This window comes from Zootoca vivipara, chromosome 13 (assembly GCF_963506605.1).
Source record: "Zootoca vivipara chromosome 13, rZooViv1.1, whole genome shotgun sequence".
Taxonomy (NCBI): Eukaryota; Metazoa; Chordata; class Lepidosauria; order Squamata; family Lacertidae; genus Zootoca; species Zootoca vivipara.
In genome coordinates this window covers 31886820-32008030 of record NC_083288.1, presented here as the reverse complement: position 1 = coordinate 32008030, position 121211 = coordinate 31886820, and the positions used below count along the sequence as shown (strand labels likewise).

The following is a 121211-nucleotide window of genomic DNA, read 5'->3' as shown; positions in this document are numbered from 1 at the left end:
GAGCATTGATATTCTTTTTTTAGCCATTTGTTCATCCCATATTTTAAAGTTTTTTTCCAAACTGCTAAAATTCCTATACTTTTTAAGAATAGTTTTTTTGCACTCCTTGCCCAAGTCTAAAGTTTGAGAATGCACTCAATTCCTTCCTACAAAGAGTGACTACAACAGGAAACTCTAAAACTATATACTTCTTTCCACACTTTGATGTCTCTCATCCTTGGCCACCATCTCTGCCCCTTGCTTGCCCTTTCAAACGACAGGAATTTTTAACATTGTGTTCCATATTGTTATATTTTAGACAAAGTGAGCTCCCTTTGATCTGTCCCAGCTCCTGCCAACCTAGCACTTCAAAAGCATGCCAGTGCAAGCAGATAAATAGGTACCAGTGCGGTGGGAAGGTAAACTGTGTTTCCATGTGCTCTGGCACTCGTCATGGTGTTCCGTTGCACCAGAAGTGGTTTAGTCATGCTGGCCATATGACCCAGAAAACTGTCTGTGGACAAAAACCGGCTCCCTCGGCCTAAAAGTGAGATGAGCACCACAACCCCATAGTCGACCCCATAGTCACCTTTGACTGGACTTAACCGTCCAGGGGTCCTTTACCTTTTTCTTTAACCTTATATTTTAGAGTAATAAGCATCTTTCTTATTCCTATTGTTTTAACACATCTAATTTGTAGAGCTTACTCCTCACATTATACAGAGGACTCAGCTAGACTACTAATTACATGTGTTGTATGTGCAATATAACATTTTGCCACAAGATGTGGAGTCCCGTTTTTCTCTACCTATTTTCTCTGTTTAAATTCACAATGCTTTTAAACTGAAATGCCTCTTTGATGTGTCTAGATCCAGCCAGGGACAAACATAGGCTTATTGATTCGATATACAGCAGATGATAGAGAGAGTCAGAAAGCAAATCTGACCGTCTCACAGGACTATGTGTAGATGGGCATATATTTGCAAACAGAAACTTGTCCCTATTAGTTGTTCATACTTTTTAATTTAGAATAATAGAACTGTAGAGTTGGAAGGGGCCAGGGCCGTCTTAAGCGCCCCTGGCGCCGTGGTGCGCTGGATCCGTCCGGCACCCCCCCCGCCCCGTTTCCCAGCGTGGTGGGCGGGCAGGCACAGCGTGGTTGCCGTGGGCGCAGCTGTGCGGCGGACCGGCGGACCGGCTGTCCAGCGGGTGGGCTTAGCTCGTGGCGCCCCCCTGGCGGGCTGGCGCTGTGGTGCCCTGCGCCACCCAGCCTGGCCGTAGGGCTGGCCCTAGAAGGGGCCATGAGGGCCATCTAGTCCAACCCCCTGCAATGCAGGCAACTTCAGCACATTTTGAGCTTGAACCCATGACCCTGAGATTAAGAGTCTCATGTTCTACCAACTAAACTATCCAGCAGATATTTAAAATTAAACATGTGCAGAATAAATATGATACTGTAGTTGCCTTTTCCTTTTTTCCTTAAAGAGAGGTAATTAGTGCATTGATTCTCAGGTACAATGAAACAGCCTAACGTATCTCGGGGGGGGGGGGAGGCTTTCATTGTATTTTCCACCGGCAATATTTTATCTTGTATACCTTATGGCACATGCTCTTCATTTGCATTAATGTGTCTCAAACTTCAGAGAATATCCATGGTCCATTATCAGTTACCTCCATCTATTTGTTTAAGTTTGTATTTCATAGAATCTGTTGAAACCGAGATTCCCAATGATAAAAATGAGTTAGTGAAATAAAAATGTGTGTGTGTCCTTGTGGGGGAGGAAGGGAAAGGAGATTGTGAGCTGTTTTGAGACTCCTTAGGGTAGTGATAAAGTAGGATATCAAATCCAAACTCTTCTTCTTCTTTCTTAGTTAAACTGCTAATGAAAAACTATCACAGTACCTATATCAATATCATCTTTATCCAGATCTATAATCTTTTGATTGGTTCTTAAACGATAGGAAGCACACCATAGCTTGCATAGGACACACTTCTGATTGGGTCTGATTGGGTCTTGCTGTTTGTGTTATTGTTTTCATAGGCAAAGGGGGTAACTCCAATAAATATAGGGAACTGATGGTTAAGCAAGAAAATGATCTCAGAACATTTGAAACATTTAGTCTTTCAATTCATGGTGGGTATATCTGAACCTAATGTTGTTTTCTTTTTACTTCTCTGTACTGTTGTAAAATACACCCGCAACTTGAAAATGTGCAGATGAGTGACAAGGAAGACTACTCATGTCTGTGTTCATCTTGCATGGTTAAACAACTGACCAAAGATTATCATTCTACATCTGGTTTTTTTCCCTCTAGAAAGATGGGAAGCACATAATAGTTTACATATAGCCTGCCTAGATTTGGTTTTTTATATTGTTCTTCTTGGAAAAGAGTGGATTCCAAAACTGAAGGACAAACTTTATTAAGCATTTTAAAAGTCTTAGAACTGTAGGTACATTTATATCATTAGCATATTGGAGGATGTCTTATTTTTGTACTTCAGTATATAATATTGGGCAGTTATAAACTTCAGTTCAATCTTGGAAACCTGTAGATATGTTTTATTCTGGCAGTTTTTTATTAAACAGCTGCTACTCTTCTTACAGTTCAGTGCCAAAGAACTACCAGCACATCCTGGCCTTAGCATTTGCTGTAAAAGAGATCAATGAGAATCCCAACATCTTATCAAATATCTCTCTGGGGTTTCGAATCCTCAATAGCTACTACACTGCAAGGATGACCTATAAGGCCACCCTGAGCCTGCTCTCCACAGAACATAGGTTTGTCCCCAACTTCAAATGTGACAAGCAAAACAAACTGATAGCTCTCATTGGGGGATGCATATCTGAAATCTCTGCAAATATGGCCATTGTTTCAGCAACCCACAAGACTCCACAGGTAAGCTGTATGCATGAGAGCATGGGTTTCACAACTGTGGTACATCATCTTGGTTTCAGCAAGCTCTCTGACAGTCTTCACCATGATAGTTTAATTCCTGAATGAGAGAAATGTGGGCTAGATGGTTATATAACCAGGTGGAAGTGGAGCTTGTAGGAAAACTGAACTCAATGGCTTCTCATAAAATTTTGGGGGTATTTCAAGTGGGATGCTTCAGGGCTTTGTTTTGAAGCTGTTGCTCCTCAAAATGTTTATTGATGGCTGAAACAAAGGGGTGGAGAAAACCCACATTCATTGAGTCTCAAAGCCTTAAAGATGGTCAAGAACCATACAGGAGCCTCCCACTTGCATTTGTTTGCAATGTACCCAAACACACAACTCAAACATTTCTTGTACGGGTTCTGAAACAGGGAGTGGAAGTGGAACTATGTTCCAACTGGACCTATGAAGCAATTTGGAAGGCCTTTCTCCAACAGAGTGGAGCATGTTTATGACAGCACCCTTCCTAATCTGCTGCCATGAGACAAGTGGCTCAGTTCGGCTCATGATCCAAGCTTCTCAAGTCCTTATACATTTGCTTTTGTTGGTTCCCCCCCCCTTTTCTGCTTTTTGGGGTTTTATAAACAAGAATAATGTTATACAAATAAGTATACCAAGTTTTCGCTTGTCATTTGTATATCACAAAAATAGTATAATAAATGTGGAAAGGTATCTACAACATATTTTTCATTATTAGTGGTCAGTGTATAAATTCTTGGTTCATGAATTGATTTAAACAATTAGGAAGAAAAAGGGGAAAGAGTGGGGTGGGGTGGGGTGGGGTGGCGATTCGCCACCTAGACAAGACCCAGCATGTGAGGGGTTAAGCTTGGAGCAGATAGAACCCTCGGGGGCGGGCTCAGCCCAGGGATAAAAAACCCCTCCCGAGTGGCAGTTAGTCAGTTGAGGTGGAGGGAGAGTTGAGGTTGAGGGAGTGGGAGTTGGTGTTGAGCTAGGAGTGGTTGGTTATATGCAGAGAGAGCTGGTTTAATATATTGAGGAAGGAGAATAGGTGGTGATTTAGTCAGACGGGATACAAAGTTGTGAGATTATTAATAAATATTTACTTAGTTGACTTTAGCGGTAATAGGCCGGTAATTTATAATTAGAGGTAATAGGCCGGTATAGGAACCATCTGAAATTTAGAACAACCTAAGATTTGTACTGCAACCATTAAGCATATGAACACACAATAAAGCAACTTCGTTTTATTTTATCTGTATCCTGGTCTGTGATGTTTTGGTGGAGGTGTTTATTTTGTAGTTGGCACATCACCAATCGACCGTAAAACGTCCAGTGGTGATGTGCAGGTCAGAGTGACCGCTACAATAAAGTGGTGGCAGTGTTGGGATACATAATTATTAAAGTAGAGATAAACAGAAAGTGAGGCAAGCTTACAATCGTGTCAGGGAGAGGAACACAAACACCTGGAAGGGGAAAGGGTGAATTCTGTGGAGAGTTACCCAGCCCTAGGGTGTGGGGTGTTGATCCTGTCGTGAGAGATTGTAAGGGGAAGCCGAACTTATGTTTTATTTGAAACTATTTTGGGCAAGAGGGTTTACGTTTAGAGGTCAGTAGAAAGTACGCTGGAGAAAGTTCTGAGGTAACTTTAGGCGTGACTTTGGGACCTGAGTGTGAAAACCCAGCCTAACAAAATAGTTGAAACACCCACCAATAACTAAATAAATAAAAATGCCACCAAAGAAAGCTAAAACCACTCTGAGAGAGGCTCACATTGAAAGCTCTGAGGAGGAAAATGGAGTGACACAGGTAGAGGAAACCTGTACTGAAGAGATTACAAATCCTTCTGGGGGGGAAGTCCTAATGGCTCAGAGGATTTTGAGAAATGGAAACTAGAAAAAGAATATAGTTTAAAATTGGAATTAGCACGATTAGAACAGCAGAGAGAGAAAGAAAAACTACAATTTGAGATGAAAGAGAGAGAAATGAAATTACAAATTGAGCGGGAAATAGAAAGGGAAGAAAGAGAGTATAATTTGGAAATGAAAAGGCTAGAAATAACAGCTTTAAATAATCAGAATAATAGCAATAATAGTGCCACCCAGAACATTACCAAGGTTGATTTAAAACAATTCCCAGAGTACAAGGAACATGATAACACTGAATCCTTTATAATATCATTTGAAAGGGCTTGTCAGGATTTCAAGGTACTGCCTGAGGAACAGATGCAGATATTAAGGGCACGTATTAGTGGGACCCTGACAGAAATTTACTCTCAAATGCCTTTAGATCAATCCCGAGATTTTCGAACATTCAAAAAGATGGTATTCGTTAGATTTGGGATAACAAGTGAACAACTGAGGCAGAAGTTTCGGAATGTGTGTAAAGTTCGTGAGGAAACATTTGCTCAGTTGGGAGCTAAAACCAGCAACTATTTAAACAAATGGTTAGAACAAGAAGGAGCTGATTCAGTAGAAAAGATTAAAGAAGTGTTTGCACTCGAGCAGTTTTATGGAACCATAAACAGCCAGCTCAAATATTTAATAAAAGAAAAACACCCAAGTACATTACAGCAGGCTGCAAACTTAGCCGATGAAATAAATGAAATCAGAGAACATGTGTTTTGATGCACCTAAGCAGAGGGATAAATATTGGGAACACAATAAATCAAAACAAAGTTATTCACCCCCAAAGTTTACCACAGAAGTGGGGAAAAAGAAATTTACCCCAGGGGCACCAGCACACCAAAAAGAGATCACTACCCCTAGGAATCCTGAGGGGAAAATAAATAAATTTGGAGGGCAAAATAGACCCGAGTTAACCTGTTGGCAATGTGGATTAAGGGGACATCGACAAGCGCAGTGTACATTTAATTTAAGGACCCCAAGCCACAAAATTAATTCACCACAGAAGCAGACATTCTGTGCGCAGAAGGGGGAGAACCTACCAACTGCCACAGTTGCTATGGTAACAACAGAAGGGCCAAGTATGCCACAGCCTGCCTTAACAGAAGAGCAACATGGGGAACAGGAACATTTACCAGTGGCACGGGTTGTTCAATGTTATTTAATCAGACAAAATGATATATTATTAGCTAAAACTGGAGAGGAAGTTTGGGTAAATGATAAATCGTATATCGCTCTAAAGGACACCGGTTCACAAATTAGTATTGTTCATTCGGATCTTATACCTGAGACTAGTATTTTGAAGGGAAAATCTGTCACTCTGAAAGGAATTTCAAAAGAATCCGTAGTTTTACCTTTAGCAAACATTCATTTAAGATATAAACATTGGGCTGGAAATTGGGAAGTAGCAGTGTCATCAGAAATTCCAATCGCTATGTTAATAGGGTGGGACATTCTGGACCATGTGCAGAGTGCTTTAGTCCTGACTAGGTCACAAAAGCAGAGTCAGGCAGCTAAAGACGGAGACAATGTTACAAGTAACGTACAGCCTGAAGAAGAAGCCACACTGGTGCCGGTTACAGATAGGCAAGCAGTATGTTTTTCTACCAAGCAGAAAAACGATACAGAGTTCCAAGTCTATTTTCAAGCTGCAGATCCTAGTAAAATATTAACCGCAGAATGCCCAGAAAGATTTGTAATTGAAAATGGGTTACTATACAGAGAACTATTTTTAAAACCTACCAGAGGGGGAGGACAAATTCATAGACAACTCATAGTACCTCAAGAATATAGACACAAAATTATGCAACATGCCCATGGAAGTATATTTGGAGGTCATTTAGGGATAACACGCACCAAACAAAGAATCTCACAAAACTTCTTTTGGCCCAGGATGGGTAAACAAATAAAAATGTTCTGTCAGACCTGTCATATTTGTCAGTTACAGGGGCATGAGCCAAATAAAACATAAGCCACATTATGCCCTTTACCTAAAGTATCTAGTCCTTTCCACTGTGAGAAGATAGCTTTAGGGGAACCACTTCCGAAAGTCAGAAAAAGGGGACACACTGGGGTACACCAAAATGAAAAGAGGGAAGAGAAAAGTAATGATACTCTTTTAAACACGTATAGAGCCTATGTGGCAAATCATACTCTTGATGGAAATGATTACAATGAGAAAGAATCAAATAAAGGGGAAAATTTAAAAATGAAGAACTGGGGTGCAGAAGATCACTCAGAAACTGTTGAAATGAACTATGAAAGCTCAAAGAATGCTGATACCCCTAACATACCACCTGAATGTAACAAAAGTGATGTGCGAGGTAGTGATCATCAGACCACTGAGAATGCTATTGACACTATACCTCAGGACTCAAATGAAATAACTAAGCATCTTTTGAAACCAGTGCCAGAGACAGGGGATAAACAAAATAACTTGCGGGTAATTAATGATATCAAGTTAGAGTCAAGCAATACTCTTTCAGATGCAAATTTAAACTTTCCTAAGAGTGTACCTTTACCAGAGAGTCATATGGGTAGGGTCACTTTCTTATATCCTATTCTGGGAATAGTTAAAGCCAAGCCAATGAATGAGAGCAGATTAAATAATTTTGGAAACACCAGATGGCCACAGTTCAAGTATTTTCGAGAACCACTCAGCAAAGCAACATCAGTACGTGGAGATTGTTTAATCTCAGTGTCAGGCAATAGAACTTACCCAGAACCATATATGAATATAAATGACATACATTGGCAACATTGCATGAGCAACAAGAACACAATCCAAACTATTGGCAGTATGCCTCATATGTCAATTGAGAAGAAAAACTGTGGTTTAGTTAAGAAGGAAAGAAATAAAACCAGAACCAAAGTTTTCAAAAGAAAGTGTGAAGCCAACAGTCTAGCCATAAGTTCCGAAAAGTTTACCACTCGTCTGTACAGCTGAGAGTGATGTCGGTCAAAAGAGAATTATGATCAACAGAGAGAGAAAGTTGCATCGTGCATCCAAGTACAGAGACAGGAGACGAGATGACATCAATAGAAAAACATCTTTAAAGAAGTTCAAGCCAGCGTGGTTACATCGACTAAATCCCACGAAAGTCTACAGCGAAATCGAGGACACCTGACAGTGAGATGTATCCAGGTCAGTCGTTGCACCGAGAGAGGGCATTCCACAAGTCCAAATGAAACAAGAGACTTTGAATTTACACTGACTTTTGAACATTGTGGACAGTTAGTATTTTGAACACAAAGATCCAGAACTGAGCAGTAAAACTATTTACAACCAAAAGGACATTGCATGTCAGTTGTATTAAGTACTTGTGCATGTTTATAATTTTTTAAAAGTGTATGTACTTTTACTGATGCTGAAACTGTTATGTTGTATGTGTAAAAGAAATTAAAAGGTAAGGGTAACATGATTTAAATGTTTATGTTAGGAAATTAGTTAGTTGAGTGACCTTTTAATATGCCATTTGTAACAGGGGGTTACTTAAAACTAGCAACGCCCTGTTACAAATTTAATATGGGGGGAGGTATGTGGCGATTCGCCACCTAGACAAGACCCAGCATGTGAGGGGTTAAGCTTGGAGCAGATAGAACCCTCGGGGGCGGGCTCAGCCCAGGGATAAAAAACCCCTCCCGAGTGGCAGTTAGTCAGTTGAGGTGGAGGGAGAGTTGAGGTTGAGGGAGTGGGAGTTGGTGTTGAGCTAGGAGTGGTTGGTTATATGCAGAGAGAGCTGGTTTAATATATTGAGGAAGGAGAATAGGTGGTGATTTAGTCAGACGGGATACAAAGTTGTGAGATTATTAATAAATATTTACTTAGTTGACTTTAGCGGTAATAGGCCGGTAATTTATAATTAGAGGTAATAGGCCGGTATAGGAACCATCTGAAATTTAGAACAACCTAAGATTTGTACTGCAACCATTAAGCATATGAACACACAATAAAGCAACTTCGTTTTATTTTATCTGTATCCTGGTCTGTGATGTTTTGGTGGAGGTGTTTATTTTGTAGTTGGCACATCACCAATTGACCGTAAAACGTCCAGTGGTGATGTGCAGGCCAGAGTGACCGCTACAGGTGGTTATGCTTCTATTCTTCTACTTGGTATGTGTGTGGGGTTTTGTGTCAGCTTTACTTATCTGGGTTCTCACTTGTTGTATTTCCTTGGTAGTGAGAGAGGTTGGGGGTGGCTTCGAGTGTGGTTGGTTGTCTTTGGTTTGTCCTTATGCATGATCTGAATTTTCACAGGGTGTTGAATGTGATGGATTACAGGACTGCTTTCTCTTATGTAACTATGATGTCTAACTCTTGTAATCCACCTGAACAACACCAATGCATTTTATTTCAGCTGACCTATGGATCATTTCTGCCACTAAAAGGTGTCAAAAAGCTATTCCCATTTTTTGTATCAGATGGTCCCAAATGAAGCCCACCAGCACACAGGGATTGTGCAATTACTTCAGCATTTTGGGTGGACATGGGTTGGGCTTTGGGCTGTGGATGATGACAAAGGGGACAGGTTTTTACAGACAATGGTGCCAATGCTTTCTCAGAACGGCATCTGTTACGCCTACATAGTAAGAATACCCAAATGGAATTATGTGGATGAGATGATAGACTTTGCTTTGCAGCATTTAGGAACCTATGCAATGGTCTTTGAAGAAAACCCAACTGTGTTCTTTATTTATGGAGAACCTCCATGCTTTCAGGTTTTGAGAATGTTGCTCTTAGTAGCACCCATACTAGGATTTCCACCCCTGGGGAAAGTATGGATTGTTACATCCCACTGGGATTTTGCATCACTGTCTATACAGAAGAATTGGGAGATACAAACATTTCATGGTTCCATATCCCTCACAGTTCACTCAGCCATTAGGATTCCAAAGGTTCATTCAGATGCTGAGCCCTTTTTGGTCCAAAAGAGATGGTTTTATCCAGGAGTTCTGGAAACAGGCATTCAGCTGTTCATTTAAAATGCCTGATGAATCAGAGGAGGGAAAGGAAAATGAAACCTGCACTGGCAAAGAGAAGCTGGAGAGCCTTCCTGGAATTCTGTTTGAAATGGACATGATTGGCCACAGCTACAATGTCTACAATGCTGTCTATGCTGTGGCACATGCTTTGCAGGCCATATACAAATCCAACTCCAAATACAGAGGACTGGAAGAAAGGGGCAGACTGACATTTCCAAATGTGCAGTCATGGCAGGTAATAACAAATCAATACTTTTATCATAAAGCAGACTTGTGTTTGAGACAGAGGCTTAAAAATGACTATAAATGCACAATTCAACCCCTCTAGTTTGTGGAATTCTTTTCTTTTTTTTTGGAAAAACACTGTCAGTCACAGTGGGCAGGTGGGCAGCCTCCACCAGGATAAGGACCTTAGCATGTGGCATATTGCCAGTAAGGTCAGCTGATTTCTGGCTCAATCAGGCTAAGCCAGTGTTAAGTCCCCAGCCCCAGCTCAGCTAAAGATACACTATCACAACTTGTTCATGGGGTCTCAGCTGACTTAGAAGCCTATTTAAGTCCAAAGGTGGGGCATGTTGGGGACAGTAGGGAGATAGAACCAGAAAATGGGGACTTAGGCGGGATCCTAAGATGACTCAGCTCTGTCACATGACCTGGGAATTCAGCATAAAACACAGTTTGAAAGGCTTGTTTTCCCTCCCTACCATGCTATACTTTGGCCACCTCATGAGAAGAGAAGATTCCCTGGAAAAGACCCTGGTGTTGGGAAAGATTGAGGGCACTAGGAGAAGGGGAGGACAGAGGACGAGATGGTTGGACAGTGTTCTCGAAGCTACGAACATGAGTTTGACCAAACTGCGGGAGGCAGTGCAAGACAGGAGTGCCTGGCGTGCTCTGATTCATGGGGTCACGAAGAGTCCCGTGACTAAACAACAACCATGCTTAGGTAGTAGCACCAGTGCCACTACTAATGTAAATTAGGCTGGTGTAACTTTATAGCAGCTTAATTTATACTAGCTTGCTTTATGTCCATATCTTGTGGATATAATTGCTCTCAGATTGGACACCTACATAGATCAGCTTGCAGAGATGACATCTATAAGGAGGTTTTGGGGAAGCTCACTGAAATAATTTTAGGACTATGTTGTCTCTATTCATTTTCTCTTTCAATCTAGGTCCATTATTTCCTAAGCCGCATCGTATTCAATAATAGTGCTGGAGACAATGTGTGCTTTGATGAAAATGGAGAATTGGTTGCAAGTTTTGATGTTACAAACTGGGTGATGTTCCCCAATGGTTCTGTGGTAAGAGTAAAAATGGGGAATTTGGACCCTCGGGCTCCTCCAGGCAAAGAGTTAACCATTCATGATGACCAGATTGTGTGGCATCCAAGCTTTAATCAGGTGAGACATCAAAACAGAGAGAGAAGTTTGGGTCATTCTTCGCTTTTTAGCTGCTAGATTATGCAGGCTAACAATATTTCATATATACATTTTACTATATATTTCTTGTAGTATAAACATTTTGTATGCATATTTGTATGCTATTTCAACTAATATACACATTTATGTACATTTTCTGTACTCTATATTGTTGTGCACTTTAACAGTTATGCATTTTGGTGCACATTATTTGGTTACAGAACTTCACAAAATGTGGAGGAGGGCAAGTTTTGGCTGTGTTTCAGTTTATATATTGCAGGGTTCTAAACCACACACTGAGCCAACAGGGTGGACATGGGTAAATATTCAGAAAAGAAGGCTTCTCATGAGACATTCAGCCTGATGTGGAGAGCAACTAATGGCAAGAGCATGGAAGGGGGAGGTGGGCCAACTGGTTCATTCTACCAACGTAAGAGCTGAATGAATGATGAGCACTAATCCCAGTTGTATACTATTGCTGTATGTTCAGGTACTGCCCCTTTCCATGTGCAATGACAACTGCTATCCTGGCTACAGCAGAAAAAAAGAAGGAGGGAGAGAAATTTTGCTGTTATGACTGTGCTCCATGCCCAGAAGGAATGATATCTGGCCAGAAGGGTAAGAGACAATTATGTAATGTGTTATCATTCATCTTTTGTAAATTTACCGTATTTGATTTGAGAGGTATGACCAAAGCACAAGAGCACTCCTCCTTCCAGTCATTTCCAGCAGCTGGTATTCAGAAGTATACTGTCTCCAACTGTAGGTAATTGATACTCCTAATCTTCATCAATTTCTCCAATTCACTTTTAAAGCCATCCAAATTGGGATTGGAAAGATCGTCTAGAAAAAGACTCCCAAACCAGTTAAGAGGGGTGTGGTGATCCCCTGGATCTTGTTATACTATTTGGAGTACCTCGGGAGTGTGATTGTTAAAAGCTTGGGTAACTGACAGAAAATACCACCTTGTTTTAGAACCAAAGTATTTAGCTGTGAAGGAAGTTGTGCATTAAGTTGTGTGTGGAGCTTGTTTAAGAACCAAAGTATTAAGCTGTAACATCTATGCAACTACTTTAACTTAAGGAACTGAAGTAAAATAATTCCAAATAAGCTGAGCATTTTCCATCTAGTCTAGAAACCTGTAATATATATCTGAATCGTAACAACTGAAGCGTAATCTCACCACTTCCACCGATTGTGGATAACCTCTGACTCCATATGACTCCTATAAATATACAGTATTTTTAACCACCACAGGTTATCTTTGGGATTTTGTATGAGGGAAATCTTAGATTCTTGGAGATTCTTGTTCTTATTGAACAAATAAGAAAGATTTATTTAACATAACAAAGTTGATAAAACAAAAGATTTCTTGGGAGGCAATGTTTGTTTAGGAAAAAGTTAACCTATGAATAATTATACTAAATTTAATGGATGTTACAGGCTTCTTAATTATACATGTCAACCTATAGAAATATTTGAACCATTCTTTTTCCTTTTTCAGATATGGATGCCTGTATGAAGTGTCCAGAAGACCAATACCCAAACAAGGACAAAACTCAATGCATTCACAAGGTTCTAACCTATCTGTCATACAAATTAGATTTAGGGATCATCTTAGCAATCTTGACTATTGCTTTCTCATTGATCACAGCTTTAGTTCTTGGAATTTTTATGAAGCACAAGGAGACCCCAATAGTTAAAGCCAACAACCGGACCCTCACCTACATCCTCCTCATCTCCCTCCTCCTTTGCTTCCTCAGCTCCTTACTCTTTATTGGGAAGCCTGGAAATGTGATCTGCCTTCTCCGACAATCACTGTTTGCTTTCATTTTCTCTGTGGCCCTTTCCAGCATTTTGGCAAAAACCATCACCGTGGTTATGGCATTTATGGCAACCAAGCCAGGTTCAAAAATGAGAAAATGGATAGGGAAAAGATTGACCAATTCTATTGTCCTTTCCTGCTCCTTTCTTCAAGTTGCCATATGTGCTCTTTGGTTAAGTACTTCCCCTCCATTCCCAGACACAGACATGCACTCAGCAAAGGCAGAAATCATACTAGAATGCAATGAAGGTTCAGCTACCATGTTTTATTGTGTCTTGGGCTATATGGGTTTCCTGGCCATCATCAGCCTCATTGTGGCTTTCCTTGCTAGGAAGTTACCTGATAGTTTCAATGAGGCTAAATTCATCACTTTCAGCATGTTGGTGTTTTGTAGTGTTTGGCTGACTTTTGTTCCAACCTACTTGAGCACCAAAGGAAAATACATGGTGGCTGTGGAGATTTTCTCCATCTTATCATCCAGTGCTGGGTTACTGGCTTGCATCTTTTTCCCTAAATGCTACATCATTGTACTGAGGCCTGAACTGAATAGCAGGGAGCAATTAATAAGGAAAATAAAATGAAAGCATATGTTCACATCTTCATTTTGCTCCTGAATATACATATATTTACTTTGCTGAATAAGTCCTCTGCCTTATATCATCACATTCTGGCCTTTTGGGTTGTATCTTTCCCTCTAAGTGCTACATCATTATGTTGGAGTCCAGCTGAAGAACTGAGAAAATGAATAGCATAATATATCTAGAGAAAACAAGCTATATGGATAACATTGTCATGAATGTTATTGTGACCACTTCTTCTTTCTGCTCCTATATACATTTTCATTGGAATTGGCAAGTATTGCATAGGTGCTTGGTTAAGCAAACATCCCTCAGAGAATTCTTGCAAGTAGAGCTGAGACAGACACATGTCACCCAATGTGCCTGTCCACCTTCATTCTACTAGCCCAGCCCCTCCAGCCTCCAGGTGACCACTACCTGATTTCTGAGGAGAAATATCTAACTTTGGTGCCTAGTGTGCAGTTATTTAGCATCATCGGTGGTGCATCCCGTTTCACTACTTGAGGTAAAAATGGGAAGTGCTGCCGGTTCTGCCATTCGGCCTGCTCTGTCAACTCCACTGCCAGCATCGGCACCTATTTCCTGTAAGATCTCACCAAAATGTCATGAGATATCTCACTCCCTGTGTGATCTCGGAAGATTTTGGTAAAATATCGTGAGATCTCATCGGAAATTGGTGCCAATACTGGCTCTGCTTCCCTGTCAGTGGTGGCGGCAGTGGTGGAGTTTGGGCATCCACACCATGAGGTAAGGCAGAAGCAAGAAGCACCTACAGTGGTACGTCTACTTACGAATAACTCTACTTACGAATGTTTTTACTTACGAAGGGAGCTCCGTCCGCCATCTTGGATGCGGTTTAGATAGGATTTTTTCTACTTACGAAAGTAGTAGGGTTGCCAATTTTTCGACTTACGACTTACGAATGCATTTCTATGGGATTCGACTTACAATTTTTTATGACTTATGAATGTTCATTCGGAACGCATTAAATTCGTAAGTAGAGGTACCACTGTATATCTTTTTTTAAAAAAATACTAATTTTATTGGATTTTTTAAACATACAATATAACAAATACACCAACAAACACATACATAGAAAAAAAAAACTTTTAAACATCAGTTTTTCAAATCATTATCTTGTAGACTTCCCCTTCCCCCCTTTCTGATCTTCAATTTATAACCTTCTTTAGCAATATCCTTTATCATAATTTTCCAATCCTTAACTCAAGTTTTATTACATATATTATACTGCCCCCCTCCCCCACCCCCTTCCCAAAGATCCCCCTGCCACCAAGGAATCCTCAGGTGTAGTAGAATGGAGGAGGAGGCAGTCCTTTTTCTCATTGAAGCCCGCCACCCACCCCACCCCTCATCCCAGCACCCCCGAGAAGCACCTATATCATCAGCTCCCAGTTGGCATGTAAGGATTCTGTCAATCTTCAGCTTATATAATGTTCTGGTTACAGGTAGGTAGCCGTGTTGGTCTGGGTCGAAGTAAAATAAAAAATTCCTTCAGTGGCACCTTAAAGACCAACTAAGTTTTTATTTTGGTATGAGCTTTCGTGTGCATGCACACCACTTTGGGTGCCTTGACAGAAAGGTGGTATATAAATCCAAAAAATAAAAATAATAATACCATACATAATATACACTCTAGATGTGTGTCAGGGTGTATAAACAGTCTCCCAGTTCACTTCATCATTTTCAGTTCCGGGGTATGCTCTTGAAATGTTTAAGCTGTGATAAGTGGGTGAAGGCACTCACGATTAATTGTCTCAATTTTCTGGGTCAGCGCTGCATTCTGCACATCAATTATGGTATCAACAGAAGAGCAATACACGTTGGGCAGAACTCCTCCCTCCTACGTCCTCTAGAGTATGTCAGGAGTGGAAAAACTTAACATGTCCTCCAAACTTGCAAAGTGGAAAGGTTGCTGTTACCCCATAGATCATGAAAAGGAGATCAATTTAACACTCCACACCTTCGGGTCACCCTGCCCAGTCAAGAAAATCAAATTGTGATAGTACAGTACTGTATAGCCAAATATATTTTACTATGGCAAATTAATACTTGTTATAATATTAACAATAAGTAGGAGAAACAATATTGGAAAGGGATCTGTTAAAGAAAATGGAGCCATAAACGTGATAGAATTCCTCAAGCTCTCATTTTAAACTGGAACAGTCATACAATCATAGAATCATAGTGTTGAAAGGGAGCCAAGAGTCATCCAGTCCAACCCCCCTGCAATGCAGGAATCTCAGCTAAAGCATCCATGACAGATGACCATCCAGCCTCTGCATAAAAACCTCCAAGGAAGGAGAGTCCATTCACATTATGTGAAATAGGAATCAAGAGGGAACTTACTGAGCTATGTGCCACATATAATCTCTCAAAGAAGTAAAGCTGCAAAATTTAGAAAAAAATAACTCCATAGCAAAAAATGATGCAACCTCAAAGGCCAACAACACATTGGTGAAATAATAATCATTCTTATCACTCAGAAAATTACTGCTTTCTATCCTCTGACCCACTGGAGATTCCAGAGCCTGTAAGCAAGATCAACAGCATTTGAAAAGAACTATAAAACCCTTGTGTTACTCAGAATTTGATCTAGGCATAGGCTGGGCTTTTGAAATAATAACATGTACATTCCATTCCTTTGAAATACAGATTGATTACACTTTTGGTTTCTTTGCTCATGATGCATAAATATATCTGCATGTTGATTTCAAACACTCCTCTTTACACAACGAAATGAGGATATATAAGAAATGCAGTGTCTGGGGACACGGATGGATAAGATGATATTTCTAAACATACAACCAGGATCTTGGTGCACTGATTCCCTAACTAGACATGTAGTAAACCTGTTTAGCAACAATATCATTCCCCATTCAAGGATGTAGCAAAACTACTAACAGCCACATACAAGGCTGCATTTGGAAGCATGGGAATCTATGTTTGGAGCAGGTGTTTTATCAGGAGGATAATGCTGGTGGTGCTGTTGCTGCTTGCAATGCTGTGCCATTCTGTATGTAAGACACATTCTATTAACTGCAGCATATTGGATGATCCTCTCCCTATTCCTCATGAATTTTACCAGCCAGGAGACCTTATCATTGGTGGCATTGTTTCTCAGGTTGTCTTCCTCTATAACCATCTCAGTTTCATGGAACAGCCTACACAGATCTTGATTAACGAACCCATGTAAGGCAATATAATTTATCTCTCACCCAATTTTTAATATGTGCAGACCATTATCATTCAGGGATGCTGTTCTTTATTTACTTTCTAGTGTCACAAAAGTGGCTTGGGTGCCTGCAGATGAGCAACGATGAAGACCACACACACAAAAGTTGTAATTTTATTAAACAGCTGTTACTCTTATTACAGATCTGTGCCAAAGAACTACCAGCATATACTGGCCTTAGCATTTGCTGTCAAAGAGATCAATGAGAATCCCAACATCTTACCAAATATATCTCTAGGATTCCACATCCTCAATAGTTACTACACTGCAAGAATGACATATAAAGCTACCCTGAACCTTCACTCCACACAACATAGGTTTGTTCCCAACTTCATTTGTGACAATCAGAACAATTTGATAGCTCTCATTGGAGGGTGCATCTCTGAAATCTCTGCCAATATTGCCAGCATTTCAGCAACCCGAAAGACTCCACAGGTAAGCGGGGGGGATATGGAGATTTCACCTCTCTGGTACAGAATCTTTATTTCAGGAAATGGGTTCAAAGAAGGGTAATGAATCTGAAATGGATAATAAGCCATTTAAGGGAAGTTTGAAAGAACTTTGTAGCTTTAGTGTGCACCAGAAGAGGCTATGTGGAGAGACGGGCACTTCTCACATACCTCCATGACTGTTGTATGACAGAAGGCAAAAACTTGGTCTATGCTGCCAGGCAGAAGTACGAGATTAGACGGAGCAATTTTTCTACTTGATAAGATACTGGACAAGCATTACCTACACCCCATGAGCAGTGCTGACCCAATTTACTGCACATGCCTCCAAGAAGCTGATCCACGACTTCCCCAAGATTGTGGTGAAGTCTTGGGAGATTTTAGTAGATATTAAAATTCCTTCTGAGAGTTGACCAGCCAATATTTGGTGAGTGTAAGTAGTCTCCCTAAGCAGCACAGCCCCAGTCTTTGAACAGTTGCATCCAGCCTAGTCAGTTGTCAGCAGCAGTAGATTGTCTGGCCAGGCAGCTACGAGCCCTTCTTTCCTCTTCTGTTTGAAGCATGAGAGGGCAGATGAAACAAAAAGTCGGTAGGGAATGGGAAGTATGTGAAGAATATTTAAAAAATAATAATGTATTAAGAACTCCATTGGCAAATCTAGACTGAGCCTGATTAACTATCATGTGAAACGACAAATAGGATAGAGACTATGAATAAAATAAGGAAAAAGGTAACCAAGACAAATAACTGTGCGGAAGTACCTAGTTAATATATAATCCAGCAAGTATAACTGGAGGTCAAAAGAAAGTAGAAACAATGTAAATAGTGGAAAGAGGAATGAGTTTATATAAGAATGGGTGTTTGAATTTGTATGTTTTGTGATTGTATCCATGTATGTATGTTTACTTTATTTCTGTCTTATTCTTTGCTGTTTTCCTTGATTGCTTTTTTGCAACTCTTCATTTTAATCATTTTAATCAATAAAGACTTTATTAATAAAAAAATGAAGCATGGTGCCTTTTCAACTTCAGTCAGAAGAAAAGTTGATGGTCAGTGGCTCTGCCAGGTTGCTGCCAGTTTTGCTGTGAAGCATCAAACTTAACATCTTTAAATTCTTGATTTGCAGAGGATGATAGAACATATGACCCAAATAACTCCTGCACCTCTGTGATTCAATAATTAAGAATGATCTTGTCATCCTTAAAAAAATGTTTATGCATTTGATTTCAGCTCACTTATGGATCATTTTTGCCACTACAAGGTAAAAAACTTCTATTCCCATTTTTGTACCAGATGGTCCCAGATGAAACTTACCAGCATATAGGAGTTGCACGGTTACTTCGGCATTTTGGATGGACATGGATTGGGCTTGTGGCTGTGGATGATGACAAAGGGGACAGGTTTCTACAGGCAATCGTGCCAATGCTTTCCCAGAATGGCATCTGTTATGCATTCATAGTAAGAATACCAAAATGGAATTATGTGGATGAGATGGTAGACTATGGTTTACAGCATTCAGTAAATTATGCAATTGTATTTGAGCAAAACCCCAGAGTATTTTTTATTTATGGAGAGCCTCCGTCCTTTCAGGTTTTGAGATTAATGTTGCTTGTAGCACCCTTAATGGAATATCCACCTCTGGGCAAAGTATGGATTATTACATCCCACTGGGATTTTGCATCACTGTCTGTTCAGAAGAACTGGGAAATACAGACTTTCCATGGTTCCATATCCTTTACAGTTCACACAAATCAGCTATTAGGATTCCAAAAGTTCATTCAGATGTTAAAACCTTTCTGGGCCAAAGAAGATGGATTTATAAAGGACTTCTGGGAACAGGCATTCACTTGTTCATTCAAAGCCTCTAAGGAGCAGGAGGAAGAGGAGAAGAAAACCTGTACTGGGGAGGAGACGTTGGAGAGCCTTCCTGGGATTCTGTTTGAAATGCCCATGACTGGCCACAGCTACAATGTCTACAATGCTGTCTATGCTGTGGCACATGCTTTGCATGCCATATGCAAATTGAACTCCAAACACAGAAGACTGGGAGATGGATGGACATTTCGGAACATTCAACTGTGGCAGGTAATTACACATCTATCCTTTTGTTTAAAAAGTAGCCTAGCTTTTGAACCAGAGGGAGAAGGAAGTATAAGTTTGCATAAATCAGTTCCATTAAAACACATGCATAATTCTTTTTGGGTATAGTTAAGACTCTGGTGTTTTAAAACCAATGGCTATCCCTGGAATCACATGGATGGACATGGCAGACAGAAGGAGCAAATCATTACATCTATTGTTCAAATATGACATACCTTTCTGAAGCTCCCTGAAATAATTTCAAAACTAACTCCGTCTTTTGTTCCTCTTTTCACATAGGTCCATCATTTTCTTAAGAGCATCTTATTGAATAACAGTGCTGGAGACATTGTGCGCTTTGACAGTAATCGAGAAATAGTTGCAGGTTTTGATGTTACAAACTGGTTGATGTTCCCCAATGGATCTGTTGTTAGAGTAAAAGTTGGAAGACTGGAACCTCAGGCTCCTCCTGGCAAGGAATTAACCATTCATGATGATCAAATTGAATGGCATTCAAGTTTTAATCAGGTGAAATATACCAGCAAATACTTGATTTTATACTGTAGTTCCTAGAAAACACCAGGGGGCTAATTTGCTGTAGTGGACAGCCTTCTCTATTCATGTTTAGTTCTGGAACATGCACAGAGCAGGCATGGCTGATGCAGGTAGACATTCATACAGATGGCTCCCCACTCCATACATTTATCTCCCAAGCAGTGGGAAGAGTGATACAAAGTTGTGCCAAATGCTTTATCCTCATTCCCATCTCACATGATTCAAATCAGATGGTGGTTGACTGATGAATGAGGAAAGCTAATCTGTTATTGCTCATCTTCCATTTATGATTCCACTTAGGTGCTGCCTGTTTCTGTGTGCAATGACAACTGTTGCCCTGGCTATAGCAGGAAAAAGAAAGAGGGAGAGAAATTTTGTTGCTATGATTGTGTTCAGTGTCCAGAAGGGATGATCTCTGTCAAGAAGGGTAAGAGGCACAATGTATAGTAGTGATACCAAAACATTTTCATAACACAACATAATGGTTACATTTGGAGAATGCATATGCCCCGAATATTTTTTAAAGTAGTTTGAAAAACAAATTTTATAAGTTGAAAGGAAGTATATAAATGTAATAATACATTTAAAAACATATTGTTGTTGCAACCCATAGGATCAAATATTGGATGAGTATTTCACTGTATGTGTCCAGGAAGGTGTGAACCCTTGCAATGATGTGATGAGCAGCTTGCTCACTCGGTATGTGTCCTTCCTAGCTGATGAAGGACAATTAGACAGAGGGTTGACTAGATGGATCTCAGGTTGGGTGAACATGTCTCTGTGTGATGGAGTTGTTCTAATTGGCCTTAAACTGGTGGTGGTGCATCCACTTCTTTAGAAACCCACCTTAGACCCTATAATGACTACTTTCTGGACATGAATATGGTCATCTTGGGAAGATGGTGAAGAGGGTGTGGTGGGGCAGATGGAAGAGTACCTCCTAAAGAGTACCACTAAAGAGTTATGTCCAGATAATAGCATGGTCCTTGTTCTATGGTGACCTTGTCCCCAGTGCTAAGGCCCATGAAGCTGTTAGGACTAGTTATTAGGAGTTTGGGCAAAGTGTCATCAGTATGCTAATGACACACAGCTGTATTTCTCCATAAAGTCTAATTCAGGAAAAGCTGTATATGATCTGGACTATTACTTTGGCAAAGTGATGACAGTCCATAAAGTGAGATTGAACCCTGGGAAGAACAAAGCACTGTATGTAGGTGATTCCCATATATGGGAGACTGAGCTATTCTGTTTTCTCCCGGTATGCCCTGCAGAGGACGTTAAGGTCCACAAATAATAACATACTGGAGATCCCGAGTCACAAGGTGGGAAGTCACCAGGACCAGGGCCTTCTCAGTACTCAGGAGACTAGGGCCCAGCGGGAGTTGTCATCTTTTTGTAGGGCCTGCAAGACGGAGCTGTTCTGCTTGGCCTTTGGACTGACTCAGTCTGACCCCGGTGTTACCCTCCCCATAGGCTTTATTCTACAGATATTTAAATGAGGTTGCACTTGTAGATTCCTAATTTTAAAATTAAATTTTAACATTGTATTTAATCTGCATTTTAATTGTTTTTTTTATGCTTGCTTTGATATTCTTGTTGTTAGCCGCCCTGAGCCAAGTCTTGACAAATAATAAGTTTGTCATTTACAGGTGCTCCTGGGTCCAACTCTGGTAGGTTGAAAATTTGCAGCTGATATTTCAATTATCAATATTCTTGGATAGTAATAATATGACCACAATGATTTATGGTCATGGTCACAATGATTTGAAACCACAGCCAGGTGGCGCTGTGGTTAAACCACTGAGCCAAGGGCTTGCTGATCAGAAGGTCGGCGGTTCGAATCCCTGTGACGGGGTGAGCTCCCGTTGCTTGGTCCCAGCTCCTGTCAACCTAGCAGTTCGAAAGCACGTCAAAATGCAAGTAGATAAATAGGAACCGCTACAGCGGGAAGGTAAACGGTGTTTCCATGTGCTGCTCTGGTTTGCCAGAAGTGGCTTTGTCATGCTGGCCACATGAGCTGGAAGCGGTACGCCGGCTCCCTCGGCCAATAATGCAAGATGAGCGCCGCAACCCCAGAGTCGGTCACGACTGGACCTAATGGTCAGGGGTCCCTTTACCTTTAACCTCTATGTCTAGCTATTTCAATGTGCTCTATGTGGGGCTAACAGAAGTAGATGCTACAGGTGTTGCAAAATGTTGAGACTACAGTGTTTATGGGGGCAGGCTGCCACCAACAAAAATATGCTTGTTTAAACTACAGATATGAGTTTTAACAAGCATATTGTTAAAACTACAAAGTACTGCAAGTGTTTAAAATGATGATTTATCCCACTATCTCCCATGACAACCTTGTCATCATGTGGAAATATGGAATACCTTTTTCCTAGAGTGATTCAAATGACTATAATAACACCATCGGAGAACTATTACTTGCTCTTACAACTGACTGCTTTGGAAAGAAATTGGTCAACTTCTTCAAACTTCACTTTTTTCAGATATGGATGCCTGTATCAAATGTTCAGAAGACCAACATCCAAACAAGGACAAAACTCAATGCATTGCTAAAGTTCTAAGTTTCCTCTCTTACAAAGAAGATTTAGGGATCATCTTAGCAATCTTGACTATTGCTTTTTCCTTGATCACCATTTTAGTTCTTGGAATTTTTATGAAGCACAAAGAGACCCCAATAGTTAAAGCCAACAACCGGACCCTCACCTACATCCTCCTCATCTCCCTCCTCCTTTGCTTCCTCAGCTCCTTACTCTTTATTGGGAAGCCTGGAAATGTGATCTGCCTTCTCCGACAAACAGTGTTTGCTTTCATTTTCTCTGTGGCTCTTTCCAGCATTTTGGCAAAAACCATCATCGTGGTTATGGCATTTATGGCAACCAAGCCAGGTTCAAAAATGAGAAAATGGATAGGGAAAAGATTGACAAATTCTATCGTCCTTTCCTGCTCCTTTCTTCAAGTTGCTATATGTGCTCTTTGGTTAAGTACTTCCCCTCCATTCCCAGACACAGACATGCACTCAGCAAAGGCAGAAATCATACTAGAATGCAATGAAGGTTCAGCTACCATGTTTTATTGTGTCTTGGGCTATATGGGTTTCCTGGCCATCATCAGCCTCATTGTGGCTTTCCTTGCTAGGAAGTTACCTGACACTTTCAATGAAACCAAATTCATCACTTTCAGCATGTTGGTGTTTTGCAGTGTATGGTTATCCTTTGTTCCAACCTACCTGAGCACCAAAGGAAAATATATGGTGGCTGTGGAAATCTTCTCCATTTTGTCTTCCAGTTCTGGGTTACTGTGTTGCATTTTTTCTCCTAAATGTTATGTCATTATTTTGAGACCTGAGCTAAACAACAAGGAGCAATTAATAAGGAAAATAAAATGAAAGCATATATCTATGTCTTCATTCTGCTCCATATCTATCTATCATCTCTCTCTCTCTCTCTCTCTCTCTCTCTCTCTCTCTCTCTCTCTCTCTCTCTCTCTCTCTCTCTCTCTCATCTATCTATATCTATCTATCTATCTATCTATCTATCTATCTATCTATCTATCTATCTATCATCTATCTATCACCTGTATTTTCCTGTAAAGGTTATATTTATTATATCTTCATATTCTGTTTTTCTGGCTTTCATCATTCCCTCTTTATGCTACATCATTGTGCTGGACCTAGTTGAAGAACTGTGAGACTGAATTTATTATGCCCACTTCATTCTGCTCCTATGCTGATATGTAGAAATGGCAGGGATATATTGAGAAATTTCCCATAGGTGTATGTTCAAGTAAACATGTCTCAGAGAATTCTTGCAAGTAGAACTGAGAAACACACATTTCACCAAGTGTGTCTCTCCTCCCCAGATGATTGCTACTTGATTTTTTTTTAGAAAAAAATGTCTAAGAGTGCTATATGTGCAGAGACTCAGCTCAAGGGCTGACAGGTATTAGTATCCCCTCATGGTATGTCACCCAGATGCAGTGCAATTCAAAAGGTAACCTTTAATCTTGCTGAACCCCATCATCTAACCATCAACCAGCAATTTGGCTCATTGATTTCAGGATATACCTCCAATGCCTACATCAAACCTTCTGACATCTGTAATCAATAAAGTTGTGACCATATTTGATTCCAACACTGTTGTTCTGTATCTTGTGTTGTGTGTGCACCCCCTCTGCCACTGGCTCCATTGTGCCTCGGCCCACAACATTGGGCCAGCATGGGGTAGCATGCAGAAGATCTTTCCCAAATGGGTGAGGAACACTGTACCTCTCCTCCTTCCCCTACAACTGTTAATGAAATGAAGACGTTGCTATCATAGTGAAACAAGTCTCTCTGGGTAGCCTATCAGTTTCAGAAGAATAAACCGGCACATGTATTCTATGAGCCATTAATATGAACCATTACTTTTATCTAATTCCCCATGCTGTGTCATTGGAGCTGTAAAAGCAATTCCATGCCCTTACATTGTATCCAATTCTAGTCCAGAGGATCTACGGCACCAATTGCCAACCTCAGGATACACCTAGGTGGCTGTGAAAGCTTTTGCTTCTAACGCCACACTCCTCACATGTCCTTCTTTTTTGTTTTTGCCTGGCTTGAATGTGTCTGCGAAGCCTGATAATGCCTCTTGTTTACCTTGATGGAGGGTCAAGGGGTGTGTGTGTGAATGTATGTAAAAACCAGCCTATTGTACAAAGATAATATTTACATTCATTGCTGTGCTCTCTTTTGCCTCTGGCTCCCAAAAGATTGCCCAGATGGGAGTGTGGCCATCTGGCTGAAGAAGGCCCCAAACCCATGCAGTAAATGCAAACATGTCTAAAACAGAACACAACTCACGTCACTTCTCCACAGAATGTGGATAAGGACTATAAACACAAAGTCATAGAAGGTCCAAACAATTTCAAAAGTGTAATTGTAACAGAAGGACAAATAAAGAACAAGAACATGGGGGTTGGATAAATTCATTTAAGTGTAGGGAGAGCATTTGGAACTGAAAGCTACATTTGGTCTGAGACTTAGGTTCCCCATACTAATATTTTGTAATGCACATAAATAATACTGCATAAATATTTTAATAATAACAAAAAAATAATAGCAATAACAATAAAAGGGACATTCAGTAATTAGGCACAGTCTCTTAAAAGAGATGTAACCATCCTTCAAGTTATGTGAAATGTGAAGGAACTGTGGGTGAACTAAAGTCAAGTTCTGGACACAGGACCCACCAACTACCATCATGCAAACAAGGGGTGGGGTGGAATGTAGACTATTGAGGGAGGGAGTTGTAGCATTTTGTTCATGCATGATGTAACTTCAGAAGCCAGCAGAACCCTGGGGAAACAATTTTCTTCTCTATCATTATCAAAATTATTGGTTTGCATTGTCTTATGCAAAAGATATCCAGAGCCCATTAGCAAGATCAACAATGAACATCTAAAAAGAGATATTAGAGCCTTGTGTTGTTCAGAACTGGATCTAGGCATTGACAGAGCTCTATCGTATTGTTGTTTCAGCGTGTTTCCACCAGCTGACTCCACCATTATTTTTTAACAAAAATATTTATACTGTGGGTATCTCTATTCTTCATTCCTTCTCCTGATGCTCTTATTAGACAAAAGTTTTGTTCACTCTTCATCAGATATCTCCATCATCATCTTTTTACAACAATTCTGATTTACAGTACCACAAAGCTATTGATGCCTGTAGCTGAATAGATAAAAATAAAGATTTTGAAAAGAGAAAAAGAGTACTAAAAACTTATACTTCTCACTCATGATTAGAGTATAAATCAGTGAACGCTCTGATCAGGGAAACTGACAAAAAGGAGCCATTATGAACTAAGCCAATGACCAAGATACTAATGCACAGATTCCCTAACAGCAGCAAAATCATCCACCATTCAAGTGACTATGTAGCAAAACAGATAAAAGCCACATATAATGCTGTAGGTGGAAGCATGAGAATCTATATTTGGAGGGCATCCTTTGTCAATGGGATTATACAGGTGGTGGTGTTACTGCTCATACTGCTGTGTCATACTGTAGGCAATACACATTCTATTAACTGCAGTACCCTTGACGATCCCCTCCCTATTGTTGTTGTTGTTTAGTCGTTTAGTCGTGTCCGACTCTTCGTGACCCCATGGACCATAGCACGCCAGGCACTCCTGTCTCGCACTGCCTCCCGCAGTTTGGTCAAACTCATGTTCGTAGCTTCGAGAACACTGTCCAACCATCTTGTCCTCTGTCGTCCCCTTCTCCTAGTGCCCTCAATCTTTCCCAACATCAGGGTCTTTTCCAAGGATTCTTCTCTTCTCATGAGGTGGCCAAAGTATTGGAGCCTCAGCTTCACGATCTGTCCTTCCAGGGAGCACTCAGGGCTGATTTCCTTAAGAATGGATAGGTTTGATCTTCTTGCAGTCCATGGGACTCTCAAGAGTCTCCTCCAGCACCATAATTCAAAAGCATCAATTCTTCGGCGATCAGCCTTCTTTATGGTCCAACTCTCACTTCCATACATCACTACTGGGAAAACCATAGCTTTAACTATACGGACCTTTGTCGGCAAGGTGATGTCTCTGCTGTCTAGGTTTGTCATTGCTTTTCTCCCAAGAAGCAGGCGTCTTTTAATTTCGTGACTGCTGTCACCATCTGCAGTGATCAAGGAGCCCAAGAAAGTAAAATCTCTCACTGCCTCCATTTCTTCCCCTTCTATTTGCCAGGAGGTGATGGGACCAGTGGCCATGATCTTGGTTTTTTTGATGTTGAGCTTCAGACCATATTTTGCGCTCTCCTCTTTCACCCTCATTAAAAGGTTCTTTAATTCCTCCTCGCTTTCTGCCATCAAGGTTGTGTCATCTGCATATCTGAGGTTGTTGATATTTCTTCCAGCAATCTTAATTCCGGCTTGGGATTCATCTAGTCCAGCCTTTCGCATGATGAATTCTGCATATAAGTTAAATAAGCAGGGAGACAATATACAACCTTGTCGTACTCCTTTCCCAATTTTGAACCAATCAGTTGTTCCATATCCAGTTCTAACTGTAGCTTCTTGTCCCACATAGAGATTTCTCAGGAGACAGATGAGGTGATCAGGCACTCCCATTTTTTTAAGAACTTGCCATAGTTTGCTGTGGTCGACACAGTCAAAGGCTTTTGCATAGTCAATGAAGCAGAGGTAGACGTTTTTCTGGAACTCTCTAGCTTTCTCCATAATCCAGCGCATGTTTGCTATTTGGTCTCTGGTTCCTCTGCCCCTTCGAAATCCAGCTTGCACTTCTGGGAGTTCTCGGTCCACATACTGCCTAAGCCTGCCTTGTAGAATTTTAAGCATAACCTTGCTAGCGTGTGAAATGAGCGCAATTGTGCGGTAGTTGGAGCATTCTTTGGCACTGCCCTTCTTTGGAATCAGGATGTAGACTGATCTTCTCCAATCCTCTGGCCATTGCTGAGTTTTCCAAACTTGCTGGCATATTGGGTGTAGCACCTTAACAGCATCATCTTTTAAAATTTTAAACAGTTCAGCTGGAATATCATCACTTCCACTGGCCTTGTTATTAGCAATGCTTTCTAAGGCCCATTTGACTTCACTCTCCAAGATGTCTGGCTCAAGGTCAGCAACCACACTACCTGAGGTGTACGAGACCTCCATATCTTTCTGGTATAATTCCTCTGTGTATTCTTGCCACCTCTTCTTGATGTCTTCTGCTTCTGTTAGGTCCTTACCACTTTTGTCCTTGATTATGGTAATCTTTGTACGAAATGTTCCTTTCATATCTCCAATTTTCTTGAACAGATCTCTGGTTTTCCCCATTCTATTGTTTTCCTCTATTTCTTTGCATTGCTCATTTAAGAAGACCCTCTTGTCTCTCCTTGCTGTTTTTTGGAAATCTGCATTCAGTTTCCTGTATCTTTCCCTATCTCCCTTGCATTTTGCTTGCCTCCTCTCCTCCGCTATTTGTAAGGCCTCGTTGGACAGCCATTTTGCTTTCTTGCATTTCCTTTTCCTTGGGATGGTTTTCATTGCTGCCTCCTGTATAATGTTACGAGCCTCCATCCATAGTTCTTCAGGCACTCTGTCCACCAAATCTAAATCCTTAAACCTGTTCCTCACTTCCACTGTGTATTCATAAGGGATTTGATTCAGATTGTATCTTACTGGCCCAGTGGTTTTTCCTACTTTCTTCAGTTTAAGCTGGAATTTTGCTATAAGAAGCTGATGATCTGAGTTACAGTCAGCTCCAGGTCTTGTTTTTGCTGACTGTATAGAGCTTCTCCATCTTTGGCTGCAGAGAATATAATCAATCTGATTTCGATGCTGTCCATTTGGTGATATCCATGTGTAGAGTCGTCTCTTGTGTTGTTGGAATAGAGTGTTTGTGATGACCAGCTTGTTCTCTTGACAGAACTCTATTAGCCTTTGCCCTGCTTCATTTTGAACTCCAAGGCCAAACTTGCCAGTTGTTCCTTTTATCTCTTGATTCCCTACTTTAGCATTCCAGTCCCCTGTAATGAGAAGAACATCCTTCTTTGGTGTCATTTCTAGAAGGTGTTGTAGGTCTTCATAGAATTGGTCAATTTCATTTTCTTCAGCACCGGTAGTTGGTGCATAAACTTGGATTACTGTGATGTTAAAAGGTCTGCCTTGGATTCGTATCGAGATCATTCTGTCATTTTTGAGATTGCATCCCATTACAGCTTTTGCCACTCTTTTGTTGACTATGAGGGCCACTCCATTTCTGCTACAGGATTCTTGCCCACAGTAGTAGATATGATAGTCATCCGAACTGAATTCGCCCATTCCCTTCCATTTTAGTTCACTGATGCCCAGGATGTCGATATTTATTCTTGTCATCTCATTTTTGACCACATCCAGCTTACCTCCACTCATGGTTCTTACATTCCAGGTTCCTATGCAATATTTTTCTTTACAGCATCGGACTTTCCTTTCGCTTTCAGGCATATCCGCAACTGAGCGTCCTTTCGGCTTTGGCCCAGCCGCTTCATCAGCTCTGAATCTACTTGTACTTGTCCTCCGCTCTTCCTCAGTAGCATGTTGGACGCCTTCCGACCTGAGGGGCTCATCTTCCAGCGTCATAACTTTTATATGCCTGTTGTCTTTGTCCATGGAGTTTTCTTGGCAGGGATACTGGAGTGGCTTGCCAGTTCCTTCTCCAGGTGGATCACGTTTAGTCAAAACTCTCCACTATGACCTGTCCATCTTGGGTGGCCCTGCATGGCATAGCTCATAGCTTCTCTGAGTTATTCAAGCCCCTTCGCCACGACAAGGCATTGATCCATGAAGGGGCCCCTCCCTATACCTCATAAATTTTACCAGCCAGGAGACCTTGTCATCGGTGAGATTGTTTCTCAAGTCTACTTCCACTATAATAACCTGTCTTTCGAGGAGCAGCCTATACATGTATTGATTGATGAACCTATGTAAGGAAACATTTATTTATTTTTCTGTAGTAAGTTCAGGTGACATTCACCATTATGCAACTTTGTGATTAAGTAACTATTTTTACTTTGTGAGAAAAAGTGGTATCCCCACAGCATTTGGACTACTGTTTATTATTGCTTTCTGCATTATGTCCCTGCATTATGTTCCTGTTAAGTAATCACTAATAGCCTTTCCACCAGACACTCCACAGAAATAAATAGATCCTGTACATTTCTGTAGGATTTCTGCAGAATAACAATATAGTAGATTGTGTTCTTGTTATATTCTGTTACTCCTATTCTTTCCAAATTTTGTTTTCTCTCATCCTTTGCCCACTATATATACCCTCTCCCCTGCACTTCCAATCTTCTGACTCTTTCAATATTCAATTTCATATTATATTCTTAGAAACACCACCATGTTTAATTCCTCCTATTGTTTCCAGCCTACAGTATTACCATTTTACAAAAGGACAAACCTGACTTTGTTTCTACAACTTAAAATGCTCTGGAGGGGAAACATGCAATCAAAAGTGACTTCCTAATGGATGTGCAAACATGATCCCATTTGTTATTCATAGTTTTAAATCTAAAAGTGCATTATTAAAGTGCAACTTTTTGGTTCATCTTGATGATTTTGTTTCTATGCCAAGGAAATTACTCCTATAGCCACAGGGAGCAGTTTCCAAAGCACTTTTACTATTCCAAAATATTGCAAAAAATTAGTTCTTGCTATTTCAGATACAGTGTCTTACTTTGTTCACTTCATTAAGTTAAATTTCTTCAAACTAGAAAACCTTACGGTTTTAAGCTGATACTTGAAAGCATGTAGATGAGTACAATACATTTGTTGTTGTCATAGTTGTTTCATGGTTGTTTTTCTTTTTCCTCTAACTCTTATTACAGCTCGGTGCCCAAGAACTACCAGCACATCTTGGCCTTAGTATTTGCTGTCAAAGAGATCAATGAGAATCCCAACATTTTATCAAACATTTCCCTTGGATTTCACATCCTCAATAGCTACTACTCTACAAAGATGACCTATAAGGCCACTCTGAGCCTGCTTTCATCACAACATAGGTTTGTCCCCAACTTCAATTGTCACAACCAGAGCAATCTGATAGCTCTTATTGGAGGATGCATCTCTGAAATTTCTACCAATGTGGCCATAATTTCAGCCATTCACAAGACTCCACAGGTCAGTTGTGTGCATGGGGCTTAAAGGTTTCATATTTGTGACACATCATCTTGATTTCGTCCAAACATTGTGATATTTTGCTTAGCAAGCTAATTAAATGCATACTAGAAGGTAGTACAATCAGGTGAATTCAATGCTTTTTGGATAACAGTTAACTGAATAACTTCAGAAGAGTCCTACCAAATCAGGCAAAAATTAATATCATCAACCATAGTTAAATTCAATGAAGGCAAAATATTGTATTTAAGGGTCAGCTCCCATTGCTCTTTCCCAGCTCCTGCCAACCTAGCAGTTCAAAAGCATGCCAGTGCAAGTAGATAAATAGGTACCGCTGTGGCGGGAAGGTAAACAGTGTTTCTTTTTTAAAAAAAATATATTTTTATTAATTTTTCCAATTAAAACCAATTATATCACATTCATTATTTCAAATTATACACATATATATCAATCAAACCGAATGTTATGCCAAATCATCTAGAAAATTTTTTGGGTTCCCATGCTTCAAGAAATTGGGGATTCCTCGCAACCGCCCACTGCCGTATTTTTTCTAAAGTTCAAATCGTCTCTCCGAGTTCATAATAATCCAGATCTTTCCCTTACAGTCACATAGATGTTTTCCTCTTTCAACCGATTATTTCCCAGCTGCTGAGATAAATGTCAAACAAAGTTTCACAAATGTTCTTTCTCCTGTGTGAGTTAATCAGTCCAGCCTCCCCATAAATCTTCTTGTTCTGGAGCGTCCCTATTGCGTCGACTCTCAACACGAAGCAGCGCCATCTTAAAAAAACTCAAATCACTTTCGTTTTCTCTCATAGATTAACGATCTTTATAAAATTTACAGCTTTTCCAGGCAGAAGAACCAGACCTCACACCATGCATAGACTCTTGGTAAATTAATGGATCTCCTTGCCCTATAGCTGAACTTAGCTTCAGGTCGCTGCTCCAATTCAAAGTGCGTCACAACTCATAAATCCTCCGAACGCGTCCAGGCACTCCTCCCATCCAACTAGAGGGGGGCTTTTCTCGTCAGCAACTCCTCATCTTCAAAAAATATGCTCAATAACAACAGTTTATAAAGTTCAACTCACACAGTCTTTTGCTTCTCTTTCACTCCAAACAAGCCAGGACATCACGTCTGGGAAGGTACGAAGTAACTCATATGAAAATAAAATAAAAAAGACTCACTTCCCTTATCGCTCCGCCCCCATCAATTCTTCTTCCAGATGAAATACAGCCTTTAACTCCTCACCCTCAGCAGCATAGATTTCTCGGCAGTAAACAGCGCTTCTGCCCCTCCTTCTGAAGTATGTCCATAGATTTAAGCCTAATTATCTTCTTTAATCATGGAAATCCCCGCCATGCAGATTAGCGTCCGGGAGTCCTGGCCCTCGTAAGTGCTTCAGCCCAAGCTCCCCCCACTCCATAAACAGTCGGAGTGGGTCTGGGGGCATCGCGGGCCAGCGGCCCCTCTTCGTAACCCCCGGAGAGGGTAGGGGGTTGCCATTTACTCCCCTAGCAACCGCCAAATTCCTTACGAAGGTCAGAGGGATGGAAAACAGGTCCGCCATTCCTGCAGGCGGAAACCGGAACCTGGAAGGTAAACAGTGTTTCTGTGCGCTCTGGCACTCATCACGGACCTCCGTGAGCCAATAGCAGTTTAGTCATGACCCGGAAAACTGTTTGTGGACAAATGGTGACTCTCTTGGCCTGAAAGCAAGATGAGCACTGCACCCCATAGTCACCTTTGTCTGGACTGAACCGTCCAGGGGTCCTTTACCTTTACCTTTTATTGTACCTGCTTTGGCAGCAGTAAATGTGAAAGGGATCTCCAGGTTAAAATTGATCTCGAGCTAAATTTGAGACGGCAGTGTCACATAGCTGCAAAAAGGCTCCAGCCACTAAACTACAGTAAACAGAAACATAGTTTCTAATTCACAAAAAGTACTGTACCTTGAATTTGTGCCTGTCTCAAGGGGTCTCTGTGGGACTTCAAGGATCTGCCCTGATAAATCCAAGGTGGAGAAAACAAGTGCAGTTTCAGCTGTGATTTTACCCCACTACATATCTCACAAGTCTTTTCTCCAAGGGTGTGTGGCTTACTGTTTCCATATCTTAGTTCTGAACTATAAAAGGGATGTAAACAAACTGGAAACAGTACAGGAAAGGTTGACATTGCTCTCAGAAATAAGTACTTCAAGAAAAAAAAATTCTATATGAAGTCTGTAGAAAATTAAACTAAGGGAGAACATTATAGCATTCTTCAAATACAGTCATACCTCAGTTTAAGTACGCTTCGGTTTGAGTACTTTCAGTTTAAGTACGCTTCGGTTTGAGTACTTTCAGTTTAAGTACTCTGCAGACCTGTCTGGAACGGATTAATCCACTTTCCATTACTTTCAATGGGAAAGTTTGCTTCAGGTTAAGTACGCTTCAGTTTAAGTACTTGCGGACCCGTCTGGAACGGATTAATCCACTTTCCATTACTTTTAATGGGAAAGTTCGCTTCAGGTTAAGTACGCTTCAGGTTAAATACAGACTTCCTGAACCAATTGTGTACTTAAACCGAGGTACCACTGTATTCATAGTACCACAAAGGACAGAAATAGCATATTGGGGTAAATTTATTAAAAGTAAAATTAGTTAATCGATGGAATCGATTAGCAGAGGGAAGCCTTCAGACAGTGGCTATAGTTCTTGCATCACACAGGGTGGCATTAAAGAACCCTGCACATTATGATTGTATGATTTGGGAATTATTATTTTTTTATTTCAGCTCACTTATGGATCATTTTTGACAACACAGGATGACAAAAGACTATTCCCTTTTCTGTACCAGATGGTACCAAATGAAGCTCACCAACACAAAGGAGTTGTGAAGTTACTTCAGCATTTCAGATGGACATGGATAGGGCTCCTGGCTGTGGATGATGACAAAGGGGACAATTTTTTACAGAAAATAGTGCCAATGCTTTCTCAGAATGGTATCTGTTATGCCTTCATTGTAAGACTCCCAAAATACTCTTATGTAGATGAGTATATTGATATGCTTATAAAGCAATGGGAAAGCTATGTAACTGTCATCAAAAGAAATGTCAATGTATTGCTCATATATGGAGAATATCCATCCTTTCGAGTTTTGAGAATATTGCTGTTTCTAGCACCCTTCTTGCCAATGCCTCCTATTAGTAAAGTGTGGATTATTACATCCCAATGGGATTTTGCATCACTGTCTGTTCAAAAGATTTGGGATATACAAACTTTTCATGGTTCCATTTCCTTCACAATTCACTCAAATCAGCCCAAAGGATTCCAAAAGTTCATTCAGATGATTAGACCTTCCTGGTTTAAAGGAGATGGTTTTATTCAGGACTTCTGGGAACAGGCATTCAGCTGTTCAATTAACATGTCTAAATGGGAAGAGGAGGAGAAAATCTGCAGTGGAGAGGAGAATCTACAGAACCTTTCTGGAATTCTGTTTGAAATGAAGATGACTGGGCACAGCTACAATGTCTACAATGCTGTCTATGCTGTGGCACATACTTTTCATGCTATATATAAATCCCATTCCAAACACAGAAGATTGGAAGAAAGAGACAGGCTTTCTTTTCAGAATGTGCAACCATGGCAGGTAATTGCAAATCAACACTTATAAAAAGAAGCCCAGCTTTTCCTGCAAAATGAAAGAGGATTTTAAATCTACATAAAACAACTCCACCCAAACTGTTCAACGTTATCTTTTCTTTTTTGTAAATTCAAATAGAAATATTAAGTCGCCACATGTATTAACCCCCAAAATGAATAGGACTTCCTTTGTGAAGCTCCTTGAAATGATTTCAATGGTGTGTGTTTTTGTAGCTTTGTTTATAATCCCATTTTTATCTAGGTCCATCAATTTCTAAAGAGTGTCTCATTTAATAACAGTGCTGGAGATATTGTGCACTTTGATGACGATGGAGAACTAGTTTCAGGTTTTGATATTACAAACTGGCTAATGTTCCCTAATGGCTCAGTGGTTAGAGTAAAAATTGGAAGACTGGAAACTCAGGCTCCTCCGGGTACAGAGTTATCTATTCATGATGAACAAATTGTGTGGCATCATAGCTTTAATCAGGTAAGACTGCAGATGCTCAAACATTTAAAAAGTTCAACTTCAACCTGTTCAACTTTCTAGACGTAGTTCCTTCCCTTCCTTGTAAAAATCCAGTTTATATTATATTATATTATATTATTATATATTATGTCATAATAAATTTGCCTAAGGGGGGGGGGATATATGGAAATCATTCTTTCTTTTGAAATAGTGAGGTCAGTATCTGTCAAACAAATATGCAAAAACAACAGGGTGTTAGTACAAAGGCTGATGGTTAGGGCTCAGGCAGGGTTTGATAATATTATTGCAGGATAAGAAAGGTTTTTAAATATATATATATATATACTGAACTGGTGAGGGAAATGTTGAGGGACTGCAATTGAGCTGAGAAAGGGATTAGAGGACAAAATTAATGACACATCATAGGCTAACATGGGGGGGGGGATCCAATACAGGTAGAAAAGACTCCCCAATGCAGACATTCAGCCCTCAGCATTTGGAGAGTAGTAAGAAGTGAACACTACAAAATGATTCTCCTGCCAAGCTATTCTAATCACATGGAGGTGAAATACTGAAGAGGCTAATGTGTTATTGCCAAATTATTATTCTTTGCAGGTGCTGCCCTTGTCTGTGTGCAATGAAAACTGCAATCCTGGCTACAGCAGGAAAAAGAAAGAAGGAGAGAAATTTTGCTGCTATGATTGTGCTCTGTGTCCAGAAGGGATGGTCTCTAATGAGAAGGGTAGGAGACATACCGTGTTTCTCTGAAAATAAGACACCGTCTTACATTTATTTTTCCTCAAAAAACAACAACACTATGGCTTATTTTCAGGGGATGTCTTATTTTTTTCCTCCTCCTCCTCCTGCCATGGCCGGCATTGCTGCTGCACCTATCACTATGTCTTATTTTTGGGGTATGGCTTATATTCCTTGAATGCTTAAAAATCCTGCTACGGCTTATATTATGGCTACATCTTAAAATAGGGGAAACAGGGTAATGTACAGATATGAAGAAATGTTCATAATTATTTGAAAATGATTATTCCTTGAATATATATGAAGTGGTTTCACAATTGCATTTCAAAACAGAATCCACCTAAAAAATTAAAGTGTGTGTAACAGCATCAGATAGTCAATAGGACAAATCTGCTCTAAATCATAATGATGATGATGATGGTAAATGTGAATAGCATCCCTATATCAGTGTAATACAGGTTGTTATAATTATAACCACATTACAGATGAGGACTAAGACAGAAAATCTGCTCACCTGGGGCCCTGGGTGGGTGGGCTTTGCCACATTACACGGCCATAGTGGGTCCAGTCCATGGGCCCCGCCATCTTTGACATATGCTTAGCCAAACCTACTCTTTCCTTCCAGCAGCTCCTTAGAGACCAACTGAGTTTGTCATTGGTATGAGCTTAGAATTTTTTTTATTTTGTTTCGACTACGTCAGACAAACACGGCTACCTACCTGTAACTACTCTTTCCTGTCATCAATCAAAGTTGTGGCCTAATTCACCCCAATACCAGTCCCATTGTCCATTCTTGTGGCCCTTCCTGCACCTGCCGTGCCCATCATTCACCTGTGACAGTAAAGACAACAGCATAGCACAAACCACAAACACTTTGGGAAGCACAAAAGCTAATATGCAATGATGCCAGTTGTCTCTCTTAGAGTTGGTCAAATAACTGCAAATAAAAGGAAAGGAAACAAAAGGAAATGTTCTCATATTAATCATGTTATAGGATGACATTACTTCAGATTGGAGCCTATCAAGCCAGGAAGCTGACTGGCAGTGGTTCTCCAGTCTTTTCCAGGGTCCCTTTGCATACAAAGTAGATACTCTACCATTGAGTTACAGCTCTCTCTCCGCACCCCCCATTTTACATGTTTGAACTAACAAAATCTAAGCAGCTTTTCCTTTTCCCTCCTCAGACATGGATGCCTGTGTCAAATGTCCAAAAGAACAGTATCCCAACAAGGACCAAAGTCAATGCACTCCAAAGGTTGTAAACTACCTCTCTTACGAAGAAGATTTAGGGATCATCTTAACTATATTGGCTATTTCTTTCTGTTTGATCACAAGTTTTGTACTTGGAATTTTTATGAAGTACAAGGACACTCCCATAGTGAAAGCCAACAACCGAACGCTCACCTACATCCTCCTCATCTCCCTCTTCCTTTGCTTCCTCTGCTCCTTGCTTTTCATCGGACAGCCTGGAAACCTCACCTGCCTTTTCCGACAAACAGCCTTTGGCATCATATTCTCTGTGGCCCTTTCTTCTGTGTTGGCAAAGACCATCACTGTGGTTCTGGCTTTCATGGCAACCAAACCAGGATCTGGAATGAGGAGATGGGTGGGGAAAAGAATGGCAGATTCTATTGCCCTTTCCTCTTCCTTGATTCAAGCTGGCATTTGTATTCTTTGGTTAAGCACCTCCCCTCCTTACCCAGATATGGACATGTACTCATTGGATAGGGAAATCATAGTGGAATGTAAGGATGGTTCCGCTTCCATGTTTTACTGTGTCTTGGGCTACATGGGCTCACTGGCCACTGTCTGCTTTGTTGTGGCTTTCCTAGCCAGGAAGTTGCCAGACAGTTTCAATGAAGCCAAGTTCATCACTTTCAGCATGTTGGTGTTTTGCACTGTTTGGTTATCGTTTGTTCCAACCTATCTAAGCACCAAAGGGAAATATATGGTGGCTGTAGAGGTCTTTTCCATCTTGTCCTCGAGTGCTGGGTTACTGGGCTGCATCTTTTTCCCTAAATGCTACATCATTCTGCTCAGGCCTGAGCTGAACAACCGGGATCAATTAATAAGAAGAAAATAAAAAGAAGAAATACATTTCTTTCTGTTCATATATGTATTCTCTTGGAAATGTTATGCTAGGTGTATTTGTAATTACTCTAATAACTAGCAAGGTTGGTGGGTGTCCCACATCAGCTACCATTGTAGCTGCAAATGAACTTTGCCAGAAAATCTAGTAGGGCCACTGTCATTCACACCGTGGAGTTACATAGACCTTGAAAACAAGTTTGCAATGGGCCCAGAACTTCAGTTGCCTATTCTGTTCCTTGCTCCTAGATACATATACTCAGCCAATTTATATGCTGTAAGCTCCATAGGGCAGAGATTTCGTCTGCTGTATCTTGCACACTCTTATTACTGCATAAATAAATTCTTTTTAACAATGACAAAATAATATTAATATCAATAACTGTGACAGACAATAATTGCAATTGTTCGGCTAAAGGAATTGGAGGAGGTTATTATTGTTTTTGTTCTTTTTCTTGTTTTTATTATGTACTTTGTGGTTTTGATCTGAAATTTTATGTTGTAAACCACCTTGAGATCTATGTTTGAAGGGTGATACAGCCATACCTCGGTTTAAGTATGCTTCGGTTTGTGTACTTTCAGTTTAAGTACTCCGCGGACCTGTCTGGAATGGATTAATCCACTTTCCATTACTTTCAATGGGAAAGTTCGCTTCAGGTTAAGTACGCTTCAGGTTAAGTACGGACTTCCAGAACCAATTACACTCATACTTCGGGTTAAGTACGCTTCAGTTTAAGTACTCCGCGGACTGTCTGGAACGGATTAATACACTTTCCATTACATTCATTGGGAAAGTTCACTTCAGGTTAAGTACGCTTCAGGTTAAGTACAGACTTCCGGAACCAATTGTGTACTTAAACTGAGGTGCCACCGTATACACATTTAATAAACAAAACAAAATAGTATATAATATACTGTTTTACATGAAAACACCCTCAGATTTGCCAGGCTATAACTCTGCATTAAACACACTTATGCCAAATCTGAGTGGCTAGTTTGTGAACTTAGTTCTAGGAAGAAGCAACCTGCACCAATAAGGCCATGTGCCATGTATTTCTAAATCTCCCCAAAATATAAAGAAAAATAGTTGTAGGATTAGGAAGTGGCAATTCCTTGCAATTTGTGGCATATGCTGTAACTTCAAATGCCAACAGCACTCTGGGGAAGTGACCATCATCCTATCATTGTTCAAATTACTGTTTTGCAACCTCTGACAGAATAGATTTTCAGAGGCCAATAACAAGATCAACAATCAGCATCTTAAAAGGCTATATAATCTTCATATGGTTCAGAATTGAATCCTAGCAAAGTCAGAGCTTTGCTAATCTTTTATGTGACTGTTTCCACTTCGTATGTCAACCTTTAATCCCAGCTGCTTATTCTACTATGCTTTTTTTTAAAAGTATTCTAGAGTATCTGTTTCTCATCCCTTTTTCATGTGCAGCTGATTTTCCACTTGTCCATTTCTTCCTGTGAAAAACTGGGCATCATTAATTAGGCATGTGAAAAGGAAGCAATAATTAACTTTGCTACCAGGTTACTGGTGCAGAGATAATCTAAGAATTGCAGCTATAAACTGTGTGTACAAACAGAATCATCTACCATTCAAGGGAGGCTGTAACAAAATTTACAACATCAACACATTGCGCTGCACAATAAATAGTGTCAATAGAAATCCAGTAGTTGGAAAAACAGAGATCTGTGCTGGAATGGAATTTTTTTTCAACAGGATCTGGATGATGGTGATGTTGCTGCTTGTACTCCTGTGCCATAGTGTATGCATGACAAATTTGATTAATTGCACCATGCTTGATGATCGTCTCCTGATTCCTCATGGATTTTATCAACCAGGAGACCTCCTCATTGGAGGGATTGTTTCTCAGGTCTTATTCCTCTATAATAACCTTTCTTTCATGGAACAGCCTGCAAAGATCTTGATTAATGAACCCATGTAAAGCATCATCTTCTCTCTCTCTATCTCTCTTTCCCTTTATTTCTCTCTCTTCTTGTAATATAGGCTCTTCCTGAGCCCATAGTGACTCAGAATGCATCATTGCGTAAAACTGTAAAATTATTTAGTTTTTAGTGTGAGTGTAGCTTGCCCAGTCTATTTCCATCTTGCACAAGGATAAACTCAGAATTAGTGAAGGATCTAAATCTCTATTGAGAGTATGTTTGTAATATTTGTGTTTGGAAATACAATCTGGTCTTGCACATACTTTTTTAATTTCAAAGTGTGTGCACAAATTACTATACAGGTACATGGTTTTTAAAATATTATATTGGAATTGGCCCTAGGTCAGTATAGGTAATATTTTAAATATAGGTGAGTTCGTGGAAGCTTGTAGGCTCTCCTTTGTATTTTCCACTTTCAGGATCTTTTCTCATTTCACTTTCTTTGGGTATATGCACTTCAACTGAATAAAAATATATCTGACCCCTGATATCATAAATGATGCAAATCAGTTGCTTGACTTACTTATTATTATGTAGATTTAATGATCGATTTAACCTGCTGCTAAACAGATTTTCAATAATAAATGTACTAAATGAAATAAATATGTACGGGAAGGCAAAAGATTCTCCTATTCTGCTCCTAAAAAGAAGTGGAGGGAGCAGTCTGATCAACACTGTGATTGTCCCTAAACTTTTGCCCCCCTTCATTCCATTATTAGACTACCACTTCCCCTGAGTAGTTAGTACTTACTGAGTTTTACTCAAGGTAGACACATTAAAATGAAAATTCCTATGTTAGTTGTGCCCGTTACTTCAATGGGTCTATTCTGACTAATTTTGGTTCCTACCTGGCATATTTTGCTACTTCTAACTTTTGAAATGATACTGATAAATAATTATTATAAATTCAACAAATTATTGCTGTTGTTGTTGTTTGATTAAAGAGCTTGTAACTCTACTTGCAGTTCAGTGCCGAAGAACTACCAGCATATCATGGCTTTTGCATTTGCTGTAAAAGAGATAAATGAGAATCTCAACATTTTATCAAATGTTTCCCTGGGGTTCCACATCCTCAATAGCTACTACAATGCAGGAATGACTTATAAGGCCACCCTGAGCCTGCTTTCCACAAAACAGAGGTTTGTTACCAACTTCAAGTGTCACAACAAGAGCAAGCTGATAGCTCTCATTGGAGGATGTATCTCTGAGATCTCTGCCAACATAGCTATTATTTCTGCAATCCACAAAATTCCACAGGTAAGTTATGTGCATGAGAGTATGGAGATTCCACAGCTGTGCACATTGTCTTGATTTCTGTTAAACAGATGAGAAAACATCTTGTGATATTTAGAAAGTATTTAACACATTCTCACCAATAACTTAGATGAAACAGGGAAGCACTAATAGGCAGATGACAGAAATCAGGGAATGGTAGTGGCCAGAGCAATTTAAACCCCCAATTTACCATGTTAGAACAGAGGTTTCTTTCCAGCTAGGTGTTGGTTAGACAAAGAAAATCTGGTGTTGGTTGAATGTGGACAAAGTATTAGATGCAACAAATGCAGGAGGGGGCTATGAAACAATGTGTCTGTTATTTGACACCATAGGAACTCAAATTTATCTATAGTTTATTTCAATATAACTGTTACATGGAAAATCTCATACCAGCTAGGTTCCACATTTTGGAGGTGTGATAAAACTTAAGCATTCTAAAGTTGGTATTGTTATCATATTGCAAAACTCATGGAATATAATATCCAAAATGAGACAATTATTGAAGTTCTTGTCTTCAGGTAAAGGTAGGACAGCCACTTGCCATAGGTGCTTTAATTCCAAATGTCCCACATCACACAGGATATTAGATTATAAACAGAGCCACATGAAACACTTTGATTCAATGAGTTACCATTTGTTATGTACTGAGCTGAATCCTAGAACAATAGGATTCAGAATCAGCGGGAGCTACCCAATCCAACTCCAGGTGGAAGTGAATCCGCAACCTGATTGGCCTGCTGGAGCAGCCAATCAGGCGGCTGGCAGAAGTGAATCTGCTACCTGATTGGCCTGTAGGAGCAGCCAATCAGGCTGCAGGCAGAAGTCAATCCACAATATAATTGGCCCACAGGTGTAAGCCCTGAAGTAGCCAATCACGCAAGGCCCATTGTGTAAATAATGTATATAAGCAGATGGTTTTGGGAAAAGAGCCATTCGTCTTCTCTTCTTCTCCTTGATGACTATGAGCTGAATAAAGAGCATGAAATTCACTCTCGACTCCGAGTATATTTCACTGGCGACGAGGATGGGATCCTGCTGAGCTGACCGCCACCACGCACTGCACCGCAGCACCGCCACCTGCTGCACCGCTGCATCGCACCATGCATCCAGGCTTCAGCTCCAGGACCCAAGGAACCCAGAATGGCAACCGACAGCAGCTTCTCGCCATTCAAACCAGCATCAGGAGACTGGGAAGGGTACGCCGGCCGTTTCAACTTCCTCCTGCAAGCAAAAGAAGTCACCAACGATGCCATGAAGAGGGCGACATTCTTCAGCGTCTGTGGAGAGGAGACGTTTGAAATCGCCCGGGCTCTCCTTGCACCTAGAGATGTCGCTACCGTCTCTTACAAAACAATCATGGAACGGCTGAAGGAGCACTTCTCACCACAGCCCTCGGTGGTAGCTTGCCGAAATGCCTTCTACGCAAAGCGGCAAGCCCCGGGGGAAACCATAACTGGGTTTGTGACCTCCCTCCGCCAAGCCGCCCGGTTATGCAACTTCTCAGAGTTGGAGAACATGCTTCGTGACCGCCTCGTCGGTGGCCTGAGGGACGAGATGTTGCAACGACGCCTCTACGCCAAAAAAGACCTCACGTTCCAGATTGCTCTGGAGGAAGCCCTGGCAACCGAAGCCGCCGAGAGGTCAACGCAAGAGGCACGACCAGCCCCGCCATCCCAACCGAGGGTCTACCACGACGACCTCACCGACGAATCCGAATCTGACAGGGAGGAAGTACACCGAGTACAGCGGCGCACTCAAGCAGCACACACACCACAGCAGCCTCGACGAGAAGGAGGGAACTGTGCAAGCTGCGGGGAGAACCACGAGAGGAGGACCTGTCGTTTCCGCAACGCAGAGTGCAGGCAGTGCAGAAAATTGGGACACATCGCCCGGGTGTGTCGGGCTCAACTCACCCGTCGACAAGCATCAGATGACCGACCCAGGAGCCCCAGGTCACACGGCACCATGCACCAAGGCAACTCGACGGAGATCACGGACTACCAGGTATTCCAGTTGCCCCATCCCAGCACAGAGAAAATTTATATAGAGGTACAGATAGAGGGAGCCCCATGCCGCATGGAGCTGGACACAGGTTCAACTCTATCCATAATCTCGGCCCGAACATTAAGGGAACTGTGCCCTAATGGGGGTCCCAAACTAAGGCCGGCCCCATTCACCCTCCGGGACTTCCAGAAACGTAAGGTCCCTACAATGGGGGTGGGGACCTTCAGGGTGCAATATCGAGGGCGAAAGCAACAATTGGACTTGCTGGTAGTTAAGGGCCCCTACGTTAGCTTACTGGGACTGGCATGGTTTGGACCTCTGGGGCTAGCCGTTACCGGGGTGAACCGCACTAGCTTACAAGTGGACGTGGACGCCATATGCAAAGAGTTTCCAGGAGTTTTCGATGGGGCATTGGGACGATATACAGGACCCCCCATTGCCCTACAGCTAGACCCCGCTGTACGACCAATCAGGCACAAGGCCCGCCGGGTCCCGTTCGCCCTGAAACCCCGCATAGACGAGGAATTGGACCGGCTCGTGGAGCAAGGAGTGCTGGAGCCGGTGCCCAACTCCCCCTGGGAAACTCCAATTGTCACACCCGTCAAGCCTAACGGTTCGGTCCGCATCTGTGCAGACTACAAATGCACCATAAACAAGGCTCTCACGGCCCATGCATACCCAGTGCCAGTGGTCAGCCATGTCCTCGCCACCCTGGCTGGGTCAAAAATCTTTGGCAAACTGGACTTGGCCCAAGCGTATCAACAGTTGCCTGTGGACGAAGCCACAGCAGAGGCTCAGACGATTGTGACGCACAGAGGGGCATTCAGAGTAAAGCGGCTGCAATTTGGCGTTAGCGTGGCACCAGGCATATTCCAGAATCTAATGGACTCTCTCCTTAAAGGGATTCCTGGCGTCACCCCCTTCTTCGATGATGTACTGATCGCCGGGCCCACACCAGAGGAATTTGAGGACCGCCTCCGCTCCGTCCTGCACCGTTTCCAGACGGCGGGCCTCAAGGTGAAGCGGGAAAAGTGTTTACTGGGAGTGCCGCAGGTGGACTTTCTGGGATTTAAGGTGGACGCAGAAGGGGTCCATCCAACCGGTGACAAGGTACGGGCCATTTGTGAGGCCCCAGCGCCCAAGAGCAAGCCCGAACTTCAGTCATTCTTGGGACTATTGAACTTTTACCATGCCTTCCTTCCCCATAAGGCAGCGGTAGCGGAGCCCCTACACAGACTCCTAGATAAAAGGGCCCCTTGGGTGTGGGGCCAGCGACAAAGGGCCGCATTCCAGGCAGTCAAGGACTTGCTCGTCTCGAACTCGGTCTTGGCACACTTCGACGAGAGGCTGCCAGTGGTGCTGGCATGCGACGCCTCTCCCTATGGCATCGGCGCTGTCCTGGGACACCAACTCCCGGATGGAAGAGAGGTGCCGGTGGCATACTTCTCCCAGACGCTTGCTGCAGCCGAACGAAACTACTCACAGATTGACAAGGAGGGTCTGGCAATCGTGAAGGGCGTAAAAAAATTCCATGATTTCTTGTACGGGCGGCCCTTTACCATAGTGACTGACCACAAGCCGTTGCTTGGCCTGTTTGCCCCCGAGAAGCAGACCCCCCAAGTGTTGTCTCCACGTGTCCTCAGGTGGTCAATTTTCCTTGCCGGCTACCAGTATGCACTAATCCACCGCCCTGGGAAGGCGATGGGCCACGCAGACGCCCTCAGCAGGCTACCACTACCAGAAACAGGCCCCGACCCAGCGCCTGCGCAAGAGGTTATGACCCTGGAGCTGCTTCCCGACCGACCCATTCAGGCACAAGAAGTTGCGCACCATTCCACAAAAGATAGGGTCATCTCCCGGGTCCTGGACTGGGTGTGGCGAGGATGGCCCAGCAGCAGCCCCGGGCCAGAATTCGCTGGCTACACAAACCGCAAACATGAACTGTCGGCCCACAAGGGGTGCCTGTTATGGGGAAGCAGGGTTGTTGTTCCCCAGCCCCTCCGCAAAAGGGTCCTCACAGCCCTACACGAGACACACCCAGGGGTAGTGAGGATGAAGGCCCTTGCCAGGAGTTATGTGTGGTGGCCGGGGATTGACAGAGAGATAGAGGCCTGGGTCCAACACTGCCAGACCTGCCAAGAATCCCGCCCGGATCCCCCAAGGGCCCCAGTCCAGCCCTGGGAGTCCGCCCGACAACCATGGTCACGCTTGCACGTGGACTTCGCTGGCCCCTTCCAGGGAAAAACATTCTTCATAGTGGTGGATTCCTACACCAAATGGCTGGAGGTCGCACTGGTACCGTCCACTTCTACGGCGGCAGCCATCCGGGTACTACGTAAGCTGTTTGCAACCCACGGGCTCCCTGACACCCTCGTCTCGGACAATGGAACCGCATTCACGTCAGAGGAGTTCCAGACCTTCACAGCGCAGAACGCCATCCGCCACATCCGCTCAGCACCATTCCACCCTGCCACCAATGGCCAAGCGGAGCGCATGGTGCGGACCACCAAGGACAGCCTCCGCCGCATGACACAAGGGGACTGGGAATACCGCCTTGCCGCATTTCTTCTAGCACAGCACAGCACCCCAAGCACAACGACGGGCCGGAGCCCAGCTGAACTACTAATGGGCCGGCGCCTTGCAACTAGACTGGACCGACTTCACCCCGACAGAGCTCAGGATGAGGTAGTGGTGGGGAAAGGCAGGAACTCCCGGACATTTGTGGCCCAGGACCCAGTGTATGCAAAGAATTTTGGGGCAGGCCCAGCATGGGTACCCGCCACAGTCACCAAGGTGACCGGTCCCGTGTCGTACGAGGTACTAACGGAAGGGGGGCAATGTTGGCGCCGCCACTGCGACCAGCTACGGCGACGATTCCCAGGAGGAACCCGGGAGGAGAGCGGGACATAGGGGTCCCAAGGGGACAGCAGGGCAGTGAGGCCTGTAGAGCGAGAGGGGTGGGCAGGGGAAGCAGAAGCAGTAGGCACAGAGGGGCGCCCCGAGGCTGGAAGGACACCGGAACCAGAGCCACAACCTAGTGGTTCAGTGGCGCCAGACCAGACAGCCCCGGCACAGCCAGCAGCCTCGGAACACGAGCCAGAACCAGAACCCCTGACCAAGGAACACCCCAGGCCACAACGCACACGGAGGCGGCCAGCAGACCTTGGGGACTACGAATGCAACTTCCCGGGCAGGACTGGAACTTAGAGGGGAGGGGTGTTATGTACTGAGCTGAATCCTAGAACAATAGGATTCAGAATCAGCGGGAGCTACCCAATCCAACTCCAGGTGGAAGTGAATCCGCAACCTGATTGGCCTGCTGGAGCAGCCAATCAGGCGGCTGGTAGAAGTGAATCTGCTACCTGATTGGCCTGTAGGAGCAGCCAATCAGGCTGCAGGCAGAAGTCAATCCACAATATAATTGGCCCACAGGTGTAAGCCCTGAAGTAGCCAATCACGCAAGGCCCATTGTGTAAATAATGTATATAAGCAGATGGTTTTGGGAAAAGAGCCATTCGTCTTCTCTTCTTCTCCTTGATGACTATGAGCTGAATAAAGAGCATGAAATCTCTCCTGAAAAGGCATTATATATTTTATTTTAGCTCACTTATGGATCATTTTGGCCTGCAAATGGTATCAGAATGCAATTCCCATTTTTATATCAGATGGTTCCAAATGAAGCTCATCAGTACATGGGAGTTGTTCTGTTACTTCAGCATTTCAAATGGACCTGGGTTGGGCTCATGGCTGTGGCTGATGACAAAGGGGACCAGTTTTTACAGACCATGGTGCCAATGCTTTCTCAGAATGGCATCTGTTCGGCCTTCATAGAAAGAATACCAAAACGGGCATATTTTGATGAGTTGATCGACTTGATGATAAAGCGCTGGGAAAATTATGTAATCGTCAGTGACAGAAAAGCCAGTGTATTATTTGTATATGGAGAACCACCATCTTTTCAGATTTTGAGAGTCTTACTGTTTCTAGCACCTTTCTTGTCACTTCCACCTCTGTGTAAAGTATGGATTATTACATCCCACTGGGATTTTGCATCACTGTCTGTTCAGAAGATCTGGGATATACAAACTTTCCATGGTTCCATATCACTCACAGTTCACTCAAAACAGCCCCAAGGATTCCAAAAGTTTATTCAGATGATTAGACCTTCCTGGGTTAAAGGAGATGGTTTTGTCCAGGACTTCTGGGAACAGGCATTCAGCTGTTCATTAAAAGTGTACAACGGACCAGAAGAGAGAAAGAAAGTATGCACTGGAGAAGAGAAACTGGAGAGCCTTTCTGGAATTTTGTTTGAAGGGAAGATGACTGGTCACAGCTACAATGTCTACAATGCTGTCTATGCTGTGGCACATGCTTTAAATAAAATCAGTTCCCAACATCGAAGGTTCAGAGGGTGTCTGAAGCTTCAGGATGTGCAACCATGGCAGGTAATTGCAGCTTAAATAACAGCACAGTTAATATTATGATCCAGAAGTAAAGCTAAATTCTCTTCATTTTTCTTTTTGTCAATCTATTTGGATAGTTCCTTCCAACCCCATTGTGAAGCAGTGATTTATTCTTGTTTTAATTCATTGTTACTCATGTGTATGGAGCCCTGTCAGGGGGGAAAAGGTGAAAGGTGCTGTTGCTGCTGCTGATAGACAGATAGAAATATGTCATCAAATAAACTATTCAAAAAGGAGTGACAAGTCTTTGGAAATGATTTCAATTTGCTGTCTCTTCCCCAACATTCTTTCCATTTTAGTTCCATCACATTCTAAGGAGGATTGCATTCAACAACAGTGAAGGAGATACTGTGTCTTTTGATGGAAATGGCGAATTAGTTACAGGTTTTGATATTACAAACTGGCTGATGTTCCCCAATGGCTCCGTGGTTCGAGTGAAAGTTGGAAGGCTGGAACCTCAGGCACCTCAAGGCAAACAGTTAGCTATTAATGATGATCAAATTGTGTGGCATCAAAGCTTTAACCAGGTGAGAAACATCTATTAAGTGCTTAGTTACTAGTAAGAGCCAACTGACTCACGCCACAGTGCAAAACCAAAAAAACTAATTCAGGGAAGGCTTCTTAACATGGAACCATCGCCTCTCAGAAGGAGGCATTAATTACCTCCCTAGCCCAGCCAGCTGTCCCTTCCATAGCTGTCAAGTTTTCCCTTTTCTCGCAAGGAAGCCTATTCAGCATAAGGGAATTTCCCTTAAAAAAGAGAGAGAACGTGACAGCTATGGTCCCTTCTCTGCTAGTATAAGTCATGAGGAGCAGCAATGGGTTACAGTGTAAGTGGTTTTCTTGACTGATCCAAACATGTTGTCCACATCCTCAGGATGTTCTCAAAACACATCACTAATAGTATTTCATGCATATGAACAGGTGCTGCCACTTTCTGTTTGCAATGAGAACTGCTACCCAGGCTATAGCAGAAAAAAGAAGGAGGGGGAGAAATTTTGCTGCTATGATTGTGCTCCGTGTCCAGAAGGAATGATATCTAACCAGAAGGGTAGGAGACATAATGACAGAGATATCAAGGAAGTTCCATAAAGATAGTAATGGTGCTGGTGATGATTACTATTATTATTGAAAGTGCATCCATTGAAAATATGACTTTGGTTCACATTAAGAACTTCAAAAATCATTTTAACACGTGTGTGTGTGTGTGTGTGTGTGTGTGTGTAACAGTTTGATTGTGAAATTGATTGGATAATATATGGCTGACATACGAAAGAAGTGCAAGGAAACAAACGGGTCCATTCTTACTATTTTTTATAAATAAATCATTTAAACAGAAGTTAGTGTAAGGTCATGTCCATGACGGATTAGCACCTGGTTCATTTGTAGTAGAAGTCTTGGCAAACTGTGAAGGACTATATTCCCTGATCACCTTTCTAACCTGTTGTACACACCCTTCTCTTAATGCAACATAGACTCAGCAATAGGAGAAGAGCAGCAATTAGTCAGTATGATTTTATGTGCCCAAGATGCAGCACGGATCAAACCAACTTAGTAGAAGAGCTTCAGAATGGTTTAAACACATTTCAGGGACAAAGCTATGGGTCAAGATTACCCCTTTTTCTCATATGTCCATTTTCTGAGGAGGGAAGTGCATGTTTTAAGATTAAAAATGACGGTATCAGCTCCAAAGTATATCTAGGTTCTGAAGGATTTAGGTCTGGATTTCAGACCACTAGCCTGGAAGGAAGATCTGTTTCCTTTGTGCATCCTTGTTAGTCAGAGCTTGCCCATAATATTCAAACCACTGCATGCCCAATCCTGAGCCCAGGGTAAGTATTTACTTTGGAGAAAAGAGTTCACTCCTTTTCATTCTCCCCTCATAAATGGGGATCGTATCTCCTTAGTTCAGAAGTAAGAATATGCTAGGGTATAATGTTGCCACGTACCCAATATCTGTGTTGTGATTTATGTCTGTGATTTCTCAGTTTTCTTACAAGAAATGAATGTTTTACTTTAGCCTAGTCAGGAGCAACATTCTTGAGTTATACAGCCATTTATCAGACACTGTTCCATGGCATCTCTCACAAAAGATCCCCCTCCTGTCTAGGAGGCCTGTAAATGGGAACGCTGGTGGCAAGTAAACACATGAAGGTTCCCAACACACGTGTACAACATTTGTCAACATCTGCAAACATTTAAAGTGTGTGTGTGTGTGTGTGTGTGTGTGTGTGTAAAGGTATAGATGCTGGGCAACCCTTAGAAATCCTTAAACTGTTCTTCCTTTTTTCAGACATGGATGCTTGTGTCAATTGTCCCGGAGATCAGTATCCCAACAAAGACCAAACTCAGTGCATTCCCAAAATCATAAGCTACCTCTCTTACAGAGAAGATTTAGCAATCACCTTAACTAGCTTGGCTATTGTTTTCTCTTTTGTCACAATTGTAGTACTTGGAATTTTTATGATACACAAGGACACTCCCATTGTCAAAGCTAACAACCGGACTCTCACCTACATCCTCCTCGTCTCCCTTCTCCTTTGCTTCCTCTGCTCCTTGCTCTTCATTGGACAACCTGGAAAGACAACCTGCCTTCTACGTCAAACCACTTTTGGCATCATATTCTCTGTGGCCCTTTCTTCTGTGTTGGCAAAGACCATCACTGTGGTTGTGGCATTTATGGGAACAAAACCAGGATCCAGGATGAGGAAATGGGTGGGGAAAAGACTGGCAAATTCTATTGTTTTCTCCTGCTCTTTTATTCAGGCTGCCATTTGTACTCTTTGGTTAAGTTCTACTCCTCCATTCCCAGGTAGAGACATGCATTCAGTGAAAGGTGAAATCATACTGGAATGTAAGGAGGGTTCAGTTTCCATGCTTTATTGTGTCTTGGGCTATATGGGTTTCCTAGCCATTGTCAGCCTCATTGTGGCTTTCCTAGCCAGGAAGCTGCCAGACAGTTTCAATGAAACCAAATTTATCACTTTCAGCATGTTGGTGTTTTGTAGTGTTTGGTTATCATTTGTTCCAACCTACCTCAGCACCAAAGGAAAGTACATGGTGGCTGTGGAGATCTTCTCCATCTTATCATCCAGTGCTGGATTATTGGTTTGTATCTTTTCCCCTAAATGCTATGTCATTGTACTCAGGCCCGATCTTAACAGCAGAGAGCAACTTGTCAGAAAAAGAAAATGAAATAATATATCCATCTCATTAATCTGTTCCTATATTAATAGAAATTATGGTGTTGAAGGGATCTCAGGAGAATTTGAGCATAGGTTCTTAGGAAAATATCGCTCTACACATTCACCTGAGTGGACTTGAATTAGGCATATACTATCTCAATGGGCTTGTCTATCTTGTTTCTATCTTCTTAAACACCCACATATTGTCTGCTTCTCCAAATGCCCTTCCAGAATGAGGTCCAGAATGAGGTTGCATCTATTAGTACATTCCTAATGAGAGAATTCCACTTCACCTGACCTCCTTCCTATGTAGTTGCTCATAAAAATGTAGACACTACTACTAACATGGTCAGGTTTGTGACTTTTACCACCAGGAATCTTAAGATTCCCTGCCAGCTTCATTAAACATTACATTTCCTTCAATTTTACAAATTGTTTGGAGAGAAATACTGTAGAACAGGGATGTCCAACACGTCGATCGTGATCTACTGGTCGATCCCTGTGATGTTTTTGTAGATCGTGGTCGATCGCTGGCCCCCTTCTGGCCCCACCCCCTCTCCCTGTGCCGGCGTCTATTGTTGCAGAAGGGAAGCTGGAGCTTAGAAACGGATGGTGCTATCTGGCCAACAATTGTAAGGTTAGTGGCTGCTTCTGTTCCTCGCCCAAACAGGGGGCTTTCCCCCTCCCTCAGAAGAGCTAGAAAAAAGTCAGTGAACCCCTACAAAACAGGGCACTTTCCCTCCCTAAAAAAGGTCAACAACATTGGCCTGAACCCCTAAAAAATGGGGGTAGATTACTGCCAGATTTTAATTTTGAAAGTAGATCACAGCCTCTCGGGAGTTGGCCACCCCTGCTGTAGAAGAATCAGTGCAAGAATCCTACCTTTGAAGGATATGTTGCTGCCACTTGCTACCATATCCAATGTAAGAGTTTTCCTTTGGAGATACAGACTGCATCACGATTTGGGTCTCTTTCAGTTGCAAATGGAGCACTCAATGAGCTCAGTTCATCCTCAGAGCTAGCAGTGTGCGGTTTGTGGAACAATGTATAAGTAGTCGGATGATACAAAGAATTAGAACTTTAAATAGCCTAGAAATCCTAAGGCTCCATGTAGGCACAGAAAATAATTACCTTTCCTTGAAACTAGTTTAAACTGTTTTACAGTTGTTTCCTTTTTGTAGGAACTGTATAATTTAACACAAACAATTGAAACATGGTAGTTATACCCAGATCCGTGCAGAGCTTGTTTGAGGCCCAGGGTAGGAATCTGGTTCTTGGCATGATAGCGTAAGTCCGGCAGGCCCCCAGATGGTCTCACCAGCTGTATTAGCCCTGGGGCATACTACATCCTGCATGGACCTGGCTATACCCGAGCTCAGCTACACAAATGGTCGAGTTCAGAAACAGCTTTCAGTACTTTTTGAAAATATTGAAGAAAGCCATGGTTTTTTGCCATACAATTCTCACAGAGAGCAACACTGTTGAACAGAGTACTCTCTGCAAGACTTGCTCTATTGCAATTCAAACTCTGCAGAGGCAAGAACTCCCAAGTGATAGCCACTCCAAACTGTGGGCAGCTAGATGGCCATTCTGGGCTGTTTGTTTGTTTGTTATGAAAAGGGGGGAAGGCACGGGGCACTGCTGCATCCTTGGACTGCCTGCTAGTTGCTTTTAAAAAAAGAAGCTTAAAAAATTGTACTTCCGCATTGAATTTTAAGGAATTTCCCCTTTTCACACAGAAACAGGTGAGATGGACTTAGTCCATTCCCACTGTAATACAGGGATGGGCAAGACTTCAATGAGTCTGTCCATCCCCAGGCATAAGTGAGGTGTAGTGTTTTTGCCATGCTTTCCTTAATGTGGATGTGGCTGAGGTGTGCTTGTTAGCCTCCTTCCTCTCATTGTACACAGTTAGCAATGTGAGGTTTGTGGGAAAATGAATGACTATGGGGGTGACCAGCATAAACTATAATTCCTAATATACCTTGTGAGCATAAAACAATTCTCTTTTAAAAAAAATAAAAAAATGTAAAACTTCCATATAGCATATGTTGGTTAGAGTGTGGTGCTGATAACACCAAGGTTGCAGATTCAATCCCCATACAGAACGGCTGCCTATTCCTGCATTGTGTATTTTTATACATGCTGACAGTTCTGGGATGGTGGCTATATTGAAGCTCATCTTCACAGCTGTTGAATCCCAGAAACGCTTTGTACCGTACAGGTTGAACTATGGCCAGGTGAAGAGAAAGCCAAGTTCCAGGATGACAACATGCCTCAAACAGCAACTTGTATGTTGTTGTTGTTTAGTTTTTTGTTTGTTAGTCATGTCCAACTCCTCGTGACCCCATGGACCAGAGCATGCCAGGCACTTCTGTCTTCCACTGCCTCCCGCAGTTTGGTCAGACTCATGTTTGTAGCTTCGTAACTTCTATAGCTTGGCCTCAATAGTTATTCTCCATTCCAATGTGTGGGAACATCATATATATCTACCTTGCTGGAAAGGCTGTATGAAGGTTGCTATTGAAATATAATTTCAAGGCATAATAAATGAAACTATTATTTCAACCAACTGTAATTAATAAGATTTCACCCTATCCTATGTTACATAGATGAAAATAAAATAGTGAAATAAGTCCTTAAAAGGTTTTCAACCTCAGTTAGAAGTAATTATTGTCCATTAACTGTGTTTGGAATACCTAAGTCTTGCACCCAGATCACCTCCCAAAAAAATACTGTGGCATTTATTTGAGACCTGAGATAGGTGGAATTTGTATCAACTTGGAATACCCAACAAACTTGGTGAAGTGTGTTACTCATTATCAAATATAGAGGATAAATCTCAAATCAACTTACTTTTTATTTTGGAACACAAAACTGAGATGCTTTTTGAAGCTACAAGATATGCTACAATTTCCCTTGTACTGTCTTAAAAACAAGGAACCAGTCAAGTACGATATCATTCTACCGGGGGGGGGGGGGCACATCAGTCATGGCTACAAGCTTTGAGCCATGCTAGTATAATACAATTCAGATATTATTATTATTATTATTTCGCCTCCTGTGGGATGTCTGGAGTACAGCTCTTACTGGCCTTGCAATGGACTGCTGAAGGGGGCAGAATGATTTTCTCTGAGGATAATTTGAAAAGTTTATGAGAAATATTTGAAGTGATTGAGAGGGTAAAGAGACAGAAAAAACTACAGAAAGAGGTTGATTTCACATGTTGAAGGAACACACGGCTAGGGATGGATAGATCAATCTGTTTCTACTCCATGACAGTTTTGCATCCCTACAATCAAAAGTCTGTTTCATTCAATTTATGTGTGGATTTATTAAATGATTTTAGATGAAACCCCCAAAATAAATGTATGTTTTTATTGAACTACTAAGGACAAAAATACAGCTGTTACAAAGGTGGGGCACCCATCTTCTTATTTTTTTGCAGAATTCCCAAGGGAAGATATTGCATAGTATGATGTATGATTGCTTCTTCAACAATCTTGGAAGACATTCTCTTTATCCAAGAGGCAACACTGACCTGACAAGCTGCTCCTTCATTTGTCCCTTTTTTTTAAAAAAAATTCCCCTTTCATCTCCCTTCTCTCTTATTTTTTTTTTATATGCCTTTCTCCTAAACTCTCTTCAACCCACTTTGTTGTCTCTCTGCAAAGACTGTATAGGAGGGATTGCACAAAGAATTCAATGTTGGCTCCAAGACTCTTGGGAGACTCTCTACAATCACCCCATCAGAAACATTTTAGGCAGCCTAGTTGGGAAAGGATACTGTTTGGAAATCTAATAGAATCATTGCCAATTTCTGTATAGTCAAAATTTAGACTATATTGCATGAATGCATACTTTTAATAACAAATAATAATGACAATAATAAATGGGACAAGCAACAGTTAGAAGATAGCTGTTAAAGGATATATACCCATCATCATTATAAAACTGAGTCTCAAATTTCCCAGCTTTTAAGGACAGGCCTTCCAATTAATCTAAATGTGAGTGATCCATGTGTAACTTAAATCTGGTCCAGGACAAAAACAGCCTACAACTGTCTGACTAAGCATCACTTATCGTCTCTTAAAGACAATATTGTCACTCCTAGTTGATTTGCCATAAATGATTCAACTCCAAAAGACATCAACACACTTGGGAAATCATAACTGCACACATAATTATAAAAAATGCTGGCTTCTAGGCCCTTACGCAATGGATATGCAGATGGCAGCAAAATTAGCATTTGAAAAAAGACATAAAACCCTGGTGTTGTTCAGAATTGGATCTAGGCATAGGCAGAGCTCTGTCATTTTTCTTGTATGATCATTTCCCTTTTCCATCTTAGAGGATGTCATCCACCAGTTGATTTTGGAATTATTTTCTCACATGAAAAGAATAATGTGACTACCCTTTTTCTTCATCCTATGTGCATACCCATTTAATTTCCTCTTCCCAGATACTTACTGGGCAGAGCTCTTTGTCTAGATATGAATTAGCACACACAGAGAGAGACACACAGAGAGAGAGGGCTATCCACACTGCTGCACCATAACTCTGCCTCCCTGTAACAAACCACACATTCTTTTTTAAAAATAAATAAATAAATCATAGTTTTAAATATTTCTTGTCAACTTAGAGGTTTTTATATAATCAAGGAGTATGTAAATTTTATTAAATAAATAAATTCATTTGCACAAAATCATAGATAATTTTCAGAGTTATATTTTTTGCTTTCTTTGCACACCAAGGAAGTATTACTGATACTTGTAGATGAACAAATTTTAGTTGTCTCATCCTTAGAAAGAAAAATAAATAAGTAAATAAATAAATAGAATACACTGTTCAGAAATATGGGGCACATATTCCCTAAGATGAGTAACATCACATTCTGTCACCAGACGCTGTACCAAAACAGAGAATAGCCACACAGAATGCTGTGGTTCAACCATGGGAATCTATGGGAATCTATCCTGGATGGCTGATTTTTTTCAATAAGATCATGTTGGTGGTGCTGCTGCAGCTGGTGCTACCGTCTCATATTGTATGTAAGGCACATTCTATTAACTGCAGCATTTTTTATGATCCCCTCCCCATTCCTCATAACTTTTACCAGCCGGGTGACCTCATCATTGGGGGCATTGTTTCCCAGGTCTTCTTCAACTACAATAATCTCTCTTTTAAGGAAGAGCCAAAACAGATCTTGATTGATGAAGCAATGTAAGCTATTATTTCTTTCTCTCCTTGTGTAATACATTCAGCTCATAATAACAGAATATGCCATAAATGCTACACCGTGTTCCATTAAGAATTGATTGAATCTCTTGTTGTTGTTGTTTAGTCGTTTACTCATGTCCGACTCTTCGTGACCCCATGGACCGCCAGGCACTCCTGTCTTCCACTGCCTCCCGCAGTTTGGTCAGACTCATGTTGGTAGCTTCGAGAACACTGTCCAACCATCTTGTCCTCCGTCGCCCCCTTTTCCTTGTGCCCTCAATCTTCCCCAACATCAGGGTCTTTTCCAGGGAGTCTATCATTCTATGAAACCACCAGAAGGGTTTCTCCACAAGCCCCACTAAATGAATGTATTTCCATTGCGTGTCTGCTGATTAACCACATGGTGGATTGTGTGTGTGTATGTGTGTGTGTTAGTTTTTGCCACTTCTGTTCTTCCCTCACTTTGCTCTCATCTTTTGACTCCATGTCTGTCCCTTCTCATGCACTTTCAGAATTTTGGCATTTTTAATCAAGCTTTCAGTATGTTTTAGAAACTCCACTGTTTTTCCTTCTTCACACTCACACTGCAGTTTGCATAGTCAAGTTCTGATTTATTGTTGAAACTTAAAGCTCACTGAAGGGGGATCCTCAATCAAATCTAGCTTTCACATATTGTGAAAGTTAGAGGGTGTGTACGCTGTGGGCATTTGAAAACACAATTGTGCCCAATTGGTTTTTACCAGGGCTTTTTTCAGCCAGGGCTCACTGGAACATAGTTCCAGCATCTCTCTGGTGGGTGCCATTGCAATTATAAGAGGAGTTCTGGCACCTCATTTTCTAGAAAAAAATAGCACTAGTTTTCATGCTTTTAAACTCAAAAGTGCAGAAGTTAAATATTATAGAGATATGTGGTTTTAAAAAGAATTTTGGAAATTGGCCTTCAGGCACCATGCATTGTGCTAAGTTTGTGGGAGAATCCTAAGTCTCCACTTTGTACTTCCCACTTCAGTATCATATCCCATTTCATATCCTTATGACTGTCATTGGAGGGTAAGAATGGGGGAGAAATTTAATTCAGTTCACATTTAAAGTTTTAAAGTTTGCAGTTTCCAAATTAAAAAGTGAACTGAAACATAGATAGCCTTCAAAATTCCTATTTACCTGAATTTTGCACTGCAGTTCTCCAGTGAAATAATATGTACAAAAGTTCATATAAAGGGGTAAAGAGTGCATAAAAATGCATATATTAGAGAAAATAACATAAAAATGTATTATATTAGGGAACACTGATTTGCAAACATGTAGCAAAATTGCATACTTATCATAGGATAAATTTGTATTAAAATGAGGATCATTTTTCATGAGACATTTCGTAGATTAAATTTGCAAACTATGGAAAGGTAGAGAATGGAATTTAAGATTGGAAAAATGAGAAGCTTATTCAACCATCCCTACTTAAAAGATTAGGGAAAAGTCCCACATATATCATTCAGAGACTAATAAAATACAAAAAGTTTTATAGCACTCATGATTTATAGTTAGTCATGCTAATTAATTTCAGTGGGTCTGTGCTGAGCGTGAATACAGTATTGTTGACTGCAATCCATCAAATATTTGCAGTTTGGGCTGAATGTTGTTGCTCTTCATTTGGATATAGGGAAATTTACAAAAGTAAATACAGAAAACGGTTTTTTAATCTCCAGAATTAATCTGAAAACTTTTTAATGAAAGGGCTATCTATTCAGGTGCTAATTTTTCTTCAGCCTATTATCTTTTAGGCTAAACCTTGATTTTGAAAGTATTCAGATGAATGTCAATGAAGTTTACTAAAACATTTTTGTTATTGCTGCTGTGTTTGTTTTATTAAACAGACTGTAACTCTGCTTACAGTTCAGTGCCTAAGAACTACCAGCACATTCTGGCCTTAGCATTTGCTGTCAAAGAGATAAATGAGAATCCCAACATCTTATCAAATATATCTCTGGGGTTCCACATCCTCAATAGCTACTTCACTGCAAGGATGACCTACAAAGCCACTCTTAGCCTCTTTTCTACACAACGTAAGTTTGTCCCCAACTTCAGGTGTCACAACCAGAATAATCTGATAGCTGTCATTGGAGCATGCTTCTCTGAGATCTCTACTAATATAGCTGTCATTTCAGCAAGCAAAAAGACTCCACAGGTAAGCTGTATTCATGGGGGTACAGGGATTTCACAATTGTGACAAAGCATGTGGAATGCAGGAAGGCACTTTGCAAAGTTTTTGGTAACCAGTTGGTTAGATGCAAACTTGATAATGATACCATTGATGAATTTACAGTTCATTACAAAACAGCACTCAAGGAGTGCCCATCAATTATTTCCCTTCAAATGGAGGGTGTTGTTGAATAGTATGTAGCAGGGCTTGGTGTTTGGTCCAGTACACTTGAAGATTCAGATTTCAGATGTTATAAAACAGAGAGATTAATAACATATCAGAAGACAGAAATAAAATTGAAATCAATATGTAAAGGTGGTATATGTACTGGGTTGTTGCAGTAATGGACTAGATGAGGGCCAGTAAACTGAAGCTTAATCCATACAAGACTGAGATGATGCTACTGGGTGGTTATTCTGTCTGGCTGTGTGGTGTACTGCCTGGCTAGATGAGATCATACACATTCTGAAAAAGTGGATCTAAATAAAGGTTGGTTTATGAAAAGTTTTTTTAAATAATTTTTATTGGTGGTTTATGGAAAGTTGAAGTGTTTGATGTTATTAAGGAGTAAAGGTTTTGCATTAGTTTTTAAATCAGGCAGACAGCAAATTGGAAGTCTTTTTATTTTCTCTCTTTCAGTTTTTATGTTTAAAAATGTTTGATATTTCATGTTGATTTCTATATATTGGGTTTTTTGAGCTTTAATAAAAATAGCTTTTTGTTTTAAAAGGTACAACATTATCATTAGCTCAAAAGTTCTGGTTACAGGTAGGTAGCCGTGTTGGTCTGGGTCGAAGTAAAATAAAAAAATTCCTTCAGTAGCACCTTAAAGACCAACTAAGTTTTTATTTTGGTATGAGATACTATCTGAAGAAGTGTGCATGCACACGAAAGCTCATACCAAAATAAAAACTTAGTTGGTCTTTAAGGTGCTACTGAAGGATTTTTTTTATATTAGCTCAAAAATCATTTTAATTTTTATTTCAGCTTACAATAATGTGTTTCTGCTCCTGGGTGGTTATGATGTATGGCTGATTGATATACAGTCCATTCTAGGGAGAGACCACACTCCCTCTGAAAGGATGGGTCCATAGTTTGATGGTTGTCCTTGATCCATTGTTGTTACTAAAGGCTCAGTGGCCAAGTTACTGAACCAACAGCTTTGTTTGGTGGTCCAGCTATAAAAAGAAAAAAAAAACCATATGGCTATGGAGAACCTGGCTGCAGTTGTACACCAGGCACACTAATATGCCTAAGGAAGGAGTGTTGCATTACATTAAGGCCAGGTGACCAGTGCTATGATTCGGCAATATAGCTATTTTCCTCGTCTGAAAACAATCCCTATAATTTTTATTTCAGCTGACTTATGGAACACTTTTGCCATCATGGGATGAGAGAATAATTTTCCCTTTTTTGTCCCATATGGTCCCAAATGAAGCCCACCAGTACACGGGAGCTGTCCGGTTATTTCAGCATTTTGGATGGACATGGGTTGGGCTCTTGGTTATAGATACTGACAAAGGGGAAAGATTCTTACAGACAATAGTGCCCATGCTTTCTCAGAATGGCATCTGTTATGCCTTCATCATAAGATTGCCCAAATGGAATTATGTCAATGAGTTGATGCAGTTGCTTGTACAGCGCTGGGAAACTTATGGAATTATTACTCAGGAAAACACCAATGTATTATTTGTATATGGAGAAAATCCATCCTTTCAAGTTTTGAGAATATTGCTGTTTCTACGACCAATTATGGGATCTCCTCCTCTGGGGAAAGTATGGGTTATTACATCCCACTGGGATTTCACATCACTGTCAGTTCAAAAGACATGGGACATGCAAACTTTCCATGGTTCCATATCCTTCACTGCTCACTCCAATCAGCCACCAGGCTTCCAAAATTTCATTCAGAAGATAGGACCTTCCTGGGCAAAAGGAGATGGTTTTATCCAGGACTTCTGGGAACAGGCCTTCAGCTGTACATTAAGAATGTATAACAGGCCAGAAGAAGAGGAGATCTGTACTGGAGAAGAGAAACTGGACAGCATTTCTGGAATTTTGTTTGAAATGAACACGACAGGCCACAGCTATAGTGTCTACAATGCTGTCTATGTTGTGGCACATGCTTTGAATGCTATGGTTGAATCTATCTCCAAACACAGAAGAAAAATGGACACTAGGAGAATGGTATTTCAGGATGTGCAACTATGGCAGGTAATCCCCACTAGCACCACCCACATCAGGCTAGGTTTTCATTCAGAGATAAAATGAATGCTGATGAAATAAGACTATTACACCAAAATTGCTTTGTTTTGCTTTTTGTTGTTGTTATTGGTGTTTATACATACATTTTGGATAAGCAGTATCAAAACCATTGCAGAATAGTGAAACCCACATATAAAATAATGGATTGATGTCTCCACCTATACTTTCAAAGGGGGAAAAGTGTACATGAAGCTCATTGGAATAGATTTAACACCTAACTGTCCTTTTCTTCAAATTCTCTTTGTTTCTAGATCCATCAATTTTTAAGGCACACCATATTCAATAACAGTGTTGGAGAAACTGTGTGCTTTGATGAAAATGGGGAACTAGATACTATTCTTGATGTTACAAATTGGATAATGTTCCACAATGGCTCAGTGGTTAGAGCAAAAGTTGGAAGACTGGAACCTCAGGCTCCTCTGGGCAAAGAGTTAACCATTGATGATGACCAAATTGTATGGCATCAACACTTTAATCAGGTGAGAGATAGTGACAATTATTTGAGTATAGCAGAGGGAAAATGCCGTAGACCTGTGGTGCCAGCCACGGCAGAGCTCAGTGAAGGGAGAAGCCAGCCAACCAGCCAAGTCTTAGGGAGTACTTGCCTGGAGGCAGAGTTCATATACAGTGGTACCTCGGTTTATGAACACAATTGGTTCCGGAAGTCTGTTCATAAACTGAAGCGTTCATAAACTGAAGCGAACTTCCCCATTGAAAGTAATGGAAAGTGAATTATTCCGTTCCAGATGGGTCCGCGGCATTCGTAAACCGAAAATTCATAAACCGAGGTGTTCATAAACCGAGGTTCCACTGTACAAGGTCCAGTCCAGTCCCAAGGACATGGATATCTCAGTTCATGATTTGGGAGTCAAGAAAGCTGAGGCTCCAAAGTCACGAGAAGCAAAAAGCAGCAAGATCTCGTCAAGAACAATGAATGTTGTTTCCATTAACTGACTGAGGCTGGAAACCCTGCTTAAGAAAGCTGGAGCCATCTGCTTCTTGTCAGGAGCAAGAAGGGTGATCGGCAGCAGGTGGAGTCACTTTGCCATCTGCTCCTTCAGGTTGCTGCTCAGCAAGTGAAGCAGACTCTTTGCCCATGACAGAAAATGTCCATTAGCTCTGTTTATCATTCCACCTGATCATCACATTCTGAATTATGCTTGGTAGTATCCTTGCCAAACTTTTTTTAAAAAAGCAAACAGACAAACAAACAAACAAACAAACAAACAAACACCCTATAGTTCTTTCCCATCTTTCTAAAGAAGCAATAGTGATTGGTTGACGGTCTGGTTGGCGGGAGGTAGCAGGCCCGCCTGAGGACGTCAGGACTGGGGGCAAGATGGTGGTGTGGAAGCAGGAACAAGGTCCGGATGGTGCAGGGCTGAGGGTCCAGCAGCAGGCAGTCACAGGGTCAAGGAACCGAAGGTTGGGAAGCAGGGCACCACGGAGGCGAGGGCCCGAGGGTCAAGGAGCAAGGCATCAGCAAGGCGAAGGTCCAAGGAACAAGGCGAAGGAGGCCAGATGCAACAAGGCAGGGATCACATTGCTGTGGCAAAGAGCTGAAGGGAAATGCTGAGCTTTTATCCCTCCCAGCTCTTGCCACCAGGTGCAGTGAGTTATCAAGTGGCCTCACCTGAGTGGCCACTCCTTGCTTCTCCAGCACAAGCTGAGGCAGGCCCCGGTCCTGCAAAGCACTACAGGCCCCAGAGCCTGACTCCTGCCCATACTCCTGACAGTGATACTGCATTTGTCTAATTCATATGCATTAGTCTGTGGTTCTGAGGGAGCTCACAGTTTATGTCTGACCTCATTATTTTTTCTCTTTTAATAAAGGGAGAATTAAATAAATGGCACAAAGCCATGGCACTTAATCATTGCTTTAAAACCTGCTGCAAGTTAATTGCTATACTTTTTAAAACATTGCATTGCAATCCATCTTTATTCCTAATAAAACTTCACAGAATATTTTCTTACTTCCTGGACATTTATCTTGCTGGACCTTTCTGTGTTCTGGGTATGAGGGCAGCAACCCTTTTTCAATGGTCACCCTCAGAGTTGGAGCACTACTCTTCATAACCAATGTGCTTAATTAAATTTAATTATGGTTCTCTATGGAGGGACGCGGGTGGCGCTGTGGGTTAAACCACAGAGCCTAGGGCTTGCTGATCAGAAGGTCGGCGGTTCGAATCCCCGCGACGGGGCGAGCTCCCGTTGCTCAGTCCCAGCTCCTGCCAACCTAGCAGTTCAAAAGCACCTCAAAGTGCAAGTAGATAAATAGGTACCGCTCCAAGCGGGATGGTAAACGTGTGCTGCTCTGGTTCGCCAGAAGCGGCTTAGTCATGCTGGCCACATGACTTGGAAGCTGTACGCTGGGTCCCTCGGCCAATAAAGCGAGATGAGCACTGCAACCCCAGAGTCTGTCACAACTGGACCTAATGGTCAGGGGTCCCCTTTACCCTTTATGTATGGAGAGAACAGCTTTGTGTAGGCTTAGACTAGATGGATTTACTTTATTTTGTATCAAATCATTTATGTAGAAAATAAATTATATCAGTTTCTGCAATCTGAAGCTTGCCTCATCTTTCAGGCAAAATATGCATGAAATTTCCTTCCAAACTGAAGTTGGGAGAATTTTGCTATCATCTCTATTTGAAGTCCTACCATTCTATAAAAAGCAACACTCTTTTCTTGTTACCATCTATTATGTCTCTATGTAGGTGCTACCCTTTTCTATATGTAATAAGAACTGCTATCCTGGCTTCAATAGGAGAAAGAAGGAGGGAGCAAAATTTTGCTGCTATGATTGTGTTCCGTGTCCAGAAGGGATGTTCTCTAACCAAAAGGGTAAGAGACATAATTTCCATAAGATAATATTATTTATTTCTAGAAGCCTCATACGTGATTTTGCTCAGGAATTCTAAGTAACAACAACAACAACAAATGTAGTTTTGAAATCAGTGGTTAAAATCAATGCAGTTTTGATAGTTTCAGTCCAACATCTTACTTCAAAATGGCATCCAAGCAGAGACAAAACCCATTTTCTTGATCTCAGGAACCATGATGTTAAATGTGGTTATGATATCTTAAAACACACAGCAAAAAAAAAAAAAATCCTGCTAAAAATATAGATTTATTTATTTGGGGAAAGTGGTTTTTTAGAATAAATTAGACATTTTGTAAACAGTATTAAAAAGGCCAGTTGGGAAAAAGACTGTAACAGCACAAAAGGGTGTATTCTTACTAGATTATAGAAGTGACTTCTTAAATACAGTGGTACCTTGGTTCTCAAACTTACTCCATTCTGGGATTCCGTTTGAGTCCCAAAACCGTTTGAAAATAAGGGTGTGGCTTCCGATTAGCTGCAGGAGCTTCCTCCACTCAAGCGGAAGCCACGTCAGATGCTCGGCTTCCTAAAAACGTTCAAAAACCAGAACACTTACTTCTGGGGTTGAGGCGTTCAGGAGCCTATTTGTTTGGCAACTAGGCCGTTCGGGAACCAAGGTTCCACTGTATATGTTGGTAAATAAATGGAAATACTTACAACTACTCTATCTTTTTGTTTCTTTTCTCAACCTTAGTGTATTGAAATATTCTCTTCTTTCAGACATGGATGGCTGTGTCAAATGTCCAGAAGACCATTATCCCAACAAGGACAGAACTGAGTGTATTCCCAAGCTTCTAAGCTACCTCTCTTACAAAGAAGATTTAGGGATTGCCTTAGCTAACTTGGCTATTTCTTTCTCGTTCATCACAATTTCAGTGCTATTAATTTTTATTAAGCACAGGGAAACCCCCATAGTAAAGGCCAACAACCGGACCCTCACCTACATCCTCCTCGTCTCTCTCTTCCTTTGCTTCCTCTGCTCTTTTCTGTTCATTGGGAATCCTGGAAGAGTGACCTGCCTTCTACAACAAACTGCTTTTGGCATCATTTTCTCTGTGGCTCTTTCTTCTGTGTTGGCAAAGACAATCACTGTAGTTCTGGCATTCATGGCAACAAAACCAGGGGCCAATATGAGGAAATGGGTGGGGAAAGGTGTAGCAAATTCTATTGTCCTTTGTTGTTCCTTTGCTCAGGCTGGCATTTGTACTCTTTGGTTAAGTACTTTCCCTCCATTCCCTGATACAGACATGCACTCATTGCATGGGAAAATCATACTGCGATGTAATGAGAGTTCAGCTATCATGTTTTACTGTGTCTTGGGCTATATGGGTTCCCTGGCCATAATCAGTTTCATTGTAGCTTTTCTTGCCAGGAAGTTGCCAGACAGTTTCAATGAGGCCAAGTTCATCACTTTCAGCATGTTGGTGTTTTGCAGTGTGTGGTTATCTTTTGTCCCAACCTACCTGAGCACCAAAGGAAAATACATGGTAGCTGTGGAGATTTTCTCCATCTTATCATCCAGTGCAGGATTACTGGTTGGTATCTTTTTTCCTAAATGTTACATCATTGTGCTGAGACCAGAGTTGAACAGCAAACAGCACATTATAAGGAAAACCAAGTGAAAAAAAAAGATAATGTCATGTCTTTTGTGTGTGTGTGTGTGTGTGTGTGTGTGTGTGTGTATTTAGAGAGAGAGTGCAAGAGCAAAGGAAAATATTTTTGTGAATGGAACCTAGTACAGTCTTATGTAGTTTTGCTATTTGATTCACCTTGCATCTATTTGCATTATGTGCTATCATGAAGGTAAGCCCAGGATATGGTTGAATCTAACAGCTCCTTCCAAGATAAGAGAGGTCCAATACACCTGTCTACCTTCCTCTGTGGCTATTAGTAAACATGGAAGCAATACTAGAATACTGTAATGGGGTCTTTCCTCACCATGTATCATTGACTTCCTATCATCCCTGACAGAATACATTGGGCTGCTTTATTATAATTTGTATCTCCTTTATTTTAGAAACATAGGTAAAGAAGTGTTAATGGGTTAATTATCATTGAATCAGCAGAGATTACTCTTTCCCAACAATGCACATGCAGGAATTTGTGACTCTCTACCCTATGTTCCTATGAGGATTTGGAAAGCAATTTTGTGTATAAAATGACTTAGTTAAAGAATACTGTATTTGTCGTGGTAGGTGGTCGCATGAATTGTTGATGGCTATCTGTGGAAACTGTGGATCCAAATGAGGAAAAAGTTGGGAAATAATAATATAATAATAATTTATTATTATTTATATCCCACCCATCGGGTTGGGTTTCCCCAGCCTCTCTGGGCAGCTTCCAGCAGAAGATTAAAAACACGATAAAACATCAAACGTTAAAAAGTTCCCTAAACAGGGTTGCCTTCAGCAAACTCTATCAATTGGTAGGTGGTCGCATGAATTGTTGATGGCTATCTGTGGAAACTGTGGATCCAAATGAGGAAAAAGTTGGGAAATAATAATATAATAATAATTTATTATTATTTATATCCCACCCATCGGGTTGGGTTTCCCCACCCTCTCTGGGCAGCTCCCAGCAGAATATTAAAAACACGATAAAACATCAAATGTTAAAAAGTTCCCTAAACAGGGTTGCCTTCAGCAAACTCTATCAATTTTGAACGTAGGACTTGGCTGTGGATTTTAACACAGCAAAGACTTTGAAGCATAAAATCATCTATGGCCTCAGGGAGAGCAAACTATTTGCACAATCTGTAAATAGTGTGTGTATGCATAGTGGTGTATGTTGGGTCTTGTAAAGACAACTCTGCTAAATAGTTGTTTTCTGTGGTGAATTTAACCACTTGACTGAGTTTCCCTGCTGCATAGACCCAGCAGAAAGAGAGGCCAAGCAAGCATATTTTATTTTTAAAAGAGCCTTTGCTACTCCCTCTTGGCCAACAACATGAGTTTTTACCATCACGGTTGGCGACTGCAAAGAAGTTTGGACCACATTGGATTTCAAATCCCTTTCAATTGCAAAAAGATATCAGCCAGTTGCCTATACCCCCCTTGAGGAAGGAGAGTGGTGGTGAGGACCGTGTTGAAAGCTACAGGCATTTTTGGAGGATGCAGATTATTTAAATCCATTCCAATCTGGGTTCAGGCCTGGCCATGGTTGCCTTGGTCACTCTGATGGATGACCTTTGCAGAGAGCAGGACAGGGGAAGTGCAAACTTACTACTGCTTTTTGATCTCTCGTCAGCATTTGTTACCATTGACGAAGGCTACTGGGGTATACAAGATTGGGTAGCGGAGCTATACACAATGCTTACAAAATTCCTAGTGGTTTTTGTCAAGCATGATTCAACTTGAAAGGACATCATCCATAAATTCTAATGGGGAAACTCTAATCACAGCTATTTTTCTCAAAATCACGGGTCTCAATACTCTTAACACAATAGACATAGAGACCTAATTAGAAAGCTCCACAACCAACATCTGAAAAACAGATATAAACGCTTGTGTTTTTGAGAACTGGATCTTAGCATAGGCAGGGCTGTGTCATTTTCTGTATGATATGTTCCGCTTTTTATGTTCAGGTATGTTGTCCACCAGCTGATTCTGAAACATAGAAACCTATGTTGGGAGGCAAAGTTTTCTTTCCAGGATGATGCTAGTGGTCGTGTTGCTGCTTGCACTGTTGTGTCAAACTGCATCCAAGATACATTCCATTAACTGCAGCATATATGACGATCCCCTCCCTACTCCTCATAACTTTTATAAGCCAGGTGAAATAATCATTGGGGAGATTGTTTCCCAGGTGTTCTTAAACTACAATAACCTCTCTTTCATGGAACAGCCTATGCAGACATTGATTGATGAACCTATGTAAGTAATAATTTCTTTAAACTCTCTCATTCTATGTTCAGCCCACATTAACTGATAACATATCAATAGTGCAATAGTGCTGTAAGAATTTAACTTTAGAGCATGAGAAAAGTGGAATCTGCAAACTTCCAACTGTAAATCATGGGGTGAGATGGGTGTAGAAAGCAATTTGATAATTTGGCCTACAGCCACCATACAAATAATCATTTATTAGCACTTGGGAAGAAATGCTGCAAATTATTCAGGGGAAGTGACAGTTACCCTCTTTGTCTCCAAATTTAGCAGGATGTTTTGCAGAACCTAGAATTGGTTTGGAACAATGTGGAGGCAGCCTGATTTATCTTGGATATCTCTTGAATCTATATTAATTATCTGGCCTCATATGCAGGCTTCAATCAAATGCAACACACACCTCTAATACGCATACACCAAGTTAGATTCACTGAACTCATTAAGCCCCAGTTAGCCATGTCCATTAATTTCAAATGAACTACTATGACTGATTTTGTATGGAATCAGCATGAAAATAAGCACACACGGAGAGAGAAACTTTTGATTGTTGTTGCCAGTGATGTAATGGAATGTGGAGAATAGGTTTGTGGAACAATTTGTCAACCTAAAGAATGATCCCAACACATTTAGAGAATGTGGCTATTCAGGGGGAAAATGTCTACTTCAGATGTCATTTTTTGAGAAAAATAATCTATTGTCTTCTATGGTCCCTTGTTTTTCATCAACCTTGCAAGGTTTCAGATTATGATGAAGATAACAGATCTTTGTTGTCATTGCTGTGGTCATTTTATTAAACAGCTTTAATCCTTATTACAGTTCAGTGCCTAAGAACTACCAGCATATTCTGGCTTTAGCATTTGCGATCAAAGAGATCAATGAGAATCCCACAATCCTGTCAAATATCTCTCTTGGCTTCCACATCCTCAATAGTTACTTCAATGCAAGGATGACCTACAAGGCCACTCTGAGCCTCCTTTCCACACAACAAAGGTTTGTCCCCAACTTCAGCTGTCACAACCAGAACAATATGATAGCACTAATTGGAGAATGTTTCTCTGAGATCTCTGCTAACATTGCAGTGATTTTGGCAAGCAAGAAGACTCCTCAGGTATGTTTAGTGCATGAAGTTATGGAGATTTCACAATTGTGATATACCCTTCTGATTTCAGGAAACACATTGCGTAGAGTTTCTTTTGAATATTTGGTGAGAAAATTGCTTAAATGCTTGATGGTGATACAAATAGGTGGACTTACAGTTCAATACAACAGGATACTAAAGGAGTGATTATCAATTCCTCCTCTTTACATGAAGTGAGGTTTTGAGACATGTGGTGCAGGTCTTTCACCAAGAAGACTTCAAATTTTCTTCAAATACTTATATGAAGAGCTGGAAGGAATCCCAATGTCACCCAGCTGGGAAGAATGGCTAAGACCTCAGAACGCAAGAATAAAATTGAAATTCTGCTGGTGAGGTGTTGGATTTGCTCAATTGTTGTCTGGTTGTAATAATAGACTGGATGAGGGCAAACAAAGAAAAGATTAATTCAGACAGGAATTTGTTTCCGGTATACCTGAAGGAGCGTCTCCACCCCCATTGTTCTGCCCAGACACTGAGGTCCAGCTCCGAGGGCCTTCTGGCGGTTCCCTCATTACGAGAAGCCAAGTTACAGGGAACCAGGCAGAGGGCCTTCTCGGTAGTGGCACCCACCCTGTGGAATGCCCTCCCACTAGAGGTCAAAGAGAACAATTACCAGACCTTTAGAAGGCATCTCAAGGCAGCCCTGTTTAGGGAAGCTTTTAATGTTTGATGGATTTCTGTATTTTAGAATTTCTGTTTTTTTGGAAGCCGCCCAGAGTGGCTGGGGGAACCCGGCCAGATGGGCGGGGTATAAATAATAAATTATTATTATTATTATATTACTAGGTGGGCCCCCTTCATGGATCAATGCCTTGTCATGGCGAAGGGGCTTGAATAACTCAGAGGAGCTATGAGCTATGCCATGCAGGGCCACCCAAGATGGACAGGTCATAGTGGAGAGGCGTCCAACATGCTACTGAGGAAGAGCGGAGGACAAGTACAAGTAGATTCAGAGCTGATGAAGCGGCTGGGCCAAAGCCGAAAGGTCGCTCAGTTGCGGATATGCCTGGAAGCAAAAGGAAAGTCCGATGCTGTAAAGAAAAATATTGCATAGGAACCTGGAATGTAAGAACCATGGATAATGGTAAGCTGGATGTGGTCAAAAAAGAGATGGCAAGAATAAATATTGACATCCTGGGCATCAGTGAACTAAAATGGAAGGGAATGGGCAAATTCAGTTTGGATGACTATCATATCTACTACTGTGGGCAAGAATCCCGTAGAAGAAATGAAGTGGCCCTCATAGTCAACAAAAGAGTGGCAAAAGCTGTAATGGGATGCAATCTCAAAAATGACAGAATGATCTCGATACGAATCCAAGGCAGACCTTTTAACATCACAGTAATCCAAGTTTATGCACCAACTACCGGTGCCGAAGAAAGTGAAATTGACCAATTCTATGAAGACTTACAAGAAATGACACCAAAGTAGGATGTTCTTCTCATTACAGGGGATTGGAATGCTAAAGTAGGGAATCAAGAGATAAAAGGAACAACTGGCAAGTTTGGCCTTGGAGTTCAAAATGAAGCAGGGCAAAGGCTAATAGAGTTCTGTCAAGAGAACCAGGTGGTCATCACAAACACTCTATTCCAACAACACAAGAGACGGCTCTACACATGGATATCACCAAATGGGCAGCATCGAAATCAGATTGATTATATTCTCTGCAGCCAAAGATGGAGAAGCTCTATACAGTCAGCAAAAACAAGACCTGGAGCTGACTGTAACTCAGATCATGAGCTTCTTATAGCAAAATTCCAGCTTAAACTGAAGAAAGTAGGAAAAACCCCTGGCCAGTAAGATACAATCTAAATCAAAAGCCTTTGTTATCCTAGTTCTGCTGGATATCTCAGGGAATTTTGATACCATCAATCATGACATCCTTCTGGCCCGTCTTGAGGAGCTGGGAGCTGGGGGCACTGTTTATACAGTGGTTCCTCTCCTTCCTCCTGGGCCATGTCCAGAAAGTGGCATTGGGGAAATGAGTGTTCAGACCCCTGGGCTCTCACTTGTGTGGTGCCTCAGGGTTCCATCCTCTCCCCCATGCTTTTTAATATCTATATTAAGCCACTGGGAGAGATCATCAGGGGGTTTGGGCTCAGTGTTCATCAGTATGCAGATGATACCAAGCTCTACCTCTCTTTTAAATCAGAACCAGTGAAGGCGGGGAAGGCCCTGTGTGAGTGCCTGGAAGCGGTCGGAGGATAGATGCCGGCTAACAAATTGTGGTTGAATCATGACAAGACAGAAGAACTGTTTTGGGGGGACAAGGGGTGGACAGGTGGGGGGTCCTGATCCTGGTCCTAAATGGGTGTGCAGTATGGGAGTCATTTTGGACTCGCAACTCTGTGTCCAGGGCAGCTGTCTACCAGCTCCATCTGGTACGCAGGATGAGACCCTACCTGCCCACAGACTATAACATCAGAGTGGTGCATGCTCTAGTTATCTCCCGCTTGGACTACTGCAACACGCTCTACATGGGACTCCCTTTGAAGGTGACCCAGAACCTGCAACTAATCCAGAATGCGGCAGCTAGTCTGGTGACTGGGAGTGGCCGCCGAGACCATCTAACACCAGTCCTGAAAGACCTACATTAGCTCCTACATGGGCACACTTCAAAGTGTTGGTACTGTCCTTTAAAGCCCTAAATGGCCTCACCCCAGTATTCCTGAAGGAGCGTCTCCAAACCCATCGTTCAGCCCAGAAACTGAAGTCCAGTGCTGAGGGCTTTCTGGTGGTTCCCTCACTGCGAGAAGGAAGGCTACAGGGAACCAGACAGAGGGCCTTCTTGGCAGTTGCGCCCACCCTGTGGAATGTCAAGGAAATAAACAACTATCAGGCTTTTAGAAAACATCTGAAGGCAACCTTGTTTAGGGAAGTGTTTTAATTTTTGTAGTTTTATTCTGTTTTTAATGTTCTGTTGAAAGCCGCCCAAAGTAGCTGGGGAAACCCTGCCAGATGGGTGGGGTAGAAATATATTATTATTATTATTATTATTATTATTATTATTATTATTATTATTATTATCATTGATCCATTGATGTTACTAAAGGCTCAGTTGCATAGGTGTCATTCAACAGATTTGGTTAGTGATCCAGCTATAAAAACCCAAATGGCTATGGAGAACCTGGCTGCAGTTGTAGGCCAGACACACTAGTATGCTTAAGGAAGAAGTGTTTCAGTACAATAAGACCAGATGACCAGTGCCAGTGCTATGATTCAACAATGTAGCTGTTTTCCTCACCTGAAAATAATCCCTTTAATTTTTATTTCAGCTCACCTATGGAACATTTTTGCCATCATGGGATGAGAGAATAATTTTCCCTTTTTTGTACCATATGGTCCCAAATGAAGCCCACCAGTACATGGGAGCTGTCCGGTTATTTCAGCATTTTGGATGGACATGGGTTGGGCTCTTGGCTGTGGACAATGACAAAGGGGACCGATTTTTACAGAAAATGCTGCCTTTGCTTTCTGAGAATGGCATCTGCTATGCTTTTATTATAAGATTACCACGATGGACTTACGTAGAAGAACTGATACAGTTGCTTCTAAAACACTGGGACAGCTATATAATTATCATTCAGAGAAAAGCCAATGCATTATTTGTATATGGCGAAAACCCATCCTTTCGCGTTTTGAGAATATTGGTATTTCTAACACGCTTCACTGAGTTGCCTCCGCTGGAGAAAGTATGGATTATTACATCTCACTGGGATTTCACATCATTGTCTCTTCAAAAGAATTGGGAAATGCAAACTTTCCATGGCTCCTTATCCTTCACTGTTCACTCAGATCAGCCATTAGGATTCCAAAAATTCACTCAAACATTAAATCCTTCCTGGTCTAAAGGAGATGGTTTTATCCAGGACTTCTGGGAACAGGCCTTCAGCTGTTCATTAAAACTGCTCATGGAGGATGAGGAGAGTGCCTGTACTGGAGAGGAAAAGCTGGAGAGCATTCCTGGAATTATATTTGAAATGAAAATGACTGGTCACAGCTACAGTATCTACAATGCTGTTTATGCCGTGGCACATGCTTTGCAAGCCATTTATAAATCCACCTCAAAGCGTAGAAGTTTGGATAAAAGGAACCGATTGTTATTAAAGAATGTGCAGCCATGGCAGGTAATGATTATTCTCTTTATTAAAAAAAAGTAAGCTAGCTTTTAATACAGAGGTAAAAGAAAATGTTTCACGAAACTGTGTACTAAAGTTATTTTTAGGTTATTGTTCTTGTATATGTTATTCCCGCTCCAATTATAGAATGTTATTCAGAAGTGGAAAGTGAGTATTTCTGGATTTGCAACTGTCTTTCGGTAGGAATGAAAATCCAATATTTACTTATTTATTCATTAAAAAGCAGGCAAGCAAGCAGAGATGAATGGCCTCATATGCCTCCATTAAACAAAAATTCACCCTGATTCAGTTGTTGCAGTTAATGAATCCATATTGATCAATAGTGTTGGTCTCATTATGATGTAGTACATTTCAAAATTATTCGCAATAAGAAACTCACATCAAAGCAAATGAACGAAAATGACAGCTTGGTGAATTGAGGAATTCACCTAGTGCTAAATAGGAGTGTGCACAATGTCTTATCTCCCCTTCCCCATCTTCTCTCTCTGCGTTTTCTGTAAACCTATTATATGGACTCCTCCAAACTCCAGAGCAGATTTAGAAGGTGCAGCTGAAAGTAGAGGAGGAGAGTCCCATTGAAAAAGCAGATCTCTTTCAGTTGCTTTCCTACAGTAAAAAATAATAGTAGTAAGATAGCACTTTGTGAATCTCATTGAAATCGTTTAAAACATAGTTACCCCATTCTTCATATTCATTTTGAATCTAGGTTCATCTTTTACTAAGAAGCATCATATTCAATAACAGTGTTGGAGACACTATCTACTTTAATGAAAATAGAGAATTAGTTGCAGGCTTTGATATTACAAACTGGATGATGTTCCCCAATGGTTCAGTGATGAGAGTAAAAGTTGGAAGGCTAGAACCTCAGGCTCCTCTAGGCAATGAATTGACCATGAATTATGACCAGATTGTGTGGCATCAAAGCTTTAATGAGGTAAGACATGATATAATTATCATTTATCTTTAATTAAATTTGTAAACCTTCCCTCATTAATAGAACTTAGGACAGTTTTATTCACAGAATAAAAATACAAGATAAATAATAATAATAATAATAATAATAATAATAATAATAATAATTTATTATTTATACCCCGCCCATCTGGCCGGGTTCTGGGCGGCTTCCAACAAACATTAAAATACAGAAATCCATCAAACATTAAAAGCTTCCCTAAACAGGGCTGCCTTAAGATGCCTTCTAAAGGTCTGGTAATTGTTATTCTCTTTGACCTCTGGTGGGAGGGCATTCCACAGGGTGGGCGCCACTCCCGAGAAGGCCCTCTGCCTGGTTCCCTGTAACTTGGCTTCTCTTAGCGAGGGAACCGCCAGAAGGCCCTCGGCGCTAGATCTCAGTGTCCGGGCAGAACGATGGGGGAGGAGAAGCTCCTTCAGGTATACTGGACCGAGGCCGTTTAGGGCTTTAAAGGTCAGCACCAACACTTTGAATTGTGCTCGGAAACGTACTGGGAGCCAATGAAGGTCTTTCAGGACTGGTGTTATGTGGTCTCGGTGGCCACTCCCAGTCACCAGTCTAGCTGCCGCAAAATACACAAAATGGATAATAAAACCAAAAACTAAACAATAGCACCCCTCTCTATTATTATATAATAATTGTCAGGGATGAGCCAGAGGTTTAAAGTTTCCCAGAGGGAGGGAGACACAGAGTTGGAGGAAGGAGGAGGTGTACCCAAGGGGGATAAGGAGGAGAGAGTTATTGAAGTCTGTCTTGAGGAACAGGCAGTGGGGCATATAGAGCCAGGAAGTTCACAGGAGCAACAAGGGTTAAGTTCCGGTTCAGAATTGGGGGGAAGGCTTAAGCCAGCCCTCGCGAGGCGTGTAGAGAAGAGGAGGGGCGAAAGACTGAGCGAGAGGGTTCGCCATTTTCTGGCTTGCTAGAAGGGCAAACGCAGACCTCAGCAGAGATCTGAACTGAGTGACTCTGATGAATGATCATTATGTGCTAATGACTAGATGTAAATACAGTAAATAAAGGCTATAAAAATGTCAGGAGACTCTCGTGGTGATTGTGTGAAGAGAGGAAGCCCGTCAGCCCTGAAAATAATAATTATGTAATTATTTTGAACCTGTGTAAATGTAAACTGAACCTGTGTCCAGTTGCTGGTGAGAAAGTCTACATATAGTGAACTTGTAAATTACCATATATACCTCTTCCCTGAATAAAGGGGTATTCTGCTTACACCTTGATATTTCCTCTCATTCTCTTCATGATCACCTGCACTTTTCTCTTGTGGGGAATGTTTGGATATTTAAGAAAAAATGTCAATGAAGCCAATTCATCATTCAGTCACCTCTTAAGGTATTGAATTGTGTTTGGTAGCATTCTTTTTTGTTTGTTTGTTTTTGCTGCTGCTGCTGCAGCTATTTTAAATTCCTACTTCATGAGGATTAACCCATAGTTCATGATTATTATTTTTCTGAGTTCATGTTTAAAGGTAAAGGTAAAGGGACCCCTGACCATTAGGCCCAGTCGTCACCGACTCTGGGGTTGCGGCGCTCATCTTGCATTATTGGCCGAGGGAGCCGGCGTACAGCTTCCAGGTCATGCGGCCAGCATGACAAAGCCGCTTCTGGCGAATCAGAGCAACGCACGGAAAGGCCGTTTACCTTCCCTTTGTAGCGGTACCTATTTATCTACTTGCACTTTGATGTGCTTTCGAACTGCTAGGTTGGCAGGAGCTGGGACCGAGCAAGGGATTCGAACCACCAACCTTCTGATCAGCAAGCCCTAGGCTCTGTGATTTAACCCACAGCGCCACCTGTGTCCCACAGGTTCATGCTTACATATCTTTAAATAAATGAATAAACCAGGAAACTGTTCAAAAATCATCATGCATATCGATTGTTTATCCTTCAAAAAAGTAACAGAATCTCTTGTTACATCATTAACCAGGTCTTATCTTCAAAGGGACAAAATATCCTTCTTGGTTATTTTTACATCCTGGGAATGAGGGCAAAAATAACTTAAATCAGGCATCCCCAAACTTCGGCCCTCCAGATGTTTTGGACTACAATTCCCATGATCCCTGACCACTGGTCCTGTTAGCTAGGGATCATGGGAGTTATAGGTCAAAACATCTGGAGGGCTGCAGTTTGGGGATGCCTGACTTAAATGGTCACTTTCAGAGTTGGAACATTACCATTAGTAATAAAACTCCAATGTATACCCAAATGTAATTATGTTTAGATGTGAATATAGCAGCTGTGAATATTTCCATTCATCTGTTCTTGATTTTGTTTGAAAATTATATCTTTAGAGGAGAAAACAAGCTCAAATGGAGAAGCACACAACTTCCCATCTTCTAATTCCCCCCTTCTGAATATAAAGCCTACCCCCACTATTCAGCAAAGTGGTGTGATGTCAAAAGACTGATAGGGCACCTCCATCAGATTCTGTGATCTGGCGTTCCCTCACTGTTGAGGCAGGCCTTCAAAAGTCTCTGAAATTTCCTTTCAAACTGAAATTGAGAAAATTTCCTGGCATGTCTAATGACTTTCTTCAGTGCCAGCAAGTCTGCTCACCTTCTTTGGTGTGTGGAGTTGTGGCCAGGCGCCAGGCCCCGCAGGTGATTCAACCAGGTACAGAGAGTTGCGCCCTCCTCACTGCTGCTTGGCTGCACCGGTGGAACTGGGTTGGGCACTACTCAGAGGCCGGGCCCCGCTAACAAATCAGTGCCAACAGAGGGTGTGACCGTCAGAAATTTAAACCACGGCGCCATGGGGAGACAGTCCTCTCATGCTCTTTGCCAGATTGGGTCGGACCAACCCACTCTTTGCAAATCCACCACTCTAAAGAAAAGAACGCTTTTATTGCTAATCATACTTCGTGTTTCTATACAGGTTCTGCCTCGTTCTGTGTGCAGTGATAGCTGCTATCCTGGCTCCAGCAGGAAAAAGAAGGAAGGAGAGAAATTTTGCTGCTATGACTGTGTTCTGTGTCCAGATGAGATGATCTCCAACAAGAAGGGTATCAAGAGACCAATTGATATTAATAAGCTTAGATATTTATTATTGATATATTCACAGTGAATATGAGATTCTTCACTTGCTCCAGTGGGTGAGAGGGTAGTGCCCAAAGAGAGAGGCTAAAATTCTTTTAAGAATACTTCTTTTAAATAAACAATAAGGAGACCAGCGAATGCATTTTGGGTCAGAAAGATATATCAGCATAATAATAATAAAGAACAATCAACACTATATTTAACACAAAATTAATATAGTGGAAGGCAGAAATAATAAGCCATCTAGGCAAAGGGTATCTCCCACCCCCAAAACAGACATTCAGGCCTACTTCTATCATGAAAAAGAATATACTGATCAAAGTTCGCTTCCATTCTACATTGTCTGTAGTGATTAACTTGTTCATCCTTTATCATACACCACCCAAATTGACCTCAGTAAAACAGAGAACATAGATTCATTGAATATCTATGAAGATAGTTTGTATTAAAGATTCTTAAAAATATTTTTTAAAAGAAAACAGAGAGGCATGGAGAGGAGAATGGGAAAGAGTGAACAAGAGAAAGAGATGATACTATTTTGCTGTCAGCTAAAAAGTTCAAGAAGATGAAAGGATGAATTGCTACTAACTTCTGTAGTTAATTAGACATCTGGAAATATAATTATTGTTGCATTTTGTGTGTTAAATGCTTAAAATATTGAAACACCTCTTCCATTTCTCAGATATGGATGCCTGTGTCAAATGTCCAGAAGACCTGTATCCCCACAGGAACCAAACTAAATGCATTCCAAAATTGGTAACATACCTCTCTTACAAAGAAGACTCAGGGATCATCTTAGCTAGCTTGGCTATTTCTTTTTCTTTGACCACATGTTCAGTACTTGGAATTTTTATGAAGCACAAGGACACTCCCATAGTGAAAGCCAATAACCGGACCCTCACCTACACCCTCCTCATCTCCCTCCTCCTCTGCTTCCTCTGTTCTTTGCTCTTCATTGGACAACCTGGAAAGGCATCCTGCCTTCTACGTCAAACCACTTTTGGCATTGTCTTCTCTGTGGCCCTTTCGTCTGTGTTGGCAAAGACCATCACTGTGGTTGTGGCATTTATGGGAACAAAACCAGGATCCAGAATGAGTAAATGGGTGGGGAAAAGACTGGCACATTCTATTGTTCTCTTCTGCTCTTTTATTCAGGCTGCCATTTGTACTCTTTGGTTAAGTTTTGCTCCTCCATTCCCAGGTAGAGACATGCATTCAGTGAAAGGTGAAATCATACTGGAATGTAAGGAGGGTTCTGTTTCCATGCTTTATTGTGTCTTGAGCTATATGGGTTCCCTGGCCATAATCAGCTTCATTGTGGCTTTTCTTGCCAGGAAGTTACCTGACAGCTTCAATGAGGCCAAGTTCATCACTTTCAGCATATTGGTGTTTTGTAGTGTGTGGCTATCCTTTATTCCAACCTACCTGAGCACCAAAGGAAAATACATGGTGACTGTGGAGATCTTCTCCATCTTATCATCCAGTGCCGGATTACTGGGTTGCATCTTTTCCCCAAAATGTTACATCATTGTGCTGAGGCCTGAGCTGAACAACAGGGAACAACTCACAAGGAAAATAAAATGAAATATAAATGTGCATCTCTCTATTTCTGTATTTATATTGGGGGGGGGAGGGAAGGTCTTGTCATGGTTCCTATGAGATTACAAGCAAGGGTGTAAATTTCTATGCAAATCTCCTTGAAGTTTCCAGTGCTGTGCCTAGCCTAGAGTTAAGGGATTCTTTCCAGATGATGCAGCCTAATATGGAAAGGATACATGCAGTGATGCATCTGATCACATGCCTTCTGGACCTTTGACCTTCCTTGACTAATTAAACAGGCTAGAGTGGGGTAGCTGGGTGTCTCCAGGGTGTTGGGAACACATCACTGAATGACAGGGTGGTCCCGCCTGCAATTGAAGAAGTGGTGATGCAACTCATCCTTAAAAAGCCCACTCTGGACCAAATGGTGTTTAACATCTGCTTGCCACTTCCCATTATTCCTTTTGGGGTGTGGGGATTGAAAGGGTGCTGGGAGAAGAACTTAATGTGTTTCTGAATTGATTATTGAATATACTGGATTTAAGAATGGCTTGAGGAGTAGGTACCTACATTGCCAAATAAGTGGCTGTTTTCCTGTGCGGCTAATTTCATTGAGTAATACTGGGGAAAGTGTTATCCTACCCCCTGGTACTTATTTGATGGGGCTCTGTGGGAAACCATTTTGCCCCCAGTGTCATTTGACATTTATCTGGAGCCATTGGGAGCAATTTTAATTTTTTTGGAACATTGTGCTTTCCATTTTTGAAAGATATGTTGTTTGCCCATTCAGAACACTTAAACACTCCTTCTGAAGTAGTAAGTAGGTAGTTCTTTGATACATTTTTTTGGTTATTAGTCTTCTTCGGCTAGGAGTACCTGCTTTCCATAATAAGCTAGAAGTTACAAAATGGCTGACGTGTGTGGCATTAAAGAAATGGCTGCCATAGTGTGAGGCTTTTTTAAAAAAATGGCCACAGTGAGGGTATAACTTAATTTCAAAATCAATTGTCTCCTCTGAAAGAGCAACAAAAATGGAGACAGATGACGACAAAATAGTGCACATATACCTCTCCTCTCAATCAATGTGTGTGGGAACCATTTCAATACCTACAGAGAACAGCTCCCTCCGCCTCTCCTTTGCTCAGCGCAGGTGGGATGGTGGGTGTCCAGCAGTGTCACCCTATGAAATGTGGACATTTTAAAAGTTGCAATATCTGTGAAGTAGAGGTCGTATCTGTTTAAACAGGGATTAAACAGTAGATTTCTTTTTTAGAGAATATTTGCATTGTGGATTATTTTAGGAGCTATTTGTTACAACTTTTCATGAGCTCACAGGTACCACTTTGGCAACCCCTCATTTAAGGTAAGACCTTCAAGTTATGCAAAAAATGAGGGAGGTGGGAAGAATAGAGCAAGCTGCCCAGACCCCAGAAAAAATGACTTCTCTGCTCACCAGTTGTGTGTGGGGGGGGAGTTGATACTGTGAGCTGCTGGGTGTTCCTTTGGAAATGACACCTGCTTGGGTAGTATGTTTACAAATAGCACAGAACCCTCCTGTTTTGAGTGTGGTCAGATCTTGGAGGAGGAAATGTTATGTTGCCTTTCCCCCTGCCACTCCTCTGTGGGTTTATGCAGGATTTAAAAATACAATTTTACTGATAGTTTCATCCCCGAAATTGATTCAGGGTTGTACTTGGGTTGTGTGTTCCCCAGGTTGGTCCAGGTCATGTCAGTACTGATCCACAGCCCCAGATTGTGAAGTGGGGCTATAGACAATGCTTACAAATCTCCTAGTAGTTTTTGTCAAGCATGATTCAACTTCAAACGACATCATCCCTCTTGGGAAACTCTAATCACAGCTATTTTTCTCAAAATCACTGGTCTCAATCATTTTAACACAATAGACATACAGACCTAATTAGCAATCTCCACAGCCAAACACCTGAAAAACAAATATAAAACCTTGTGTTTTGAGAACTGGATCCAGGCTTAGGCAGGGCTGTGTCATTTTCTGAATGATATGTTCCCCTTTTTTTGTTCAGGTATGTTTTCCACCAGCGGATTCTGAAACATGATAATCTATGTTTGGAAGCAATAAAATTTCAACAGGGCCATGCTAGTGGTTGTGTTGCTGCTTGCACTGTTGTGTCAAACTGCATCCAAGACACATTCCATTAACTGCAGCATATATGATGATCCTCTCCCTATTCCTCATAACTTTTATAAGCCAGGTGACATAATCATTGGGGAGATTGTTTCCCAGGTGTTCTTAAACTACAATAACCTCTCTTTCACGGAACAGCCTATGCAGACATTGATTGATGAACCTATGTAAGTCATAAATTCTTTAATCTCTCTCATTCTATGTTCAGGCTACAGTAACTGAGAACATATCAATAATGCAATGCTGTGCTGTAAGAATTTCCTAACTTTATAGCATGAGAAAAGGGGAACCTGCAAACTTCCAACTGTAAATCGTGGGGTGAATGGGTGCAGAGAGCAATTTGAGAATTTGGCCTACAGCCACCATACAAAGAATCAGTTATAAGCACTTGGGAATAAATGTTGGAAATCGGGGCAGTGGCAATTACCTCCTTTGTCTACAAATTTAGCAGGATGCTTTGCAGGACCTAGTTTTGGTATGGAACTATGTGGAGGGAGCCTGATTGATCTTGAATATCTCTTGAATCTCTATTAATGACGTGGCTTCATATGCAGTTTTCATTCAAATGCAGAAAGTACCCTTAATACACATTCATTAAGTTAGATTCACTGAACTCAATAAGTTCAAGTTAGTCTGGTCCATTAAATTCAAATGAACTATTTGAATGACTGATTTTGTATGGAATCAGCATAAAGATAAGCACACAAGTTTAGGGAAGCTTCTAAGTTTAACAGACCATTGCATTTTAATATTTTGTTGGAAGCTGCCCAGAGAGGCTGAGGAAACCCAGCCAGATGGGTGGGGTATGAAAATATTATTATTATTATTATTATTATTATTATTATTATTATTATTATTACCCAGAGAGTCACACTTTTGATTGCTGTGATTGCCAGTGAGGCCATGTGATTGAATGTGGAGAGTAGGTTTGTGGAACAATTTATTAACCTCCAGAATGATCCCAACACATTTAGAGAACGTGGCTAAGCAGGGGGGAAATATCTACCAGTACTTCAGATGTAATTTTTGTCTTCTATGATCCCTTGTTTTGCCTCAACCTTGCAAGGATTCAGATGATCATGAAGATAACAGATCATTCTTGCCATTGCTGTGGTCATTTTATTAAACAGCTATAATCCTTATTACAGTTCAGCGCCTAAGAACTACCAGCATATTCTGGCTTTAGCATTTGCGGTCAAAGAGATCAATGAGAATCCCACAATCCTGTCAAATATCTCTCTTGGCTTCCGCATCCTCAATAGTTACTTCAATGCAAGGATGACCTACAAGGCCACTCTGAGCCTCCTTTCCACACAACAAAGGTTTGTCCCCAACTTCAGCTGTCACAACCAGAACAATATGATAGCACTCATTGGAGAATGTTTCTCTGAGATCTCTGCTAACATTGCAGTTATTCTGGCAAGCAAGAAGACTCCTCAGGTATGTTTAGTGCATGAAGGTATGGAGATTTCACAATTGTGATATACCCTCCTGATTTCAGGAACACATTGCGTAAAGTTTCTTTTGATGATTTGGTGAGAAAATTGGTTAAATGCTTGATGGTGATACAAATAGGTGGACTTACAGTTCAATACAACAGGATACTAAAGGAGTGATTATCAATTTCTCCTCTTTAAATCAAGTGAGGTTTTGAGTCGTGTGATGCAGGGTTCTGTCTTTCACTAAGAAGACTTCAAATTTTCTTCAAATTCTTACATGAAGAGCTGGAAGGAATCCCAATGTCATCCAACTGTTAAGAATGGCTAAGACCTCAGAATAAAATTGAAATTCTGCTGGTGAGGTGTTGGATTTGCTCAATTGTTGTCTGGTTGTAATAATAGACTGGATGAGGGCGAACAAAGAAAAGAGTAATTCAGACAGGAATGTGTTTCTGCTACTAGGTGGGCATGTGGTATGGCTGATTGATATGCAGCCCTCTCTTAAAAAGACACCGCTCTCCCTCTGAAAGAGTGGGCCCATAGTTTGGTGCTCATCCTTGATCAGGATTCAGGCCTCATCACGGGACTGAAGCTGCCTTGGTTGCGCTGTCGATGATCACCAGCGGGCTAGGGACAAAGGTTGAAGCTGTTTCCTAGTTCTGCTGGATATCTCAGCGGCTTTTGATACCATCGATCATGACATCCTTCTGGACTGTCTAGAGGAGCTGGGGGCACTGTTTATAGTGGTTCCGCTCCTTTCTTCTGGTCATGTCCAGAAAGTGATGTTGGGAGATGAGTGTTCAGACCCCTGGTCTCTCACTTGTGGGGTGCTTCAGGGTTCCATCCTTTCCCCCATGCTTTTTAATATCTATATGAAGCCACTGGGAGAGATCATCAGGGGGGTTGGACTGGGTGTTCATCAGTATGCAGATGATACGAAGCTCTACCTCTCTTTTAAATCAGAACTAGTGAAGGCGGGGAAGGTCCTGTGTGAGTGCCTGGAAGCATTTGGAGGATGGATGGTGGCTAACAGATTGTGGTTGAATCCTGACAAAACAGAACTACTGTTTTGGGGGGTCAGGGGATGGGCGGGTGTGAGGGACTGAATGGGGTAACTGAGGGACTGAATGGGGTAACTTTGGATTCACAGCTGTCCATGGAGGTGCAGGTCAATTCTGTGTAAAGGGCAGCTATTTATCAGTTCCATCGGGTACGCAGGCTGAGACCCTACCTGCCCGTAGACTGTCTCACCAGAGTGGCGCATGCTCTAGTTATCTGCCTCTTGGACTACTGCAACACACTCTATGTGGGGCTCCCTTTGAAGGTGACCTGGAAACTGCAACTACCATAATCCAGAATGCGGCAACTAGACTGGTGACTGGGAGTGGTCGCCAAGGCCATCTAACACCGGTCCTGAAAGACCTACATTGGCTCCTAGGATGTTTCCAACCACCATAAAAAGTGTTGGTGCTGACCTTTGAAAGGAGGCTACAGGGAACCAGGCAAAGGGCCTTCTCGGTAGTGGCGCCCACCCTGTGGAACGCCCTCACATCAGATGTCAAGGAAATAAACAACTATCAGGCTTTTGGAAGAAATCTGAAGGCCACCCTGTTTAGGGAAGTTTTTAAAGTTGAAGTTTTATTCTGTTTTTAATGTTCTGTTGAAAGCCACCCAAAGCAGCTGGGGAAACTCATCCAGATGGTTGGGGTAGAAATAGATGATGATGATGATGATGATGATGATGATGATGATTTATCCATTGTTGTTACTAAAGGCTCAGCGGCATAGATACTGAAGGGTGTCATTCAACAGCTTTGGTTGGTGGTCTAGCTATAAAAACCCATATGGCTATGGAGAACCTGGCTGCAGTTGCATGACAGGCACATTAATATGCCTAAGAAAGTGTTTCAATATAATAAGACCATTTGACCAGTGCCAGTGCCATGATTCTATAATGTAGCTGTTTTCCTAATCTGAAAATAATCCCTTTAATTTTTATTTCAGCTCACCTATGGAACATTTTTGCCATCATGGGATGAGAGAATAATTTTCCCTTTCTTGTACCATATGGTCCCAAATGAAGCCCACCAGTACATGGGAGCTGTCCGATTATTTCAGCATTTTGGATGGACATGGGTTGGGCTCTCGGCTGTGGACAATGACAAAGGGGACCGATTTTTGCAGACAATGCTTCCTTTGCTTTCTGAGAATGGCATCTGCTATGCTTTTATTATAAGATTACCACGATGGACTTACGTAGATGAACTGATACAGTTGCTTCTAAAACACTGGGACAGCTATGCAATTATCATTCAGAGAAAAGCCAATGCATTTTTTGTATACGGAGAAAACCCATCCTTTCGAGTTTTGAGAATATTGCTATTTCTAGCAACCTTCACTCAGTTGCCTCCGCTGGAGAAAGTATGGATTATTACATCTCACTGGGATTTCACATCAATGTCTCTTCAAAAGAATTGGGAAATGCAAACTTTCCATGGCTCCTTATCCTTCACAGTTCACTCAGATCAGCCATTAGGATTCCAAAAATTCACTCAAACATTAAATCCTTCCTGGTCAAAAGGAGATGGTTTTATCCAGGACTTCTGGGAACAGGCCTTCAGCTGTTCATTAAAAATGCTCATGGAGGATGAGGAGAGTGCCTGTACTGGAGAGGAAAAGCTGGAGAGCATTCCTGGAATTTTATTTGAAATGAAAATGACCGGTCACAGCTACAGTATCTACAATGCTGTCTATGCCGTGGCACATGCTTTGCAAGCCATTTACAAATCCACCTCAAAGCGTAGAAGTTTAGATAAAAGGAACAGATTGTTATTACAGAATGTGCAACCATGGCAGGTAATGATATATATATATATATATATATATATAGAGAGAGAGAGAGAGAGAGAGAGAGAGAGAGAGAGAGAGAGAGAGAGAGAGAGAGAGAGAGAGAGAGAGTAGCTTTTAATAGAGAAGTAAAAGGAAATGTTTCACGACACAGTGTACTAAAGTAATTTTCAGGTTATTGTTCTTGTATATGTTGATCTAGGGGACCCAGGTTAAACCACTGAGCCTAGGGCTTGCTGATCAGAAGGTTGGCGGTTCGAATCCCTGTGACGGGGTGAGCTCCCGTTGCTTGGTCCCAGCTCCTGCCAACCTAGCAGTTCGAAAGCACATCAAAATGCAAGTAGATATATAGGAACCGCTATAGCGGGAAGGTAAACGGCGTTTCCATGTGCTGCTCTGGTTGGCCAGAAGTGGCCTTGTCATGCTGGCCACATGACCTGGAAGCTATACGCCGGCTCCCTCGGCCAACAATGCGAGATGAGCGCGCAACCCCAGAGTCGGTCACGACTGGACCTAATGGTCAGGGGTCCCTTTACCTTTACCTTTATATGTTGATCTAGCTCCACTTATAGAACCTTATTCAGAAATTGGAAAATGGGTATTTCTGGATTTGCAACTGTCTTTAGGTAGGAATGAAAATCCAATATTTACTTACTTATTCATTTATTTAAAAGTAGGCAAACAAGCAGAGATTTATGGCTCTATATGCTTCCATTAAAGAAAAATTCACCCAGATTCAGTTGTTGCAGTTTATGAAACCATATTGATCAATAGTGTTGCTCTCATTGTAATGTAGTACATTTCAAAATTATTTGCAATAAGAAACTCACATCAAAGCAAATGAAAGGTAATGACAGCTTGGTGGATGGAGGAATTCAGCCTAGTGCTAAATTGGAGTGTGCACAATGTCTTCTCCACCCTTGCCCCACTTCTCTCTCTGTATTTTCTGTAAACCTATTATACAGACTCCTCCAACCCTCCAAAGCAGATTTAGGAGGTGCAGCTGAGAGTAAAGGGGGGAGAGTCCAATTGCAAAATCAGATCTCTCCCTCAATTGCTTTCCTATGGTAAAAAAATAGTAGTAGTAAGTAATAGTAGTCAGATAGCTCTTTATGAAATCATTTAAAGCATAATTACCCCTTTCTTCATATTCATTTTGAGGTTCATCATTTTCTAAGAAGCATCGTATTCAATAACAGTGTTGGAGACACTATCCAATTTAATAAAAACAGAGAATTAGTTGCAGGCTTTGATATTACAAACTGGATGATGTTCCCCAATGGTTCAGTGATGAGAGTAAAAGTTGGAAGGCTAGAACCTCAGGCTCCTCTAGGCAATGAATTGACCATGGATTATGACCGGATTGTGTGGCATCAAAGCTTTAATGAGGTAAGACATAATATAATTATCATTTATAGTTTATTAAATTTGTAAACCTATTTAATAAAACTCAGGACAGTTTTATTCACAGAATAAAAATACAAGATAAATGCACAAAATGGATGGATAATAAAACCAAAAATTAAACTAAACAATAACGGCCCCGCTCTATTATTATATAATAATAATTATGTAATTATTTTGAACCTGTATAAAAGTAATCTGTACCTGTGTCCAGTTGTAGGTGAGAAACTGTCTACACATAGTGAATTTAAAAATTACTATATGTACCTCTTCCCTGAAGAAAGGGGTATTCTGCTTACACCTTGATATTTCCTCTCATTCTCTCCATGAAAACCTGCACTTTTCTCTTGTGGGGAATGTTTGCATGTCAATGAAGCCAATTCATCATTCAGTCATCTCTTAAGGTATTGAATTGTGTTTGGTAGCATTCTCTTTTTTGCTGCTGCTGCTGCTATTTTAAATTCCTACTTCGTGAGGATTAACTCATAGTTCATGATTTTTTTCTGAGTTCATGCTTATATATCTTTAAGTAAAATATACCAGGAATAAACCAGGAAACTGTTCAAAAATCATCATGCATATCCATTGTTTATCCTTCAAAAAAGTCACAGAATCTCTTGTTACATCATTAACCAGGCCTTATCTTCAAAGGGACTTTATATCCTTATTGGTTATTTTTATATCCTGGGAATGAGGGCAAAAATAACTGAAATGGTCACTTTCAGAGTTGGAACATTACCATTAGTAATAAAACTCCAATGAATACTCAAATGTAATTATGTTTAGTTGTGAATATAGCAGCTGTGAATATTCCCATTCATCTGTTCTTGATTTTGTTTGAAAATTATATCTTTAGAGGAGAAAACAAGCTCAAATGGAGAAGCACACAACTTCCCATCTTCTAATCCCCCACCCTCTGAATATAAAGCCTACCCCCACTACCCCTCACTGTTGAGGCAGTCCTTCAAAAGTCTCAGAAATTTCCTTTCAAACTGAAATTGAGAAAAATTCCTGGCATGTCTAATGACTTTCTTCAGTGCCAGCAAGTCCGCTCACCTTATTTGGTGTGTGGAGCTGTGACCAGGCCCCAGGCCCAGCAGGTGAGTTGACCAGGTACAGAGAGTTGCACCCTCCTCACTGCTGCTTGGCTGCACCGGTGGAACTGGGTTGGGCTCTACTCAGAGGCCGGGCCCCACTAACAAATCAGTGCCAATAGAGGGCGTGACCATCAGAAATTTAAACCACGGCGCCGAACAATGGGAAAAACTATGGCAAAAAGATATAAAATTTACTTTATGTTATACACTAAGAGAGATGACGTACAGATGGCACCAAACACCGGACAAATTGGCTAAAATTTACAAAAGATCCCACATGTGCTGGAGGTGTGAAAAAGAAAGGGGTACATTCATGCACATGTGGTGGAGCTGTACAGAGGTGGGGGTGTTTTGGAATAATATATATGAAGAATTAAAAAAAATTATTAAAGTGTATATTTACTAAAAGACCAGAGACATTCCTATTGAATATAATGCCAAAAGAAATGGAGAAAACAAAGGTAACATTACTTATGTATGGAACAACAGTGGGTAGAGTATTAATAGTGAGAAACTGGAAGAATAAGGTAGTACCCAATATAACAGACTGACAAGCCCTAATGATAGAATATATGCAATTGGCAAAAACAACTGGTGGAATAAAAGGTCAAACCAAACAAAAAGTCAATAAGGAATGGGAAATTTTTGAAGATTATTTGAAAAAGAATAAATTAAAAGAAACCCCGTTGGCAGAAATAGACTGTACCTTGTAAAATAAATTATTAGACATCAGTTGGAATGAAAATAAACAACATATATATCACTGTGCAAAATATAAAGGAAATAACTTAAAAACCAGCAAGTTTAATTGGATGTCTGTTCAAAATCTGGTGAAGAAAATGTGAAGATGAAAGTAATAGAATAACGTGATTTTTAAGATTAGTGTGGGTTATGTGTAGGTTTTTGTGATGAGTCGTATGTTGGGGTGCGGGAATTATGTAGGTAGGTAGGTATGAGTTAGTCGTGTAGGTATGTATGAATTAGTTAAGTGTTAGTATGGTGAGTTTATATGTCCGTAAATGTGAAGTTGTGAAGTTGTTTGTTTCAATCTATTTGTTTCGGGTTTTTTTGTTTTAAACAATAAAGACCTATTTTTTAAAAATTTTTAAAAATAAACCACGGTGCCATGAGGAGACCGTCCTCTCATGCCCTTTGCCATACTGGGTCGGACCAACTCACTCTTTGCAAATCCACCACTCTAAAGAAAAGAACACTTTTCTTGCTAATCATACTTCATGTTTCTATATAGGTTCTGCCTCGTTCTGTGTGCAGTGATAGCTGCTATCCTGGCTCCAGCAGGAAAAAGAAGGAAGGAGAGAAATTTTGCTGCTATGACTGTGTTCTGTGTCCAGATGGGATGATCTCCAACAAGAAGGGTATCGAGAGATCAGTTGATATTAATAAGCTTAGATATTTATTATTGATATATTCACAGAGAAAATGAGATTCTTCACTTGCTCTAGTGCAGGCATGTCAGACCTGCGGCCCTCCAGATGTTTTGGCCTACAACTCCCATGATCCCTAGCTAGCAGGACCAGTGGTTGGGGAAGATGGGAATTGTAGTCCAAAACATCTGGAGGGCCACAGGTTTGACATGCCTGCTCTAGTGGGTGAGACGGTAGTGCCCAAAGAGAGGTGCTAAAATTCTTTTAAAAATACTTCTTTTAAATAAACAATAAGGAGACCAGCAAATGCATTTCAGCTCCAGAAATATATCCGATAATAACAAAAAACAATCAACACTATATTAAACATGGATTAATATAGTGGGAGGCAGAAATAATAAACCATCTAGGCAAAGGGAATCTCCCCCCAAAACAGAAATTCAGGCCTACCGTATATTCCGGTGTATAAGACGGCTTCTGAACCCAGGAAAATCTTTTCAAAAGTTGGGGGGCCGTCTTATACACCGGGTACAAGAACCTGCAGTCGCCGTATATGGTGGGGGGAGCTCAAAAACGGCCGTGGCTGCATCCCCGCCATATGCAGTGACCGTATGAACGCGAAGAAGTGCTCAGGAGAGGGCTACTCCTGGCCAGGGAGGATGGCTCCCTCATGGCTTCGCAACCCGCATCAGCATAGAGATACAGTTTTGTGTATTTCATTGGTGTCAAGCTGCCGCCTCTTCTCTCTTTGTCAGCGCATAGCAAAGGGATCTCTCTGTCTCTCTCTTTCTCCGCTCCCTCTTTCACTGCTCTGCTCAGCGTCTTTCGCTGGCTATGCGAGCCGCGATGTCTCTGCCTCTCTATCTCTCTCCTCTCTATGGCTTCTATTCCCCTTTCTTTTGCTCATGCAGGCAGCCTCGATGTCTCTGCCTCTCTATTTCTCCCCTCTCTATGGCTTATTTTCCCCTCTCAATAACTAAACAAACAAACAAACAAACAAACAAACAAACCACCATCTCCCCAGCTGCAGACTTGAGTGCTGGAGAAGACAGCCTCCTCTCCCCTCCCTGCCAAAAAAGGGCTAGAGAATATCCCAAATTCTATATTTTAACTTGAAAATTAGGGGGTCGTCTTATACGCCCAGTCGCCTTATACGCCGGCATATACGGGTACATCAATCATGAAAAAGAACTTACTGATCAAAGTTCTCTTCCATTCTGCATTACCTGGAGTGATTAACTTGTCCATGCTGATTATTCACCATCCAAGTTGATCTCATTAATACAGAGAACATAGATTCACTGAATATCTATGAAGATAGTTTGTATTAAAGATTCTTAAAAATACTTTTAAAAAGAAAACACAGAGAGGCATTTAGAGAGAGAATGGGAAAGAGTGAATGAGAGAAAGAGATGATACTATTTTGCTGTCAGGAAAAAATGAAAGAAGATGAAAGGATGAATTGCTACTAACTTCTATAGTTAATTAGACATCTGGAAATATAATTATTGCTGCATTTCTGTGTGTCAAATGATTGAAATATTGAAACATAGATTCACTGAATTTCTATGAAGATGGTTTGTATTAAAGATTCTTAAAAAGTTTTTAAAAAAGAAAACACAGACAGGCATGTAGAGAGAGAATGGGAGCGTGAATGAGAGAGAGGGGTGAAAAGTGCAAGAAGATGAAAGGATGAATTGTTACTAACTTCTATAGTTAATTGGATACCTGGAAATATAACTATTGATGCATTTTTCATTGTTAAATGCTTAAAATATTGAAACACCTCTTCCATTTCTCAGATATGGATGCCTGTGTCAAATGTCCAGAAGACCAGTGTCCCAACAAGGACCAAACTAAATGCATTCCAAAATTGGTAACATACCTCTCTTACAAAGAAGACTTAGGGATCATCTTATCTAGCTTGGCTATTTCTTTCTCTTTGACCACATGTTCAGTACTTGGAATTTTTATGAAGCACAAGGACACTCCCATAGTGAAAGCCAACAACCGGACCCTCACCTACATCCTCCTCATCTCCCTCCTCCTCTGCTTCCTCTGTTCTTTGCTCTTCATTGGACAACCTAGAAAGGCAACCTGCCTTTTACGGCAAACTACTTTTGGCATTGTCTTCTCTGTGGCCCTTTCTTCTGTGTTGGCAAAGACCATCACTGTGGTTGTGGCATTTATGGGAACAAAACCAGGATCCAGAATGAGGAAATGGGTGGGGAAAAGACTGGCTAATTCTATTGTTCTCTCCTGCTCTTTTATTCAGGCTGCCATTTGTACTCTTTGGTTAATTTCTGCTCCTCCATTTCCAGGTAGAGACATACATTCAGTGAAAGGTGAAATCATACTGGAATGTCAGGAGGGTTCTGTTTCCATGCTTTATTGTGTCTTGAGCTATATGGGTTCCCTGGCCATAATCAGCTTCATTGTGGCTTTTCTTGCCAGGAAGTTACCTGACACCTTCAATGAAACCAAATTTATCACTTTCAGCATGTTGGTGTTTTGCAGTGTGTGGTTATCCTTTATTCCAACCTACCTGAGCACCAAAGGAAAATACGCGGTGGCTGTGGAGATCTTCTCCATCTTATCATCCAGTGCTGGTTTACTGGGTTGCATCTTTTCCCCAAAATGTTACATTATTGTGCTGAGGCCTGAGCTGAACAACAGGGAACAACTCACAAGGAAAATAAAATGAAATATATGTGTGCATCTCCTTTTATATTTATATATATTGAAGTGTGGGGAGGAGAAAGTTTTTTGATATTTCACATGAGATTAGTAGCATTGGTTCAAACATCTCTGCAAATCTCATTGAGGTTTCCAGTGTTGTACCTGGCCTAGAGTTGAGGGATCATTTCCAGATGGTGCAGCCTAATGTGGAAAGGATACGTGCAGTGATGCATTTGAACACATGCCTTCTGGACATTTTACCTTCCTGACTAGCTAAACCAGCTGGAGTGCAGTAGCTAGGTGTATCCCATCTCTAAAAAGATCACACTGGACCAAATGGTTTAACATTTACTGGCCAGTTCCCGAAATACCATTTCTTTCTTTTTTTGCGAAGTGGAAGGGATAGAAACTTCATGTGTTCCTGAATTGCATTGATTTTTTAAGTCCACTTCCATCTGGATTTAGGCTTTGTTTGGGAACTGAATCAGAATTGATTGACTAGGTGGGTCACTTGTATCAATAGAGGGACACTTTGTTGTTGTTGTTTAGTTGTTTAGTCGTGTCCGACTCTTCGTGACCCCATGGACCAGAGCATGCTTCAATGAGGGACACTAGGAATGTCAAAATGTTACTCTTAATCTCTCAGCAGCTTTTGACATATTGGTATCCCCCTAGATTTAGCTGGTTGAGATGCGTATCAGATGCTATGCTATAGTAGCTGTGCTCCTGTATGGCTGACTTCAGAGAATAATACTAGGAAAGTGTTCTCCAACGCCCTGGTACTTATGTGATGGGGTTCTGTGGGAAACTATTCCCCACCCCCGGTGTTATTTGACATGGTGTCTGGAGCCATTGGGAGCAATCTTTAAGAATTTTGGAGCATGGTGCTTCTGTTTTTGAAAGATATGCTGGTTGCCCATTCAGGACAGGTTGCACTCCCTCTAAATGAGTAAGTAGGTACCTCTTTGATACATTTTTTTATGTCATTGGAGTCATCTTTGGCTAGGAGTATCTCCTTTGCCTAATAAGCTACAGTGGTGCTCGACTTACTAATTTAATCCGGTCCGAAGGCACCTTCGTAGGTCGAAAAATTCGTAAGTAAAAAAACACCATTGGAAATGCGATTTCCCATAGGACTGCATTGGAAACGGAAAAATTCGTAAGTTGAAGCAACCCCCATCTAAAAATTCGTAAGTCAAAGCAACCGCATCTAAAAATTCGTAAGTCGAAGCAACCCCATCTAAAAATTCGTAAGTAAAAAAAAACCCTATCTAAAACTGCCGCGGTTTCCGTTCGGATGTCGAGAAATTCATAAGCGTGCGGCCATTTGCCCCCTTCGTAAGTCGAAAAATTCGGTTGTCGAATCGTTCGTAAGTCGAGGTACCACTGTACAAGTTACAAAATGGCTGATGTGTGTGGAATTAAAATAAATGGCTGCATTGTGTGAGGTGTTTTTTTTAATGGCCTCAGTAAGGGTATAAAATAATAATAATAATAATAATAATAATAATAATAATAATAATAATAATAATAATAGCCTCCTCTGGAAGAGACAGTTGACCACAAAATAGTGCACAAATGCCCACCTTTCAAAGTGGGTGGGAACCATTTCAATACCTACAGAGAATGGCACCCTGCTCCTCTCCTCTGTTCAGAACAATATATTGAAATATATTGAAAGGTGCCTAACCAGTGAAAAAGAGGTCGTACCTGTGTAACTAGGGACTGAGCAAGCAGTAGATTTCTTTTAAGATAATATTTGCATTGTGCATTATTTTAGGAGATATTTAGTACAACTTTTCATGAGCTCCCAGGTGCTACTTTGGCAACCCCTGATTTAAGGACAGACCTTCAAGTTACGCCAAATATGTGTGAGCTGTATGTGTGAACTTTACTCTGGTCCAAGAGAAATGTTATTGCCACCTTCCTGGCTTTGCACCAGGTTCTCCATCCAAGTTGGTTAAAGACACACACACACACACCCCGGTCAGATCAAGCCACCTGGAATTATCCAAGGCTGTCAGCAGATGAAAAAACAGGTTGGAAGAATAGAGCAGGCAGCCCAGAACCCAGAAGGATTGCATCCTCTGCTCACCAGCTGGTGGAAAGAAGAATCAATTCTGTGAGTTGCTGTGTGTTCCTTTGCATGCTTACAGATAGCACAGAACCCTCCTGTTTTCAGTGTGGTCAGACCTGGGAGAAGGAAATGTCATGTTGCCTTTTCCCCTGCCACTCATCTGTGGGTTTATGCGGGCTTAAAAAATTCAAAATTACTAGTAGCTTCATCCCCAAAATTTATTCAGGGTTATACTTGGGTTGTGTGTTCCCCAGGTTTATCCAGGTCATGTCAGTACTGATCCACAGCCCCAGATTGGGTAGTGGAACTATAGACAATACTTACTAAATTCCTAATAGTTTTTGTCAAGCATGATTCAACTTCAAACGACATCATCCCTCTTGGGAAACTCTAATCACAGCTATCTTTCTCAAAATCACTGGTCTCAATTCTCTTAACACAATAGACAGAGAGACGTCATTAGTAAGCTCCACAACCAACATCTGAAAAACAGATATAAAATCTTGTGTTTTTGAGAACTGGCTGTGTCATTTTCTGTATGATATGTTCCCCTTTTTATGTTCAGGTATGTTTTCCACCAGTTGATTCTGAAACATGGTAACTGATGTTGGGAGGCATAGTTTTCTCACCAGGATGATGCTAGTGGTTGTGTTGCTGCTTGCACTGTTGTGTCAAACTGCATCCAAGACACATTCCATTAACTGCAGCATATATGATGATCCTCTCCCTATTCCTCATAACTTTTATAAGCCAGGTGACATAATCATTGGGGAGATTGTTTCCCAGGTGTTCTTAAACTACGATAACCTCTCTTTCACGGAACAGCCTATGCAGACATTGATTGATGAACCTATGTAAGTCATAATTTCTTTACACTTTTTTATTCTATGTTCAGACCGCACTGAGAACATACCATAATGCAACATTGTACTTCAAAAATTTGTTTACTATATACCATGAGAAAAGTGGAACCTGCAAACTTCCAACTGTAAATCATTGGGGGTGGGGTGCCATACCCCCCTCCCCCAAAGTTTATTTCTATTTGACTACTGATGAATAACTGCATTTATATGTATCTTAATAACATAAAGATCTCTAGGATTTACTTGTTTGGTGTTTGTTGGCGCCCTTGACAAATATGAAAGCTGTACAATTAAAGAAAAGCCCACAAAACTATGAGAAATACAATATACAAAAGCAGAGGATTTATCTACTTTTGTTTTCCTCTCAGTTTGTTCCTATCCTTTGCTTGAATCTCTTCCTTCTCTCATACAGTTCCGGACTTCTGGTCTTTCTGTTCCCTATTCTGAGAAATACAATACTGTATACAAAAGCAGAGGGTTTCGCTACTTTTGTTTTCCTCTCAATTTGTTCTCATCCTTTGCCTCAATCTCTTCCCGCTCTCATACAGTTCCAGACCTCTGGTTTTTTTGTCCCCACTATGTTTCATCCTTCCTCTTATTTTCAGCCTTGTCATTTATTGACTCCAGATTATTGCAAACTAGAAAAAAGGGGTCCACAATCATATCTGATTATTCAATGACAGGAAGAGTATTGGCAAAGTCTTGCCCCAATTGTTGTTCATACTTCTACAATGAAAATTGCACAAGTAATTTGCCCAGGCAGGCACATTATGTGACCCATGAGAGCAACAAAATAACAGGACTGTACAATGGTGGTGGGATAAAATCAGGCCAGATCTTTATTGGCAGCAGGAGGCAGGGCAAGGGTTGGCATAGCATTTTGTCCCAGGATCAGTTCACTATTCCACAAGCCCCGTGTTGATGGAATGGATCTACTGGGTTTGATTGTTCCAAACCTGTACGACAGGAGTCAGCCAGTGTTGAATCTTGCTGTGGTGCAAGCCAAGCAAGCAAGGTCTCACTGGGGGACCAGGGTGCAGATTCCAACCAGGCAGATATAGAACCCACACTTGGGTTTGCTATGGTAAATCCTCTCCTCAGGCCCCTTATGGGGACCCGCTATACTACGCTGATCCAGCCCAATGCCATTTCTGTCCTCATACAAAAACTCTCTTCCATGTAACAAAGAAATGCCATAATTTAACTGAAGGAAAGGTGGAAAAAAACCCAAACAAGTGCCCAAAAAGAAAAAATGCTTTCCAGCCCTGTTAACCAATGACCCAAAATTGCTCAGTGAAGACTCTAAGCAGAGGGAGGATGGACAGGAAGCTCTTAAAGCAAAATAGCTTTGAGCTCCAGGGGAAGGAGACTTATATAGGTTTCCTCCTCCCTTTTTCAGCAAGGGTTCATTGGGCAGCTTTTCCCCATGAGTCCATCACACAGAGAAAATACTGGGCAAAACCTTGCCAAGTATTTTGCTGCTATCTATGGGCCATAGTGCCACCAGACAAAGGTGTCCCATGCTTATCGGGCACGGAATGGGGCATATCAAAGAGATATGTGGTTTTAGAAAGTAATTTGTGAGGTGGACTAGAGGCACCATACAAATAATTCATTATCAGTTGATTGAACTAACTTCATGGTGGTTTTTTTTTTTAATAGCCTTCATCTGTTCTTATCCCCTGTCCTGACCCCCATGTTCTCAATATGTGTGGAAATTCAGAAAGAATGTTGCAATTCATTCTGATGCAGTGGAAATCACCCTCTTTGTCTCAAAATTTAATAGGATACTTTGCAGATTTGGTTTGGAACAATGTGGAGGGAGCCTGATTTATCTTGGATATCTCTTGAATCTCCATTAATGATTTGGCCTCATATACAGGTTTCATTCAAATGCAACATATATCCCCTAATACACATAATGAGATTCATGAAATTCGAGTTAGTCATGTCCATGAATTTCAAATGGCCTACTATGATTAATTTTGTATAAAATCAGCATGAAGATAAGCACACAGAGAGAGACACTTTGGTTTGTTGTTGCTGCCAGTGATGGCATATAATGAAATGTGGGGGATAAGTACGTGGGACGATTTATCAAGCTCCAGAATGGTCCCAACAGATTGAGAGAATGTGGCTTTTCATGGGAGAAATATCTACTTCAGATGTCTTTTTTTAAAATGTATTGTCTTCTATGGTTCCATGATTTGCCTCAACCTTGCAGGAATTCAGATGATGAAAATTACAGATCCTTGTTGTCATTGCTTATTACAGATCAGTGCCAAAGAACTACCAACATATTCTGGCTTTAGCATTTGCGGTCAAAGAGATCAATGAGAACCCCACAATCTTGTCAAATATCTCTCTTGGCTTCCGCATCCTCAATAGTTACTTCAGTGCAAGGATGACCTACAAGGCCACTCTGAGCCTCCTTTCCACACAACAAAGGTTTGTCCCCAACTTCAGCTGTCACAACCAGAACAATATGATAGCACTCATTGGAGAATGTTTCTCTGAGATCTCTGCTAACATTGCAGTGATTTTGGCAAGCAAGAAGACTCCTCAGGTATCCTCTTCAAATGATTTATCAATTAGTCCTCTTCTAATGAAGGGAGTGGTACAGGGTTCTGTACTGAACTCAAAACATCTCCCCCCCAAAAAACCCCCAATAATTCTCAGTGACTTAGATGAAGAGGTGGAAGTGATTCCTATGTCATAAAACTGGGAAGAAAAATTAACACCTCAGAATGCAGGGGTAAAATTGAAATTTGCCGGTGAGGTGGTGGATATGCCAAATTGCTGACTGGTTGCAATAAGAAACTAGAAGAGGACCAAAAAGTTGTAGGTTAATCCAAACATGAAGGGGGTTCTGCTTGTGGGTGGTTCTGCTGTCTACCTGAATGGTATGTACCCTGCTCTAGAGATCAATTATTCTCCCTATGAAACATTGGGAAGAGTTAGGTGGTCATCCTGGATCAAGTGTTGTTATTTATGGCTCAGGTGGCTTAAGTGGTATTGAGGGCCTTGCAACAGCTTTGCCTTATAGCCAAACTACAAAACCTTATCTGGATATGAAGAACCTGGCTCTAGTTGTGGGTCAGGCCCATTATGTCAGCACAGGAATGACCAAAAGGTTGATGTGGGTCAAATCTTTATTGATTACAACATGGCTTTCCCTTTTTTGAATATCGGTGTTATTTTTGATACAACTCAACCCAGCACACGGGCTGAGGAATGCACACAGAATTTTACCAGCTGAGAAGACCCAATATGATTTTGGTCCATGTGACTGGAATCTCTCTGGCAAACTGAGGTGAGCAATATTTGGCCCGTCCCAATCCAAGCTACTGGCAGGAGCTGATTTTTAAACACCAGATCCTATCCTACATTTGAGATTCTGTGCATGAAAAATAGAAATTGAGGAGGGGATGTGAAAACCAGAATACCTGTTACATAGCAGGCAAAATGTAATTCTAGACTATCTCTCTGACATGACTAGATTTTGTTTCATCATTAGTAGAACCATTTTAATAGTAAATGAAGTTGACAAGTGGAACCAATCATAGGTAGTACTTAAGCTCTCCTGCATTAGAAGTCTTCAAGTAGAAGCTAGGTCAACATCTGTTGAAGATGCTCTATTATTCTAAGATATAACATTCTCTTCATCTGAAAAATTGTGTTAATTTTTCTTTCAGCTCACTTACGGAACATTTTTACCATCACGGGATGAGAAAATGTATTTCCCTTTCTTGTACCGCATGGTCCCAAATGAAGCCCACCAGTACATGGGAGCTGTCCGGTTATTTCAGCATTTTGGATGGACATGGGTTGGGCTCTTGGCTGTGGACAATGACAAAGGGGACCGATTTTTGCAGGCAATGCTGCCTTTGCTTTCTGAAAATGGCATCTGTTCTGCATTTGTAATTAGACTACCACAATGGAGTTTTGTAGAGAAACTGATAGAGTTGTTTCTGGAGCATGTGCAAAGCTATGTAACCATCATTCAGGGAAAAGCAAATGTATTATTTATATATGGAGAAAACCCATCTTTTCAAGTTTTGAGAATATTGCTGTTTCTAATGCCCTTCACTAACTGGCCTCCTCTGGAGAAAGTATGGATTATTACATCTCACTGGGATTTCATATCGATGTCCCTTCAAAAGAATTGGGAAATGCAAACATTCCATGGATCCTTATCCTTCACAGTTCACTCGGATCAGCCATTAGGATTCCAAAAATTCATTCAAACAATAAATCCTTCCTGGTCAAAAGGAGATGGTTTTATCCAGGACTTCTGGGAACAGGCCTTCAGCTGTTCATTAAAAATGCTTGTGGAGGATGAGGAGAGTGCCTGTACTGGAGAGGAAAAGCTGGAGAGCATTCCTGGAATTTTATTTGAAATGAAAATGACCGGTCACAGCTACAGTGTCTACAATTCTGTCTATGCCGTGGCACATGCTTTGCAAGCCATTTACAAATCCACCTCAAAGCGTAGAAGTTTAGATAAAAGGAACAGATTGTTATTACAGAATGTGAAACCATGGCTGGTAATTATAATTCTATTTTTTAAAAGGGTGGTGGGAAGGTAAGCTAGCTTTTAATGCAGAGGTAAAAGGAACAGTTTTACGAAAGAGTCTACTAAAGTTGTTTCATGGATGTTGTTGTGTATTAACACAGTTTTAAATGTGGGAGGTGGGTATTTCTGGATTTGCAACTATTCTTAGGTAAGAATGAAAACTCAATATTGTTAGTTTAAAAGCACTTTGTGAATCTCATTGAAATCGTTTAAAACATAGTTACCCCATTCTTCATATTCATTTTGAATCTAGGTTCATCATTTTCTAAGAAGCATCCTATTCAATAACAGTATTGGGGACACTATCCACTTTAATGAAAACAGAGAATTAGTTGCAGGCTTTGATATTACAAACTGGATGATGTTCCCCAATGGCTCAGTGATCAGAGTAAAAGTTGGAAAGCTAGAACCTCAGGCTCCTCCGGGCAGTGAACTGATGATTAATTATGACCAAATTATGTGGCATCATGGCTTTAATCAGGTAAGACATAAGGTACATTCACATAATATATTTACCTTAGTACAAGTAACTCATACCTGTCTACAACTACACTTAAGGAAGATTCTACACACACTGTTTTTAAAAATCACAATGTATAGCTCTTCCATGTCTTGATCTCTCCCTGCATTGCTTCTATGTGACTTTGATCAGCTGCAAGCTTCTCCCTGGCAAATGCTTGGATATATGATAATGCTAAGGTTTCTTTCTTTCTTTCTTTCTTTCTTTCTTTCTTTCTTTCTTTCTTTCTACAAACATACATACATACATACATACATACATACATACATACATACATACATACCCCGCCCATCTGGCTGGGTTTCCCTAGCCATTCTGGGCGGCCTACAACAAAATATTTAAAATACCATAAAACATCAAACATTAAAAACTTCCCTAAATAGGGCTGCCTTCAGATGTCTTCTAAAAGTCAGATAGTTGTTTATTTCCTTGACATCTGATGGATGCTGGACCTCAGTGTCCAGAGCTGAATGTTGGGGGTGGGGACGCTCCTTCAAGTATAAGAGGGAAAATGCCAATTCATCATTTTACCATCTCTTCAGGTACCGAATTATTCTTAGGGTTCCCGCCATTATTCCTCTTCTTTCTGAATGTATTATCATATTCCTCTTCTTTCGCAATGTATAATCAAAGTGTCATGATATCAAACTTTTCTACTGCTTCCAAATTAACTGATAGTTCCTTTATTTATTTTTCTGAGCTCATGATTACATTTCCTTCAGTATACAAGTTACCCACGAAATGCCTCCCCACACAGTTATCTTTAAAATTGCTGCTATGTTACATCAAGGTATTTGAAAAATCATATTCCAAACCATCAATAACCCTTCAGAAAGTCATAGGATCTATCCTTACATAATTCATTAAGTCTCATCTGCAAAGTGCCTTTATCACCTCCCTAGATATTTCTATATCCTGGGCATCAGGGCAGCAGTTAATTTAAATGGTCATCTTCAGAGTTGGAGCATTACTCTTAGTAATGAAACCTGTTACTCAGATGTAATTCTGGTTAGCTGTGGAGAGAGCAGCTCTGCACAGGTTTGGGCTTTATCTACTCTCTTTTATTAACTTTGAAAAACAGCTCTATCAGACTATGTGATCTGAAGCTCCCGCATTGTTGAGTCTTACAAAAGTCTGTGGCATTTCCTTCCAAACTGAAATTGAGAGTACCAGTAATTTTCTGGCATCACTAATGACTCTCTGTAATCAGCCCACTATCTGTGGATCCACCATCCTGAAAAAAATATACTCCTATACTAATCACACTTTACCACATTCTGTGTGCAATGAAAATAGCAGGGGGTGACTGCCTGGGTGTTGCCCTGCATGCATTTTTCTGGGGGGTGCATTTGGGTCCTCATGCCACCCTGTCAGCCCCGAGTCGCGTTGCAAGACTGGGATCTGATCTGAATGATTCACTGCAAAGTGGCTTGGGGCTGACAGGGTGGCATGAGAAGGATGCAACAGCTGAGGCTGGGGTCAAAGGGTGCATAGGTGTTGTGTCCTTTTCAAGCCAGGGCTGCTCTGCCAGCCCCAAACCACTTTCCGAGGCTGGGATCACAAAGCAACTCAAGGCTGGCATCACTCCAATGACATCAGCAGTGAGGGCTGGGCTGGCATGGCAGGTTCCGTTCACCCTCTGTACACTCTACCTGCCTGATACATGCAGACATCCCATCCCGGGTGGCAGCAAACCACACTATGCCACTGTTTTTTTTTTCTATTGTAAGCTACTCTGTGATCTTTGGAGGAAGGGCAATATAAACATATAATAAATAAAAGATGAAATATAAATAAAGTACCCCGTATCTAAAGCTCGCCTCAGTATTTGGAGGCCCACCATTCTGTAGCCAAAACCCCAATTTGTACTGCTGATAACCCTTCACGGTTCTGTGCAGGTGCTCCCAGTTTCTGTGTGCAATGACAATTGCTATCCTGGCTACAGCAGAAAAAAGAAGGAGGGAGAGAAATTTTGCTGCTATGATTGTGTTGCATGTCCAGAAGGAATGATCTCCAGCAAAATAGGTAGGAGACATATGGATTCAGCTACATTAGTCAAAATACAGCATTATAAATGTGTTATAACACTGTGACAGCAGTGCAGGTGAAATCACAACTCAATGATATTTTCAACATCAACTGCTTTTTACAGAACATTTTCAGAGTGTTTTTATCGCTATGTAGATCTAACCATAATGTACAGATGTACCAAACAATTTCCATAAAGTAATATATTTATTTATTCATTGCAGTGAAAATAGGAAACAGGGTGGTGATGACACAGAAATCAAAAGGCTAAGATCCATTTTGAATAATAATAATAATAATAATAATAACAACAACAATAATAATAATAATAATAATAATAATAATAATAATAATAATATATTATTATTATTATTATTATTATTATTATTATTATTCATACCCCGCCCATCTGGCTGGCTTTCCCTAGCCACTCTGGGTGGCTTCCAACAAAATATTAAAATACAGTAGTCCATCAAACATTAAAAGCTTCCCTAAATAGGGCTGCCTTCAGATGTCTTCTAAAAGTCTGGAAGTTGTTGTTCTCTTTGACGTCTGGTGGGAGGCGTGCCACAGGGCGGGTGCCACTACTGAGAAGGAGAACTTCATTAGAAAAGAATAAGCCCAAACAATTTCAGATTGGACAAGTTCAAAGTAATAAACCCCAAAAATGCAAATGAGGCCCTAAAGGGTTTGGAACAAGGGTGTGTGTGCGCTCATGCCCGCGTGTGTGTGAGAAACTTCAAGCCAAGCCAAAATTAAGCAAAGTGAAAGAAGTGAGCTTCAACACAGAGCAGATGCTCTTTTTGATCCCAAATGACAGCCTAAATATTCTAAACTCACAAAGCTCAACCAGCACTGCTAGCCATATGGAGTAACATATCCTGTCCCTTCTTCATACAGGTGCATTGTTTAAGCTTGATTAAGGCGTCATCAGCATTTTGACACCTGAAAATATAACCACTGAAATGTCTCTTTCATTTTTCAGATATGGATGCCTGTGTTAAATGTCCAGAAGATCAGTATCCCAACAAGGACCAAACTAAATGCATTCCAAGAGTTGTAAGCTACCTCTCTTACACAGAGGACCTGGGAATCATCTTAGCTACCTTGGCTATTTCTTTCTCTTTGATCACAGCTTTTGTATTTGTAACTTTTATTAAACACAAGGACACCCCAATAGTGAAAGCGAACAACCGAACCCTCACCTACATGCTCCTTGTCTCTCTTCTTCTTTGCTTCCTTTGTTCATTGCTTTTCATTGGAGAGCCTGGAAAGGTGACTTGCATTCTCCGACAAACAGCTTTTGGCATCATCTTCTCTTTGGCCCTTTCTTCAGTGCTGGCAAAGACCGTCACTGTGGTTCTGGCATTCATGGCAACCAAACCAGGGGCCAAGATGAGGAAATGGATGGGGAAAGGAGTAGCAAATTCTATTGTTCTTTGTTGCTCCTTTGCTCAGGCTGGCATTTGTACTCTTTGGTTATGTACTTTCCCTCCATTCCCTGATACAGACATGCTCTCATTGCATGGGAAAATCATACTGCAATGTAATGAAGGTTCAGCTACTATGCTTTACTGTGTCTTGGGCTATATGGGTTCCCTGGCCATAATCAGCTTCATTGTGGCTTTTCTTGCCAGGAAGTTACCTGACAGCTTCAATGAGGCTAAGTTCATCACTTTCAGCATGTTGGTGTTTTGTAGTGTGTGGCTATCCTTTATTCCAACCTACCTGAGCACAAAAGGAAAAAACACGGTGGCTGTGGAGATCTTCTCCATCTTATGTTCCAGTGCTGGGTTACTGGGTTGCATCTTTTCCCCAAAATGCTACATTATTCTCCTGAGGCCTGAGCTGAATAGCAGGGAACATCTCATAAGGAAAATAAAATGAAATATATATGTGCATCTCTTTGTTTTTTAATTCATATTGAGGCTGGGAGGAGGAGGGATAATGTGTTGGTAGAGATCCCAACAGAATTCAAGTAAGGGTGCAGACATCTCTGCTTAACTTCCTGTGAAAAGACTTGAACCCACCTCAGACATGAAATGCAGTGATGTGGTTGATAAGGGGGCCATCTTCATTTAAAATTGTGCCAGGTATTTGCTCCAAGTTACGCCTACAAAGTTGGAACATTTAAAAAATATATCTACAAACAGTATTTAATTGCTCACTTTTGCAGCTGGACGTTCTAAAACTAAATGTGTTATAGTGGCTCATAAAAAGTTTATATCTTCTGATAAACATGTCACGGCTTAAAATTAGCCGCTGTTTCTTTAATACAAAAGGAACTGAGTCAGCAGCCTACAATGAATCGGCAAAGCCTGCATGATTCATGTAACCTTTCACCAGCATATGCCTGTATATATAGCTGGTTGTGTTTGGTATGTATAAAGCTATTGAAGACTTTTTTAAGAATAAAAGCAGCATTCTGTAAAGTACTCTTTCTCAAGAACTCTTTGTGCCAACTAGGACCAGGCAAAAGAGGCAAAGGAGGTCAGAACATTTTCCCTTTTTTTCAAACACTGACAAAATATGTAGGACAATTTGGAATATGCAAAGGCAGTTTGAAGGAAAGAGAATACTGCTGTGAAGTATAAGGACAATTTGACCAAGTCATGAACATCTGCCCTACAGGTAGAGATGTGCTGGTTTGCAGTCACTGCCTAGCAGTTGAATAGCACCATATTAAGCACCGCATATTAAGTAGTATAGTTCTTTAAAAAATCAATACTAACGTTTTTTATGTTAGCCCCTTGTTACAATGTTCAGTTCCATCACCTTCTTCTCTGGTGCTATGCTATCCTTGCCTCCTTGCCTTTCTTGGAATCACTTTGTGTGTTTTTTTATAAAAAAAGTTTTAGTATTATTCTTATTCACATCACACATAAAACAACATAATGCACAATGCATCAACCACACTGCTTAAAAATACCAAATCAAATTCTTACAGTTCACTCAAAAAAAATCTTTTTAGCTCATAAAATCCCAAAACAGTTGACACACATTGTAGAAAAGATGGGGGTAAGAATTCCCTTTGGTCACACAATCTGGAACATCAGTTTTTCAGCCAGGACTATTGTCCATTCTCTAGAGTACCATGCTTTCCGCCAAGCTTTGAGTTGTTTAGGCATTATAGTTATTGACAGGACCTGAAATAGATGAGGAACTTGGGGAAGAGCGAAATCTTCCCAGCTGCAATGCGGTCCAAGCAAGAAATATTTAGACCCTCCCAGGATTTCAATTCCTGCCTAACTTGTGATAGCAAGCACTCAAAATTAGCTTTCCTTAAAGGGTGAAAGTTTTATTGTCATGAATATTCCCAGGTAAAGTGGTACCTCTGGTTACAAACTTTATTCATTCCGAAGGTCTGTTCTTAAGCTGAAACTATTCTTATCCTGAGGCGTGCTTTCCCCAATGGGGCCTTCCACTGTGTGCACAATTTCCGTTCGCATCCTGGGACAACGTTCGCAACCAGGAGCAGCTACTTCAGGGTTAGCAGAGTTCGTAACCCAAAGCGTTCGTAACCAGAGGTACCACTGTATTTCATCTTTTGACGACAGATTAAAAAACCCGCAATGCTTTGTTTGAAAGCTTGAGACTGTGGTAACAAAGACGGTACATATACGGTACATAAGTTCAGATTTGGTTTCATTGATGTTTAGGCCTGGCCCTTTGCCAGAATTATTCAATTATTTCAGAATTTAAGGTATTGGCCATTCCAGCTTTGATAACATGAGAACTATATCATCTGTGGAAAGGTTAATAATAGTATGCATTTTTTGCACCTTCTATGATTCAACTTCAAAAGACATCAGTCCTCTGGGGAAATGCTCGCCACACCTATAATTGTCAAAATTACTGGCTTCCAGCCTTTTATGTAATGGATATACAAATGTCATTAGCAACAACCTGAATATGAAAAAGGTATAAAACCCTTGTGTAAATGAGCACTGGATATAGGCTTAGGCAGGGCTCTGTCATCTTCTTTTAGGATTATATACTGTGCATGTTAGGGTATGTTTCCCACCACATTATTCTGACACTATTTTAACCACCAAATGTATACTGTGAGTACTTTGCCCATTAAATCATTCACTTCTGGGATATTTACTGGTTACAACTCATGAATTTGGTGCGGATTAGATACATTCCTATGAACAGCTCCTGTATCAAAGCCTCACTGTAATAAAACTCACATTCGTGTGGACAAATGCACTGGGAATTTTCAGGTTTCCACAATTTTTCTTTTGCACATTAAGAAAATAGCATTGATATGTTTAGTTGAACAAGTATATATGGAGATTTGAAATTACTCACCCACAGAGGGAAATGTGAGGCAGTAAATAAAATACACACTTCAGGAACACTGAGGAACACAGAAGAATATAAGCCGAGGAAATAGTGGTGTTTGCATCTTAGGAAATATCTGCCACAATTCAAGGAAACCTGCAGGGAAACTGATAATAGCTATAATACCGTGTTATAGATGTAAACATGGGAATCGACATTTGGATGCAAAGTTTTTTCAGCAGGGCAATGCTTATAGTGGTGCTGCTCCTTGTACTGCTGTGTCACACTGTGTGCAAGACACATTCTATAAACTGTAGCATATATGATGATCCTCTCCCTATTCCTCATAAATTTTACCAGCCAGGTGACCTCATCATTGGGGAGATGGTTTCCCAGGTCCTCTTCAACTACGATAACCTCCATTTCACAGAACTGCCTGCCCAGATGTTGTTCGATGAACCTCTGTAAGGCATTAATTTTGTTCTCTCTCTTTCATTCTGTAAAATGCTTGGACCATTAAAATGGAAAGCATATCATAGTATAACAATGTGCATCAATAAGAATTTATATACTGGTATGAGGATAATGGAATTTGATCAAACTTCCTTCTTGGTAACCATTCTTTGCCTTACCTTTTACCATGTTTTTTTTAAGTTGTTGCTGGATAGGAATCACTATTTTCTTTCACAGCTGCCAAGGAATGAATGGAACCTATGCATTTCTATTGGGCTTTTGCTGAATAACTACATGGTGGATTATGGTCACGGTTTTCCTTACCTATTTACTTCTTATATTTATATATGCATGGGTTAATATAAAAAATAAGAGGTTTTCAAAAGATAATATCTTTATTAATGGAAAAAAAGGATGTCAGAGGGTCGTCATGGCTACTCTAGAGTAACTCCGCTTGAGTCCAGTTTGTATTTCAAGACATTTATTGTGCTAATTATTTAAAGTGTAGAGACAGCTAAAAAACATGACCTCTCATCCCGAATCAGAATCCGGCAATGGCATACATCTGTTCCTACGCCAGCAAAGTAGTTTGGGCACCCCAAAACGCTGCCCCCTTGACCTGCGTTGTGGTGCTCTCCTCATTTCTGGCGCCAGAAGGAGTGATGCCCTTTCAGTTTCCTCCCTCAGCAGTCGGTTCCCTGGCTCTGCAAGCATCTGCCTGCCTCCCTCTGCCTCTGAGCTTTCCCATTGTCCTTCCCTCTGATTTCTCTCCCTCTCCGAGACTCCTCCTCCCCCTCTGGCTGCTTCAGAACCACTGGAGCTCTCTGTACTTGATGAGGTGGACGTTAGAATGATGGGGATTGGCTCCCTGTAGGGAGTCCCCCTTACAGAGGAATTTGCCACTTTTGTTTTCCCCTCACTTTGTTCCCATAGTTGTCTCCATCACTGCCTTCTCTCATGTTCTTCCACACTTCAGATTTATTTAACCATTTATTTTCTATTATTCTATTTGAGACATACATTCTTCCTATTAATGCCACGCCTACAGTTTTCCTAGCAAAAATGGCTACATATTGTTCAAATGGACAGCACAGTAAAGAGGGAGCAAATTTTGCTTTCAAACTTTAAAAATTTATGCTGCACAAATAAAATATCATAGGGATATGTGGATTTTAGAAAGTAGCTTGTGACTTGACCTAAAGGAATCATGCACTTCAGTAAGATTTTTGGTGTATTGTGAATTTGTAAAAAATGGTAAGATTTACTCTGTAAGATTATATTGTAAGATTCCAATATAATCTCCCAGTTCCTCTCCTTATGCTAAGTGCCCTTCAGTTATAATAATAATAATAATTTATTATTTATACCCCGCCCATCTGGCTGGGGTTCCCCAACCACTCTGGGCGGCTTCCAACATAAATATTAAAATACACTAATTTCTTAAAGATTAAAAGCTTCCCTAAACAGGGATATATTATATCAATATATCTCAGATTTCAGATAATATAAATGATTCTTTATTGGTTGCTTGAAGTGACTAAATGATATTCTATATTGCTTCTTTCATCAAAGCTGTTGGCTTGTTAAAGAGACAATCAGTATATTGAGCTGAACATTAGAAATGTCACTTGGGAGAGATTAAAGAAAAATTCTCACAAATATATTAGAGTGCACAACAATAGAGAAATATGAATGTTTCATAGCAAATGTTTTATTAAGCTTTAGAGTGATCTCAAAACAGTTAGACTCCTTAGTTTTCCATGCAAGAAATATCACTTTCAGGTGTCAGTTCTTCTTCAGTCTATTGTAATTTATGGTCCTAAGGTTTGCCTCAATCTTGGAAGCCCATGAATGAATGAATGAATGAATGAATGAAGAGTACAAATTATTTTTTGTTATTGTAGTTGCTTTATTAAACATTTGTCATTCTCATTACAGTTCAGTGCCTAAGAACTACCAGCACATCCTGGCCTTGGTATTTTCTGTCAAAGAAATAAATGAGAATCCCACAATCTTGCCAAATATCTCTCTGGGTTTCCACATCCTCAATAGCTACATGACAGCAAGAATGACCTATAAGGCCACTCTGAGCCTCCTTTCAACACAACAGAAGCTTGTCCCCAACTTCAGGTGTCACAGCCAGAACAATCTGATAGCTATCATTGGAGGATGTTTCTCTGAGACCTCTGTCAATATAGCTGCCATTTCAACAATCCAGAAGACTCCACAGGTAAGCTGGGGGCTTGAGGGAATGGAGATTTCAGAATAGTAGCATCAGATCTTGAAATTTAGAAAGCATTTGACCAAAATCTTCATACTGTTTTGCTAGGCAAACTGGTTAAATGCATGCTTAATAATACTAGAAGATAGAATCATTCATTCCTAACTGGAAACTTTACTGAAGGATTGCTCTTTCACTAGGGCTGTGAATGCCCCCAACAACAACAAAATCTGATTCTGGGCAAACTTAAGACAGGTATCTCAAGGGGTGGTTTTGTTTATTCTAACTGTCTTTAAATTTAGCTTTTTCATGTAAAGAATTTTTTACAGTTAACATCTTCATATTTCATGAAGTTTTTTAAAGGAATGAATCATCTGAAGAATCTCTGGAACTCTATTTTCCATACGCCTAAGTCAAAGAAAGCACTGCTAATAACAAGGCCAGTGGAAGTGATGATATTCCAGCTGAATTATTTAAATTTTTAAAAGATGATGCTGTTAAGGTGCTACACTCAATATGCCAGCAAGTTTGGAAAACTCAGCATTGGCCAGGGATTGGAGAAGATCAGTCTACATCCCAATCCCAAAGAAGGGCACTGCCAAAGAATGCTCCAACTACCACACAATTGTGCTCATTTCACATGCTAGCAAGGTTATGCTTAAAATTCTACATGGTAGGCTTAAGCAGTATGTGGACCAAGAACTCACAGAAATGCTAGCTGGATTTCAAAGGGGCAGAGGAACCAGGGACCAAATTGCAAACATGTGCTGGATTGTGGAGAAAGCTAGAGCAGGCACCCCCAAACTTCGGCCCTCCAGATGTTTTGGACTACAATTCCCATCATCCCTGACCACTGGTCGTGTTAGCTAGGGATCATGGGAGTTGTAGGCCAAAACATCTGGAGGGCCGCAGTTTGGGGATGCCTGAGCTAGAGTGTTCCAGAAAATCATCTACTTCTGCTTCACTGATTACGCAAAAGCATTTGACTGTGTCGACCACAGCAAACTATGGCAAGTTCTTAAAGAAATGGGAGTGCCTGATCACCTCATCTGTCTCCTGAGAAATCTCTATGTGGGACAAGAAGCTACAGTTAGAACTGGATATGGAACAACTGATTGGTTCAAAATTGGGAAAGGAGTACGACAAGGTTGTATATTGTCTCTCTGCTTATTTAACTTATATGCAGAATTCATCATGCGAAAGGCTGGACTAGATGAATCCCAAACCGGAATTAAGATTCCTGGAAGAAATATCAACAACCTCAGATATGCAGATGACACAACCTTGATGGCAGAAAGCGAGGAGGAATTAAAGAACCTTTTAATGAGGGTGAAAGAGGAGAGCGCAAAATATGGTCTGAAGCTCAACATCAAAAAAACCAAGATCATGGCCACTGGTCCCATCACCTCCTGGCAAATAGAAGGGGAAGAAATGGAGGCAGTGAGAGATTCTACTTTCTTGGGTTCCATGATCACTGCAGATCTTGACAGCAGTCACAAAATTAAAAGACTCCTGCTTCTTGGGAGAAAAGCAATGACAAACCTAGACAGCATCTTAAAAAGCAGAGACATCACCTTGCCGACAAAGGTCCATATAGTTAAAGCTATGGTTTTCCCAGTAGTGATGTATAGAAGTGAGAGCTGGATCGCCGAAGACTTGATGCTTTTGAATTATGGTGCTGGAGTAGACTCTTTAGAGTCCCATGAACTGCAAGAAGATCAAACCTATCCATTCTGAAGGAAATCAGCCCTGAGTGCTCACTGGAAGGACAGATCGTGAAGCTGAGGCTCCAATACTTTGGCCACCTCATGAGAAGAGAAGACTCCCTGGAAAAGACCCTGATGTTGGGTAAGATTGAGGGCACAAGGAAAAGGGGGCGACGGAGGATGAGATGGTTGGACAGTGTTCTTGAAGCTACCAACATGAGTCTGACCAAACTGTGGGAGGCAGTGGAAGACAGGAGTGCCTGGCGTGCTCTGGTCCATGGGGTCACAAAGAGTCGGACACGACTAAATGACTAAACAACAACAAGTCAAAGAATGGCAGGTTGTCACTAAGAGGTGTTTCCTTAATGCAGTTATGAAATAAAAAGCAGTGAGGTAGACAGGCAGAGCAGCAGCAGGAATTGGAAAATTTATAAATGTGTATTGCTGGCAGGGCAAGAACTGGAAGCATTGATTTTTTTAAAAAAAAAAACCTACTAGCTATGAAAAAAGCACCACAAAGCACCTATTACAAGTTATAAGTTACAGCATAGAGAGAAATATGACACGAGAACAATACAGCTGTGTAGAAAAGTGATACCCCAAATTGTTTGTGTATGAGAGAGAAAGACCACTGTCTAACAACTAAGAAAAGAAGACAACCCACAACACACACACACATTATTATTATCATTATTAAATAAAGTCAGGATGGGAATGATTGATATGGCAAGGCAAGGCATAAACTGAATGGAATCATATCTAACCACCAAAGAAACCAGCAATTATAGTTGACTGTTCTCTCAAGGAAATAACTAATTGGAGTTAAGCAAGAGAATAAGAAAGCACTTTTTTAAAGAAGTCACTATCTCTTCACAAAAGCACTGTCATTGAAGAGATGTTGGGTAAGATTTTCTAGGGTTGGAATTGGAGCAAGGGAGCTATTCAATTGATTTGTCAGTAATAGCTGCAGCATTATAACACAACTCTTCTCTGCCAGCCTCTCAAAACCCTGGAGTTTAGGTGTGGATTGGAAGAAGGTATAGTACTGTTGACCAAAGGAAAGGTCCGCTCCTCTTCTACTATACATCACACTCTCAACACCCTGGCATTTTTCTTGTAAGATTTCTGCTGTTTGTTCTTGTTTGTTTCAGAAACATTTGAGAGACAGTCTGGCTTTTCTGATTCTATTTTTTATTTTTAAATTCCATTTTGCCATGTAACTCCAGGGTAACTCTGGAAGGGCCACTCCATTCATAGAAATCTGTAGGCACCCTGACCCACCCAGTGTGCAGTGTGAATCAGCTTAAGGCATCCTGATATGGTTTATACCCCAGGATTCGGCTGAGTGATTTGCACAAACTTGACAATTGCTCCTCATCAAACTGAGAGAGGTTTTGCTCAGGGCTTTGTTTTGAACCCAGTTTATGTTAACTTTTTTCTCAAATAGTTTCCTATGATATTCTGAGATATCATAGGATTACTGACACGTCAAGAGACTGGAATAACATTTAAGATGACCTGAAAGTAACAAAAATAATTTAAGAAGAGGCAAATTAAAACTTTTGCACAACCACACTACAGTATGTGCATTCAGAAATTGAATCTAGTATTTGATGTGAAAATTACCTAAGAATTATACTTGATTGGCAACTAGGGGGCTTTTTAAGGAGCTGCACGAGGTGAAGTACTTTCTCCCTCCCTCCCTATAATTTAAGGTTGTGTTTTTGACCTTGCTATGCCTGTCTAGGGGTTGTCTGTTTTTTGGAGCAGGGGCCCGGTAGGAATTTTGCCACTTGCTGGTGCCATTTGGTTTTTGCCTACCGTGTGGCAAATCGTCACAACTTTGTAAGGCTGGCGGTTAGGCATTGGTTCATTCTTTGGTGGAGAGGATTATGCCTGCCCCTCATTTTTTGCTGCTGCTGCTAGGGAATTCCGTTAAAGGAATCCAGGGGCTCGATTTCCTGTATACAATCCCCTCTCAGGAGTAGGGCTATGCCAGAGTTCCTGGGAGCATCTGGGGTGAACTAAGAGGCGGAAATCCGCCCCTGTGCTCCCCCAGTATGTTTTCCCTTACTGACCTCTGGAAGTTCCAGTTGTCAGTCCCGTTCCTGCCTTGCATGTTCAGGTAGTGCGAACCAATGCCTAAGCAACCACTCACATGCTGTAATCAATAAAGTTGTGGCCAAATTAATGCCAAAAAATTCTTAAACAAATATTTTGTGTCCTGTGTGATTTATTTTGGAGGGGGTTAGGGGGTCTTCACATGCAAATGAATCCATAGGAAGATCTCATTCAAATAAATGAATAAGGGTCAAGAAAGATGGCCAGGGTTATAAAAATAAGGTTTTATTCGAAGGGCTAAATAATTTTCACCTTGGAAAAGAGGCCTCTCCCTCACGTAGAGGCTTGAAATATAAGGTAGAGAGTCATCAGTTGAGAATGGCCTAATTCTGGATTCACAGAATTATCTGAACTAGATGAGGTAAAAATCCTAGTGTAGCACAGGGATTCTGATAAATATTAATCCATTTTTAAACATTTAATTTCAGATAACTTATGGATCATTTTTGCCACCACAAGGTTCCAATATGGTATACCCATTTTTGTTCCAAATGGTCCCAGCTGAATCCCACCAGCAAATGGGAGTTGTGAGATTACTTCAGTATTTTGGATGGAAATGGGTTGGAGTTGCTGCTGTGGAAGATGACAAGGGAGACAGGTTTTTGCATACAATGGTGCCTATGCTTTCCCAAAATGGCATCTGTTATGCCTTCATATTAAGGCTACCGAAATGGAATTATGTAGATAAAATGGTAGACTTGGCATTACAACCATGGGGAAAATATGAAGTTCTTTGGGAGAAAAAAACCAATGTAATATTTGTATATGGAGAACGTCCATCCTTTCAGATTATAAGGATATTTTTGTTTCTAACACCCATTATGGAATGGCCTCCTCTTGGTAAAGTGTGGGTTGTTACATCCCACTGGGATTTCACATCCACGCCCTATCAAAAGACATGGGATATGCAAACCTTCCATGGTTCCATAACATTCACTGCTCACTCAAATCAGCCACCAGGTTTCCAAAGGTTTATTGAGGGGGTTACCCCATTTAGGGTGAAAGAAGATGGATTTATCCAGGACTTCTGGGAACAGACATTCAGCTGTTCATTAAAGAAGCAGGAGGAAGATGAAACAGAAACATGCACTGGGGAGGAGAAGCTGGAGAGCATTCCTGGTATTTTGTTTGAAATGAAGATGGCTGGCCATAGTTACAGTGTCTACAATGCTGTCTATGCTGTGGCACATGCTTTGCATGACCTATACAGGTTGAGATTGAAGCATAGAAGATTGTTGCGAGATGAGAGATTCTTATTTCAGAATGTGCAACCATGGCAGGTAATTAAAACTCAATATATGATCAAGCGCTGAAAGGAACTGTAGGTCTTCATAGAGCAATCCTATCAACATTGGTTTGGTTATTTGTCACTGTTCTGGTTGTTGTTTTATATTTGGATAAAACTATTTGGAGAATGAAGGTTAGCATCATATCAAAATAGGGAATTTTGATATTGGGATAAATGAAGGAAAATATCAGCCAAAAATATAGAGTCACCATATATAATGTCCAATTAATAAAGTATGACAGGTTTTTGTGATGGTCAATGAAATAGTTTGGACTCCTAGGTATCCTTTCCTTGAAATTTCCTTTCAATCTAGGTCCATCACTTTCTAAGGGGCATCATATTCAATAATAGTGCTGGAGAAACAATACGTTTTGATGACAATGGAGAATTAGTTTCAGGTTTTGATGTTACAAACTGGATGATGTTTGCCAATGGCTCGGTGATTAGAGTGAAAGTTGGCAGACTAGAACCTCAGACACTTCCAGGCAAAGAGTTGATGATTCATGATGATCAAATTGTCTGGCACCAAACCTTTAATCAGGTGAGTCATAGAGATAAATGATTAGGAATATAAGATAAAAACTGCCCATTAGGCCAGTACATACTGAATTATGCTTGGTGACATTGTCAAGAATGAATAATGAACAGTGATACCTACTTGAACTTTCCCTGCATAATCTCATATTTCTGATGTTTCAGAATCTAAGTCACATAAACTCTTCCTAAACTAGCTCTCCTTTTGCCTTTGGTAAACCCACTCCTCAAAGAGGGAAAGCAGCTCAAACCAAGGTTCACACACCACCACTATTTATGGTTTTCCTTTTGAAGCACAAGGTTATAGCAACACCTTCAGTGTTCTGGTAACCTTTAGGTTAGATTATTGCAACGTGATATCCATGTGGTTGTCTTTTGATCTATAAAGCCTTAAATGGCTCATGGCCAGAATACGTCAAGGATGCCTCTCCCCATATAAACCAATCCAGACCATGTGATCATAATCTGAGGCCCTTCTTCTCCTCCATGAGACATCTAGAGGGTGGCAAAATGAGAACAGGCCTTTTCTGTGGTGGCTTCCCACTTATGGAATGCACTCCCAAGTGATGCTCACCTGGTGCCCTTGTTATGTATGTTTAGGGACCAGGCAAAAATATTCCTCTTATCCCATGTCTTTGGCTAAATAAACAATCTATGGCCTTTTAAACTCTCTCTCTCTCTCTCTCTCTCTCTCTCTCTCTCTCTCTCTCTCTCTCTCTCTCTCTCTCTGTGTGTGTGTGTGTTTACCACTTTTGTTTATTATTGTGGTATGTATTTCTGTGTTTTTATTGGGAGTAGCAGGGGGTGACTGCCGGGGTGTTGCCCTGGGTGCATTTTTCTGGGGCGTGCATTTGGGTCCTCAAGCCACCCTGTCAGCTCTGAGTCACATTGCAAGACTGGGATCTGATCTGAATGATTCACTGCAAAGTGGCTTGGGGCTGACACGGTGGCATGAGAAGGATGCCACAGCCGAGGCTGGGATCAAAGGGTGCATGGGTTTGCGTCCTTTTCACGCCATGGCTGTTCTGCCAGCCCCAATCCACTTTCTGAGGCTGGGATCAGTCTCACAAAGCAACTCAAGGTTGGCATCACTCCAACGACATCAGCAGTGAGGCTGGGCTGGCATGCCAGGTTCCGTTCACCGTCTGTGCTCCCTGCGTGCCTGATACACGCACATAAACCACCCCGCGTGGCAGCAAACCACATTACACCACTGGTTTTTTTCTATTGTAATCTTTGGAGTAAGGGCAGTATAAACATGTAATAAATAAAAGATGAGATATGAATAAATTATCTAAAGCTCGCCTCACTATTTGGAGGCCCACCATTCTATAGCCCAAACCCCAATTCTTCCTGCTGCTAATCCTACCTGGTTCTATGCAGGTGCTCCCAGTTTCTGTGTGCAATGACAATTGCTATCCTGGCTACAGCAGAAAAAAGAAGGAGGGAGAGAAATTTTGCTGCTATGATTGTGTTCCATGTCCAGAAGGGATGATTTCTCACCAGAAGGGTAGGAGACATAATGACAGAGATATTGAGCAATTCTCCTAACATATTTTTAAATCTATACAATGTCTATTTATTGCTTTGATATAATATTTTTAGAACAGTATATGCAACACTTTTATTACCAGGCAGGCTGAGTAATCTTTGGCTGCCTTGTAAGAGAACTAAGAGCACATGTATTCTGCTTAGTGTTCAGAATCTGCTTAGTATATATTCTGCTTAGTGATTAGAATTGATTTTTACAGACAGATGATTCACTCTTCTTATTTTTCCTTTAAGACATGGATGCCTGCATCAAATGTCCAGATAGCCAGTACCCCAAAGAGGACCAAACTCACTGCATTCCAAGGGTTCTAAGCTACCTCTCCTACAAAGAAGACTTGGGGATCATCTTAGTTATCATGGCTATTTCTTTCTCTTTCATCACCACTTTAGTCCTTGGAACTTTCATGAAACACAACAACACTGCAATAGTCAAAGCCAACAACCAGACCCTCACCTACATCCTCCTGACCTCCCTCATCCTTTGCTTTCTTTGCTCCTTTCTCTTCATTGGACAGCCTGGAAAGGTGACATGCCTTTTCCAACAAGCGGCTTTTGGCATCATCTTCTCTTTGGCTCTTTCCTCTGTATTGGCAAAGACCATCACTGTGGTTCTGGCATTCTTGGCAAGCAAACCAGGTGCCAGGATGAGAAAATGGGTTGGCAAAAGAGTGGGAAATTCTATTGTTCTTTCCTGCACTTTCCTGCAAGCTGGTGTTTGCAGTCTGTGGTTGAGTATTTCCCCTCCATTCCCAGATACAGACATGCACTCATTGGATGGGAAAATCATACTTCAATGTAACGAGGGTTCAACTGCCATGTTTTACTGTGTCTTGGGTTATATGGGTTTCCTGGCCATTCTCAGTTTCATTATGGCTTTCCTAGCCAGGAAGTTGCCTGACAGCTTCAATGAGGCCAAGTTCATCACTTTCAGCATGTTGGTGTTTTGCAGTGTTTGGTTATCCTTTGTTCCAACCTACTTGAGCACCAAAGGAAAATACATGGTGGCTGTGGAGATCTTCTCCATCTTATGTTCCAGTGCTGCATTACTGGGCTGCATCTTTTTTCCAAAATGCTACATCATTGTGCTGAGGCCTGAGCTGAACAACAGGGAACAATTAATACGGAAAGCAAAATGAAAGCTTGTGTCCATCTCTTCCTTGTGCTCCTATACATATTCCATTGAAAATGCTAATGCTAAGGGATCTCATGAGATTTCAAGGATGGGTACTAGCTTAAAAAACTATATCTCCTCAAATTCTTCAGAATAGACTTGAATCAGGTCCACCCTTCCCTACATGGGCTGCACGCCTTGAATCTTTTTAATTTTGTATCACTCTCCCAAAGTTGAAACTATTTCACATTCTGTGGCCTTGTTAGGGTTGCATCTATCAATTCCTTCTGAAATGTGAAGTGTCCACTTGAATTTTTAGTAAAGAGCCCTGCTAGGATTGTGGTTCTGCTGTGTTTTTCCACTAGTGCAGGCATCCCCAAACTCAGGCCCTCCATATGTTTTGGACTACAATTCCCATCATCCCTGACCACTGGTCCTATTAGCTAGGGATCATGGGAGTTGTAGGTCAAAACATCTGGAGGGCTGCAGTTTGGGGGTGCCTGCACTAAGGTTTTAGATTTTTTTATGATCCCTGAAGATTCATCCAGGTTCAGTATACTTTACATTGCTTTCACTTTAAAAGCAGTTTTCTATCTTTCAAGAACCCATTGCTGCCACTAGCTACCCTGTCTTGGCCTCCCAAAGTAAGGTTTTCTTTGAGTTGGGAGGTGCAAAGCAATTTGGAACTCTTTGGGTTTCAAATGGAGTACTCAAGAAGTCTAGCTGTGGCTCCAATATAGCACTCTGGTTTTTGTATTATGATGAATGAACTGTAGGGTGGTGGACACAGAAAACAATGGTCTCTCGGTCTCCATATTTTTATAGACATTGACTAGACTCTAGTATCATTGGCCAACTTCAATAAAATATTGGGGAGCAGTATGTTTAGGTCCCTAAACTTACTTATTTATTTACTTTATTTCTTTGGCTCTCCCTTATTTTTTCTCCTAGAATACATAAATAAATCTGGTCCAGAATACATTTTTTTGCCAAAAAATAATGTATATTTTCCCACTTGTGAGCTGTTCATGACATTGGTGACCCGTTTTTTTTAAAAAAAATCCTGCTGTGGTCCCATCCTTTGGAATAATCATCTCCCTCTCCTATGGGAAGCACCATCAGTTAAACCTGCTGTAGACTTACCTTTCACCCATGATCATTACGCGGGATCTTGACATCTTGCCTATTACAGTGCTTTAGTGCATTTTTGTACTTTGTACTTTTATTTTCTTAGTTATGCCATGCAGATCAATAGCACTGCAAAAATAAATACTTTTAATACTATCAAAATAATAATAGTATTAACAACAAGAAATGGGGCAAACAAGAATTCAGGGTGATCTGTTAAATGAGATATTTCCATTATCATGATAACATGGAGCCTTAAATTCCACAGCCTGTAAGTGAGGGATGTGTTTGTATGAACTTGTGTGAGATCTTCAAGTTATACCAAATATGAGTGAACTGGTTGTGTGAACTATACAACTCCTGGCAACTCCTGGCAACTGACTACATATTATCCCTCAAAGAAGAAAATAGACTTGGAGGGGTGTGTCTCATAATACTTTGCTCAATTATGATGCAGCTTCAAGGAACATCAAGACACTGGGGAGATTATAATCACACCTATCATTGTCAGAATTACTTGTTTGCCTTGTATTTAACAGAGGTTATACAGGTTTCATTAACAAGACCAATGACCAGAATCTGACAACAATATATAAACCTGTATTGATTGAGCAATGGATCTCTGCATAGGCAAGGCTCTGTCATTTTCTTCTCTGATTACTCTATAGATGTCCTTTCCTGATTCTCTCTCTTTGCCTATATCTGCTTCACAGATATTTACTGCCTCACTTTAACGAAACTCACATGTCACAGAGAATCCATGGATAATTTTCAGGGTTACACTTTTGCCTTCTTTGCACACCAATTTTGGGGGGAAATCATCCATCCCTGTAGCTGAACAGATATATATGAATATTTTAACTCACTCATAGAGGGAGAAGTGAAGAGATGCACTGTTAAGAGTGCTGATGAACACAGAGCCATTTTTATAAATAAGATCAGGAGGAAAATGGTGTACACATACCCTAAGATATCAAGCTGTAAATGGGTGTAGCACCACTGTCTGCCACCATTCAAGGAAGACTGTAAGAAATCATATAATAGCCAATTATAGAGTTGTAGGTACTAACCTGGGAATGTACATCTGTGCGCAAAATATTATCAACAGAATCATGCTTGTGATCTTGTTGTTGCTTGTACTGCTGTGTCACAGTCTGTGCAAGACACATTCCATTAACTGCCATATATATGATGATCCCCTCCCCATTCCTCATGAATTTTACCAGCCAGCTGATATCATCATCGGGGAGATTGTTTCCCAGGTCTTCTTAAACTATGATGACTTAAATTTCATGAAACTGCCTACACCAATGTTGATCGATGAATCAATGTAAGAAATTAATTTTGTTCTCTTTTTCTCTCCCATTCTGTAAAATACTCATGCCATTAAAATGGAAAACACACCATAATTCAGGACTTTGTGTCGATACGGATTTATGGTGTATCTATAATAAATCTAAAGAAAAATGTGACGAAAGTGGAACTTGATCAATTTCACACTTCTAGCTTGTTAATTACCTTGTCTTACCTTTACATTTTATTGTTCATCATAAACCACTAATAAGTTTCCCTCCACAAGCTCCATTGAATAAATGATCCTGTACATTTCTATTGAGCTTCTTCTGAATAATCACATGGTGGATTATGCCTGTGCATTTATTTATTTATTCATGCCATAGATGGCTTAATAATATTTGAACAGTCTTTAAGGGGAGAGGGCCCAAAATTTAACAAATTAATGAAAACACAGGGCTTTGTCATTTCAGTTTTTCTCTTATTCTCAGACTCTTTGCCTGTTCTCATGCATTTCCAGACTTCTGGTCTTTTTAATGATGCATTAAATATTATTATATTTGAAAAATACCAGAATGTTTAACTCTACCTACTTCTTTCACACTGGAGAGGATTCTCTTGTCTCCAACTGGTGTTCATACTAAAAGTTCACAAATCTAAAAAATTATAATGGCATGTGGATTTTAGAAAGTAGATTGTGAATTGGCCTTCAGAAACATGCACTACATGGGACATTTCTTTCACATGTAGGTGAGTTTCTTGAAATTTGTAAGGCTCCCCTTTATGCATCCAACATAATCTCACATACCTCCCCTTATGGTAAGTGTCTTGCAGTTACATTAATGTATCTTAGATGTTAGACAGTATAAACACTCAATTATCAGTTGTTTGAACTAACTTCGTGTTAATCTAAATTTCTTCTTTAACCAAAGATGTTGGACTTTGTAAAGAGATTCTCAGTGTATCAAATTAAATAATAACTATATCACCTGGAGAGATTTTAAAGAGTGACTTAGTAGAGTCACTTTAAAAACAGAGATATGAATGTTTCGTAGCAAAACATTTCAGCTTCTGCCATCTTCAGCAGCTTTAATGTGGATCAAAGTGTGCTGCAGTTCTAGAACTGAAAGATGGACTACTCACAAATTGCTTGAACTGAATGATGCAAAATTTAGACAATGTTTTATTAAGGTGCCTGGTTCAAATATTTTCTCTTGTTTCCACTATTCCTGGATGAGATGACATTTCTGTTGCCATGACTGAAAAGTCCAGGCAACTATGGCACTCTGTCATTCTCATCAAAGCAGCAGAAGTCAGAAGCCAACTAATTTGCTTCTTTGGGGAGTATAAAACAACCAGAAAAATAGGTGTCTGAATTATTGTGCTGGGACCTTTAACATTTGCTCCTTTTAAACAAACAAACAAACAAACCATCTATTATTGTTTAAGATGAGCAGAATCAACAGAGACTGAAGGCATGTTAGCTCTTCAAAAGACATTGATTTAAGAAGGATAGCTGCAAGGCCAGCCTTTGCTGTTTGCTTTATTTTTTATTACAAAACACAATCATCCCTATTACTTTAATGTCAGTTTATATGAAATAGCAAATATCATAGAAAGGCCCCTATGTAAGTACACTGCTAAATTTCAGAGAATATGTTCAGGGAGGGTGTTTATTGTGCTAAATGTTCTTATATTTGATGCTGGGGTTGTTCAAAAGTGAGTTTGCTTCCTCCCCTATGGGTTTGTAGAGAACATTATCAACTGTATGCACACGAAAGCTCATACCAAAATAAAAACTTAGTTAGTCTTTAAGGTGCTACTGAAGGATTTTTTTTATTTTATTATCAACCGTGTTTGCCCCTTACCAGAGCTGCCTCTTCAATGGATTCTATGGCCCATTGGCTCCCATGTGGACTTCTGAACAGACCCACTTTAGCAGGGTACTCAGATATTAAAGATCCAGACCCAATGCCTTCACCACCAGAGTTGTGACAATTGCTATGAGGGACAATTTCTGCAGGGAAAATTCCTCCCTGGCCCTGAATATTGCAACCGACTTGTCCATAGCAAGGTCCTTGCATGTTCTAGCCCACCCATATTTGGGCAGGACTAAAAAGCAATAGGATGGAAGGGCAACTTCTCTGCCCCTTAAGCAATCATCCCACATCATGGGCCTCAACACATCAAAATTGTGGCACAGGAAGAAAAGCTCCAACATTCCCCCTCTGGCTGCTTGAATGATGAAAACCCCACCTCCAGCACCCATGGTCCACAGCACAACTGTACTGGGGCAGCAAGCTTACCCCCCCCATCCTCCTGGGGAAGTGACTATTACTACTTCACAGCAGGAATATACTTATTTCAGATTTTTCTCAATGTATTGTCTTCTATGGTCTGAAGGTTCACCTCAGTCTTGCAAGCATTTGAATGTATGATGATAAGGAGCATTTTTGTTGTGGTGGTTTGTTAAGCTCTAGAGCAGGCATCCCCAAACTGCAGCCCTCCAGATGTTTTGGCCTACAACTCCCATGATCCCTAGCTAAGAGGACCAGTGGTCAGGGATGATGGGAATTGTAGTCCAAAACATCTGGAGGGCCAAAGTTTGGGGATGCCTGCTCTAGAGTAATCTCAAAACAGTTAGACTACTTAGTTTTTCATGCAAGAAATATATCTTTCAGGTGTCAGTTCTACTTCAGTCTATTGTAATCTATGGTCCTAAGGTTTGCCTCAATCTTGGAAGCACATGAATGAATGAATGA

At 41.0% G+C, this 121211-nt stretch overlaps 6 protein-coding genes and 2 pseudogenes across 6 annotated transcripts; all 8 read left to right on the top strand.

Moving 5' to 3' along the window:
• Positions 1-9765: 9765 nt before the first annotated feature.
• On the top strand, positions 9766-24042 carry LOC118077499 (vomeronasal type-2 receptor 26-like; annotated as a pseudogene).
• Positions 24043-35289: 11247 nt separating this feature from the next.
• Positions 35290-37504, top strand: LOC118077514 (vomeronasal type-2 receptor 26-like). Its single transcript, XM_035101123.2, has 2 exons — positions 35290-35407; positions 36606-37504. Exons 1-2 carry the CDS (start codon positions 35389-35391, stop codon positions 37502-37504), a joined length of 918 nt encoding a protein of 305 aa, XP_034957014.2. The 5' UTR covers positions 35290-35388.
• An 8983-nt stretch (positions 37505-46487) lies between these two features.
• LOC118077500 (vomeronasal type-2 receptor 26-like) lies at positions 46488-59203 on the top strand. Its single transcript, XM_035101109.2, has 7 exons — positions 46488-47189; positions 47507-47734; positions 48132-48258; positions 49501-50370; positions 51772-51882; positions 57484-57672; positions 59169-59203. Exons 1-7 carry the CDS (start codon positions 46488-46490, stop codon positions 59201-59203), a joined length of 2262 nt encoding a protein of 753 aa, XP_034957000.2.
• A 28-nt stretch (positions 59204-59231) lies between these two features.
• LOC118077501 (vomeronasal type-2 receptor 26-like) lies at positions 59232-64580 on the top strand. The gene is made up of 4 exons (XM_060281207.1): positions 59232-60023; positions 60326-60553; positions 62792-62918; positions 63835-64580. Exons 1-4 carry the CDS (start codon positions 59232-59234, stop codon positions 64578-64580), a joined length of 1893 nt encoding a protein of 630 aa, XP_060137190.1.
• A 175-nt stretch (positions 64581-64755) lies between these two features.
• On the top strand, positions 64756-77722 carry LOC118077502 (vomeronasal type-2 receptor 26-like). The gene is made up of 6 exons (XM_060281206.1): positions 64756-64761; positions 66802-66830; positions 67659-67950; positions 72826-73053; positions 75978-76104; positions 76821-77722. The coding sequence occupies exons 1-6, from the start codon at positions 64756-64758 to the stop codon at positions 77720-77722; spliced, it is 1584 nt and encodes a 527-aa protein (XP_060137189.1).
• Positions 77723-79790: 2068 nt separating this feature from the next.
• On the top strand, positions 79791-90717 carry LOC118077503 (vomeronasal type-2 receptor 26-like). The gene is made up of 6 exons (XM_035101112.2): positions 79791-80008; positions 80990-81281; positions 85289-85516; positions 86569-86631; positions 87878-88004; positions 89816-90717. Exons 1-6 carry the CDS (start codon positions 79791-79793, stop codon positions 90715-90717), a joined length of 1830 nt encoding a protein of 609 aa, XP_034957003.2.
• A 2646-nt stretch (positions 90718-93363) lies between these two features.
• On the top strand, positions 93364-102534 carry LOC118077504 (vomeronasal type-2 receptor 26-like; annotated as a pseudogene).
• A 9699-nt stretch (positions 102535-112233) lies between these two features.
• On the top strand, positions 112234-116053 carry LOC118077505 (vomeronasal type-2 receptor 26-like). The gene is made up of 4 exons (XM_060281205.1): positions 112234-112824; positions 113146-113373; positions 114750-114876; positions 115152-116053. The coding sequence occupies exons 1-4, from the start codon at positions 112234-112236 to the stop codon at positions 116051-116053; spliced, it is 1848 nt and encodes a 615-aa protein (XP_060137188.1).
• Positions 116054-121211: the final 5158 nt, after the last annotated feature.

What these genes read in the sequence shown, in the direction of transcription:
- LOC118077500 (XM_035101109.2), top strand. Translation starts at nt 46,488, where the DNA reads ATGGCTGTGGCTGATGACAAAGGGGACCAGTTTTTACAGACCATGGTG. An exon ending in AATGATATCTAACCAGAAGG is followed by an intron (nt 48,259 to 49,500) that starts GTAGGAGACATA and finishes TCCTTTTTTCAG; the next exon opens with ACATGGATGCTTGTGTCAAT. An exon ending in GAGCAACACTGTTGAACAGA is followed by an intron (nt 51,883 to 57,483) that starts GTACTCTCTGCA and finishes TTTATTAAACAG; the next exon opens with ACTGTAACTCTGCTTACAGT.
- LOC118077501 (XM_060281207.1), top strand. Translation starts at nt 59,232, where the DNA reads ATGGTCCCAAATGAAGCCCACCAGTACACGGGAGCTGTCCGGTTATTT. An exon ending in AGGATGTGCAACTATGGCAG is followed by an intron (nt 60,024 to 60,325) that starts GTAATCCCCACT and finishes CTTTGTTTCTAG; the next exon opens with ATCCATCAATTTTTAAGGCA. An exon ending in GGCATCAACACTTTAATCAG is followed by an intron (nt 60,554 to 62,791) that starts GTGAGAGATAGT and finishes GTCTCTATGTAG; the next exon opens with GTGCTACCCTTTTCTATATG.
- LOC118077502 (XM_060281206.1), top strand. An exon ending in ACATTGATTGATGAACCTAT is followed by an intron (nt 66,831 to 67,658) that starts GTAAGTAATAAT and finishes TCCTTATTACAG; the next exon opens with TTCAGTGCCTAAGAACTACC. An exon ending in CAAGCAAGAAGACTCCTCAG is followed by an intron (nt 67,951 to 72,825) that starts GTATGTTTAGTG and finishes TTTTGAATCTAG; the next exon opens with GTTCATCTTTTACTAAGAAG.
- LOC118077503 (XM_035101112.2), top strand. Translation starts at nt 79,791, where the DNA reads ATGCTAGTGGTTGTGTTGCTGCTTGCACTGTTGTGTCAAACTGCATCC. An exon ending in ACATTGATTGATGAACCTAT is followed by an intron (nt 80,009 to 80,989) that starts GTAAGTCATAAA and finishes TCCTTATTACAG; the next exon opens with TTCAGCGCCTAAGAACTACC. An exon ending in CAAGCAAGAAGACTCCTCAG is followed by an intron (nt 81,282 to 85,288) that starts GTATGTTTAGTG and finishes ATTCATTTTGAG; the next exon opens with GTTCATCATTTTCTAAGAAG.
- LOC118077505 (XM_060281205.1), top strand. Translation starts at nt 112,234, where the DNA reads ATGGTAGACTTGGCATTACAACCATGGGGAAAATATGAAGTTCTTTGG. An exon ending in AGAATGTGCAACCATGGCAG is followed by an intron (nt 112,825 to 113,145) that starts GTAATTAAAACT and finishes CTTTCAATCTAG; the next exon opens with GTCCATCACTTTCTAAGGGG. An exon ending in GATGATTTCTCACCAGAAGG is followed by an intron (nt 114,877 to 115,151) that starts GTAGGAGACATA and finishes TTTTCCTTTAAG; the next exon opens with ACATGGATGCCTGCATCAAA.